The 144,179-nt window shown below is 37.9% G+C and overlaps 7 protein-coding genes, 1 non-coding gene and 5 pseudogenes across 15 annotated transcripts in view; 7 read left to right on the top strand and 6 right to left on the bottom strand.

Annotated features, from left to right (window-relative positions):
• The first annotated feature begins 14,088 nt into the window (after positions 1–14,088).
• On the top strand, positions 14,089–36,984 carry LOC148295597 (zinc finger BED domain-containing protein RICESLEEPER 2-like; annotated as a pseudogene).
• On the top strand, positions 32,124–32,230 carry LOC148295598 (small nucleolar RNA R71). Its single transcript, XR_015834844.1, has one exon. It is a non-coding gene; the product is annotated as a small nucleolar RNA R71 (small nucleolar RNA).
• Positions 36,484–46,220, top strand: LOC110746537 (floral homeotic protein AGAMOUS-like). Of its 6 annotated transcripts, XM_088250373.1 has the most exons (7): positions 36,484–36,601; positions 36,826–37,052; positions 39,740–39,821; positions 40,502–40,563; positions 40,652–40,836; positions 44,522–44,611; positions 45,319–46,220. In XM_088250373.1, the coding sequence occupies exons 2-5, from the start codon at positions 37,033–37,035 to the stop codon at positions 40,773–40,775; spliced, it is 288 nt and encodes a 95-aa protein (XP_088106499.1). In that variant the 5' UTR covers positions 36,484–36,601; positions 36,826–37,032; the 3' UTR covers positions 40,776–40,836; positions 44,522–44,611; positions 45,319–46,220. The 6 variants fall into 6 exon arrangements, with proteins under 6 accessions (XP_088106499.1, XP_088106498.1, XP_088106494.1 ...); XM_088250372.1 differs by having other exon boundaries at positions 44,522–46,220; XM_088250368.1 differs by lacking the exons at positions 44,522–44,611; positions 45,319–46,220 and adding an exon at positions 41,565–42,979.
• On the bottom strand, positions 41,476–42,877 carry LOC148295599 (uncharacterized). Its single transcript, XM_088250365.1, has one exon. It carries the CDS (start codon positions 42,875–42,877, stop codon positions 41,561–41,563), a length of 1,317 nt encoding a protein of 438 aa, XP_088106491.1. The 3' UTR covers positions 41,476–41,560.
• LOC148295600 (LOB domain-containing protein 14-like) lies at positions 45,165–46,083 on the bottom strand. The gene is made up of 2 exons (XM_088250367.1): positions 45,805–46,083; positions 45,165–45,704 (listed from the first exon to the last, which is right to left on the bottom strand). The coding sequence occupies exons 1-2, from the start codon at positions 46,081–46,083 to the stop codon at positions 45,303–45,305; spliced, it is 681 nt and encodes a 226-aa protein (XP_088106493.1). The 3' UTR covers positions 45,165–45,302.
• Positions 46,221–55,793: 9,573 nt separating the features above from the next.
• On the bottom strand, positions 55,794–57,452 carry LOC148295601 (mitogen-activated protein kinase kinase kinase 20-like). Its single transcript, XM_088250366.1, has one exon. It carries the CDS (start codon positions 57,121–57,123, stop codon positions 55,942–55,944), a length of 1,182 nt encoding a protein of 393 aa, XP_088106492.1. The 5' UTR covers positions 57,124–57,452; the 3' UTR covers positions 55,794–55,941.
• On the top strand, positions 57,322–62,945 carry LOC148295602 (alpha-glucosidase-like; annotated as a pseudogene). Its single transcript, XR_015834542.1, has 5 exons — positions 57,322–57,444; positions 59,966–60,484; positions 60,829–61,059; positions 61,142–61,787; positions 61,932–62,945. The product of XR_015834542.1 is annotated as an alpha-glucosidase-like (transcript).
• Positions 62,946–69,429: 6,484 nt separating this feature from the next.
• LOC148295603 (mitogen-activated protein kinase kinase kinase 20-like) lies at positions 69,430–70,751 on the bottom strand. The gene has a single exon (XM_088250128.1). It carries the CDS (start codon positions 70,749–70,751, stop codon positions 69,570–69,572), a length of 1,182 nt encoding a protein of 393 aa, XP_088106254.1. The 3' UTR covers positions 69,430–69,569.
• Positions 70,752–89,311: 18,560 nt separating this feature from the next.
• Positions 89,312–91,973, bottom strand: LOC148295604 (uncharacterized; annotated as a pseudogene).
• A 13,251-nt stretch (positions 91,974–105,224) lies between these two features.
• On the top strand, positions 105,225–108,719 carry LOC110749554 (G-type lectin S-receptor-like serine/threonine-protein kinase At4g27290; annotated as a pseudogene). Its single transcript, XR_002525619.2, has 7 exons — positions 105,225–106,652; positions 106,754–106,888; positions 107,094–107,251; positions 107,326–107,535; positions 107,643–107,880; positions 107,953–108,103; positions 108,206–108,719. The product of XR_002525619.2 is annotated as a G-type lectin S-receptor-like serine/threonine-protein kinase At4g27290 (transcript).
• Positions 108,720–128,228: 19,509 nt separating this feature from the next.
• On the bottom strand, positions 128,229–129,247 carry LOC110751164 (mitogen-activated protein kinase kinase kinase 20-like; annotated as a pseudogene).
• Positions 129,248–139,486: 10,239 nt separating this feature from the next.
• Positions 139,487–141,991, top strand: LOC148295605 (uncharacterized). The gene is made up of 2 exons (XM_088250535.1): positions 139,487–139,854; positions 139,948–141,991. The coding sequence occupies exons 1-2, from the start codon at positions 139,487–139,489 to the stop codon at positions 141,989–141,991; spliced, it is 2,412 nt and encodes an 803-aa protein (XP_088106661.1).
• A 1,080-nt stretch (positions 141,992–143,071) lies between these two features.
• Positions 143,072–144,179, top strand: part of LOC148295606 (uncharacterized) — a 1,326-nt gene continuing 218 nt past the window's right edge. Inside the window, exon 1 of the mRNA XM_088250537.1 lies at positions 143,072–144,179. This exon is cut by the window's right edge and continues 218 nt beyond it. Coding sequence (XP_088106663.1) covers positions 143,072–144,179 — 1,108 coding nt within the window.

A 144,179-nucleotide genomic window follows, 5' to 3' on the forward strand; every position in this document is an offset into this window, starting at 1 on the left:
ATCCCTGTTGTCGAATGTCCATACATACTCTTCCTATTCATAGTTCAATTCGAATTAAAGCATGGTGTCTACTCTTAATTCAAACCAAGATAGCTAACATGCAAGCCTAAATGGTGATCAATCATTCAAACTAGCATATTAACTTATAAGCATAATGAATAAGAACAAAAACCATAATTGAAACTTGGAAACTAATCAAACTTGAAACTAAAGAAAAGAATTTACATAATGAAAAGTAAAGTGGAACTAAGAAAAACTTAAGGAAAATTTCAACACAAAAGATTTCATTACAACAATTGAAAACTAGAAAGAGAAACTAAGAGAATTTGAGGGAGAGAAGGGAAGGGAGCTCTAGAGAAGTGTTTGAGAGCTCCCCCCCTTGGGGTGTGTTTACAAGCTTAGAGAACTTCCCTATTTATAGGCCTAGGGGAAGTGAAAATCTGAATTCAATATGGCTAATGCATACAACACTTGTTTTATAAAATCTGAAATGGTTGATGCACTTGTATTAGAAAATCTTGAATTGGTTGATGCACTTCACCAATAGATCCCACCAGCAGCCCTAGCTCATCTTCATGTCACCATGACCAAGCTTCCAACCAGAAATGATAGCTCATACCTAGCTCACCATGACCAAGCATCCAACCAGCACATGTTGAGGTCAGCATGACCAGAAACTTCAAGGGCTTACAACTTGGGCTTCTCTTAATCAAATTAGGACTTTAAGCACTCGAAATTGAAGTTCAGAATGTCTTCTTTCCAGCCATATGTTATTTGGGCCAATCCAAGGTCGGATGAAGAAGTTAAGGCCGAAACAAATTTCTAACTCATTTTCCGCGCTGATAAGATCCATCCTGAGCATGGTTCTGTGTTTGCTAGGTAACGGACTCCAGATTTATCCAATGGGGCTGAAATTTGGATATGTTATAGTACACACCAATGGGAACAACTTTCATGAAGAAAGTGGCCTCATTCGAGCTATGTAGGTTGCTGAAACAAGGCTTGACATATGACCTACGAAACTGGACTGGCAGGGGGCTGTAGCCAAAATGAGTTTGTCTTTAAGCTCTTCTTCCCTTTATCCAAATCAGGCTTTAACATGCATGGATTGCATCATTTCCTATCCAAAGCCATCATTGTTCCCTAAAGCTGAAAGATAAACACAAAAAGGATTAAAAGTACAAGTTTAACTCAAAAACATAACCAAATCATAAGCTAGAAGGGTACAAAATGATATACAATTATGAACCGATCAAATACCCCCAAACCTAGATTTTGCTAGTCCTCGAGCAAAACAACACAAAACAAAGTTAAAAACAAAACAAGAAGTTAACTAGACCACTTTCGTAGGTAACTCGATTGCATTGAGCGAATGCAACAAGCCTTTAAACCTCTAGGCATCCCTAGTAGGAGGAGTTGTGTCTCCTGAGGGTTTAACAGTTACGATACCCACAAACTTTTTTCTAACTCTACAAAACAAAATGGTTAGAAAACTTATTAGATTTGTTAGTTCTTAAGCAAAACCAAAAACAAAAACAAACATAAAAATAAAAACAAAACACAAAACACAAAACACAAAAACAAAAAAAACAAAATCAAAATAAAAACTCAAAACAATCTTTCCGAACATTTTGTGAAGAGAAATGACTCATGCACATGACTTAAACGTTTTGACAATAAAAGCTCAATTTTAGACATTATTCACAAAGCGGCAAAGTTCAAAACATAATATGCTCAAAGTGTAGTAGTGTGATAGCCAAATGCAACAAATTCCCCAATCTTAGTTTTCACACAATTTCAAAAATCATACCAAGCACAAATGCAACTTCAAATCTCACCGAAGTTGTCCTCTCACAAATGAATCACTCAGAAGAGGGCTACAATGCAACACTCAATTATAAACATGAGATTAGAGTTAAATCATAAGGGACTTAACTCAAAATAGGAAGATGAAGAACTTGCATTAATATGATCTCAAGAAGGATGCCAAACACTTAAAAGTAGAAAAATGGATGCAATTCAACCACATGACATTTAAGATCAATTTAGGTCTTTAGCATAGGTTGTAATGGGGCCAAGGGTGTAAGGTGAGTAAGAAATGAAGGGTATGGATAAAACAAAGTCCAAGAAACTCAAAATATAAGAGCATAAAACAATTGTTTACAAGACTTCGAATCATCACGATTAGATTTTTTCTTTTACGCGATCAAAACTCTTTATACCTTCATTTACAATGATTCATACTCCTTTCCTTAAACACCAATTTATTTTGAAGGCCCAAAAATGAAATTTCATTCAACCACCACTTAATCACAACTTTTCTCTTTTCTTTCACCAATTGAGTGAATTTTTTTTTTTTTCTTTATGTAATATCCCTTCCCAAACTTAGCATGAAAAACACAACCAAATTAGAGCTCATGAGTTCCTTAGAAAGGTAAATTCTTGTTTTTCGAGCTAAGGCGAGGAAATATAATTGGTAAAATGAAAGAAAAGGTTTACATGTAGGCTCAAAATGGTTAACAATGGAAAATCATGCTTAAGCATGCATAAGGTTAGCTTGAAAGGCACAAACGATCCAAAGAGGGCCTTAATATCACTTCTTAAATGTCATGAAATCAAATTGCATAAGAATGAATGACTTTTAAGTGTTCAACCAAATCAATGAATAATGAGATCAAACAACAACTTTGATGACAAGAAAATAAGAGTATGTGTATAACACTCATGAAATGAAGCACAAGGCTCAAAAGCTCACATTATATGGTTATATAAGTCTAATTTATGCTTGATACAATTCTTTGGGTCATGCAAATCCTTTAATTGGAAAATTATGAAACAAATGGCAAGTGCAAAGAAGGTTTCGAACATATCATGCTAGAACGATGCCAAATTAATTAATTAATGAATTATTTTTTTTTTTTTATTTTACAAGAAGAATTTACAAGGAACAAAAAAATAATAATAATAATAATAAATAAATAAAATTCAATTTTCATTTAAGTCATGCAAACATTTATCACAATCTCATCAAATGTGTTCGGAAAGTGACTCAAAACAAAACAAGACTCAAAATATAGAAAAAGAAAAAAAACAAGCAAGAAATATATATATATTTTTTTTAATAAGAGAAACTAAATTTACTTGGTAAACTCCAATACCCCCAAACCTAGATATGAACATTGTCCTCAATGTTTAAAAATTAGGAACAAGCAATGTCATAACAAGAAATGAAAGGTACTAAAGTAAATATAAACCACAAAAAAAAAACACACAAATAAAATAAAATAATTACAAAAATAAAAATTACAAAACAAACAAACAAATAAACAAAAAAGAAAAAAAATGAAACAGTAAAACACTCGAAACAGAAAGCCCTAAACAGACAAAACAGTAAGCCCTAAACAGACAGTCTTACGCAAACCAAAACCCAAACAATTGAAAGCCCAACCCAAAAGAAAGTTAACCCACCTTGAAACCTAACAACGGTGAAAACCTAACCCACAATGAAATCTGAAGCCCACACGTTTGTTATTATTATTATTATTATTATTATTTTAAATAAAATGAAACTTGAATTGGGAGCACAAAGGCGGGATTTCTGAAAAGAAAGTGTGTGGTCCCTGATGCCTTGGTTCATGGGAAGTCACGGGTGAAAGGGGTGAGGGACGTGTCACCGCGCAGAAGCAGCTGTCACATCCCCCAAGCCAGAATTATTGGCTTCTTGGGTGAAGCGGGACGACTTTTTCACTAGAATGTGGTGAAAGGTGAAAATGCAATTAAGGGGGTTGGGAAACGGGTGCGGCGACATATAGAGATAAGCCGTAAGGGCCGCACAGAACTCAGAACCGCAGCGGCTAGGGTTTAGCAGACTAAGTCTATAAAAGGTATAAAAAAAAGGGTAAAAAAAAACACAAACTCATAAACACACAAAAGAGAAAAGAAAGAAAGAAGAAAAGAGAGTGAGAAATCAAATGGCCTCTAACTACCCATTTTCGTTGGATCTCAACCTAGCTTCACCGACTCAGACACGAGGCCAAGCAGCGGCACCAGTATGGATGCCCTACTTTGCTTCCGCACGGGGGCCTGTGACAGTAACTGACTCAATACTCCTGGACAACGATGTTGCCATTGGAGTGGCTAGAAATCTGGTGACTCCTAAAGATATACGTGTTCTGGGGACAAGGGATGACAACCGGGTCGTGAGCGATGCCCTGGCACTGAGTGTGCAGAGTACGGCAACAGTCGCAAGTTTGGGTCATCGCCTACTTGCGAAGTCCCATGAGGTAGAGGTGCTGAAAGGTCAGTTGGCGGCGGAGCGAAGTATGGTTGAGGAGTGTCAGACTGCTATAAAAAGCTTGAAAAGGGAGAGGTCAAGGATAGTGGAGGTGAATCGACACCAGCTAGAAGTATTGCGGGACGAGAATAAAAACCTATCAAAGATGGTAGAGTTGTATTCTCGCGACATGCGAAAGCAGCTGGAGGACCTAGACCGACCGGGTAAACGCAAGCAAGCAGATCGTGAGAGTAGTTACGCTCAAGCTAAGATTGCGATCTTTGGGAGCTCAAGTGGTGAGCCCCAAGAGGCTGTGCATGAAGCCCAGGAAGAGGACAGCCAGAGGGCCAAACTCAAAGCTCCAATGGTCGAGACACCGAGCACTGTGAAGAAATGACTTCTACTGCATTATTGATGTTTTTATTTTAATTTATTTTATTTTTTTTTGGTTGTTTTTGTCTTTATTTTGTTTTGGAAATAAAAGAGTAAATTTGCAGAAGGAAAAAGAAAAAGTAAAAGAAAGCACACTTTCCAAACTTAAATCAAACGAAGACGACAAACGGAAATGGAAGCACAGTTCCCTAACTAAAATAAAATAAAGATGATAGCCGAAAGGGAAAGGCAAAAACACAAAGCTCTAGAAAATGAAAGTAACGGGCAAAACAATAAAACACCAGAAAACAAGGAAAAAAGAAAAGTAAAGTGAAAGTAAAGGTGCTCCCCCTTGAAGCGATTAGGTCGAGCATGCCCGGGAAATCCGAAATGGTGTTGGCACCTTCATCAGCATATGTCTATTTAAAGCACGCCTCTACAAGCGGATGATACCCAGCATTTCTTCCTGCAAACTCAAGGAAAAACATCAAAAAATCCACACAAAAAAAATGGCATCCTCATGCACTCACCTTGATGATCTCGACCTTGAGCTGTCCCTTGCACCTCCGAATGCCTAGATAAGGGCTCCTCCAAACCGTGTCTTCCCAAACTCCACATATCATCACGGTACGGCCTCAAACTTTGCTGAGGCAATACCGAACTTTTCTGAGGCACTGCCGAACAGAGCAGTGCTGCTAGGAGGCATGATTAGCAGCAAGCTCACTCCGACAGATCATCTGCATGTGGCACAGAGGTCTGACAAGGCAGCGGTAGAGGAGTCCCACAATTTAACTGTGCTCCACGCGGTCTCCGCTACCAATTTGGGCATGCGCCTACTAGCGAGGACAAGGGAGTGTGCCGCGATGAGCGAGGAAATAGCTTCCTTGAAGGCTATGGTGGCGGACTTGCAGAAGCGGCTCTACTGTGCCAATCAGCACGTGGAAGCACTGCAGAGAAAAAATGAGGACCATGTGGAGCTGCTGCAGATTCTACAAGTGCGAGAAAATAGAGGCAAGCCATGATGATGATGGAGATGAAGAAGATGAAGAAGATGATGATGAAGATGATGATGATGATGTTTTTTTTTTGTTTTTTTTTGTTTTGTTTTTTGTTTTTTGTTTTTTTTTAATTTTTTTTATGCAATGTTTGAAATAAAAATGTGTTTTAACACTCAGAAATAAACTAACTAACCATACCACGTAAATAAATAAATAAACTAACATAACAACACAAAAACAGAAACAAAACAAAAACAAAGACTCAACAGAAAAGAAAACAAAGAAAATAAAAAAAACTTAATTTAAAAACACACAATATACAAGCAACTCATGGATGACCAGTTAAGGGCCTCAGAAAACACAGCCAGGGGATCCGGGAAGGTTGGAGGGGTCACAATGGTCCCGCTTAAAACCCAAACTTCTTAGACACCGAAGGTGTCGCCTAAAGAACTCCTAGACACTGTATTAACGGAAGTGCTCACTGGGGTTACCATAAGTCGGCTCATATGAAAAATCTTTTTTTTTTATAAATTTTTAAGATAAGAAACAAAAACAAATTAAGATAAAATGAAACAACAAACCATAAACGAAAATGAACTAAGTACTGTAAACAAATTCAAACAAACAACATAAATTGTTGTACTAAAAGAAACAAACCAAGAAACCAAAGAAAAAAAACAAACAGCACTTTCTATCACCTATTTATCACCATTTGGACAGATTCGTTTCATTGTTTTTCAGCTTCGACCTCTGTTCAGTTTTTAGGCTATAACTTTCCAACCGTAAGTCCAAATTTTACGTTCTTTATATGGTTGGATTCAGCATAGAAAAAAAAAGAACTCAACGCGGACCAAAAGGCAAAAACAACTACGGAAATAAACCGAATTCAAAGAAGAGAAAGGATTGAAATGCTCCCCCTTGAAGCGATTAGGTCGAATGTGATGCACTTGGAGGTCGCGACTTCTCCCATTGCTCCACACTTCCCATTCTTATGATTGAGGTTGCCATCTCTCTCCATTTTTATTAAGCTGTCATAAATTGCTTAAAACAAATATAGAAAACTTGAAACAGAGTTAAAAGATTAGGAAATAAAAACTAAAATGAAAAGGAAAATCAACACACATCCAATTTCATGCTTCAAAGTAACAAGCACCAATGGGTTGTGTAAGCTGGGACTTAAACCCAGTTCTCTTGCTTGTTGGGCAATTGTCCTTTTCTGTTGGACTACAAACACAACTTGTCCATTAACGTCATTAACTTAAAAACTTGAAATTGTCTAGAAAAACATGAAAATGAAAAATAAAAATAAAACAAGTAGGGAAAAGAAATAGAACCAAACTATGTTGCCAATCCCCGGCAACGGCGCCAAAAACTTGTTGTGTAGATACAGCTGCACCAAAATGGATTCAGTTGCATCCTCAACTTGTGATACTCGCAAGTGCACGAGCCGTTGGTAGTTTAGCATATGTAAGTGCGAGGTCGATCCCACGAGGATTGGTGATTGAATGATCCAATTCATTTTCCCTACACAAAACAGAAATGAAAAAGAAATGAAATAAATAAAACAAGGAAGAAAGAAATAACTAACTCAAGCAGATAAGTTCCCAAGTTCAATTAGATTAATGGATTGATTCTAGCTAAAGTATGATTAAGCCATGGTGTGTGGTCATAACCTTGTGTTCCTAATTCCCTAATTTGATCATTTGTTGTCTAACCTAAAATTAAGCATTAGGAACCCATTAAGCATAGAAGAACAATTTAAACAACCAAGCATGTATCTAATCCCTGTTGTCGAATGTCCATACATACTCTTCCTATTCATAGTTCAATTCGAATTAAAGCATGGTGTCTACTCTTAATTCAAACCAAGATAGCTAACATGCAAGCCTAAATGGTGATCAATCATTCAAACTAGCATATTAACTTATAAGCATAATGAATAAGAACAAAAACCATAATTGAAACTTGGAAACTAATCAAACTTGAAACTAAAGAAAAGAATTTACATAATGAAAAGTAAAGTGGAACTAAGAAAAACTTAAGGAAAATTTCAACACAAAAGATTTCATTACAACAATTGAAAACTAGAAAGAGAAACTAAGAGAATTTGAGGGAGAGAAGGGAAGGGAGCTCTAGAGAAGTGTTTGAGAGCTCCCCCCCTTGGGGTGTGTTTACAAGCTTAGAGAACTTCCCTATTTATAGGCCTAGGGGAAGTGAAAATCTGAATTCAATATGGCTAATGCATACAACACTTGTTTTATAAAATCTGAAATGGTTGATGCACTTGTATTAGAAAATCTTGAATTGGTTGATGCACTTCACCAATAGATCCCACCAGCAGCCCTAGCTCATCTTCATGTCACCATGACCAAGCTTCCAACCAGAAATGATAGCTCATACCTAGCTCACCATGACCAAGCATCCAACCAGCACATGTTGAGGTCAGCATGACCAGAAACTTCAAGGGCTTACAACTTGGGCTTCTCTTAATCAAATTAGGACTTTAAGCACTCGAAATTGAAGTTCAGAATGTCTTCTTTCCAGCCATATGTTATTTGGGCCAATCCAAGGTCGGATGAAGAAGTTAAGGCCGAAACAAATTTCTAACTCATTTTCCGCGCTGATAAGATCCATCCTGAGCATGGTTCTGTGTTTGCTAGATAACGGACTCCAGATTTATCCAATGGGGCTGAATTTTGGATATGTTATAGTACACACCAATTGGAACAACTTTCATGAAGAAAGTGGCCTCATTCGAGCTATGTAGGTTGCTGAAACAAGGCTTGACATATGACCTACGAAACTGGACTGGCAGGGGGCTGTAGCCAAAATGAGTTTGTCTTTAAGCTCTTCTTCCCTTTATCCAAATCAGGCTTTAACATGCATGGATTGCATCATTTCCTATCCAAAGCCATCATTGTTCCCTAAAGCTGAAAGATAAACACAAAAAGGATTAAAAGTACAAGTTTAACTCAAAAACATAACCAAATCATAAGCTAGAAGGGTACAAAATGATATACAATTATGAACCGATCAAAAAGCCTAGAACACATCAATTATGGCTTGATAAGCGTCTCAAGGTCAAACACATTGTGTGGCTGATTGGCTTTATGTGCAAGTGGGAGATTGTTAGATATATGCCCTAGAAGCCCATATAAAAATGGATAATTCTAAGTAAATAATATATAATAATCAAAGGGGCAAGAACGTTGTTTTAGATACATAATGTACACAAAGTAACAAGTCCAGGGATTAAGATAAAAATGGAAAGTGGTCTAAAGAAGTTAGATGCACGAGACCTTTCCATACATATGAATATCGTATCCTAAAATGTTCCTAGTCATAGGATCACCAATTGGACAATGGTGACCCGCAAAGACTGGTACACACTATGTCTGCTCAATTGGGAGGATGACTAGTCTCAAGTCATTCGTGTAGAGACACTGAAACAGATGTGTAGGTGCTCTGTAGAAGATGGAGTCCACTAAACACGATCAACTCTAGAATTCTTGTATGGAAGTCTTACTCACAAGTGTCAAACAAAAAATTCTAAATTGTGATAATGCAAATTAATTCTTAGACCTGAGACATTACAGTTGTCTTGTGTATATGTTGTTTCTCTTTGAGAGCACTATACGGTCGTATCAAAATAATGTGACTTAAAGGTGTTCCTCAGGATTCTCAGCATGTACGCAGAGACAAGTGAATGTACAACAAGGAATCTCTGTTCTTAGTAAGAAGAGAGAATACTCTAAAGATATGATTCGTGAATCTTTGGCCAAAGTATTGGATGGAAATTGAAACAAGAACGTTTGCATTTTCATCAAATTGAATCATATAATCTAGAGATGTCATATTAGGGATTTTGACACAAGTTTACCATATCCCAAGAATATGACAGAGTATTGAATTAGAGAAGGATCGAATTGCATTGTAATCACAAACTGAAAATTCAACCATATAATTGTCAGGGAATTTTGCACATATATCACCTAAAGAAAAAGTTTTATCAATTTGCCACCCAAACGTCACTCTTAGTGCTAATATGCCGCCTCCACTAACTTCAATTAAAAATTCTGTTAAAATCGTCACATGACAAGCACATGACTTTTCTTTTAAGGGTATTTTTTTTAATGACTGCTAAGATATAATTATATATTTAAAAAAATAAAACATATTGTAGAAAAAAAAATGATAAAAGTATTAAAATATGAAAATACTTCCCTCCTTTCATTGTCATTGAAATTAACTAGCTCAACGTTGTTGCCAAACCGAGTGTCGATTCTAAGATTGTTGTGGGGAGGAGTATACCTTTCGGGCCTCCGGAGGCTTGGAAACCTGTGGCTTCTGATTCAATTTGTTATTATTTAATTAAGGCTTATTTTTTAGTTGTTTGTTATTATTTAATAAAGGCTTTTTTTTCAAAATGCCCCCTGTGCTTTTAATTTTGTCTCAATTTGGTCCGTGAACTTTAAAATCAACACATATACCCCATTAACTTTATTATTGTGAGTCACGTTACCTCATTCTGTCTATTTTGTGGAATAAGTCATTAAGTGGTGATGTAGACGCCATGTAGAATGATTACTTGGATGTTTATTTCATTTGACCCTTCTGGACCCATTAAGGGTGCTTTGCCACGAAAATGAAGTTAGGTTAGGTTTCCTAACTTTTCCCAAATTCCCTTACCGCATTCCCAAATTCCCTTACCGCATATGGCCATGCCAGTCCTGGTGGAGGACCGTAGGGAAGGTCCAACTGTTGCACTACGACGTCAGGATTTGGAATTCTGGCCATAGCGGCCTCGCGGTCTTTCCTGAACTGCCTGTTAACTTGCCACTGCATCATGGCTGTTATATTGTTCAAAGACTCCTGACTCCTTTCTGTTGTGGCCTCTTGTCGGAACACGGCTTCCTGTATTTGGTTGAGCCTCCTGGAACCAGTTCTGGAACGTCTGCTTCCTGTACTGCCATGAGCTGATTGTCTAGCGTCGCTTTCTTCCGAGTCTGGTCCTTCTTGGAAAGCTGCTTGGTTTCGTTCCATCGTGTGATATGGGTTCTGGCTAGAACTTCCAATATACATATACTTTCAATACTGCAGGGTGTATATACTGAGAAGTCCCACTGGGCGTGCCAAATTGTTCACCCGTTTTGATTTACTTCCTGAGATGACAAGGCAAAGTTCCCCATTAATTCAAAGACCATGTTTTGGTCAGTGAACTAACTTTCTTTATGTGTTGAGCGTGCCACTGTTAGCAATTTTTCAACCCTAACAGACTTATGGTAAAAATAACTTGCGCCCCAAGTTACTAACTTCTACCAAACGATTGTGAATTTGGGTGAGGAATATCTCCCAAGTAAGTTCTTTTCTATGCCTTAGACTGGTAAGGACTTTTACAATTTATCTCAGTATAAAAACCGGTAGTTCTGACCAGAATGAAAGATGACAGATTGGACCAATTTCAGGCAGAACTCCCTTTTACAAGACTCAAAAAGGGAAAAACTGACTATACAAGGACAAGAAGAGGGTTGTGCTTCCATTTCTGTCTGGATAGTTGCCTCTGTTCTGGGCTGGACTGGGTACGCCTGTGCTGGACTGGACTTTTAACAACTTCAACTGCTAGGCTTCAGCTGCAAATCGATACCAAAGCTTGAGTTTGGCAGAGCTTTAATCTATTTCGAACCCTGGAAGGCTTTTGGATGGGCAGAACTGGGACTTCTCCAGTCTGAAAGGGGCAAAAGTGGCTGGACTCGAGCTGGAAATGGGCTGTAATACCTGTGCTGCTTAGTCAGGGCTCTTCACAAATTTGTTGAGTTTTTCATATTTGAGGAAACTCGAAACTCTGCTTAGCTTGGCTTTTACTGAACCAAATTTGTAACGAGAGAAACCTCGTTATTGTTGACTAGCGAACTGGGATTCAAACCAGAGGTAGCGATCTAAACTTGTCTTTGCTGGGAGAAGACAGGATGATTCTGCAAGCTTGTTGGCAAGCTTTTGAATATTTCAGGCTCGAAGTCTGTTGGAACTTGTTTAGGATTTTTGTGATCAAGTGATCATTTGAGCGTTTGTCTTTTGACTGAGTTTTGGTTGGTTGGTTGATTGATTGTGTTTTGCTCTGTTCACCTTCTCTTGTATATATAGGAAGTGTTCCTCCGAGAATGGGCGGCAAGTAATCAAAAGATCTTTTTAATTTTAAAATGAAATAAACAGGGGTTCTATCCATTTTCTGGCGAGTAAGCACTCAACGATTAGTTCCTGAGGTGACCACTTCTGTATTTTTGATGGAGTGCCATGCCTGTTCTTCCATTCCACCTGCTTCTGCAAAAGGTCTAGAGTTTTGGAGATGGCTGGCTCTCAGCTTTTGGACAGCTTCCTGTTTCCCGCTTATCTCTCTTTTTATAAAAACAGAGTCTGCTTATCCTCGAAAATGGCATTCCTCCAAAATATCAGAATATCTTTTAGATAAACTAAGCGGGTTCTAATCTTCTGGCAACAAGCTACTTTAGATTTTTTCTTCTTTTATACCTGCTCCTGTTCTATTTTCAGTTCTCAGCCGAAATTATTGACTCCTTCAAGTCAGGGATCACGTGGGACTGTTCCGTTTTGAAGGCCAGCTTGAGTCTAGTTTGCTTTTGAGCCTAATTTTGGATTTCTTCGAGGCCCAAGTTTTTTCTGATTCCTATTGTTCCCAAGCCTTTTAATGTTTTGGGCCGTGTTCTTGGCCTGTCCACTCGTTTAATGGGCTGGGTCGTGCTGATGGGCTTGAGGTCGTCTGATACAAGCGGCCTAGGAGATGGTGTGGGCTTTTGTTTTCGGCGTGCTAAATTTGGGCCCAAACACTTTCAAAGTCAGAGAAGTAGATTATCAACATACAGCAAGCACTACTATCCTAGGTACTTGATGGGCATATTTTATATCATATATTTAACCCTATTCTTAGTATATTTTGGTTAATATTTTGGAAGAATTTTGATACTTTGAATTATATTTCCAATATAGGACTCTCGACTTCCTCTGGAGCAAAACATAATCAAATGGACGAATTTTGGAGTAATTCCAGTTGGAGGACGTTCGTGAGTCGCTTGGCTTGATCGTATCAAAATTTCAGACTTTTCTACCAAGCGGTTATTTTCTGGCGATAAAATAAAGGAGCAGTGTGCAGTGCTGGAAAGTGACGTTTTGGGCTTTTATGGCGTTTTTGGAGCCCGAGATGACCTCTGATGGATTCGTGGCCTTCTGGAGAAGTGTTCAGAACGTTTTTATCTTTAAAACGAGCTATATTGGGCCGGATTTGGAGCAGATTTGAGGCCAAAACGTGGCTGGGCAGATTGGGGGCAGATTCTCCTAGTCCAATTTGGATTTTATGTCATGTCATTATTTTATTTTATTTAGTTTCCTTGTGGGGATAGAAAAGCAGGTTGTGGGCAGCTAGGTTTTAGAAAGTATTTAAGTTCTTTTTCACAACAAATTTTAGACTTCTCTTTTGGCTTTTGAACGCGACTTTGCTAAGGTTTTTGAAGAACTTCTTCTTCATGGTGTTTTTATTCTTATTCATTCGAATGATATTTTATTTGGTTTTAATTATGAACATGCGTAACTAACTCTCTTTTGCTAGGGTGAGGCCACGAGCCTTAGCAAGAATATGTAGTTTCTATCCAATTTGGTTATGATTATATGCATGCAGGTTTTCGAATTATTCATCACTGGGTTAAACTATCTAATTGTCTTGATGCTTGATCACCATTAGGATGTTTAGAAAAGTAATTTGATGCAGTTTTGGTCGGAGGTCGGTCCCTGAAATTGACGAAGGCTTCTTGTGATTAATATGTGCAAGTTCACTTAGGATGAATACCACGTCTTAAGGGTTGCATGGTTTTTCAAAAGGTTTCACAGAACTTAATGAGTCATGTATGTTTAGATTTGATCTGAATACCACAGACGGATTGCATGTGTGATATACGCTCTATGTTGGGGGTCCAAGTAGGCATATATTAGGAATACCTAACCTTCGAAATATGCATGTATAGGTTATAAGTAATTGGGAGAACTATATAGAATTGTTAAGGTGACGGCGGATCCCTAGTGCTTTCTTAATTTGATTTCTAAAAACACAACTGTTTCTCTTGCTCTTAGCTTTAATTTTGCATATTGCCTTATTTTTATTAGTTAAATTCGTTTTAAGTTAAGGTCTTAAAATCAAACATCTCAACTTTCTCTTTTACAATAATTAATTAGAATTTGGTTGCTACGAGTTATTTAATAATCCCTGTGGAGAACGACCTTGCGAGAATCATTTATACTACAATAACCTTGTCATTCTTGCAAGTTTTGTAGGAGTTTTAACCCTGTTTGCGCAGGTACTGAAAAGCCTATCAGTACTCGATTCCAACTTTTAACCATTGATAATATTTTTTTGTTCTATTTTTAGTTTTCATATCATCTAACATGACTACTGTAGGTAAAAATATATATTAATATATTACTAAATTTGTTAGTTGAAATAAGAATTACCAAGTTTATGCTTAGACATGATTCATTATATTTACCTATTAATAGATGGACATTTATTTTGAGAACGTATTGGACTTTGACGGTGGTACTCAACAACAAGATTCTTCAAATGTGGAGACACCAATTGAATGCTCAATAAGAGTTGAGAATTAGGATGAGAACCAAGAACACACTACACAACCAACTGATGAAGACCCAAACCAAGATTTTGGTGGGTGTGATGATAACAATCAAAATAAGATAAAGTTAAGATCTGTTGTTTGGAATCATTTTTAAAAACAAAAGATTGGACATGTGTGGAAAGCAGTGTGTAATAATTGTGGGAAAAAGCTATCGGCTAGAAGCAAAAAGGGAACTACATATTTGCATGATCATTTCAAAATATGTCCCTAGAGGAAGCAAAGAGATATAAAGCAGTCTTTGTTGCATCCTCCTAAATCAAATGATGGGAGTGTCAAGCTTGGTACGTATAATTTTGATCAACAAAATGCAAGGTTGGAGCTTGCTTGTATGATTACTTTTCATGAGTACCCGATGTCCATGGTTGAACATGTCGATTTTAGAAGATATTCAATGGCTTTTGCAACCCTTGTTTAAGATGGTTTCTCGAAACACAATTAAGGGTGACATCTTTAAAATATTTGAGTTTGAGAGGGAAAGTGTCATATCTCAGGAACGGCTCCGCCGTAGAACGATATTATCCGCTTTGGGCCCCCCTCTCTGCCCTCACAACTTTGTTTCTGAGAACTCACGAGCAACTTCCCAGTGGGTCACCCATCCTGGGATTGCTCTAGCCCCAACTCGCTTAACTTCGGAGTTCCCATGACTCTGAAGCCAGTGAGCTCCCTAAAGGCCTCGTGCTAGATGGAGGTGGGCATGTATATATAAGGCACATCACCCCCTCTCCGTTGGTCGATGTAGGATGTTACAATCCACCCCCCTTAGGAGCCTGACGTCCTCGTTGGCACACTCGCACCACATGGCAGAGTGGCTCTGATATCAAATTGTCACATCCCAGGATCGGCTCCGTCGTAGCACGATATTGTCCACTTTGGGCCCCCCTCTCTGCCCTCACGGTTTTGTTTTTGGGAACTCTCGAGCAACTTCCTAGTGGATCACCCATCTTGGGATTGCTCTAGCCCCAACTCGCTTAACTTCGAAGTTCCCATGACTCAGAAGCCAGTGAGCTCCCAAAAGGCCTCATGCTAGATGGAGGCGGGCATGTACATATAAGGCATATCACCCCCTCTCCGTTGGTCGATGTGGGATGTTACAGAAAGAACAATGAAGTTATTGGAGACAAATCAAAGTAGAATTGCAATTACAACTGATATGTGGACCTCAAATAACCAAAAGAGAGGATTTATATATGGCCATCATATCTCATTTCATTGATGAATCTTGGAACTTGCAAAGTCGACTTTTGAGGTAATTTATTTAGTTTTGAAATAAAACTTTTAACATATTTTTCATTGTAACTTGGAAATGCATATTATAGCTTGTGTACTTTTTCTTTGGTACTAGATTTATATATGTGCCATGTCCACATGCAACTAAGACTCTTGCTAGTGCTTTGATGGATTGTTTGCTAGATTGGAACATTGATCGTAAGTTATCCACTTTGACTGTAGATAATTGCACAAGTAATGATTCTGTTTGTACCATATCTGACCCTCCGTCCATACAGCGACACGTGGATCTTAGAAGCTTACCCAAGCGCCCAAGGCTCCGAACAATCAGCATCGGCTACCGATGATATTGTCTCAAGTGGGCAAAAGGTCGCTACAGGCCCAACATAGACTACAATCGGTATCTCCTACCGATTCTGCAGAATCAACCTCGAAGCACCCGCCCGAAATATCTAAAGACTCGTGTCGACCTCATAGGGCCCTCCCACGAGTCCCACATCGAAATTAAGTACTAAGAGCATACAAGATGCCCTCTATAAATAGGCCCCTTCACTACAATACAGTGGTAAGACTTTCCAGCTTGACCTTTATACTAATATATTGTCAACAGCGAAGGCTCTTAGAAAACAAACTTACTTTGGCATCGGAGGGTCTTAGGCTGGTTCCACACCGGTTCCATAGACCTCACGAGCCTCGACTCTCTTCTATTCAGGATCTGCATCCAAGGACAAGAAGAATCTGCATCTATCACTCAATCGATCTGCTTGTTCGTCCTCATCACTTGTAAGTTGCACTCATCTCTATCTGTTCAGTTTTAGTGCCAACAGATTCCATGATTGAAACACTGTTATAAAAAATTTCTAGCTCACTGTTGTTGGATGGAAGTCTGTTTCACATGCACTGTTGTGCACATATATTGAACTTGATTGTTAAGGATGGCTTGGATGTTATCAACACTAGCATTGAGAAAATTCGTTCTAGTGTTGCATTTTGGACAACCACTCCAAAGAGAGTGGAAAAATTTATTGAGGCGAACCTTCAATTGAAAATTGAGAGCACTACGAAATTAGAGCTAGATTGCAAAACTAGGTGGAACTCTACCTATTTGATGGTTAAGACGACAATGATATACAAAAATATTTTTCCTCGCATGAGACAACATGAGTCTCTACATAAAATTATTCCTAGTGAGCAAGATTGGACGAAGCCAAGTATCATTGCTAACAAATTGCAAATTTGTTATACTGTGACTGAATTGTTTTCTGGGACCAAGTATCCTACATCAAACCTTTATTTTCCACACATTTGTGAGATTAGGTTCGCAAATTATGATTGGCTCTTGTCTGACCAAGATGAAGTGAAATTGATGGCCTAAAAAATGGTAACAAAGTTTGAAAAATATTGGGATACAATGCATGACATGATGGGATTGGCAATTATTTTGGATCCAAGGTTTAAGATGAAATTGATTGAATTTTATTTTCCTCTTATATATGAAGAGAAATCTTCCTTGGGAATTGAGAGGATATGCAAATTGGCTTATGATATTGTCAAAGAGTATTAGTCCAAGTCTAATTCAAGTGTTACTCATGAATTTTGTCAATCTTCAATTTCTACCTCTTCATCGATGGCATATCAAGTTGGAGTTGGGAACTATATGCACAAGTTTGAATCTTTTCTTTCTAATTCAACTAATCTTGAGCCCATTAAATTAGAGCTGGACCATTATTTGGAAGAGTCTCTTTTACTATATGCATCAAATATCCTACTTTGCATGATATTGCTAGAGATTTATTGGCCATTCATGTGCCTACAGTTGCTTCGGAGTCGGCATTTAGCACTAGTGGAAGAATTGTAAGCCCCCATCATAATCAACTTCATTCAAAAACTGTGGAGGCCTTGATGTGTGCTCGAGATTGGCTATGGAATGAGATAAAAGATATTGAAAATATGTTATATAAATTTACTATTAAATTAAATTGTTACTTAGTATTTTCTAATTTTTATGTTTATTGTGAATAGGTTCAAACTCTACAACATTGTCCCAGGGCTGCACATCTGATAATGATGTTGAGAATGAGGTAAAATACGAATTATATTATATAATTAATAGTGATGTTTAATATCCTACTCTACATGATTGTAAAATTTATATTTTGTTTTATTTGTGCCAATGATCATACACTGAAGAAGTTGAAAACATCACTTTGTGCGATTGAGATGTGTGATCACTACCTGTATCGACATGTAATTTTGATATGTATTAATTTTTTTATATAGTCTAGATTTTTAGTTAATAACAATTGAATTGATACATATGTTTGCGCTTATAGTGTTTTTTTCTCGTTCAACAAAGTAGTTTTTTTTTTATTGATTTTTCTTTGAGCCATTGCCATCCTCCTCCCCCCCCCCCCCCCAAAAAAAATTTCTCATAGCCATAGCCACTGGCCTAGTAGACTTCATTTAATTGTCAAAGTTCTTAAATTGACTTCTCATAGCTCTTACTTACTGCTAGTGTTCACTATTTGTATAAATTGATAGAATTGGTTCACTAGTAAAAAAAACCCCTTGCGCGACCAAATTTTGTCGCTCAAAGTGACTTTGTGCGACGAAAATTAAACTTCGTCGCTCAAAGTCTTACGCGACTAAATTTTGCGCAACGAAACACAAATCGTCGCACAAAGTCACTTTGCGCGACGAAGTGTGGTTCGTCTCGTAAAGTCTTTACAAAAATAAACAAAATAAAAAATTATTTTTAAAAATCTTTGGATGACTTTGCGCGACGAAACAATAAAATTCGGTGCACAAAGTCTTGCGCGATGAAGTGTGGTTCGTCTCGTAAAGTCTTTACAAAAATAAAGAAAATTAAAAATTATTTGTAAAAATCTTTCATGACTTTGCGCGACGAAAAAATAAAATTCGGTGCACAAAATCTTGCGCGACGAAGTGTGTTTCGTCTCGCAAAGTCTTTACAAAAATAAATAAAATAATTTTTTTTATAAAAATCTTTGCATGACTTTGCGCGACGAATTTCTAAACTTCGTCTCGCAAAGTCTTTACAAAAATAATAAAATAAAATAAAAATTATTTTGTTAGAAAAATATAATATTTTAAATGTATTATATTTTAAATTGACGATCAAATTGGTTCATTGTATTCATATAGGGTCAAGGAGTGTAGCTGTAAAAAATCATCAAAATCGAAATTGAAATAACCGTTAAATCGTGATTTTTCGTTTATAACCGTCGAAAAGTTTTGTCCTATTACTTGATCTCTGAATGTTTATTTTTTCCGATTTTTGGCGTATATGATCTCGAAGTATAAACAAACAAGTTTAATGGTTGGATCTTTGAAACTAGTTTCGTAGAATGCGTATGCCATCAAAACAATATATTCACTAACAATTAAGAGTTTATTTATACTTTCATTAAATACAACATAAGATTTTTTGGTATCCACTAGTGTAAATATTTTAAATTGACGATCAAATGGAGTCATTGTATTCATATAGGGTCAAGGAGTGTAGCTGCAAAAAATCATCAAAATCAGAGTTGAAATAACCGTTAAATCGTGATTTTTCATTTATAACCGTCGAAAAGTTTTGTCATATTACTTAATCTCTGAATGTTTATTTTTTCCGATTTTTGGCGTATATGATCTTGAAGTGTAAACAAACAAGTTTGACGGTTGGATCATTGAAACTAGTTTCGTAGAATGCATATGCCATCAAAACAATATATTCACTAACAATTAAGAGTTTATTTATACTTTTATTAAATATAACATAAGATTTTGTGGTATCCACTAGTGTAAATATTTTAAATTGACGATCGAATGCAGTCATTGTATTCATATAGGGTTAAGGAGTGTAGCTGTAAAAAAATCATCAAAATCAGAGTTGAAATAACCGTTAAATCTTGATTTTTCGTTTATAACCGTCAAAATGTTTTGTCCCATTACTTGATCTCTGAAAATTTTTTTTTCCTGATTTTTGGCGTACATGATCTCGATGTGTAAACAAACAAGTTTGATGGTTGGATCGTTGAAACTAGTTTCGTAGAATGTGTATGCCATCAAAACAATATATTCACTAACAATTAAGAGTTTATTTATACTTTCATTAAATATAACATAAGATTTTGTGGTATCCACTAGTGTAAATATTTTCAATTGATGATCGAATGCAGTCATTGTATTCATATAGGGTTAAGGAGTGTAGCTGTAAAAAATCATCAAAATCAGAGTTGAAATAACCGTTAAATCTTGATTTTTCTTTTATAACCGTCGAAATGTTTTGTCCCATTACTTGATCTCTTAATGTTTATTTTTTCTGAATTTTGGCATATATGATCTCGAATTATAAAAAAAACAAGTTTGACAGTTGGATCGTTGGATCGTTGAGTAGCTTTAAAATTGTTTATTTTGTACGTATAACACTTAAGAAATTGAATAGTATATATATTTATTAGTAGCTTTAAATTTTTTAAGACTTTGCGCGACCAATATAATAATTCGTCGCGCAAAGTATACTCTAAAAATTTCGGCGGGTACCAAAAATGGGAATTTAAAAAAAAAAAAAATTACGACTTTGCGGGACGAATATATAGTTCGTCGCGCAAAGTTTTGTGGGACAAATATATAGTCGTTCGTCGCGCAAAGTATACACGAAAAATTTGGGCGGGTACCAAAAATGCGAATTTTAAAATTTTTGTTTTTCCAACTTTGCGCGACTAATATATAGTAGTTCGTCGCGCAAAGTATACTCTAAAAATTTGGCGGGTACCAAAAATGGGAATTTAAAAAAAAAAATTACGACTTTGCGGGACCAATATATAGTTCGTCGCGCAAAGTATACTCGAAAAATTTGGGCGGGTACCAAAAATGGGAAGCGGGAATATTGTGGTCGCGCAAAACTTTGAGCGACCAAAATTTCGTCGCGCAAAACCCTAAAAATTTGGGCGCGCACCAAAAATTGGAATTTTTTTAAAAAAAAATTTCGAGACTTTGCGCTACCAATATATTGTTTCGTCGCGCAAAGTGTGATACGGTTTTTAAAACCAAAATAACAACTCCACCATTTTCTCAATGTCTTCTACTCTTACCTCTCCTCTCTATTTCCTTCTCCCCAAATCCTACCCTTTCTCTCACACTCACTCCTCTCACTTAATCTCTCATCTCTCTCTTCACTATCTATCACTCTCACTCACTCTCTTCTCTCTCTTTTCATCATCTCTCACTCTCACTCACTCTTTCATCTCTCTCTCTCACTATCTTCTCTATTCTCTCACACTCACTTCTCCCTCTCATTCTCACTCACTCAAAATCTTGCCAAAAGGTATATTCTCTCCAAACTTTAATTTTTTTTTTCATTAATATGTGTTTTTGGAGTTAGTTTTGAGTTTATTCTAATTTTTTGTTATTTTGTTGTTATTTGACAATATTTGTTTTTTTTTTGTAGGGAATCATCGAGACTTTGACGGCTAAAGTTGAGGATTTGGACGCTATCGAAACATATCATCCGCCACTATCACCACAATAGGCTTGTAGATTTTATTATTGTACTTTGTTAATTTATGTGTACATTTTGAATATTATATATATTGGATAATTTGACCACTATTTTTCATATGTAATTTTATTTTGAATATTTCAATTTAAATTAAAGTAGTTAAAAAAAATAAAATCATACAATTAAATTAAATTTAAAAAGTAAAAATTTGAAAAATTAATATAATGAAATTGATATAAGAGAAATAATAAAAAAAAAATGTCAAAAACCTTGGGTGATAAAATATTTCGTCGAGCAAACTATTAAACTAGTTTATTTTAATTAAAAATTTTAAAAAAACAAAAATTAAATTTTTTTTTTAAAAAAACAAAAATTTTAAAAAATTGAATATTTCGTCGCGCAAAGATTTGAGCGACATTAGGATTCGTCGCGCAAAGATTTGCGCGACATTAAATTTCGTCGCGCAAAATAATATTATTCGTCGCCCAAAGTAATTAATATTCGTCGCGCAAAGTTGATAGTATTCGTCGCGCAAAGTATCTTTGAGCAACGTTAGTATTCGTTGCGCAAAGTTGTTATCGTTCGTCGCGCAAAGTATCTTTGCGAGACAAAAAAAAAATTTCGTCGCACAAAACCTTTCTTTACGATCTTTGCGCGACCAAAATTTCGTCGCGCAAAGCTTGCGCGACGAAATTGTACTTTGCGCAACAAAATTATTTCGTCGCGCAAAGTGTTTTTTGTAGTAGTGGTTGCTCGTGTTCACTAGTTGAATCTCTCTATTTGAATTAATTACAACGTTGTCACTTTGGTAATGTTGCTCGGTTTCAAACTTCATGGAAAAATCTAAACCTAGGACGCGGATTTCTAGTGTGTCCAAAGGCAAAGGTAAGCATGTAATCTCCAACCTTGTGCGTGATTGTGTTGGGCATGAGAACTGAAAATTTTCTTTGTTTGTTGGTTTGTAAGGAAGAGGTGAAAGGGGATGTGGGTTTTTTAAGTAGGTTGATGGTGAAATGTGTGAGCATTCAAACAAGGGCGGAACCACACCAAGGGCTTCAGTGGGCTGTCTTTGTCATTTTACTTTTATTTATTTTTATATTACTCCATTTACTTAAGTTTACAATGTAAATAAGGAAGTACCTCCCATTTGGATTCAAATAAAAATACAAGAAAATCAAATTCCAACCAAATCAAATTATGAAAAATCGATTTTAGTGCAAAATACGATTTAGGCTAAAAATGTTGGCTCATTAAGTCAATATATACTTCATACTAAAATCCCATAAAATCAAGTTTTCTTATTTGATGTGTGAGGAATAAAAGCTGCCAAAAATTATCTTGAGAAAATGATTATTCTGAAAACCCATTTTTCATACTTAGTCAATATTTTTACAGAAAATAATTTTTCATGTATGATATGAATGCATGAAGGAACCTAAGGTCAATCTAGGTAAAAAGCCTTAGATGTTCAATCCACTATGGTGTTAAACCCTATTTAGTTTATGTTAAAACTTATTGAAAATTAGTCTATGGAGCTATGAACTAGCATGGTTTATATGATTTAATGTTTACTTTTATTTCTAGAAAAACTATAGAAATTGTAAGTACCAAAAAAAAAAATGATCATTAAATTTTAAGCGAATAACTTTAGCTAGCCTACCCGTTGAAAAATTCCTGGTTTTGCCCTTGCATTCAAAGAATGTTAAAACTTATTGAAAATTAGTCTATGGAGCTATGAACTAGCATGGTTTATATGATTTAATGTTTACTTTTATTTCTAGATGTTTGTACCAAAATTTGCACTTTTTTGCCAAAACTCTTCATTCAAGCCAGTCATCAACATTCTTGGAAATTGGGCCAAGAAACATCGGGCCTGTCATTTAAGGCCCAGAAAGAAAAGACAGAAATCAAGCCCAAGAGATTTCGGATCCCGAGAGCCCAAAATCCAAAGAAGCCCCACCCGAAATGAATCAAGATCAAGCTGAATAGAAATGGGCTTCAGGAAAACCAACCTTTGGTTTATACAATTCAAAAGGAACAAAACAAAATGATTAGAACCCATGTGCAACACCTTTTGAAAAGTCAGCAAATTCAACCAAAAAGATAACAGGGACATGCGTACGTGAAGAAAGAGAAGACATTTCTGGAAAAGCCTTGCCACTAGGTACTGTTGTTAATAATATGTTAACTCGCAATTGTACGGGGCAATTAGTAGTATAGCAAGACAAGTACGAGGTCGTACCCACGAAGACTGAGAAGTTCAAATTAGTTATGTACTTTAGATTACCAAATTCAAGAAGTTAGGAAGTTAAATCTAAAACAGAATTTAAAGCAAGAGTGAGTTTGAAAACAAATGCAGCAAGATTAAAATGAACTTTGAAGTGAGAATGCTTGTGATTATAGAAAGAAATGAACAAACTGAAATTGCAACGGAAAGCAAGTAAACAAAAGTAACAAAGGGTGGTTTTGAAAGTTAAAACACAGGTTTGGAGACTAGGGCATTCGATTCACCATAACAATTCAATTCTGGGTTATAAAGATTCAAGTAACAAGTCTAATTCAGATTCAAAGATTGATTCTAGCTAAAGTATGATTAGGCCATGGTGTTTGGTCCTAACCTTGTGTTCCTAATTCCCTAATTTGATCATTTGTTGTCTAACCTAAAATTAAGCATTAGGAACCCATTAAGCATAGAAGAACATTTTAAACAACCAAGTATGTATCTAATCCCTGTTGTCGAATGTCCATACATACTCTTCCTATTCATAGTTCAATTCGAATTAAAGCATGGTGTATACTCTTAATTCAAACCAAGATAGTTAACAAACAAGTTCTAATGGTGATCAATCATTCAAACAAGCATGTTAACTTATAAGCATAATGAATAAGAACATGAATCATGAATCAAACTTGAAACTCCAAACTTATAAACCCAGAATATTCATGTTAGGTTACATCGAAGCCCTAGTTATGGATTTAGCTACTCATAATGGAAAAGAGACTTGAACAGAAATGAGAAAACATAATGAATGCAATAAGAGTAGAAAAACCCTTTTTCTGAAGTTCTTGTGGTGTCCAAGGCTTCTCCAAGTGCTTCTCCACTTCTAATGCTTCTCCAAGAGCTTCCCCACTTCTAGAAAGATGTATGAAGGATATGGAGGTGATTTGGGATGAGTTTGAGTGAGTGGTGATGGCTAAGGAAGATGAAATTCGTAGGGAAATGGAATAGAAGTTTGCTGGAGTTGTTTTGGTGATTGTTGGAGTGTTTGGGATTGTGAGAGTGTTTGAGGATGGTTGGAGTGAATTGTGGGGATTGTGAATCTCAGGATTTGTTGTCTTGAATGTGGAATGGATGTGGTATTTATAGGGAGAGGGGAGTGATAAATCTGAATTCAATATGGCTAATGCATACAACACTTGCATTATAAAAGATGAATTGGTTGATGCACTTCACTAATGCATACAACACTTGCATTATAAAATCTGAATTGGTTGATGCACTTCAGCAATAAATCCCACCAGCAGCCCTAGCTCATCTTCATGTCACCATGACCAAGCCTCCAACCAGCTACAATAGCTCATGCCTAGCTCACCATGACCAAGCTTCCAACCAGCTCATCCTGAGGTCAGCATGACCAGCAACTTCAAGGGCTTACAACTTGGGCTAGGCTGAATCAAATGAAGACTTTAAGATGTCCATTGTGAAGTTCAGAATGTGTATGATCCAACCACACAAGTATTGGCCCAATCCAAGCTCGGAGGAGGAAGTTAAGGCCGAAACAAATTGCTAACTCAGTTTGCTCGCTGACAAAATCCATCCTGAGCATGGTTCTGTGTTTGCTAGGTGACGGACTCCAGATTTATCCAATGGGGCTGAATTTTGGATATGTTATAGTACACACCCATTGGAACAACTTTCATGAAGACTGTTGCCTCATCCGAGCTATGTAGGTTGCTGAAACGAAGCTTGCAATATGACCTACGGAACTGGACTGGCAGGGGGCTGTAGCCAAAATGAGTTTGTCTTTAAGCTCTTCTTCTCTTCATCCAAATTAGGCCTTAACATGCATGAATTGCATGAATTATGCTCTCTTGCTCTTTTGGCCTACAAAACACACAAAGGGAGGCAAATAACTCAAAATTATAAGAAACTAAGCAAAAGAAGTAAGTAAATTGGGCATGTATATGTATGAAATTATGAGCTTAACACACCCCCAAACTTAGATTTTGCTAGTCCTCGAGCAAAACAAAAGAGAAACAAAGATAAAAACAAAACAAGAAGTTAACTAGACCACTTTCGTAGATAACTCGATTGCATTGAGCGTATGCAACAAGCCTTTAAACCTCTAGGCATCCCTAGTAGGAGGAGTTGTGTCTCCTGAGGGTTTAACAGATACGATACCCACAAACGTTTTTCTAACTCTACAAAACAAAATGGTTAGAAAAACAACTTTGAAATCAACTAATGAAAATGAAAGAAAGTTTTAGTCATACCTTCAACACCATAGAGTTGCCAAGATAGGTCATCAATCAGTGTGTACAAGTGGAAGCTATAGCTCAAAGGCACACAGTTTCAAAGCAAGCACACTCAAACCTTGAATAGAGAACATGCTTCGACTCTAATTCTCACAGATAACACTCAATCACTCAGAACCTATGTTTTAATTCTCTCAAGAAAGCATAAGTGAGTGTATGAAATAGAAGCACAAATTTGGTTAGATCTCATGAAAGGAATTAAATACTAAGAATAGAGATACACACATACTTACCAGCACCCATGAATACATCCTCAAAGATCAGCTAGGTCTTTCACAATGTTGTAATGAAAGGCTAAGGTTTAGGGGAAATGGAAGAATTGGAAGGAAAAACAAATAACTTAAGAACATACCAAGGTTGCATGCTTCATTAATCTGCAAGGCATCATTGATTTAGATTGGCATGGCAGCAAACTTCATGGTATCACCTGGCATGGACTTTATTTTTCACACTTAGATCAAATCGAAACACTTTCATCTTCGTTGATTTGATCTGCATCTTCATTAACTTCATTGCCCAGATTCACACCAAATTTCATTTAGGTACACGGCAGCAACTTCCTTGCATCAAACTTTATCTTGGCACACCTTGGTATATTTCTAAGTTATAGGGTATGGCTACAAGAGGTTAAGTATCTCAGATTGAGATACAAAGGTAGGGAAAATGATGAGGGTGATAAAAGAAAAGGCTTTGAGTGTTTGGCTTCAAGAGGGCTAATGGAACACACATATGGGTAGGGTGAAAAGAAAGCATAAAGAATGGTTATACACACATAGCCTAGCATCACTTCAATGAGTTCATTCATGAATGAGAGCAAGCATATGATATCTGCAAAAGAGAATCATCCTTAGTATTCGATCAAAATGAAATGATGAGATCAATTAGAGTGAATTGAAGAAAATAAGTATGGATGAGAAATAGAACACTTTAAACCCTCTCAAGAAAGCAATTAGGCTCGATATAGCTCACTAGGGTAGTCTCCACTATTTTCCTTCAAGAATTTGAGCATGGTACTTTAGCCACCAGAATTCTAAGAGCCAAAGCTTTGTGAAGTGCAAAATTCTGATATGAAAACCTCAATGGCAGCTCCATAGCATCGATTGTATGACATTTAGAAAAAAAAATTAGTGACAAATGAACGAAAATTGAAACACAAATGAATGAAATTTGAAAACCTTCCCCCCAGACCTGAATTAAACATTGTCCTCAATGTGAAAGCATACAAAAGATGATTGAGAACAAACAAATGATAAAGGGAAAAGTTTAGAAGAAGGTTTAGGAAAAATATAAAAAAAAAAGAAAAAAGAATATATAAGCAACTCATGGATGACCAGTTAAGGGCCTCAGAAAACACAGCCAGGGGATCCGGGAAGGTTGGAGGGGTCACAATGGTCCCGCTTAAAACCCAAACTTCTTAGACACCGAAGGTGTCGCCTAAAGAACTCCTAGACACTGTATTGACGGAGGTGCTCACTGGGGTTACCAAAAGTTAGCTTATATGAAATTTTTTTTTTTTTAAATTTTTTTTTTTAATTTTTATATTTATTTATTTATAAAAAGGAACAGAAACTTAAAAATAAAAACAAAACAAGTAAAGAGAAAGGATTGAAATGCTTCCCCTTGATGCGATTAGGTCGATTGCTACCAAGCACCTTCTTCTTGAACACATGGGTTGCCTCCCAAGAAGCGCCTTAGTTACTGTCTTGGCAAGACATTGTGCAATCAGCTAAGTTGATGGTACGAAGGGAAGTTGATCTACCACATGGCCAGTTTGGATGCCAGCTGAAACTCCCTCATAGAATGGCTTTAAACGTTGTCCATTTACTTTGAAAGTCGAGCCATCTTTAGGGTTTTGAATCTCCACAGCTCCATAGGGAGAAACATTGACCACGGTGAATGGGCCTTGCCATCTAGACTTCAATTTTCCTGGAAAGAGACGCAAACGTGAGTTAAACAAAAGAACTGACATACCTTTGGAGAACTCTTTCCGTTGAATGTTTCTGTCATGGTAACTCTTGGTTCGTTCTTTCTAAAGCTTTGCATTCTCATAAGACTCATGTCTAATTTCTTCCAATTCATTGAGCTGAAACTTTCTTGCATGGCCTGCCTTGTCTAGATCAAAATTTAACTTCTTGATGGCCCAAAAAGCATTGTGTTCAAGCTCCATTGGCAGGTGACAAGCTTTCCCAAACACAAGAAGATAAGGGCTCATTCCAATGGGAGTCTTATATGCAGTCCTATAAGCCCATAATGAATCATTGAGCTTAGCTGCCCAATCTTTCCTTGTATTGTTCACCACCTTCTCCAGGATGTGCTTAATTTCTCTATTGCTTATTTCCACTTGACCAGAAGTTTGCGGATGATATGGTGTAGAGACTCGATGGGTGATGTTGTACTTCTTCATGAGTGCTTCGAATGGCTTGTTACAGAAGTGGCTGCCTCCATCACTAATGACAGCCCTTGGAGTACCAAACCTTGTGAAAATATTATCCTTCAAGAACTTCAGCACCACCTTATAATCATTGGTTTTGGTGGCTATGGCTTCCACCCATTTAGACACATAATCAACAGCAACAAGTATGTAAGTATAACCAAAGGAAGATGGGAATGGTCCCATGAAATCAATACCCCACACATCGAAGAGCTCCACAACAAGTATGTTATTCAATGGCATTTCATTCCTGCGACTTATGTTCCCCATCCTTTGGCACCTATCACACTTAACACAAAAATTAAATGCATCTTTAAATAGAGTGGGCCAAAAGAAACCAGATTGCAGAATTTTAAGTGCTGTTTTCTTAGCTCCAAAGTGACCTCCACATGCCAATTCGTGGCTATGCCTAAGTATGCTTTCTTGCTCTTCTTCTGGAACACATCTTCTGATGAGTTGATCCGGGCAATGCTTGAATAAGAAAGGTTCATCCCATACATAATGTTTCACCATGGAAAAGAACTTCTTCTTATCCTGAGAAGTTAGATCATTTCTAAGAACACCACAAGCAAGATAATTAACAAAATCAGCATACCATGGCTCTTTGACTTGGGCAGCATATAGTTGTTCATCAGGGAAAGTCTCATTCAAGGGTAGCACAGCTCCTCCTTTTTCTTCAACCACAATTCTGCTCAAATGATCAGCTACCACATTCTCACATCCCTTCTTATCTCGAATCTCCAAATCGAATTCTTGCAGCAAGAGAATCCATCTAATCAAGCGTGGTTTGGCATCCTTCTTAGTGAGCAAGTATCTAAGGGCTGCATGGTCAGAATAAACAATTACTTTAGAACCAACAAGGTAAGAACGAAATTTTTCTAAAGCAAAAACCACAGCAAGCAACTCCTTCTCTGTTGTGGAGTAGTTGATTTGAGCATCATTCAAGGTCCGGCTAGCATAATGAATCACATGGGGCAGCTTGTTCTTCTTTTGACCTAAAACTGCACCAATAGCAAAGTCAGAGGCATCACACATTATTTCAAATGGTAAAGACCAATCCGGAGCTATGATAATAGGGGCTGAAGTTAGCTCCCTCTTCAAGGTAGAAAAAGCTTCCATGCAAGCTTCATTAAACTCAAAAACAGCATCCTTAGCAAGGAGATTACACAATGGCCTTGTAATGCTTGAGAAATTTTTGATGAACCTTCTATAGAATCCAGCATGACCTAGAAAGCTTCTAATTCCTTTAACAGAGGTAGGGGGTGGAAGATTTGAGATGAGATCGATCTTGGCTTTATCCACTTCAATTCCCTTGCTTGAAATCACATGGCCTAGCACAATGCCTTGTCTCACCATGAAGTGACACTTCTCCCAATTCAAAATCAGATTTGTTTCCTGGCATCTTTTAAGCACTAGAGACAAGTGGTGAAGACAATTATCAAAAGAGGAACCAAAAACTGAAAAATCATCCATAAATACCTCAATGAATCGTTCCACCATATCTGAAAAGATTGACATCATGCATCTTTGGAAAGTTGCTGGGGCATTGCACAAACCGAATGGCATCCTTCTATAAGCAAACGTACCAAATGGGCATGTGAATGTGGTTTTCTCTTGGTCTTCCGGAGCAATGGGAATTTGATTATAACCTGAAAAACCATCAAGAAAACAATAGTAAGCATGGCCAGATAAACGTTCAAGCATTTGATCAATAAAAGGTAAGGGGAAATGATCTTTTCTAGTGGATGTGTTCAACTTCCTGTAATCAATGCAAACTCTCCAACCAGTGACAGTTCGTGTAGGAACTAGCTCATTCTTCTCATTCTTCACAACGGTGATTCCGGACTTCTTTGGAACAACTTGCACAGGGCTCACCCACTTAGAATCTGAAATTGGGTAGATGATTCCTACATCGAGTAGCTTTAAAACTTCAGCTCTAACCACCTCTTTCATGTTGGGATTTAGCCTCCTTTGGGCATCACGAGATGGTTTGCTGTCTTCTTCCATTAAAATCCGGTGCATGCACATGCTTGGACTAATTCCTTTGATGTCTGCTATGGTCCACCCAATGGCTGTTTTATGCTCTTTTAGAACTTTAATTAAGCTCTCTTCTTCATGTGAGGAGAGACCTGCAGCAATTATAACAGGGAGAGTTTCGTTAGCACCCAAATATGTATATTTAAGATTATTGGGAAGAGGTTTAAGTTCTAGCTTTGGTGGGATGACAATGGATGGCTCCAATTTCGTGGATGATGGTCCAAGAGGCTCGATTGGTGGCCTAAAGGATGGTGGGTATGGCGGAAACACTTCTAAGGCAGCCACCACTTCTTGGAACTCCGGTTCACAAAGATCTTCCTCTTCTTGTGTTAAGACAGCTTCTAGAGCATCATTAGACTTTCTCTGCAAAATTTTGGAAGAAACCTCATGATCCACAACATCAATTGAAAAGCAAGAATCAAGAGAGATAGAAGGTTGAGATAGAGCATTAAGCATTTTAAATTCAACAGTTTCACCCAAAACAGTCATGGAGAGGGTGCTATCTTTCACTTTGATGATTGTGTCTGCAGTGGCCATGAATGGTCTGCCTAGGAGAATGGGATCAACACGATCTCCATTTGGATTGTCTTCCATGTCCATCACTACAAAATCAGCAAGGAGAATTAGTGTATTAACTTGAACTAGAATATCTTCTACAATACCTTTTGGATATTTTATAGAATGATCAGCTAGTTCAAGTCGCATTGAAGTCTTCTTCATCCCTTCTAAGCCAAGCTCTTGATAAACTGAATATGGCAAAACATTGATGCTTGCTCCCAAGTCCAACATGGCTCTTCCAACCTTCTTGCCTCCAATGTTAATGGGAATGTCAAAGCTGCCAGGATCATCTAGTTTTGGTGGAAGCTTCCTTTGCAATACAGCACTTACATTCTGGTCGAGCTTTACTCCTTCATTTGGAGCGAAATTGAGCTTGTGAGTTTTCAAGTCCTTGATGAATTTTCCATATGCAGGAATCTGTTCAATAAGATCAAGCAAAGGCAAATTGATATTAACTTTACTCAAAATATCATAAATCTCTTTAAAAGCCTTATCTTGCTTTGCTTTCTTAAGACGGCCTGGAAATGGAATCTGTGGAACATATGGAGCGGGTGGCACGTATCTATCTTCTTGAAGATGTGGTGGCACAAATTTGTCATCCCTTTTATGCAATTGGAATTGATCGGATTTCTGAGAATCTGATTTGGCCTTAGGAGCAGATTGAGAAGTTTTGAGTTGTTCTCCTTCCGTAGCCATGGTCTCCTTGTCTTTATCTTCTACAATCACAACATCATTTGAAAGATTAGAATCATCTTTATTATCAATGATCTTACCTGATCTGAGCACATGAATGGCCTTGGCTTCTGGGTTCTTTGGATTGATCTCAGTTTGGCTTGGCCATTTCCCAGGCACTCTTTGAGTTATTTCAGCAGCTATTTGGCCTAATTGGACTTCCAATTTGGAGATGGCAGCTTGTGTAGTTTGCTGAAAATTGGATTGGTTGATTGCCATCTGCTTCACTATATCTTCCAATGATGATGATGATTGTTGTGGCCTTTGGAATGAAGGGGGATTTGCTTGATTCTGGGTATTTCTCCATGAAAAGTTTGGATGATTCCTCCAACCTGGATTATAACTTTGAGAGTATGGATCATTTCTTGGACCTTGGTTGTAGGAATTTACCAACTTAGCTTGCTCTTGCACAAATTCTGGATATCCAGCCCCAAGTGGACAAGCTGTGGTAGCATGGTCATGAGATTCACAAATGCTACACACTTCCTTCGGAGGGCTTCTTGAGTTTAATGCAAGAAGAGCATCTAGCTTTTGTTCCAGTTTTGAAATCTGCACACTAGAAGCATCATTAGAACCACTAATAACACGTTTACCTCTTGTATCCGTATGTTGGGTCTCCATTGCTATCTCCTCAAAGAGTTCGTACGTTTCTTCTGGAGTTTTGGTTTTAAAAGAACCACCTGCAAAATTGGTGACTATATTATGACTAGAAGGGGTTAGTCCTTTATAAAACATACGCATTTGAAGCTTCAATGGAATCCCATGATGAGGACATTGGTTGAGCAACCCATTGAATTTCTCCCATGCTTCACAAAACGATTCATCATCTTGCTGTGCAAATAACAAGATCTTGTCCCTAAGCATGTCGGTCTTTTGTGTGGAGAAGTATTTTTCCAGGAACTTCTTTTGAATGGCAGACCATGTAGTGAGTGAACCAGGCTTCAAAGAATTCAACCAATACTTCGCCTTATCCTTTAAAGTGTATGGAAACACTCTCATTCGAAGTTGATCTTCTGTCACACCTGTCAAGGGAAAAGAACTCACAACATTAAAAATATCCTTTATATGAGTCAATGGATCTTCATTAGGTAAACCATAAAAGGAAGGCAGCATATTAAGATGAGAAGATTTAAGCTCATAATTTCGAGCTACAGTGGGCAGCAAAATGCTTGAAGGAGATGCTGGAATTGTTGGGATATCAAGTTCTCCCATGAACTCAATGGCAGCCATCATTTCTTCTTCTTCTTGGTCTGAACTTGTTTCCGAATTTGAAAGTGAAGAACCGGGAAGTTCAGTGTGGAGAGCAAGACTTGTAAATGTAGCAAGAGCTTGCTCTTTTGCAGTTGACAACTCCCTTTCTAGACGATTCTGAATTTCAGAGGTCACTCGTCTGGGTTGCAATGATGGTCCTGCGTTCAAAGATCTAGAACGTTGGAACGAAGACCTCACTTGTTCAAGTAATGGATTTTTAGACATAAACTACCTGAAACAAAAAATTAGATTAATTAGAAACACTAAAAAGAATAGGGTAACCTTGGGCACATAACCAGGGAAGAACTTTCGTTCAGTCCCCGGCAACGGCGCCAAAATTTGTTGTTAATAATATGTTAACTCGCAATTGTACGGGGCAATTAGTAGTATAGCAAGACAAGTACGAGGTCGTACCCACGAAGACTGAGAAGTTCAAATTAGTTATGTACTTTAGATTACCAAATTCAAGAAGTTAGGAAGTTAAATCTAAAACAGAATTTAAAGCAAGAGTGAGTTTGAAAACAAATGCAGCAAGATTAAAATGAACTTTGAAGTGAGAATGCTTGTGATTATAGAAAGAAATGAACAAACTGAAATTGCAACGGAAAGCAAGTAAACAAAAGTAACAAAGGGTGGTTTTGAAAGTTAAAACACAGGTTTGGAGACTAGGGCATTCGATTCACCATAACAATTCAATTCTGGGTTATAAAGATTCAAGTAACAAGTCTAATTCAGATTCAAAGATTGATTCTAGCTAAAGTATGATTAGGCCATGGTGTTTGGTCCTAACCTTGTGTTCCTAATTCCCTAATTTGATCATTTGTTGTCTAACCTAAAATTAAGCATTAGGAACCCATTAAGCATAGAAGAACATTTTAAACAACCAAGTATGTATCTAATCCCTGTTGTCGAATGTCCATACATACTCTTCCTATTCATAGTTCAATTCGAATTAAAGCATGGTGTATACTCTTAATTCAAACCAAGATAGTTAACAAACAAGTTCTAATGGTGATCAATCATTCAAACAAGCATGTTAACTTATAAGCATAATGAATAAGAACATGAATCATGAATCAAACTTGAAACTCCAAACTTATAAACCCAGAATATTCATGTTAGGTTACATCGAAGCCCTAGTTATGGATTTAGCTACTCATAATGGAAAAGAGACTTGAACAGAAATGAGAAAACATAATGAATGCAATAAGAGTAGAAAAACCCTTTTTCTGAAGTTCTTGTGGTGTCCAAGGCTTCTCCAAGTGCTTCTCCACTTCTAATGCTTCTCCAAGAGCTTCCCCACTTCTAGAAAGATGTATGAAGGATATGGAGGTGATTTGGGATGAGTTTGAGTGAGTGGTGATGGCTAAGGAAGATGAAATTCGTAGGGAAATGGAATAGAAGTTTGCTGGAGTTGTTTTGGTGATTGTTGGAGTGTTTGGGATTGTGAGAGTGTTTGAGGATGGTTGGAGTGAATTGTGGGGGTTGTGAATCTCAGGATTTGTTGTCTTGAATGTGGAATGGATGTGGTATTTATAGGGAGAGGGGAGTGATAAATCTGAATTCAATATGGCTAATGCATACAACACTTGCATTATAAAAGATGAATTGGTTGATGCACTTCACTAATGCATACAACACTTGCATTATAAAATCTGAATTGGTTGATGCACTTCAGCAATAAATCCCACCAGCAGCCCTAGCTCATCTTCATGTCACCATGACCAAGCCTCCAACCAGCTACAATAGCTCATGCCTAGCTCACCATGACCAAGCTTCCAACCAGCTCATCCTGAGGTCAGCATGACCAGCAACTTCAAGGGCTTACAACTTGGGCTAGGCTGAATCAAATGAAGACTTTAAGATGTCCATTGTGAAGTTCAGAATGTGTATGATCCAACCACACAAGTATTGGCCCAATCCAAGCTCGGAGGAGGAAGTTAAGGCCGAAACAAATTGCTAACTCAGTTTGCTCGCTGACAAAATCCATCCTGAGCATGGTTCTGTGTTTGCTAGGTGACGGATTCCAGATTTATCCAATGGGGCTGAATTTTGGATATGTTATAGTACACACCCATTGGAACAACTTTCATGAAGACTGTTGCCTCATCCGAGCTATGTAGGTTGCTGAAACGAAGCTTGCAATATGACCTACGGAACTGGACTGGCAGGGGGCTGTAGCCAAAATGAGTTTGTCTTTAAGCTCTTCTTCTCTTCATCCAAATTAGGCCTTAACATGCATGAATTGCATGAATTATGCTCTCTTGCTCTTTTGGCCTACAAAACACACAAAGGGAGGCAAATAACTCAAAATTATAAGAAACTAAGCAAAAGAAGTAAGTAAATTGGGCATGTATATGTATGAAATTATGAGCTTAACAGGTACCACCAGGAGATTGTATATTCAAAGATAATGTTTTCTCCTCAAAATGCGCAGGCCATAGGAGAAAAAGCAGGGAAATGGAATGATGAAGAATGATGGTAGAAATGAAAGGGACATTTCTACGTGAAAAAAGGGGGAGAGATTCTAAAAGGGCCTTGCCCCCAGGAGATTGTATATTCAAAGATAATGTTTTTCTTCTCCAAATGCGCAGACCACAGGAGAAAAGCAAAAAATGGAATGATGAAGAATGATGGTTTCTGAGTGCTCATCAGCCCGAATTGATCTGGCAAAAATAAGCCACCCACACCCACTCACGTTCAATATTTCCTATAAATATGAAGAGAGGGTGAACGCATCAAAGACACCGAATCAACCAATCAAACAATCAAAACTGCCAAGGGCAAAACAATCAGTTCACTGATCATTCTAGCCTTCAATAGAAGCAAAGCCAACAAAGGTACCAAGGACCTTCAAAGCTATCCTTGAGATTCTGCTCAGAATTCCCAGCCACTCACAACTCAACTTGATCATAGCTCTGCCAATTTCAACATTGGTATCGATTTCCAGCTAATATTTTTTAGCTGAAGGTGCAGCCAATCCAGTCCAGCCACACAATCCAGTGCAGTACAGCCTGACCAAAATAGCCTCAGAAATGGCATTTCAGGCAGAATTCGAAGTCCAATATTTTGATGTATTTCCGGACTCAGCAGTTCCTTTTATTTACTGTATTTCAAACAGTTCTCCTTGAACTTGTTTTTATTTTCAAACACATGTATTTTTGCTTCACTTCCCAGTTTTATTTAGATAAATTATGAAGTCCTTACCAGTCTAAAGCATAGAAAAGAACTTACTTGGGAGATATTCCTCACCCAAATTCACAATCGTTTGTTCACAGTTAATAGCTTGGGGCGCAAGTTATTTTTTACTCTCAAGTCTGTTAGAATTGAAAAATTGCTAACGGTGGCACGCTCGACACACAAAGAAAGTTAATTTATTGACCAACCATGGTCTTTGGATTAATGGGGAACTTTACCCTACCATCACAGGTACTAAACACAAAAAGGGGTGAACACTAGAAAGACTATAGAAATTGTAAGTACAAAAAAAAAATGATCATTAAATTTTAAGCTAATAACTTTAGCTAGCCCACCCGTTGAAAAATTCCTGGTTCCGCCCTTGCATTCAAAGATGTGATACGTGATTTGCTCAAGAAGGTTGACAAATTAGAAGTTGAAAATGCAAAGATGCAAAGAAAGTGTAGAATTTTGTGGGGTGTTGATGCTTTTGATAGCTACCACATCTCAATGACTCATCCTCTATACAAATATTTGTATTGTATTCCACCGAATTTAGTAATTTAATAATCAACATTAAATTCAACATGGCAAGTTGTCTTTTTTGGAATTATTTTTGGGTTTGTTTATAAAAATTATAAATAGTGTACGGTTTATTTACATCACTATCACTAGTCAACAGTAGTAAGGTCCGACCTAAGAAGACCCAAAGGATAGAGACCCAACTCGCAGCTCACCTCGCTTCCATTTTCTGCATATCTCCTTGTCTGGATTTGTGAGAAAGAAAAAGCTAAGAAAACCCAAAGGGTAGAAACCTCTGTTTCTGGCCTTAATTATCATCATCCATGAGCTTAACTAGCTAGCTAGTTGTTGTTGTAGTAGTAGACTAGTAGTATTGCACCAAGTTTTCATTTCATATGTTTCTTGCTTCAACTTTTTTGTTCATGATCAAGCAGATAGAGAGTAACTCAAGTACTGGGTCTTTAACTAATTAATTAGCTCCTTGATTGATCTCTTTGTGCTTGATTCAGCATGCAACTATGGCCTATGAAAACAAATCCATGTATCTGGACTCTCCCCAACGAAAATTGGTTTGGGGAAAGATCGAGGTCAAGCGGATCGAAGACACATCAAACCGTCAAGTCACCTTCTGCAAAAGGAGCAATGGGTTGCTCAAGAAGGCCCTATGAACTCTCTCTACTCTGTGATGCAGAGGTTGCTCTCATAGTCGTCTCTTTATGAGTATGCCAAACAACAGGTATTGCTTTAAAGTTCCTCTTAAAAGTTTGTTGTTTGCAAAATTTGTTGGTGTTTCTGTGTTCAAGATTTGTGCTTCTGCAGTAGATCTTTGGGTGGATTTAAGCAGGAAAACATACCTCTGACTTACCTCCCTCCATTGTTGTTAATTTTCTGTTCCCCCCCCTCCCCCCCCCTCTCTCTCTCTCTCTCTCTCTCTCTCTCTCTCCCCTCTTTCTTTCTCTGCATGACTCTATGTCATCTATGAGGCTAAGAAGGCCTACAACACACAAGCTGTCATACTCCCATTAGCCCAACCTCCAATCTCCTTGACACTTCGTCAGTTATAGACGTCAGGAAAGAAAAAGTAGAATTCAATATATAAAATAAAAATGACAAGACCTTCTCTGAAAAAAAGCACATATTAGGGTTCCAATACACCCAGATGGGTTTTGCTTGAAATATCTTACAATCTCCCTTGTACACCCAAATCAGGTCACAACCACTCATACCCAGAAGAGTTTTCCCCTAACCCCTCTAAAATTTCCCAAATATCACTTTCTTTTCGTGGAATATTCAACATAACCAAATTACGGTTCATTAGGAACTACATTGGGTAATCAATTTGTCCAAAATCTTTTAGTGGGTAACCCTTAAATTTTAACCTTTCTGGTTTCCTACCTGGGTTTTATCACAAAGGTAAATTCTTTTATGAATTATATTTTCCAAATTATTGCTCTTGAAGTGAAAGAGAGTATATATGAGATCATAGCTCAAGCGGGTCATCATGAATATGTCACTGCTGGGCATTGGAGAATGGGCTTTGCATTTGCTCAAGATCTTGCAAAGATATATTTATGCAAGTTTTTAGTGTGGGAGGGATATAAGTGAGCAGAGACAATAAAATAGACGGCTTTTGATGTTCTCAGAGTTTCAGACAGAAAAGACCAAATTTTATATTAATATATTTACTCTCACTTGTTTAGAGTATAAATAAACCAGAATTTTTAATTGTTTGTGAATTACTCGAGGTGGGTAATAAGGTAAACTTGAGGCCAATGTCCCTTGTGTAATGAGTGGCAAGACTGATGGCCTGTAATATTGGGGAGCTGCGCCATCGTGGCACAGGCAACCAATCACAAGGTCGAGGATTTTAAGGTATCAGAGGCATAGGATAAAGTGAAATCTTAGGTTGTGTTCTCATAATAATATATTTAATTTTATATTCTGATTTTATTTTTTTGAGAGAATTTTATATATGAATATCTGTCTCTCTGTGTCTGTCTGTATGTGTCTCTCTCTTTTCCCAACACAGGAAATTAAATTTGGGTGTGGTTGGAAACCCCCTCTACATGATATGTTTTCAGTAAATTTAGCTGTGGTTGGACTTGTAAACCCCCTCCACAATTAATTGCAAACACCATATTTGGATATAAGCATGCATCTATCCATAATCCATTACTTTGGATGAGCACAGCTAGGAAGTTTCTTCTTATATTTCTACAGGATGTTAAATAGTTGAGAAATATCTTAAGCCAATTACTCCTATTATTTAAGGGGTAAAGCAAATATGGCTGATATATGTGGGATAGAGTGAAGTTTTGGGCAGCATTATGGGCTTCGGTTACCCTTGTTTTTAAGGATTTGGCTGTCTCTTCTATTAGGTGAGATTTGTTAGCGGTTGTGAAGTGATGTGTTGCTCTTTTCTTTTTTCCTGGGTGGCCTTTTTGTTTGCTATTGTCCTCATTTCCTTTGTTTGTTTTGGTCTTGAGGTTGTTGTTTTCTTTTGTTTTGCTCTTGTGGATTCCTTAACCACTTGCTTGTTTCTTTGTTTATCTCTTTGAATTTATAAAGTTTCTATTATAAAAAAATAAAAAATAAAAAAGGGGTAAAGCAAATAGTTCAAATTTGAAAAAGAGAATGTAAAATATCCATTACTTGAAGGAAGATTACTACTTAAGGCAACAGAAAATGGTAATATCTTATGGTTTAGAAAAGAACTAGTGGCATCATGATGGTTCATATATTATTCCTTGATAATTAAAGTCACTAACTAGATAATCAATTCATCACAGCAACCATAGGCTCCCACACCATGTTCATAAAGTTTTAGAATTTTATGTCCCCTATATGCTTTCATTAAAAGTTTATTAAAAATGATTCCTTTCCTTAATATTTTGCTCTTTAATTCCGTAGTTTCTCTTTAGGAAGAAACTAGTGAGGTAAGCCTTGTTGTTGAAAGTTTGATGAAATAAGCCACAGAAATAGAAACAATCCTTTGCTAGGTAAGCCTTTTCATTATGTTCAAAGTATCATAATGATTCAGAGAAATTACAAGGTCATATTTTAGAAAGTTTTCACTCCAAAACGAATTCTTTGTCTATTAAAGTTCATCTTATACACTTCGCGTTTGAGTTTGAATGCATTATCTGAAAACTTTTCAGACTATTTCTGGAGATTATTTAAGTATTTGATATGTTTAAGCAATGCTATAGATGCAGCCCACTTAGAGGATTTGGTACATATTTAACTTGGTGTTCTTCCTTGAGCACTAGTCTCATGCATATTAATTGGTTGGACTAAATGTCTAATTAGGTGTATATGTATATCTATGTAGCAATAGATGCCATTCTTTTGTGGTAACTAGTAGTGTTATGTATTATAACTTTCAGTCTTAGTATATTAATGCTATGTTTGCATACCATACAGTGTTAAAGCAACAATTGAGAGGTACAAGAAGGCATGCGCAGAGTCTACAAATACCGGATCTGTTTCCGAAGCTAGTACTCAGGTACTTGACAGAAAAGTTCATAATTTTGGAATGATTTTAAAATTGAGATTACTTCTTTCTGGTCTTTGGATTTCATTATCATATACTTTTTTCTCTAAGGGTGTGAATATTGAACTACTTATTAGAAATTGATTTCAGTTATATACGTACATCTTGAACAAAACCAATCCATGACTAAGACAAGTCTTGTTTTCCTTTTATATTTTTGGATCTCTTTAGTCTCATCATAATCATTGCCAATATCAATCCTGGAATTTGGGTGAGCCATATAAATCGAGTTGTTCTGTTCATTCGTATTACAACCAAAAATACCGGTAAAGCTAGAGCTTTTAGTTGAATAGATTGGTAAGAAGTTAATATATTAGTTGATGGAATTGCTGTATATATAGGAGCTGGTTAAAGACATATATAGCTCATGCAAACAAATTAATTTATTGAAACTCCGTCAAGGTTTACATTTTATATCTTGTAATTTATGAATAGATATCTGGAGCCCTAATTTATACTAATTGTATATATTACATATATACACACACAAACTTATGTGGAATATATAATTGGTAAAACACTAATTAAGAATGAATTTTTAATGCATCATAACTAGTAAAGCAGTGTTTACTGATTTTGAATATGTTTTTAATGAGATGTTTTAACCATTGATTTATGGATGTAAATCTCAGTACTACCAACAAGAAGCTGCGAAACTGCTCGCTCAGATAGCGAATTTGCAGAACTCAAGTAGGTAATCTTAAAGGGATCAAGTTCAACCCTAGTTACCAAAAGCTTTCCCATATCCTAGATTTTCAAATTGGCAGCCTTTTCTTTGACAGGCATATGATGGGCGAGTCATTGAGTTTTATGAACATGAAGGACCTGAAGAACCAGGAGAAGAGTGAACTAGAGAAAGGAATCAGCAGAATCAGATCCGAGAAGGTATCTCTTGTATATTTATGATGGATTTTTGTGATCCAAGAAGCTAGCTCTTGTTTGCCGAAATTGAGTACATGCAGAAAAGGTACCACTCTTTGACTCTTCCTCATTCATAACATTTCATTCTCTTACATGCATTACTATTTCTCATCATATTTGAAAAGTAGTTTGTTGAGTATCACTGCTCAATGAATGTTTACCAACTTATCAAGTACTGGTTTGTTTTATCTATTGTAAATGCGGTTCATGATAATGTGCATCAATTTGTCTTTATCAACTGAATGCATGTATGTAACATGTTAGAAGTGTTCTAGTGTTAAAAGTTATCACTTGTTTGCTGAATGGAAGTTTAATTTGGTCAAAAGTTGTCATGAAAACTGATTGAAGCTTAAAATTTCTGGTTAGGCTTTCTTAAATTATTCTTTCCATTTTTAACAAAAATCTCTCTTAACCATTTTGTTGTCATTAGGTAATGTTCAATATGGTTCTTTTAGCTTCTAAGTTGACTAACAAGAAGTTGCACACACTGCTCAAAATCATTCATATAAGTTTTATGCTGTTAATGAAACTAATGTTTCTTGGTTTTCATTGACAATGAAATTTACCTAACAGGAAATTGACTAACAGTGATTTAGGTTCAGTTAACTGAAAGAGTTACAGAGTTACATTGATCTCACAAACGTGGAAATTTCACAAGCTAGGAAGTTTCTAACTGTCTAATTAGGTGTGTGTATATATATATATATATATATCCATGTAGCAAAAAACAGTTACATTGATCTCACAAACGTGGAAATTAACTGCTAAATCTAGATGACTGATGACTGTGTGGTGAAAGCTTGCACTTCATCATCATCATGAAACTGGAACATGTCCACCAGTTGATCAAAACTAGCAGTGTTCAGGAAATCGAGCATATCTTCATTGTGAACCTGGAACTCTGACGCATTGACTTGAGCACTTTCAGTACCAACTCCAAGTTGAGCACCAGTATGATTTTCTGATGATGACATCCCAAATTCAAGTGCAGACTCAGTGGTGAGTGATTGGGAGGAAAGACCAGATGCAGGCCTCTCTTCATCATCAACTGCAGACTGGTGGATGCTTTGTGATCCCGATGGTGTGGCTGTAGTAACATCATCATCATCAACCTGGATCAAGTGGTGGAGCCAACCATAATCAATCGAGAAGTCGACATTGTCAGGCTGGCTGTTTTCACTACCAAATTGACAGCCTGATTCTTCTGTTGCCGCAGCTCCAATATTGTTGTCGGTGAGGCCTAGTTGAGTAGCATGAGGCTCATCAAATTCAATACATTCCATCCTCTCTTGGTTATACGATCCGAACTCTGCTTGTTCCGTGAATGATTGTGCGCTGTCCACCGAAGGTGAGAAACCTCCCATTAGAAAATCACCATGAAATTGGATGGCATCATCAACCATGGTTATTGGGTATGCAAAAGGGCAGTCTTGCTGAGATTGACTTTGAGTTGGCCCTCCTCCAATAGCCTGAGACATGGGAGTGGAGCTTCCAATTAAATATTCGTCAAAGCTAGTCTCTTGTTGCCTTTGCTTCTTATTTTGAGATTGTAGAGATGGAATGCCATTTGCAGCTGTCGACTTAAACTTTCTCTTCCTCGAGTGGTTCTTTCGAATCCGGCAGACCACAAACTGATGAGTTGAGTTTGGTTTGGGCTTCACCAATGAAGGGCGAAGACTGTACTCGTGCATGATCCAGCAACCGTTTTGATCCGATTTAGGGTTTTCATAATGTAACCTTTTCCACATACCTAAATCGTTCTTCTTATCCTTTGGATCGGGGACCTTTTTTCCCGAGTTCTCAGCTTTCCATGACCCAGATCCTATGGTGCGAGCCATGCGGGTATTCTTGGCACTGGAGCTCTTCAATTTGGTGAAGAAATAAAGGTCTTCACCATCTTCTAATTTGTTTCCGCCGAATTGGTTCCATATATCCCACGGCTCTATTTGACCATAAAGATCAAATTCCGGAATAACATTTTCATACTTGAACGATGAGCCACGAACCTTGTTAGGAAGATAATATCCCAACAATTCTTCATCACTTGGACGAAACTTGAAACCCATAGGAATATTATTAGGCGCCATGGCAACGAATTGATCAAACAAAGAGAAGAGAAAAGAAAAGAAAAAAAGTTTAGGGCTACTGAGATGAGAACGAGTACGAAGTATCGATCAAAGAAAGTGAAGTGTGGAATTCTGACTAGGGGGATGCGCGTATATATAGCGTAGGAAGGGAATGATGCTGAGTTGGCTTTCTTCACGTGGCCCATATGATATCACTAAGCCCAGGTTCTGGTTTGTTACCGTTGCAAATCTTGTTATTTGATTGCGTGATGCTTTGGAACAACTAATACTAAACTGTCGTATTCTTTCAAGGCCTTATCCATTTTTAAATTTAATTATTTATTCCAGCTGTAATCACAGTGGCTTGAGAGTCTTTTATTAGATTTCAGAATAATAATTAATTAAAATATCTTTGAATTAATTAGAGCGCAAGTAAGCAACAATACTTTAGGGTTTCTAAAGTCATTTTCATTTTCTCTATGATTGTGACCTCTTGTTCTTCCGGGCAATGCAAATCTTCTGCTTGGAAGATTGGAATACTATTAACAGGTATTAAGCTCTAATTTTGTTTCATTTCTTTTTCATATGTGTATATTTTTTTCAATTCTCGTAGTGAAAGGAACTTGAACCGGACATTTTGTACCTCTAATCTTCATGAACTTATCTTTAGGCTTTTTTGCCATCTCTTTGTTGAAGTAACTCTATCCTAAAATCTGGTTTTTCCCTTCTTCATCAAAATGTCTGCCATTATTGATGGAAATAGCAAAGGGGCCTTGCACTTGTGGGCATTTTTTAAAATTCATTGTTTTTTCAGTTTAGCAGATTGTTTGCTAATGCTTAAACATATAAAGGTTTTTTGTGATTAAAAGATTCCAACTGAAACCTCAATTCAAGCCCTTACCATTGTTGTTGCCTGTTATGCTACTAGCCCTTGTGGCTATTGGTTTGCTAAGAATACTGAATTTGACTTTTGGGGATTCATTTTTGTCATGCTTTCTCTTGCCCTTTCGTTTTCAAGACGCTAAAAGATTAGGTGGTAATCAACTTGTTTCCATCATTTGGGTTGTCTGAAGCATGTTACTGGTGAATTCAAGTTATAGCTATGCATCCGGTCCAGTTACATGCAGTTTATACCTGGCTAATTTCTTTATGTCAATTTCATGATGACTAAAATATGAAATTTGATGCCCTAGAAAAGCTGTGGTATATAGATGTATATATGAACAATTTGTTCTCAATCAGGACAGTTTCTGACAATCTTATATTTTCAAATATTGGAGTATATAGATGCTGTAAGTTTGCGTAACTTACTCTTACAATAATTCTGTTCAATTGTTCTAGGTTTAATATAATCCACTTACTTTGATGATATATGTGACCCCAGTGTGTGTGCCTGTGTATATTTGTTCTCTAATAAGGTCCTTAAATAAAGATTTTCTTTTCTATAGCGGTTACAATATTGGATATGGATGGCGGAGATGCAAAGGGGGTGCGATGCGTTCAATTTATCTCCACTTTTCATATATGATCGAATGGTTATAAAACAAGTCCTCATTTAAGGATCTTAGGAGATAATAGTTATGGACGTGCATACATACACATATAGATATCCATTTATATGCAACAATCTTGATTTAAACTGACAAAGATGCCCTTTTGCTGCAGGTATTAACAGAATTCATTCTTGTCTCAGTAACAAGTGCTGCAACTGTAACAATAGCAGGTGTTGTTGTTAAGGAGGTTCTCACTATATTGGTATGTTCGGTTCTTTATGGTTGTCCTTTCTTTTAAATTTTGGTTTGTCTTACCTTCTAGACCTACTTGTTCTCAGCTGTACAATCTCCTAGCTATTTACTGTACATTAAATAGATTCATTTAACTATTGTCCTTTGATTTCGTTCGCGTGAATGCTAGTGCTAGAAGTAGGAAATTGATCATGAAGTAGCATCACTACAAGAAAAAAGTCATTTCACAACGCGCAATATGCGTTGTGAAAACATATTGACAACATGCGGCGCACGTTGTTGAAGCCGATGTCGTTAAAAGGTGTAGGGCTTTCGACAACACGCGTTGAACGTCGTCGTTTATTTTGGTGCTCGTTGTGAACAACATTAACCACAACACGCGCACGTTGTAGGAGCGATTGACAACAACGTGCCAAGCGTGTCGTCTTATAATATTATGACAACATGTCTGTGCTCGTTGTTGTTTATGTTTTGACAACAAGCAATGCGCGTTGTTATATCAAATATATATGTTTTTTTTAAAATAATTATCAAAATTACCTGATAAAAGTATAATTTATCTATAAATAGAAGCTCTATGATAAACATAAATATTTCCTTACTTCACATTCATAAGGCATCCCAGAATACAAAGCTTTCATTCAAAAGATAAATAAGGAGTTCCATATACATATTACAAAGTTATATTCATCCCAATTATTCTAATTGTGCATGTAGCTGGAAACCACTGCTTGAAGCTCATCAGCATCCTGAAAACCCCATTGCCTGTTGTAATTTGTTTGCATGCCAAAAGAAGACATGGAATGAGAAGTGCCCTCTTCGAAGCTGCCATATGAGACATTTTCTTCTGGGATATTCACTGAATTTTCATAACTCCCATTAACAGAGTTATTTGAATTCATAATTCCATTCTCATAGTATGATGTAGTTCCAGGATTATTGATGTGGGTTGAATTGAATTGTGGCATGGAGTTGGATGAATTTTCTAACTCATGAAACCAACTTTGAGCTGCTTGATTAGGGTTTGCTACAGCAGAGCCATTGACAAAGCTTTGAGCTGCTTGATCCTTGAGGAAAGCTAACTGTGCTTGTAAGTCGACCACCTGAAAATTTCAAACCAAAAGCATATACTCATCAGTTACTTCAACATACAATCTGAACAGAAACCCAATCTGAACATACAAAGGGTACTAAATGATTAACCTGCTGTTGGAGAGCAAAAATATGTGAAACACAGCCATATATGGGATCTTGAAGCCTGGCGTGAGCTGCATATGATATCGACATTGCGGCCGCGCATCGATCGCTCAACGGAAGGGTTGCTAAAAGCTTCGACACATTGCTTGCGCCAAAAATACTGTGGATGGCAGAAAAATGGATATCTCCATCTTCATAGCAGAAATAAGGCGCAAAAATACACCCTCTCACACATTTTCTTCTCAAGAACTTGCAAGCTCCACAGGGAGAACCACAACCAGCCATGGTTCTGATGATCTTTTTTAATTGGTGCAAATGAACTTCGAAAAAATGTTTTGTGCTTCCTACATTATATACGTTTTATGTTGGTGTTTTGTGCCCCGCATTATTGGTGATTTTTGTTTTTGTTTTTACCTCATTAATGGTGATTTGTGCCCCGCATTATCCGCGATTTTTGTTTTTGTTTTTACCACATTAATGGTGATTTGTGCCCCGCATTATCCGCGATTTCTGTTTTTGTTTTTACCCCATTATTGATTGTTTCTGTTTTTACCGAACCTTGGGATCCTACCTAACAAATAATAATAAACCATGGCAATCAGAATAATGTGTAAAGTGATATATTTTAACAGTAAATCCAAAATTCTCAGGCAATCAGAACCATCAAACGCATGCAAAGGATCACTTGAAGAAATAAATTTCTCCACTAGACATGAGACAAAAGAGCCTAACATGAGTAGGCAGAAGCTATCATCGCCCGAGAAAATACAGGGAAAATACCTAACATGATTATTTTCAACGATAGAAAGAGCTGGACTTGCTTTTGGCATGGGGAACATATTCTCATAGGTAGGATATTTTAGTGATAAAGCTAAACAGGCCAAATCTCAAGTGCATAAGGATCGTATACAGAATTTCATACAGCTTATAGTGGCGATTGGAAAGACCAAGCAACTCTAAAAGTAAAACAAACTGAAATAGGAAATGTCCATGCTAATCTAGTTCAAAAATATTATTTTCACATTCAAAGAACCTCATGATGCTTCAGAGAGCAGCCGTGACTTGTGAACATTGCAAAATATCAAACTTCGCTTAATCAACCTTGGTTCTAAAAATCCATAATATAGACAATAGAAATGATTTGCAGTTCACAATACTTCGGAAGCAAAACAACAATGAGGAGCACAAGCCCTCACCTGATATAACAATTTCAGATTTCCCTTTGCAGAAAGTTAGATTGCTCATCTAATTGCATCAGTAACTCCTAAACAGAAAAAGTTCCCATTTGTAGCTCTCATATCAGATATACGAAACAATCATACACCCCCATTGCTACTAACAGATATAATCGCCAGTTAAACAAACTAACATGATATAATCGCTATTTGTAAATCCTAATCCATTAATAAAAAAAGACCAAAATTTGAAGTTATTAGCAATTAAATCAGCGAAAAAGCCCTAACCTTTTTTATGCTCGTCCTTTACCACTGGCTTGATCACGGCTTCTTCCTCGTCATCCTCTTTAACCGCAACAACAGCAGCAGGAGCCCTAGCCTCTCCACCTCCAAGCACAGCCTCTCCTTCATGTCATGGTCCTTAACGATGTGGATCTTGAAGGGAATCTGTGCCTCCTTCAAGGGCCTGGCGAGATCGTCGGCACAGGGAAAGAAAAGAAGAAGAAAAGAAAGAGAGAGAGAAAGAAAAAGAAAAGAAAGAAAAGAAAGAAAAAGGGAAAGAAACAGAGAGACTGTCGGCGGTACAGGGAGAAGAGAAAAGAAGAAGAAAAAAGAGAGAAGAAAAAGAGAGAGAGAAATAGAAAGAGAAAGAAAGAGAGAGAGGATGCGCATGCGCATGCGGGGCTTTTCCCGCAAAAAATTTCACTCTCTTTTCCGTCAATTTTTTATTTATTAAATAAATTAATATAATTTTGACAACACGCTTCGTGCGTTGTAGAACTTAAAACTACTACAACATGCAAGGTCGCGTTGTGAAAATAGCTCTATTCTATATTTTGACAACACACTATACACGCACGTTGTTATAAATTGTATAATACAACATGCTGCTTCTGTGGGTTGTTAAAAATATTGTTCCACAACGCATATGAATGCACGTTGTTGATTACATGTTGTCATAAGTTATTTTTCTTGTAGTGCATCTTGTTTCAATATGTGGCATGCTTATTTATGTTATAAGTTTGGAGGAAGTTTGGTTCTCCAGTTTGAAAGGAGTATGTGGGGTGGGGGTACATATTACATATGAGATAGAAATCCAATTGAATAAAAGAAGTTAACACAGAAATCATAAAACAGATCAAATATCTCAGTTTCAGCTGCAGGAATTATTTAGAACCACCATATCAAACACAGAAATCAACAAAATACATCTGAAAGAAGAAACAATGATATGCCATATTTCTTTGATACGAACAACAGTGCAGAGTAAGTAATCCCTCTGAAGGAATTACCCTTTCCCTAATCACCACTTGAAATGGAAAATATCAACAATGACCATCCAACCTTAACCACAATACCAAAGCACCATCAATTGCTTCACTACTGCATAAATATCATTAACATGAAAAAGAGTACGTATCCTATATAAAAAAATCAATAGTCCAAACAAATTATGCAGAGGACCAATCGCATTACCATTCAACCAATTCACTCTTTCCCAATTTTCTCAGTATCTCAACACTCTTTTCGACAATGGCCTAGAATTAGTCCCCTGTAGCAGTGACTCTATGATAAAAGAACTAGTTTACAAATAAGACACAGATCATGGAAAAATAAATTATGCCTACAGACTACTTCTACATAAACATAGCACAAAAATGCTCCATTTGCAACATAATCAAGGGGATGAGCCTAAATTGTAGGTAATGTGACACATGAAACCTTGCCCTTCCCTTGAATGAAACTCAAACCTCCATTCTAATAAGAGTAGAAATGCAACCTAATTCTTAAGAGCAGGGGTTTTTGTTGAGAATTAATGACTAACTCACTGCCCTTTTAAGATCTTGTTGTTGATGGACTTTGGACAAAGAACTCAATGATGGATGAGTCTTACACACACACACAGAAATTAACCAAGCACAAATGACACAAGTGTTTATAGAGGTTCAGCAAATTGCCTACATCCTCTTTGGTGATCACCTTGAGAAATTTCACTAATGAAGATAGGTTACAACTTTGGTTTACAAAGGAAACCCCCTTAGAACACTACCCTCACAATCTGTTTCTCTCACACCCTTGCTCAACACCTTGATACACTTAGAGAACTCTCTTGCTCTCACCTTGGTTTTTCTGAACAAAGCTCTCTCAAGAAACTCTAACTTGTTTCCAGCTTTTGCCACTACATTTGTTCAACATTCTTTCTCCCTTGTGTTATCTTACTTCATCCCATTACCTACACAGGCCAATGGACAAGAGATAGGATATCTGATTGTCCTCCACGTTCTTTCCTTTTAGTCACCACTTAGACTAAGGGTCAGATTAGGTAGGTAATACAATCCCACTCAGCCACCTCCATTAAACCAGAAAATGGAGAGGAGATTAATCAAAATAGGATAACCAATTAGCCATGAGTGCTCTCCCAACTATCCAGCAGGTAGTCAACCCTCTTTTACCTCAGAAGTGATCCATTAAGCACCTGCAAACTCGTGGAAAGCGATAGCCATTGAAAAGACAGTTGAAAATACGTAAGCAAAGCATCACAGCACGACTGGAGCGACCGGTCGTCAGGAATGGGCGACCGGTCGCCAGAATTTTTCCCTCCAGACTTTGAATCTGCTTCTAAGCGACCGGTCGCAAATGTCCAGCGACCGGTCGCTCGTGTGCCTGCGACCGGTCGCAAAGAACTAGCGACCGGTCGCTCTTCAGTTTTGCTTCCAGACTTCGAATCTGCTTCAAAACGACCGGTCGCAAATGTCCAGCGACCGGTCGCTTTTAGGCAGATTCAAAATCATCCTTTGAGCGCCAAAAAACTTTGTATCCTTTTAGGTGAGCCATTTTTTCCAACAATCTCCACCATGGCGAGCCTAATACTCCTTGTGGACATCATTGCCTTCCAGGACATCTGTAATGTCTTGAGAATCGCCCTGATAACTCTCAAGAACTCCACCTCAATCTTTAGCATGTAACAAGATTGAGCAAGCTCAAACAATGCTTGAACTTTGCTGCTGTGACTGGCTTTGTTAGGCAATCTGAAGCGTTCTCATTTGTATGAACCTTCATTATTGTGATGTCTCCATCATTCACCCAATCCCTTATCCGGTGGTATCTCACATCAATGTGTTTGGACCTCCCATGGAACACTTGATTCTTCACTAAGCAAATAGCACTTTGACTGTCACTTAGAATCACCACCAAGTCTTGAGCTATCCCGAATTCCTTTGCCAATCTCTTCAGCCATACCGCTTCTTTTGAAGCTTCCGTTAACGCCATATACTCCGCTTCCGTAGTAGACAAGGCACTAACCGATTGTAACACTGCTCTCCAACTAATCGGTCCTCCACCACAAGTGAAGACATATCCTGTGGTGGATCTCCTCTTGTCTAAATCTCCTGCATAATCAGAATCTACATACCCCGACACACATGCATTTCCTTGTTGTCTTTCAAACAATATCCCAAGCCTTTTGGTGCCCTTCAAGTACCTGAGAATCCATTTTGCTGCTGTCCAATGTTGCCTTCCAGGATTCGCCATATACCTTGACACCACACTAACGGCTTGGGCTAAGTCGGGGCGTGTGCACACCATTGCATACATGAGACACCCTACCAAGCTTGCATATGGAACTTTACTCATTTCTTCCTTCTCCACATTCGTAGAAGGACATTCTTTTGCACTTAACTTAAAATGCTCCGCCAAAGGAGTAGACACCGGTTTGCAATCCATCATATTAAACCTTTCAAGTACCTTGGAAATGTACTTGCTTTGTGACAGCCACAACTTGCCTTCCTTTCTGTCTCTCCTTATCTCCATTCCTAGGATCTTTTGTGCAGCACCAAGATCCTTCATGTCAAACTCCCTTCCAAGCAATGTCTTCAAATTCTGGATTTTTGACATGTCCTTACATGCAATTAGCATGTCATCAACATAAAGAAGCAAAAGGATGAAGTTACCATCCTTGAATGCATGAGAGTAAACACAACAATCAGATTCACATCTTCTATACCCAATCTTCATCATGAAAGAATCAAAGCACTTGTTCCACTGCCTTGGAGATTGCTTCAGCCCATACAAAGACTTCTTCAACCTGCAAACCAGATTTTCCTTCCCTGCTTCAATGAACCCTTGAGGTTGGCTCATGTAGATGTCTTCCTCCAATTCACCATGAAGGAAAGCAGTCTTCACATCCATTTGCTCCACCTCCATGTCCTCTTGTGCTACTATGGAGAGTAGTAGTCGTATAGAAGTATGTTTCACCACCGGAGAGAAGATTTCATCATAATCAACTCCCTCCTTTTGTAAGAATCCTTTTGCCACCAACCGAGCTTTGAATAAGGTGGCACCCTTCTCATGCATTTCTTCTTTCTTCCTAAACACCCATTTGCAGCCAATAACCTTGCGACCTTTGGGTTTAGGAACTAACTCCCAAACTGAGTTTTGGTGTAGAGATTCCATCTCTTGCATCATAGCTTCCATCCAACTTTCCCGTTCCTTGTTCTCAACAGCTTCTTGGAACGTGGTTGGTTCTTCTTCACTAGCATTTAGGGCATAGTGAACTGCATCCGTCTCCCAACCAAACCTTTGAGGTGGTTTGATGGTTCTCTTGGGCCTGGACCGAGCTATAGATGATGGCTCCACCTGTTCTTGAGCCTCTTCTTCTTCTTGAGTGTGTTGTTGATGCTGCCCAGCTTCTTCCTCTTCAATGTCAGACTCCACCTCCTCCTGAACGTCTTCAGTTGGCTGTTTCCGTGAAGTCTTTCTTGACACCTTCTTGAGTGGAACTTCAATGGTTGTTTCTTTCTCAACAACATCCTCCTTTGCCTCTGAATTCTTGACTTTGTTCATAGGTATGGTCTTCTCATCAAACACAACATTTCTGCTGAGTATCTTCTTGTGGTTCACTGGATCCCACAGCTTGTAGCCCTTCACACCACTCTCAAATCCAATGAAAATACATTCAAGAGACTTTGGCTTCAACTTGGATCTTTCATCACTAGGAATAAGTGCATATGCACTGCACCCAAACACCTTAAGATTCGAATAATCGATTGACCTTTTAGACCATACCTCCTCTGCACACTTGAACTCAAGATTTCTTGAAGGCGATCGGTTAACCAAATAGGCAGCGTGGTTAACCGTTTCTGCCCAAAAAGATTCGGGCAACCCTGCATGAATTCTCATACATCTCTCACGCTCCATGAGAGTTCGGTTCATCCTCTCCGCAGCTCCATTTTGTTGGGGTGTCTTCTTCACGGTAAAGTGCCTCTTAATGCCTTCACTTTTGCAAAACTCAAGGAACTTGCTGTCCTTATATTCACCACCATTGTCACTCTTTAGGATCTTGATCTTTCTTCCGGTTAGGTTCTCTACTTCCGCCTTCCACTCTTTGAATTTGGTGAAGACCTCAGATTTCTCCTTCATGAAGTAGACCCAAACCTTCCTGGAAAAATCATCCAAGAAAGTCACAAAATAGCGAGCTCCACCCTTCGATTTAACCGGTGATGGCCCCCATACATCCGTGTGAATATAATCTAGCACACCCGTGCTTTCTTCCTCTTTGTTTCGCTGCTTGAAAGCTATTTTTGATTGCTTTCCCATGGTACAAAATCTGCAGAACTCAAGCTTGCAACTTTGAACACCTTTCAACAATTTTCTGTTGTGTAGTTCCTGCATGCCCCTCTCACTCATGTGCCCTAGCCTCAAATGCCAAAGCTGAGTTTCATCTTCCGAGTCCTTGCTTGTAGATACAGCTGCTCCACCTATGATTGTTGTACCACACAACCTATATAGACAATTAGGTTGAATCTCTCCCTTCATAATCACAAGTGAACCTTTTGAGACTATGAGTTTCCCTCCATTTGCTTTGAATGAATAACCATTCTTATCAAGAGTTCCAAGGGAAATGAGATTCTTACGCAACTTTGGAATGTGCCTTACCATTCCAAGCGTCCTAACAGCCCCATCATGCATCTTTACCTTGATTGTACCGGTTCCTTTGACTCTACACATTGAGCCATCCCCCATCATCACTTCACTGCTATCTTCTTTCTCATACGTGTCAAACCACTCCTTGTTTGAGCACATATGATATGAGCATCCGGAATCCAAAATCCAATCGGAAGAGGAACACCTTGAAGAATTAGCCAATGCATTTGTTTTAACATTGCTATTAACACACAAAAGCTCACCATCACTTTCCGTGACATCCTCCGCTGTGTTTGCTGCATTCTTCCCTTTGTTCTTCTTCTCCTTCCATATGGGGCAATTCTTTTTCCAATGCTCCTTTGACCCACACTCGAAACAACCATCTTTCGCCTTGGATTTGGACCTTCCTCTATTGCCTTTCTTGCCTTCACGCCTCTTTGAACGACCTCTCTCTCCGGTCTTTGCAACTAGACCTTCACCTTGAGAGTTTTCTCCCGAACGTTGAGTCATCCTATGGTGTGTCATGATGTCTTGCACCACAGGCTCAAAATCAAGAGTAACCTTTCCGAACATAAGAGTGGTTCGGAAGTGTTTATAGGACGAAGGTAAGGATGTCAACAACATGAGAGCCTTATCCTCCGGACTATAATTCACATCCATTCTCTGCAAGTCAGCAACACATCTATTGAAACTACTTAGATGTTCCATTAGATTTCCTCCCTCCTCCATCTTAAGATTCAGGAGTTCTTCCTTGAGGAAGAGTTTGTTGGACAACGATTTCCCTGCAAACATCTCTTCGAGCTTCTCCCATGTTTGCTTCGCTGTATCCTTTATCACGTTGATGAGCACCTCATCGGAGAGATAGTTTTCGATAGCTCCTCTGGCTAACTCGTCAAGAACTCCCCACTCATCATCCGTCATGCTTGCTGGCTTCTTCTCCTTGCCAACCAACACTACATGGAGCTGTTGTTGTGTAAGAGCTGACTTCATCCTTCGTTGCCAAAGAGTGAAGTTCTCCTTCCCTGTGAAAGGCTTTAACTCCACCTTCATACTTGCTGCCTGTGGTGGCTTCATATGCTGTGAACTGCTACCACTCTCAGCTTCCATGTCACTTGCCATCTTCAACACACTAGCACTCCAAGAGAAGAACTAGCTCCAGCTGCCAAACACAGCTCTGATACCACTTGTTGAGAATTAATGACTAACTCACTGCCCTTTTAAGATCTTGTTGTTGATGGACTTTGGACAAAGAACTCAATGATGGATGAGTCTTACACACACACACAGAAATTAACCAAGCACAAATGACACAAGTGTTTATAGAGGTTCAGCAAATTGCCTACATCCTCTTTGGTGATCACCTTGAGAAATTTCACTAATGAAGATAGGTTACAACTTTGGTTTACAAAGGAAACCCCCTTAGAACACTACCCTCACAATCTGTTTCTCTCACACCCTTGCTCAACACCTTGATACACTTAGAGAACTCTCTTGCTCTCACCTTGGTTTTTCTGAACAAAGCTCTCTCAAGAAACTCTAACTTGTTTCCAGCTTTTGCCACTACATTTGTTCAACATTCTTTCTCCCTTGTGTTATCTTACTTCATCCCATTACCTACACAGGCCAATGGACAAGAGATAGGATATCTGATTGTCCTCCACGTTCTTTCCTTTTAGTCACCACTTAGACTAAGGGTCAGATTAGGTAGGTAATACAATCCCACTCAGCCACCTCCATTAAACCAGAAAATGGAGAGGAGATTAATCAAAATAGGATAACCAATTAGCCATGAGTGCTCTCCCAACTATCCAGCAGGTAGTCAACCCTCTTTTACCTCAGAAGTGATCCATTAAGCACCTGCAAACTCGTGGAAAGCGATAGCCATTGAAAAGACAGTTGAAAATACGTAAGCAAAGCATCACAGCACGACTGGAGCGACCGGTCGTCAGGAATGGGCGACCGGTCGCCAGAATTTTTCCCTCCAGACTTTGAATCTGCTTCTAAGCGACCGGTCGCAAATGTCCAGCGACCGGTCGCTCGTGTGCCTGCGACCGGTCGCAAAGAACTAGCGACCGGTCGCTCTTCAGTTTTGCTTCCAGACTTCGAATCTGCTTCAAAACGACCGGTCGCAAATGTCCAGCGACCGGTCGCTTTTAGGCAGATTCAAAATCATCCTTTGAGCGCCAAAAAACTTTGTATCCTTTTAGGTGAGCCATTTTTTCCAACAGTTTTGACAAAAAAAGTTTGCGTACTTCTGGCATTTATCCATTCTATTACAGGAATTTCCACCACAACAAATGATATGAACTCAAAGTTCACATACTTCTGGCATTTGGACAAATGCCATGCCCTGGTCTTATGACAACAACTTAAGCAATAATAGAAAACTTCAAACAGTTAAAATGCTGGAAGTCACTCTTCTTTCACATCTGTGCAAACAGCTATTCTTATTTATAGAACCCTGAAATCATATTGTTCCAGAATCCACAACTGATTGATTAAAATCGGACTGAAAGAAACCTAAGATTTTTATTTTGTTCTTAAGCATAATTACTGCTAAAGAAACAATGATATGCTATATCTCTTTCATACGAACAGCCATGTAATATATGACCCAACAAAAAATGAGAATTTCATTGTACCAAATGATCAAAACGAAGAACTAAAACACAATTGCGAAGATAGATACAGAGATTAAAGCCTAACAGCATAAAACAGTGAAAGAGGACTTGGAAGTAAGGGAATTACCTGCAGAAATGTAACCCTACTTCAACTTGCAGAGTGAAAAAAGAGAGAAACCTAACGCCAGTTCATGAAAAAGGATTTCAAACTTGCCAATATAGTGCGATAAAGTACATCAGTGAAACAGCAAGACAAAACTGAAAAGGATCCCAAAAATAGAGATCAAAGTGGCATATTTCCATTATTAGCTCTCTATGAGTACAAAAAAATCAATAGAATAATGAAGTATTACAATTTACACCAGTTCATGAAAAAGGCTTTCATAAAATACAATTGAGTTTCATATGTAAACAATAAACCTAAGCTAAGCTGCACCCATTATAGCAAAAGTTGATGGTTTTGGGCTTGGAACCACATGCCTTGACATGAGCTTCAGAGGAAGAATCTCCTGCTCAGAAAAACCAACATTTTCTTGAGCTATCTCCTCTGCATCTTCAGACTTCCAACTTCCAAGGGGTATGAAGCTAGGACAATCCGGAACAGAGGAAGCCACTGCAGAAGACACTTGCTTAATTGGTTTAACGTCTCCAACCCCATTATCCAGTTTAGTCACAAATGGGTGGTTCAAGAGCATAGCAGCAGTAAACCTCTCTGAAGTGTTCCACATAAAGCAACATTGCAAGAAATCTTTAGCCTCTTTTGATAACCAACCAGGAATGGCAGGAATTCTTGAACCAAGCAGGGCAGTTAACAGGTCCCGAACGTCAAATACGGCGCCAGGTGTGAAATCCCATGGATGCCTCCCAGTTAGCATTTGCAGCACGACACAACCTAACGCCCAAATATCAGAAGGCTGCTGTTGAATTCCATAAACCACAGCTTCTGGAGACAAATACATTGGTGTGCCTCCAAAGGAAGGCTTCTCCCACTTCTGATTTGCCTTCTTTGTGAGCCCCAAGTCTCCAATTTTCGGCACAAAACGAGCACCACCAGAGGAACCAGCGGTCTCAGACACAAGCAGAATATTCTCAGGCTTGAGATCACAATGCACAAAACCCCTTTCGTGGATGTACTTAATCCCTTTCAAAATCGACTCAGTATACTTTCTGACTTGGAATTCACGCAACCCAAAACCCCTTGATTTCTCAATCAAATCCGCCATTGTTCCTCCATCCGCGTACTCCAAGAACACATTGAATAAATGACGGCCATCAGCGCCAATCGTCTCATCCTCTCCATAGCAGTTGATAACAAAAGGGCAGCGACGAAAAATGTAAAGAAGAATATCTTCCCCCATCAGATCATGCGCCTGAGAGGCCAATGTCGATTTCACGGCCACAATCCTCGGCACACCCTTCAAACACAACCTGGGTTTTTTCACGAAACCCAAATAAACCGACCCGAATCCGCCTTGGCCGAGCATCGGCCCTCGAACCCACTCGCAGCCACTTAGTGAAACTGTCAAGTAATGATCTGCATGATCTGCAAAATCGTCTGCAACTATTATCTCATCATGGGTTGCTCTTTTTCTCTTGAGACCCGCCATTGCTTTTGTACACTTTGTTCAAAAGTGAAGAACAAAGCTTTTTCCGAAGATACAAAGATTCTGGGTTGTAGAAGAAGAGCAGAACTTGTGGGCTAACAAAAACAAAGGACACGACGGAGAACAAGAGCAGAACTTGTGGGTTGTAGAAGAAGCAGGGGAAGCAGATCGCAGATCGATTGATGAACAAACAAGTCGATGATGAAGAAGAGAGTTGGAATTGAAAGAAACCCTTTAGGCTTTACGAAAGATCTGGGTATTCTTGACGCTGTTGGGGTTTTTCGAAATCCAAGTTTCCCTTTCCTAGTTGCGTTGGGAAATTGGGTATATATAACTTTCCAACGGTCATTTGTTTCTTTTACTTTCGCCGCGGCCATTTATTGCGATGTAATTAATAATCCAATAAAATATATTATTTTTCTCTTTTTTGAAGTCAAATTTGAAATAGCTTCGTAAATCTGAAGTCACTCTCATCAGTATTACAGCTGTGAACTTATTTGTAATTTAAATCTTTTTAGATTTTGTCGTTATTGTATTTATGAACTTAAAACCTAAACATTATCCATTTTATCTAAAAATTGTTTTTAATTCGTTTAAAAAAAAATTGGACTATTAGGAAACTCTCTTTTATCCCTAATTAAACTTTAGAATTAGGGGTGTAAGTCAGATTGGAAAATTCAATTCTAACCGATTTTGATCTGAATATTTCCAAAAAAAATCCGACTCTGATAAATAAGATATCTGAAAATACCGAATCTGATATTTCCGTTAAATGAGACCCACACCATTCTCGAACAAGAAAGCTTGAGGCTTTGCAAGCACAGGCGAAAAGTCAAAACCAATTTCCAGTTTCAACCATTTTCAACTCACACAACCTAAACCATGAACCCGCCAAATGAAGACGACATGTCGTGCGATATTTGATTAAGCACTGATCCATTAAAAATGAGACACATGGAAGGTAGCCAAGCTGTTCGATTCTTCATCCACTCAAATTTTTCTTAGCTTTCCCATTTCTATGACATGATGGTAATAACTGATGGGCATGAGGACAGGCACCATATATTTTTTTTTATTTGCAAATAATAATTTCCTGTTGAACTGAAAACTGATGTGGTATAGAACAATTGTGTCGGGCTTATAATTGTACCCTCTTTTGAAAAAAGAAAAATACAAGACTTAAAATAATAGATACGCCTCCATCGAAAATTCTACGGTGGACCTGGTGCATGAATTCGCCAGATCCTATTGAACGTTAGATTTCACTAAAATTTCATGGGCAAATCTACACCATTGAATGGGATAACCTGAAAACCTGCTAAGTAGGTTAAAAGAAAATTCTCAACCCGTCAAAACCTATGAAAATTCTACAGTGAACCTGGTGCATGGATGCACTAAGTCCTATTCACCGTTTAGGATTTAGGGTTTAGGGATGCCCAAATTTGAAATGGCTTCGTAAATCTGAAGCTACTCTAATCAATAAGTATTACAAGCTGTAAACTTATAGCACCAATACAATGCATTTTTGTTTCTATTTTATTTGTAACTAGCCCCTTGGCAATTGGTTTTTCTTTTTTTCTTTTTTTTTCCTTTTTAGAATTAAGAAAAGATAACATGGGTAGTTATGTTCCATAAAAGTAGAATCTATTATCTGATTTTGTCTTTAATTTTAATTTTTTTAATATGAAAAAAAAATGTGAATTTACCATATTATCCTCATTTAATTAATAATTTCAATTCTAAAGAAATAAAGTGTTTTTTTTTTGTCGCTACTCCCTTTAAGTCGTTTTTTCTCTTTTTCAGCTTTGCCTAATGGACTGAAAATCAGTGACATTGACCATCTTTATTAACTTAAAACCTTATCTTTATCCATTTTATCTAAAAATTGTTAATCCAGCTTTACTTTCTAACCCGTAAATAAATAAAAAATTGAGTTAATTTCAATTTATTATCTTGAATTTTTAACTAAATTGCTTGGTAATAACGGTCTTTTCAATTTGAACACTTGTACGTTTCAAAATTGTGATAATATAATTCTGTCATTAGACTGATTATCAAGAAGAATTAATTGTGATAATATAATTGTGTGTGTGTGTGCGTGTGTGTTCCTTTTATGTCCTTAAACTTGGGCTTCATTGATTTCTCATCCAAAACTATTTGAATGAAGAAAGCTGTCCCCTTCATGAGACTGGAATTGACCATGGCCTGCCATGACAATTGCGATGGCTTTTTCCCTGTTCTGTTTTAGGTTTCAAAATCTAAGAGAAACCCTGATGGAAACAAAGAAACGATGAAAATGCACAATTTAAATTTGATTTACAAACACACAAATGAGTGCACGAGGAAATTTAAGGGTAGAAATGCAACCTAATTCTTAAGAGCAGGGGTTTTGACAAAAAAAGTTTACATACTTCTGGCATTTGTCCATTCTATTACAGGAATTTCCACCACAACAAATGATATGAACTCAAAGTTCACATACTTCTGACATTTGGACAAATGCCATGCCCTAGTCTTATGACAACAACTTAAGCAATAATAGAAAACTTCAAACAGTTAAAATGCTGGAAGTCACTCTTCTTTCACATCTGTGCAAACAGCTATTCTTATTTATAGAACCCTGAAATCATATTGTTCCAGAATCCACAACTGACTGATTTAAATCGGACTGAAAGAAACCTATGATTTTTATTTTGTTCTTAAGCATAATTACTGCTAAAGAAACAATAATATGCTATATCTCTTTCATACGAACAGCAATATAATATATGACCCAACAAAAAATGAGAATTTCATTGTACCAAATGATCAAAACGAAGAACTAAAACAACAATTGCGAAGATAGATACAGAGATTAAAGCCTAACAGCATCTCCAACGACCTTGTCTTCACTCTCCACAACACCACCCCATTCGGCTTCACCGTCACCCGCCAATCCTCCAACGACGTCATTTTCGACGCCTCCCCGAACCCATCAAACCCCGACACCTTCTTGGTCTTCAAGAACCAATACATCCAGCTCTCCTCCTCCCTCCCAAAAGCCAGGTCCTCCCTTTTCGGCCTCGGCGAGCACACCAAGTCCTCCTTCAAGCTCACCCCCAACCAGACCTTGACACTCTGGAACGCTGACATTGCCAGCGCCAATGCTGACATCAACCTCTACGGGTCCCACCCCTTCTACCTGGACGTCAGGTCAGCTTCTCCAGATGGTAAGGCCAACGGCGCCGGAACATCTCATGGAGTGTTGCTGCTGAATAGCAATGGCATGGACATAACATACGGCGGTGATAGAATTACTTATAAGGCCATTGGTGGAATACAGAGCTCATTGGTCGCCCTGCCCCTATGCCCTATTGGTCTTTTGGTAAGTTTGTTTGCACTCAAATATTGTAAATTCCACTTTTCTTAGGCAGGTACTATATATTATAGCATTTCTCAAATCGCATTTCACATGTGACATCAATTATTATGACTAAGAGTATATGTCATTTGTACCATCTCAACTAATCATGTTTTTGTATCGGCACTTATTAGTAGACAAGCGCTATGTCACATGACCAGTCGAATTCTTCAATTGAAATGTGCATACATAGTCCTTGTTTGATATTAGCATGGTCCAAAAATTTCCTTCCTACTAGCATAGTATGCTTGCAATTTTCATCTTATTTTGGAATCACATTGACTTTGTTCACTTATTCTCTGCTGAAGGATTCCACCAGTGTCGATGGGGTTACAAGAATGTTTCCGATCTTGAGGGTGCGGTTGCTGGCTATGCAAAAGCCGCTATCCCCCTTGAAGTTATGTGGACAGACATTGATTACATGGATGCATACAAGGATTTTACTCTTGATCCCATCAACTTCCCATTGGATAAGATGAAGAAATTTGTCAACACCCTTCACCAAAATGATCAGAAATATGTGCTCATCTTGGACCCTGGTATGTTCACTCTGCAGCAAAATTGATGTTACATGCAGTTTTTCTGATGAGGCAGAAAATGATAGTATTATGACTCTCACAGGTATCAGTGTGAATGAGAGCTATGGAACCTACAACAGAGGGCTGAAAGCAGATATATTTATAAAATGTGACGGAATTCCTTGCCTGGGAAGTGTTTGGCCTGGCCCTGTCTATTTCCCTGATTTTGCACATCCACAAAGTGAAAATTTTTGGGCTAATGAGATAAAAATATTTCAAGATGCTCTGCCTTTCGATGGTCTTTGGCTTGATTTGAATGAGCTATCCAATTTCATCACGTCCCCTCCCACTCCATCTTCTACACTTGATGACCCTCCTTACAAGATTAACAATGCCGGGGTCCTGCGTCCCATCAATAACAATACTGTTCGGCATCAGCGCTACACTTCGGTAACATCACAGAATATGATGCTCATAACTTATATGGACTCTTGGAATCCAAAGCAACAAACAAGGCCTTAGTCAATGTGACTGGTAAAAGACCATTTATACTTTCTAGATCCACTTTTGTAAGCTCCGGTACGTACACAGCACACTGGACTGGAGACAATTCTGCAGAATGGAGTGATCTGGCATACACAATTCCAGCAATTCTGAATTTTGGCCTCTTTGGAGTTCCGATGGTTGGAGCTGATATATGTGGATTCATAGGAGATACAAATGAAGAACTCTGCAGGCGGTGGATTCAGGTAACTTATAAGCCTTCAAATTGAACACTTCCACAAAAACTAGATCACATTATACATCTTGTTTTACCTAGAACTTTGCTATGCTGTCAGTTATAATCATCAGAACATGTGCAACTAATTTAACGATGCTATGTCTCTATGTAGCTAGGGGCCTTTTACCCTTTTGCAAGAGATCACTCAGAGAAGTTTACAATCCGTCAAGAGCTCTATCTTTGGGACTCGGTGGTGGCAACTGCAAGGAAGGTGCTTGGCCTGCGCTATCGGTTGCTCCCCTTGTTTTACACATCAATGTATGAGGCACATAAAAAGGGGACCCCCATTGCAAGACCCCTTTTCTTCTCATTTCCTCAAGATATCAGAACTTATGAGATCAACACTCAGTTTCTGATTGGCAGAGGTGTAATGGTGTCACCTGTGTTGAAGCCAGGAGTAATTTCAGTTGATGCATATTTTCCGGCAGGAAACTGGTTTGATCTCTTCAACTACTCAAACTCAGTAAGCGTAAAATCGGGAGAGCACGTTACACAGGAAGCACCACCTGATCATATCAATGTACATGTCTGCGAAGGAAACATTTTGGCCTTACAAGGAAAGGCCTTGACAACAGAAGCAGCCCGAAAGACTGCATTCGAACTTTTGGTTGTTAGCAGCAGTGGACAGAGCACCGGAGAAGTTTTCTTGGATGATGGAGAGGAAGTGGAAATGGGAGGAGAGGGAGGCAAGTGGAGTTTAGTGAGATTTTACGGTGGAACAGGAAATGGAAGTGTATCTGTAAGATCAACGGTTGTCAATGGAGGATTTGCTTTAAGCCAAAAATGGGTCATTGATAAAGTTACCATCATTGGGTTGGACAAGGTTGATGGATTGGAAGGGTATGCATTGAACATTACTAAGGGAGCAAACTTGAAGGGGGGACACTCAGATATCAGGGCCAGCTTTGACAGCAATAAGCGATTTGTCACGGTAGAGATTTCCAGATTATCCATTCTTATAGGAGCAGATTTTAACTTGGAGCTGAAGTATTGATACTAGTGAAAATTAACACTCTTCTAGAGAGAACAATAAGTTACATGCCATTCAGATTTATGGCTCCCCTGGAAGACATGTTTTATGCATCACCTCTAATGTTGGAACATTTTTATTTTTATTTTTCTAATAAAACACAGTCAAAAATGAAATGACAGATTGGCAACAGAAAACATCTTGAAAGGAGGATAGGTCTAACAATTACCCGAACCCAAACACTGAACCAACAACAGAGAAGACATTCCTTGATTAATATTGATGTCAACCAAGTACAGCAAATCACTCATGTTGATGTCAACTCCAAAAACCAAAAACCAGTACATTTTTACTGGCCTTCATCATTTTATCTGTTCAACAAATCAATTTATTATTATTATCAGAAATATGACATAAGATATATCAAATTGTCAAACGGCACTTTGCCAAAAACTGAAAGTGCAGGGAAGAAATCTGGAGGGGGAAATGCAACAGTATAAAAGAAATTTGTTGAACCAGAATTATGAAGTGTTCAGTATACTCCGACAAATATCAACCTAAACAGAAAAGCACAATCATTCAAGATCATCCCCAAAAAAAAAAAAAAAAATTGAGAACATTGAATAAACATAAATTCTGAATAATACAATAAAAATTCAGTAAATATACAGCAGCTTAAACTTAGAACAGACACACGACATGCATGTAGCAGTAGGTAGTAGTAATCCCTCAATCATTTAACCATACCTTGATTAATACAAATTCAAATAACCATACCTTGATTACCATGTCCAAATTAATATGCTTCCTGGGAGCTTGATGATCTGCACCTATTTCACCTGCATATATATATCTACAAGGAAATAAACCCAAATTAATAGGTTTGTATTACCCCTCTGCCCATTGTCCACTCTAAGACTTGGAAATCATCAGAGGGGTAGTGAAATAAATCAAATTAAATTCCCGATCGAAACTCTTCCTCCCCATAAAAGAATTCTCCAATCCAAACATCTGAACAACACATTTTCAATGCAGGTTTCATATTTAAACAATGAACCAAACTGAAATGTGAATCGATCAATGACAACATATAAATAATATAAGTACTCATGAATCAACGAGCTAAGAGTTACTTTAACTAGTATGGTATAGGGCTTGTTTTGGTGAATGAAAATTGTGAGAGGCGACGCATTCCCAATAAGTCAAGTACACTGATCAAGTCCTATTTAGTCTTATTCAAGCCTCTACACTTGAAGTCAAATAGAGTGAACTCTAACTCAATGTCAATACAAAGTTTTTTCTTTTTTAAAAGGACGTTTGTATAGCGGCTTTCACTTTATAAGGGCGGTAGCCCTCTCCATTAGAAATTAAGTGCGCACCTACTCTAATGGTAGCTTTCACACAGTCCTCATGGGTAGCCCTCTCCATGTTTACTAAATGGTGTACTAGCTTCACAAAATAGGAAGCCGTTAATGTGGTAGCTTTCACTCTATTAGGGTGGTAGCCATCTCTGTTAGAAATGAAGCATATACACCTACTTACCTCAACATTAGCTTTCACTCAACCCTAATAGGTAGCCTTCTCCTAATTTATTGTGTACACCAATTTTATATAGGTAGCTTTCACACCATTAGGGTGGTAGCCCTCTCCATTAGAGATTAAGTGCGCACCCACCTAAATGGCAGCTTCACACATCCCCTACATGCAGCCATCTCTATACATAAACCCTCCTTAAAACGTAACATTGGTGGTCAATCGAGAGTCTTTTTACAAGACTTGGAAGGGTTTACTCTATTGGTCAATCTAGAGTCTTTTACAAGACTAAAAAGAAGAACTTTAATGCTGACTAAATAAAAAATACACCCCCTCACACTTTCACAAGCCTATGACCAAACTAGTTCTAGAATGCAGCTTAACTCATTGATTCCAAGTGTATAATGGAATTTTTGTAATTGTCAGAGACCTATCAAATGTTTTTAAGAAATATTTTTTAAAAAAAAACAAAGAAACACATTGAATAAGAACACAACCAGTAAAAGAAATATCATAACTCAGCCCACCGATGTTTGGACACCCATGGTCTGGAGCTGAGGCCAGGGATGTCGACTCCTTACATGCATACTACTTACCAACCTCAATGTTGAGTATGCGACGCAGCTCCATTGTCGCAGACTCAACAGAGTGGTTTGGTGTGGGAGGTGGGCACTCCCCAGCTGGGGACGGGGATTGGGATGGGGATGTTGATAAGAAATGGGGCATGGGAAGTGATTGTGGTGGGGGTGAGTTCAGGTAGGCTGGTCCTGCCCAACGTTCACCCCCGAGTGCTGAAACGAAAAGCGTACCTGGACGTGGACACCTTCTGCTGCAGCTCAACTTCTGTAACCCCATCACTGGAACTTGATAATAACCCCGCATGCTTGCTTTTCTTAACTGAGATGGTGAATTGTTGTAGAGTGATTGTGAGTATGGTGATCAAGTTTGGTTTGTATTTATAGTGGTAATTACCTTCATCGACCAAGAAAAATACTAGGTGCCTTTTCTTGCATATTATAATGCTTTCTTGAAATATATGTAAACTATTTCCACCAAAAAGAAAATAAGTTTCCATTTTTCACCAATTATGTATATGCATTGGTAAATATTTAGCAGTTGAGAGTTGCAGAGTTGGGTCCGCATTGATAATGAAGAAATAGAAAAAATTATTGTCTTGATTATTACCCTTTTGTGTTGTTTATCCTTGGACAAAATATAATGTTATTGCTGCTTGAAATAAGGAAGGAAAGATAGGCCTTCTTTGTTCCAACTTTTATTTTATCGTTATCCATAGAAAATAAATATTTTCTTTTTGTTTTTAATTATTTGCATTTAAATGGATTAGTATTGTACGCATTTGTCTCTCTAACATGAAGTAATTGTGTTTTGAAATTTTATCTTTATCTTTAGATAAAGGATCATATAGATATATAGATGAACGATGAAACAAATCCAACTAGAATAATCCTAATCCTAATCCTAATCCTAATCCACTTGGGAATTTTTATTTGTTCAAATATCAATATCAAGTAGGAACAAACGCCTAAACTGTTTTTGATGGAGAAAATATATTTTATTTTCGGTGTGTTTTTACTACTTGTAACCTGAAGCTGTGGAAGTTAGGAGCGCCTACTGTTTTAATCGGGGATAGGGTATAGGCTGCAGGATGTTACGGCATCAGCCTTACACTTGGGTAACATGACAGAATATGATGTTCATAACCTATTTGGTTTATTGGATGCCAAGGCAACAAACAAGGCCTTACTCAATGTGACTGGTAAAAGACCATTTCTACTCAGCAGGTCAGCTTTAGTAAGCTCTCTGGTAGGTACACAGCACACTGGACAGGAGACAAGTGCAAAATGGGAGGATTTGGCTTACTCAATTCCAGCCACTTAGAACTTTCCACTCTTCGGAGTTCCCATGATTGGAGCCGATATAAGTGGATTCTTAGGAGATACAAATGAAGAACTCTGCCGGCGCTGGATTCAGAAAATTGATAAGCAAAGCCTTTAATTTGAACACTTCCACAAGAACTAGGCCACATTATGTATCTTCTTTTACACTTGCATTGTGCTCTGGAAAGTCAAATTATGAGACTAGCTTTACTTATGTCTATATGTAGGTAGGGGCCTTTTACCCCTTCTCAACAGATTACTTGGATAAGAATTCAATTCGGCAAGAGCTCTCTACCTTTGGGATTCAGTGGCTGCATCAAAGCAACACCGGAAAAGACTTTTACTTCTCAACTGAGAGTTTTAATGCAACCAACATGTCCATCATCATCTCCAGTCTCATAAAACAAACTTTTACTTCCTAACTAACTGCTACTATACCTATGTGTTGAAAGGTTTTGAATATTCTCAATGATTTTCATTGAACAATCTTGTGATAATTATATACAATGCTTTGCTTGGTGTCTACACAAAGGATTTCCTATTCTAGGCAAGAATCAAGTCCTAGAGAGACAAGGAATATATACAACAAATCAATGAAATAAATACTAATAAAACAGGAAACTAAATCACGTCTCATTACACCCCCGCAAGCTGACGGGGCGGGGGAGCACAGGCAGCTTGGACTTAAGGAAAGAAAACTGAGCAGGAGATAGACCCTTAGTGAAGATATCAGCAATCTGATCAACAGTAGGGCAATAAGCAACAAGCAACTCATTGCGCACCACCTTTTCACGAACAAAATGATAATCAACCTCAACATGGCGAGTGCGAGAGTGAAACACCATATTAGAGGCGAGAAAGAGAGTACTAATATTGTCACACCAAAGCTTAGGGCAAGGAACTGGAAGATGAAGATCAAGAAACAAAGCCCGTAACCAAGACAGAGTGGCGGCAGTGTAGGCAAGCTGATGGTACTCCAACTTAGTACTGGAGCGAGAGACACTGCGTTGCTTTTTGGAGCTCCAAGAGATTAAGTTAGTACCCAAATAAACTCAATAGCCACCAGTGTTGCGACAATCATCAGGATCCCTCGCATAATCAACATCAGAATAGGCACTGAGATGAAGGGTGCTGGGCAAATAGAGTAAACCATGAGTAATTGTGCCATTGAGATAACGAAGAATCGCTTAACAGTGAGCCAAGGAACAGTAGTGGGTTGGTGCATAAACTGACAAACTTGATTAACAGTAAAAGGCAATGTCCGGGCGAGTAAGGGTTAAGTATACTGAAGAGCACCAACAATACTACAGTACTAAGTAGGATCATAGAGAGGATCGCCATCAGAGAGGCTAAGACGACGACGACCAACAGCCGGGGTAGGCACGAGTTTGGCTTCGTGCATGTTAGCATGCTTGAGGAGATCCACAATATATTTGGTATGAGTAAGAGATAGACCAGACAAAGTACGAGCAAGTTCCATGCCCAAAAAATAATGAGTGGGTCCAAGATCCTTCATAGAAAATTGACGACCCAAATCAGAAATAAGTGTGGTGATGCGAGCGGGATCGGAGCTAGTGACAAGAATATCATTGGCGTAAATCAACAAATAGATGCAAATAGAACCATGAGTGTAGATGAAGAGTGAAGAATTGGACTTATAGGCAGTGAATCCTAATTGAAGAAGATGAGAAAAGAAACACTGAAACCAAGCGCGAGGAGCCTGCTTCAGACCACAAAGAGAGCGACGTAAACAACATACATGATCATGATAGACGGGATCCACAAACCCAACGGGCTAGCGCATATAAACCTCTTCATCTAGGTAACCATGCAAAAAGGCATTTTGAACATCCAATTGATGAACAATCCAACCAAACTGCACATAGAGAGCCAAGATAAGATGAATGGTAGAATGATTAACAACTGGACTAAAGGTTTCACCATAGTCCAAGCTCGGCTGTTGATGAAAACCATTAGCCATAAAGCGAGCCTTGTAACGCTAGATAGAGCCATCATAATTCCTCTTGACATGAAAAACCCACTTATTCGGTCGCACATTCATAGTGGGAGTACGAGGGACCAAATTCCAAGTCTCGGCACGAAGAAGAGCATTAAACTCATCTACCATAGCAAGATGCCATTCCTGATGCTTATTAGCCTGTGAAAAAGAGGTAGGCTCAAAAGTACCATCAGTAGAAGATAAAAACCAACGCATGATTAGCATATTTAGGATTGGGTTTACGGATACCCTTGAGCATGAGTAACCATCGAATGAGCATGGGAGTCACTTACCAGAGATGTATTAGAAATATGAGGAGAAGATGTACTAGATGAAACAAGAGCGGGAGGCAGGAAGAAAAGTTTGCAGTTGGAGTTCCTAGTGTAGGTCTAAAAGAATCGAGAAGCTGAAGGCATGGAGGGATTAACTTGTGGGTGAGAAGGGCATGAGGGATTAGTGGGCACGGCAGGGGAGGTAGGCGCAGGAGCAGGTGAGCATGGGTGATGGCAGAGATGGACGAGACTGGGCTAGAAGCACGAGTTTCTGTACGACGGGAGGGTCAAGTGTTGGACAAGGAGGACTAGGTAAAGGCTGCGACGCTGGAAGGCGTGGGCTGCAGGAAGACAAACTTGGGCCAGAGAGGATGATAGACAGGTTCGACGACGGAGAATGGTATGGAGAAGGAGCAGCATGAGCCTTGTTAAACGAAAAAGAAAATTCATCAAATAACACATGACGCGATAAAAAAAACACGATTAGAAACAAGATCCAAACATCGGAAAACCTTGATGGTTCAAAGAATAACCAAGAAACACACATTTGGAAGACTGAAATTGTAATTTATTATTTATTATATGGTCGCAAATAAGGAAAACATGGGCACCCAAAAGTTTTTAAAAACGAATAATGAGGTTCTTTGCGAAATGATAATTCATAGGGTGATTTGTGCTGAAGCAACTTAAAAGGAAGACGGTTAATTAAATAAACAGCGGTGTGCATGGCCTCGGCCCAATAGGAAGGAAGTGAAAGAGGACTTGGAAGTAAGGGAATTACCCGCAGAAATGTAACCCTACTTCAACTTGCAGAGTGAAAAAGAGAGAAACCTAACGCCAGTTCATGAAAAAGGATTTCAAACTTGCCAATATAGTGCGATAAAGTACATCAGTGAAACAGCAAGACAAAACTGAAAAGGAACCCAGAAATAGAGATCAAAGTGGCATATTTCCATTATTAGCTCTCTATGAGTACAAAAAAATCAATAGAATAATGATGTATTACAATTTACACCAGTTCATGAAAAAGGCTTTCATAAAATACAATTGAGTTTCATATGTAAACAATAAACCTAAGCTAAGCTGCACCCATTATAGCAAAAGTTGATGGTTTTGGGCTGGGAACCACATGCCTTGACATGAGCTTCAGAGGAAGAATCTCCTGTTCAGAAAAACCAACATTTTCTTGAGCTATCTCCTCAGCATCTTCAGACTTCCAACTTCCAAGGGGTATGAAGCTAGGACAATCCGGAACAGAGGAAGCCACTGCAGAAGACACTTGCTTAATTGGTTTAACGTCTCCAACCCCATTATCCAGTTTAGTCACAAATGGGTGGTTCAAGAGCATAGCAGCAGTAAACCTCTCTGAAGTGTTCCACATAAAGCAACATTGCAAGAAATCTTTAGCCTCTTTTGATAACCAACCAGGAATGGCAGGAATTCTTGAAGCAAGCAGGGCAGTTAACAGGTCCCGAACGTCAAATACGGCGCCAGGTGTGAAATCCCATGGATGCCTCCCAGTTAGCATTTGCAGCACAACACAACCCAACGCCCAAATATCAGAAGGCTGCTGTTGAATTCCATAAACCACAGCTTCTGGAGACAAATACATTGGTGTGCCTCCAAAGGAAGGCTTCTCCCACTTCTGATTTGCCTTCTTTGTGAGCCCCAAGTCTCCAATTTTCGGCACAAAACGAGCACCACCAGAGGAACCAGCGGTATCAGACACAAGCAGAATATTCTCAGGCTTGAGATCACAATGCACAAAACCCCTTTCGTGGATGTACTTAATCCCTTTCAAAATCGACTCAGTATACTTTCTGACTTGGAATTCACGCAACCCAAAACCCCTTGATTTCTCAATCAAATCCGCCATTGTTCCTCCATCCGCGTACTCCAAGAACACATTGAATAAATGACGGCCATCAGCGCTAATCGTCTCATCCTCTCCATAGCAGTTGATAACAAAAGGGCAGCGACGAAAAATGTAAAGAAGAATATCTTCCCCCATCAGATCATGCGCCTGAGAGGCCAATGTCGATTTCACGGCCACAATCCTCGGCACACCCTTCAAACACAACCTGGGTTTTTTCACGAAACCCAAATAAACCGACCCGAATCCGCCTTGGCCGAGCATCGGCCCTCGAACCCACTCGCAGCCACTTAGTGAAACTGTCAAGTAATGATCTGCATGATCTGCAAAATCGTCTGCAACTATTATCTCATCATGGGTTGCTCTTTTTCTCTTGAGACCCGCCATTGCTTTTGTACACTTTGTTCAAAAGTGAAGAACAAAGCTTTTACCGAAGATACAAATATTCTGGGTTGTAGAAGAAGAGCAGAACTTGTGGGCTAACAAAAACAAAGGACACGACGGAGAACAAGAGCAGAACTTGTGGGTTGTAGAAGAAGCAGGGGAAGCAGATGGCAGATCGATTAATGAACGAACAAGTCCATGATGAAGAAGAGAGTTGGAATTGAAAGAATAGATTATTATAAATAAACCCAATTCTAGCCATGTATTTAAAAAAAAACCCACACACTATTTAAACATAGAAACACACCCAAAATCAACACCAAAATCAATAATTGTATATTTTTTGGGTGTGTTTATAAATGGGTTTTGAGTGTGTGTAATGATGGGTTTTGGGTGTGTTTATAAAGTGTTTTGGGTGTTGGGTTTTTTTATAATTTCAACCCCCATTTTGGGTGTTTTAGTGAAACCCCCTTGAAAGAAACCCTTTAGGCTTTACGAATGATCTGGGTATTCTTGACGTTGTGGGGTTTTTCGAAATCCAAGTTTCCCTTTCCTAGTTGCGTTGGGAAATTGGGTATATATAACTTTCCAACGGTCATTTGTTTCTTTTACTTTCGCCGCGGCCATTTATTGCGGTCTAATTAATAATCCAATAAAATATATTATTTTTCTCTTTTTTGAAGTCAAATTTGAAATAGCTACGTAAATCTGAAGCCACTCTCATCAGTATTACAGCTGTGAACTTATTTGTAATTTAAATCTTTTTAGATTTTGTCGTTATTGTATTTATGAACTTAAAACCTAAACATTATCCATTTTATCTAAAACTTGTTTCTAATTCGTTTTAAAAAAAATTGGACTATTAGGAAACTCTCTTTTATCCCTAATTAAACTTTAGAATTAGGGGTGTAAGTCAGATTGGAAAATTCAATTCTAACCGATTTTGATCTGAATATTTCCAAAAAAAATCCGACTCTGATAAATAAGATATATGAAAATACCGAATCTGATATTTCCGTTAAATGAGACCCGCACCATTCTCGAACAAGAAAGCTTGAGGCTTTGCAAGCACAGGCGAAAAGTAAAAACCAATTTCCAATTTGAACCATTTTCAACTCACACAACCTAAACCATGAACCCGCCAAATGAAGACGACATGTCGTGCGATATTTGATTAAGCACTGATCCATTAAAAATGAGACACATGGAAGGTAGCCAAGCTGTTCGATTCTTCATCCACTCAAATTTTTCTTAGCTTTCCCATTTCTATGACATGATGGTAATAACTGATGGGCATGAGGACAGGCACCATATATATTTTTTTATTTGCTGATAATAATTTCCTATTGAACTGAAAACTGATGTGGTATAGAACAATTGTGTCGGGCTTATAATTGTACCCTCTTTTGAAAAAAGAAAAATACAAGACTGAAAATAATAGATAAGCCTCCATCGAAAATTCTACAGTGGACCTGGTGCATGGATTCGCCAGATCCTATTGAACGTTAGATTTCACTAAAATTTCATGGGCAAATCTACACCATTGAATGGGATAACTTGAAAACCTGCTAAGTAGGTTAAAAGAAAATTCTCAACCCGTCAAAACCTATGAAAATTCTACCTGGTGCATGGATGCACTAAGTCCTATTCACCGTTTAGGATTTAGGGTTTAGGGATGCCCAAATTTGAAATGGCTTCATAAATCTGAAACTACTCTAATCAATAAGTATTACAAGCTGTAAACTTATAGCACCAATACAATGCATTTTTGTTTCTATTTTATTTGTAACTAGCCCCTTGGCAATTGGTTTTTCTTTTTTCTTTTTTTTTTCTTTTTAGAATTAAGAAAAGATAACATGGGTAGTTATGTTCCATAAAAGTAGAATTTATTATCTAATTTTGTTTTTAATTTTAATTTTTTTAATATGAAAAAAAATGTGAATTTACCATATTATCCTCATTTAATTAATAATTTCAATTCTAAATGTTTTAATTAATCAAGGGCATTTTTTGGTATTTTGAATGTTTCACCATTCTCTGCCTTTTGCTTTATATATATAGATTTAAATCATTTTAGAAATAAAGTGTTTTTTTTTTTGTCGCTACTCCCTTTAAGTCGTTTTTTCTCTTTTTCAGCTTTGCCTAATGGACTGAAAATCAGTGACATTGACCATCTTTATTAACTTAAAACCTTATCTTTATCCATTTTATCTAAAAATTGTTAATCCAGCTTTACTTTCTAACCCGTAAATAAATAAAAAATTGAGTTAATTTCAATTTATTATCTTGAATTTTTAACTAAATTGCTTGGTAATAACGGTCTTTTCAATTTGAACACTTATACGTTTCAAAATTGTGATAATATAATTCTGTCATTAGACTGATTATCAAGATAAGAATTAATTGTGATAATATAATTGTGTGTGTGTGTTCCTTTTATGTCCTTAAACTTGGGCTTCATTGATTTCTCATCCAAAACTATTTGAATGAAGAAAGCTGTCCCCTTCATGAGACTGGAATTGACCATGGCCTGCCATGACAATTGCGATGGCTTTTTCCCTGTTCTGTTTTAGGTTTCAAAATCTAAGAGAAACCCTGATGGCACTACTACAAAAAAGGCAAAAGACGACGGGAATTCACCGTCGTGTATCGGGTTTTCAAACCGTCGTAAAATCGAGCGACATCTTTTGCAAAGTAAAACCACGACGGGAAATCACCGTCGTTGTTATAACTAACAACGTCATTAACAAAAAACAACCGACGTCTGTATACTGATAAATGAACCAAAAAATTGTCGTGGAGAAGAATAGACGACCTATTTTATACAAAATCCGTCGTGTAAAAAAATATAATACGTCTTTAAATAAATAAAATATGACGTTATTAAAACATACGACATCCAATATATTTATATAACCGTCGTGAATTAGTTTTTCCACTTCGTTTTTTCCATTAATATTGACGTGGAAATAGCGGTTAGGGTAAATCACCGTCGTTGTTATAACAAACAACATCATTAACAAAAAACAACCGACGTCTGTATACTGAAAAATGAGCCAAAAAATTGTCAAGGATAAGAATAGACGACATATTTTATACAAACTCCATCGTGTAAATAATACAATACGTCTTTAAATAAATAAAATATGACGTTATTAATACATACTACGTCCAATATATTTATATAACCGTCGTGAAATAATTTTTCCACTTCGTTTTTTCCATTAATATTGACGTGGAAATAGCGGTTAGGGTAAATCACCGTCGTTGTTATAACAAACAACGTCATTAACAAAAAAAAAACCGACGTTTGTATACTGAAAAATGAGCCAAAAAATTGTAAATGATAAGAATAGAAGACCTATTTTATACAAACACAGTTGTGTAAATAAATACACTACGTCTTTAAATAAATAAAATACGACGTTATTAATATATACTACGTCTCATATATTTACATAATCGACGTGGAAAATATGTTAGGCTCATGACTTACGACATATTTATTTCTATAAACGACGTAGTATTTAATATACAACGTCGTGATCATGTAAAAGACAACCGTGTTTCTCTATTTATACGTCGTCTTTAGCAAAATAATAGTCGTCTAATCCATCTAAGACGTCGTCTTTTGTAACATTCAGGTTCGATATCTGGCCTTTTAGACGTCGGTATTATGGTACTGGAGTCGTGTTATTTGTAATTACATGTCGGCTCTTTATGCTTCTCCGACGTGATATCGTTAATAACTGTTTCACAATAACGTCATTCTTCAATTTTAGTTCGCTTTTAGACGTCGGTAAATTCAATGCCATCGTTGAATGCTCCAAAACGTCGTTTTTTTTGACAATTTTATGAAAACAGACGTCTGTTTTTCACAGTTTTATGAGGACCGTCGTTTTATAATACTGAACCAGTATTTTATGTACTGATTGTTTTGTGGCCAAAACCTGCATAATGAAAGTAAAGGAAACACATTACAATTTATTACAAAATTAATGTCATACAGTAGTGCTGTTTAGGGTATAAGTAATTTCATAAATTACAAGAGCATCATTCAATCCATATATCTTCACACCCATCTCGAATATCTTGACTCCCAAACTCACCCACTAGTTCATCAAATGTGTCAACATTTGGCATCCCTCTAGTAAATGGCTCACACTCAATTCTCACATCACCTAAGACATCATCACCAATAACATCATTATATTCTCTATTAGGCGCTGATAACACTACCGACCAACCATGATGCATCGGGTCGTCAACAAAAAATACTTGTTTGACTTGAGAAGCCAAAACAAATTGGGCATTCCTATGTCCAATTTTACTCAAATCTACAAGGGTAAATCCAAGTTCGTCGACTACAAGGCCGGAAGTACTATCTATCCAATCACACCTAAAGACTGGGATTGTAAACTTTTGGTAGTCAAGGTCCCAAATTTCTTGAATGACACCATAAAAACCCATATTTGAGAGAATTGGGTTTTTATCCGTGGCACTAGCAACTTGCATGGTATGTGCAAGTAAATAAACTCCACTATTTTGAACTGTCCGCACATCATCTTGTGCCTTGATGTTAAATTTAACACCTTTAATAAGATAACTCCTATATAATGGCATTGCCATGTTTGGACCAGCTGCTAGCCACCTTAAATTTTCTGATACCCCATGATTGTCTCCCTCATCAAGTTCACTTTGAACCTGCAAATTAATCATATCTTAATTCAATCTAACATAGAAAGAAGAAAATTAAAAGTCCAATATGTTATTGAATAACATATACCTTGAAGTGTAGCCATTGAATGAAAGTGCTATTGTGCTTATCTTGCAGCCACTTTGTTCTCTTTCTAAATTTTGGATAAGCGGCCTTGATGTGGATCATATGTTCCCCACATAACACGAAAAATTCAAGCATTACGGTCCTAAACATATAAGATAAACATAAGGAATAATTTAAAATGGAAACTTAAGGAATAAAACTCATACTCGATATAAGGTAGGACTTCCTCCGTATTCTCCAAGACATATAGATGTGCTTGGTTCAACAGGTCCCGATCAACTAAGCTCACTGTGCAACCTGATAATGGCTTTGAAACTCCTATCTTCTGACTTGATGGCACTCCGATTGTACTAATATCAGATAAATGTTCAGTGCAAAATTCTACAGCTTCTTCAGCTATATAACGCTCCGCAATGCAACCTTCGGGATGAGTACGGTTCTGAACATACCCCTTTAGAACTTTCATATATCTTTCGAACGGATACATCCATCTAAAATATACTGGCCCACATAGATGAACTTCTCTGACAAGATGTACTACTAGATGAACCATGATATCGAAGAATGAAGGTGGAAAGTATTTTTCAAGCAAACACAAAGTAACTACTACATCTTCTTCCAACTTATCTAGCTTGGAAACATCAACCGTCTTTGCACATATAGCATTGAAGAAGAAGCACAAACGAGTTATTGCATACCTTGCAGGCTTCTCCAAAACAGAACGAATTGCCACAGGGAGCAATTGTTGCATTAAGGTATGACAATCATGTGATTTAAGGCCAAGAAGTCTTGAATCTTGTAAAGATACAAGATTTTTTATATTTGAAGAATAACCTTCAGGGACCTTCATACCATAGAAAGAATTGCAAACCGCTCTCTTCTCTGCTCTTGACAAATTCCAAGGCCCTAGAGGCAAACGAGTACTTCTTTCTCCATACTCGGGTTGCAAATCAGTTTTGACTCCCATGTTCAATAAATCTAACCGAGCAGCAATCCCATCTTTATTTTTTCCAGGGATCTCCAGCAATGTACCAATGATACTATCACAAACATTCTTCTCAGTGTGCATAACATCTAGGACATGCCTCACTGGAAGGTATTTCCAATACTCAAGATCAAAGAATTTTGACTTCTTCTTCCAACAAACTCTGTCACCATCATTTTCACCTCCACCTCCCCCTTTTTTCGATCCCCATATGTAATTAATATCTTCAACCATATGTAGCACTTCTTATTCCGTTAATGGCTCAAGAGGCGTGCCATATTCAGGTTTCCCATTAAAAGCTGCACGTTGCCTCCTATATGGATGATTGATTGGTAACCATTTTCTATGCCCAATGTAACAAATTTTGTGGCCATTTTTCAACCTGTGACTAGGTGTATCATCGCCGCATATTGGACAAGCTTTATATCCTTTAACAACACAACCAGATAAGTTTCCATAGGCGGGGAAATCATTAATAGTCCACAGTAATGCAGCTCTGAGTGTAAAGTATTCTCATATGTGTGCATCATACACTCCTCTAATCCCATCCCACAAAGATTTTAAATCATCAATCAAAGGCTCCAAGTAGACGTGTATATCATTTCTGGGTTGTTTAGGACCGAAAATCAATAAAGTCAACATCATGAACTTTCGTTTCATGCACAGCCATGGTGGGAGATTATATGTAACTAAGATAACTGGCCAGCAACTATATCTGCTACTTAGAGAACTGTGGGGATTGAATCCATCAGATGAAAGAGCCAATCTCAAGTTTCTCGGCTCATTACCAAGCTCGGGCCATTTATCATCAACAAGTTTCCAAGACGGGGAATCCGCCGGATGAGACATCTGACCGTCAATTGATTTTCTAGCAGCATGCCAAGTCAAATTCTTAGCTGTCTCATGTGATTGAAACATCCTTTTAAACCTTGGAATTGGAGGAAAATACCACAACACCTTCGCTGCCACACCCTCTTTCAAGAATCCATCTTTGGTTTCCTTCCACCTTGAGATACCACAAGTAGGACAATTAGTTGAATCTTCATACTCCTTCCTATACAAGATGCAATCATTGGGGCAAGCGTGGATTTTCTCATAACTCAGCCCCAATGCACACAAAGTCTTTTTTGCCTCATACATAGAGGCCGATATTGTATTTCCTTCTGGAAGCAACTCGCCTTGAAGTATCAATAATTCTGTAAAACATACATCACTCATCCCATGTTTTGCCTTCAAATTATACAACTTCACTAATGCCGATAACTTAGTGTACTTTCTACAACCAGGGTACAATGGTTGATCTCCATCCCCAATCACATTAGCAAACTCATAAGGATCGGACCCAAAATCACCAAAATCATTATCATCCATCTCTATTTCTTCAGACACAAAACTGTAACTACTATGGTCATCATCTTCTTCAACATTTCTACTAGGATTAGTAGTTGGTTCCCAAGGTTCTCCATGAAATGTCCAATTCTTATAGCTTTGGTCAACTCCATTAAAGTATAAGTGATCCCTTATAATTCCAACCCCAAACAATTTCAAATTCACACATTTAACACATGGACAACGGATATGCGTTGTAGTTAGAAGATTTTCTACAGAAAATTGCAAAAATGCTTCCACCCCTAACTCATATGCCTTCGATCTTCTATCCGAGTGCATCCATGACTTATCCATCTCCGACACTATATCCTATTATCTATATATAATAAGGTGAAAATACAAGCAATGACTATCACTATAGCAGATTATATAAGGTTTTAATAGCAAATAATATAGTATACAGACGATGGTTTTTAAACAACAACAGACGTATTACACATATATAGACGACGGGTTTTAAAAAAACGTCGTCGAATGCTAGCAAGAAACAGAGGCCAGCGAACTTGAACCACGACGGTAGTTAAAAAATGCGTCGTGGTATAAAGGGTTCAGACGACGGTTTATTAAAAAACCGTCGTCGTATGCATAAAAAAGATATCGAAATCCCAGTTTATTTTCAAGAACCCAAAATATATTCAGAACACAACATATACATTAATTTTTATGTTGGGTATTAAGAACACGTATACTAAGCACGAAACCAACATATACTAAGCATGAAAACAATAAATCAATTCCCGATTCATAATAACAGAGAGTGATTAAAAGATTCGACAACATTAAATCCATTCCCGATTCATGAAAACATTAAACATTAAATCCATTAACCCATACCGTCGACAACATTAAAAAATCACAAAACCCTTTACCACAGAACTGAAAATCATTCAATGAATTTACAAGCATGAGATTAGGGTTTGTACTTACAGGTAGGCAGAGCTCACAGATTATGGCCAACTTGGATTCGACGGAGTTGTAAACTTGGCCAACTTGGATTCGACGGAGAGCCCAACTTTGAATAAGAGTTGAAGTGAGAGAGCGGAGCGAAATGTTTTAGGTCACAAGTATAAGAGTTATAGCGAAATCTGAAAATTTTAGGTCGAGGTGAAATTTTTAGAAAGCACGCTTTTTAAAAAATATCGACAGAAACAAAAAACAACCGTCGTTAAAAGTTCAACCTAAACATGACGCTTATTTAAAAAATGACGTTGTTGTAAATATCCTTACGACGCAAAACCAAACTACCGTCGTTAACATGTCTAAAGAAATATGACGCATATTAAAATAATTGGGTCGTGGTATCTCCATACGTCGTTAACAGACGTATTAGAAAATTAAATAGACAAATATACCCTAAACCCTAAACCCTAAACCCTAAACCCTAATAAATAAAAACTAAATTATATATATATATTTTAAAAATAATTTTTCAAAAGGGATTAGGGTTTTATGGCCTAAAATATCTCGTCCATAAAACCCTAAACCCTAATCCCTTTTCTAAATTTATTTAAACGCTAAACCCTAAACCCTAAACCATTAAAGTATAAGTGATGTTGTGACTCATGAAAACATTTTTCTTTTTGGTGGTAATTTTAAATTTGTATAACTCAAACTTAAATTTTTAAAGCTTAAGGGGGAAGAAAATATCGCAATGACTTCATAGGAGTTGACGTTGCATTTTTTGGATTTATTTTAAATTTATTATGAATATTTTGAATTAAATAGAATAAAATATCATTAATAAAACCCACAAACCACATCGGCGTTAAGAAATTAACGACGTTTTAAATCATAATAAACGACTTAATTTTAAAACAAACGTCGTTTAAAGTTAAAACCATGGCCATTTTTACACAGAAAACGACATACAAACCATTTTCCACGACCTAAACTATTAACTTCTCGCCGTCTAATATCAAGAAAACAACGTCGTCTATAGAACCAAGAGTGTCGTTTGAAAAATCTTTTACGTCGCTTTTTAAAAACCGTGACGTTGTTATGTGTGTACAACGTCTTTTTGAAGAAACGACGGTTTTTCACAACATGAAAACCTCAACAAATTTGGTTCAGCATGATCTTGGGTTTTTCACAACATGAAAACCTCAACAAATTTATAGGGAAGTTGACGGTGCATTTTTTGGTTATATTTTAAATTTATTTTGAATATTTTGAATTTAAGAGACATAAAGACGACGGTGTTCTATATAATTATGTCGTTGCAAGTTTTATTACACGTCGGTCACACAATTTCCGTTTTTTAAAAATAATGAAAACCTATTTGAAATTCATAGGGAAAAAAAGAATGTACATTATACATAAAATTTGCACAAAAACTTGAATAATTCTAACCAATTTTGTACAAAAACTTGTCTAATTCTAACAAAATTTGTACATTTTATAAAAATGTTTAAGTATTCTAAAATTCCTCTACTCCATATGAACACAAACAAACTCTGCCCATTCTTTCCTAACTTCTTCAATGGCAACTTGGGGGTATGGCGCTTGATCCTTTCCCTTCGCAAACTGCAATCCATAAACAATGATTATTATAACAGACGACGCTATTTTTCATTTACCGACGTAGTATATGTATTCAACGACGGTATTTTTAATTTAGCGTCATTGATAATTCAAAAACCCACATAAAATAAATCTGAAAATTTTCTTCTTACCATCTTCTCAAATTCCAGGGAAGGATCCAAGATGATGTCTCTCATAAAGCGCATGACATAATACCCACATTCTACACTGCTTGGTTGCTTTGGAGTGCCGGGCAGAGTTTTCCAAAGAGGTGCTTTACGGCCTACTCTGCCTATGTGTGAATTATACATTTTTAAAGCACTGTTCACTATGTTTTTCCCGTCTTCATCCACAACTCGATTTCCAGGCAGTGGATCCAGAAAATAGACGGTCTCCTTCTTTGCTCTCACAATAATCAAGACCCAATGACGGCTGCACAAAATAAATATAAAGGTTAAATAGTTTTATATGCAGAGCATCATACAAACAAAATCCTGTTTTTTGTTTGGAGACTAACCCTGGATTGTAAGGCATCAGGAAAATCTCTTCACCATTTGTTTTTTGAAGTTGATTGGCTACGATACGTGATCTTTCAGTTAATGAACCAGCGTCGGCACTAACTACAGCAGGGTCGATAAAGCCAACCATATTCACCATATTTGCAGCTTTCAAATGATCAAATAGGCACCTAAATATATGAATTGAAACCATGAGTGTTTTTTTTTTTCAACATAAAGGAGAGTGTCAAATGAATATTTGATAAGGACAAACCTAATATATACTGCAACGACAATAGCCCCAATTTCTTCCATGCCAGCAAATTGGGTAATATCTTCATGCAAGACGAAGGTGTTATGATCTATGCCAAACACCTCCTTCTCAAATGTAAAGGTTGTCAAATTTTCCAGGTTAACGGGCTGAGGGCCCACTCCAACAACACCGATACTGTCCCCACTTTACCACCTGCACAATCCTCAGGTGTGGGGTTTTATCACAAAAGGCCTCGGTGTTAGTTAGAGATGGGTATTTCTATTTAAACTACTTTCTCTTTGGCTCTCTAGCCGATGTGGGACAACAATGAGTTCCAACACTCCCCCGCACGTGAGACCCCATTTTGTGGGTCACACGTGGAGATCTACACATCGGCAACCACGTGGAGCCATGTAGGGACTCACCCATCACGCGGGGCCAAATGGGGACCCACCCATCACGTGGCACCTTTGGCCTACGTGGAGCCAAACGGGAACTCACCCATCACGCGGGGCCAAACGGGGACCCACCCATCACGTGGCAAGTATGGGCCCGCAACCTGGCTCTGATACCATGTCAAACAAAGTAGGGCAAATTTTCAGATATGCTCGTATATGCTCATATTTTTATTCTTCTCCAATATGGAGGTATTTATACAAGTACAAAGATGTGTTAACCCTAAATAAAATAGGAAATATATCTAAATTACAATAGGAAATAAATCTCTATTACAATAAGACTAAATAATAATTGGTAAGTAATCAAAATTCTAACTAAATAGGAAACCAAAATCCTAACTAAGTAAGGACTCGCCAACACTCCCCCTCAAGTTGGGGCAAAGATATTTCGCATGCCCAACTTGACAAGTGAGTCACAGAACACCATACGTGAGAAGCACCAATTGTAGAGAAGGTCTTTTCGTCAACCACGAGTGAAACAAGTGACAACATAAAGCAAAGTTCACAACGAAAACACAAGAGCAAACCCTAAAAAATAGGGCACATAGCAGAACACAGAAATCCTGTGAGCACGGCAGCAGGTAAGGCAGAACACAGAAGCCTTGTGAGCACGGCAGAAGATAAGGCAGGTAGCATAACACAGAAACCCTGTGAGCACGGCAGCAGATAAGGCAGAACACAGAAGCCCTGTGAGCACGGCAGAAGATAAGGCAGAAACCAAACCCTAAAAAATAGGGTAAGGCAAGGCAAACACACTAGCAAAGGCATGAGCAACAATACTGGCACCATAACAGGCAGGAGCAACAAGATAGAGACATAACAGGCATCATCAACAGCAATACAAGGCATTGGCATTGGCACCAGCAACAGCTGAGACAACTTCTCTTCACTCCCCTTCTCCCCCTGAAGAAAAGGGGTCGATGGAGCCATATGATCAATGGTATTTAAGAAACATGCACTGACTAACACTGAGATGTAGCAGAATCAGCCATGGCAGATAGGTGGTTAAATTGTAGCGGAATAGATGAGCAGCGGTGACAATAGCAAGGTAGGCAATGATGACGGTAGCAAGGTAGACGGTGGCGGCGGCAGACTAGGATTATAAGCTAGATTTATAGTGCAACGGAAATAGGTAGTCTCTAGGGTTAGGGTAGAGACAGATCAAAACACAGTAACATCATCGGCAATGACCATAACAACGGAAACAATAGCGGCAATGGTAACATCAACAACAGTAGTAGAGGTAACGGCAACGACAATAGCAACAACAACAGTTCTTCCATATCAACTTTAGCTAATTCACACAGACAACTTCTCTTCACTCCTCCTCTCCCCCTGAAGAGAAGAGGTCGTCGGAGTCAAGAAATAAGCAACATCTTCATGGGAATATGTCAAGCTAATGGGGATACGTCAATAAACATATCCTTTTCACTCCCCCTCCCCCCCTTAAAGAGGAGGGGAGGAAAGCACTTAAATTGTAAGGAGAACGCAAACACAGGTCACAAGAAAACCTAGGCTCTTATACCATGTCAAATTTTCCAGGTTAACGGGCCGAGGGCCCACTCCAACAACACCGATACTGTCCCCACTTTACCACCTGCACAATCCTCAGATGTGGGGTTTTATCACAAAAGGCCTCGGTGGAGCCATGTAGGGACTCACCCATCGCGCGGGGCCAAACGGGGACCCACCCATCATGTGGCAAGTATGGGCCCGCAACCTGGCTCTGATACCATGTCAAACAAAGTAGGGCAAATTTTCAGATATGCTCGTATATGCTCATATTTTTATTCTTCTCCAATATGGAGGTATTTATACAAGTACAAAGATGTGTTAACCCTAAATAAAATAGGAAATATATCTAAATTACAATAGGAAATAAATCTCTATTACAATAAGACTAAATAATAATTGGTAAGTAATCAAAATTCTAACTAAATAGGGAACCAAAATCCTAACTAAGTAAGGACTCGCCAACAAAGGTCATAGCCTTCTCCTGAGGCTTTAGTGTCGATTCAACATAACTACAAAGGGATTGTAAAGAAGATGGCAACTCCAGCTTTGAATAATCTGGTACTTCAGTATTCTGTTTGAAGAAATAAAGCAACATAAAGTGACGTGGTAAATAAATAACAACGACGGTTTAAATAACAAAACGTCGTCTTACAATAAGTTACACGACGGTAACAAAAATACCGTCGTAATGAATACTTTATTACGTCGTTTAACAAAAACCGACGTCTAACAAAAATACCGTCGTAATGAATACTTTATTAAATAAAAACTGCCGTGGAAATTTAAAACAAACGGCGGTTTAAAGAAAGTGTAGACGTCTGAAAATTGAAAAACAAATGAAAAAGGCAAAGTTATGAGAATTTACCTTTTCATCTTTCTTTTCTTCTATCTTTTCTACTATCTTCTCTACTATCTTTTCTACATCCCCGGATTTCTGTTATAAGAAATAAAGAAATATATATAAGACATTGTACAAAAAGTAAAAAATTAAATTAAACCGTCGTGGTAATTCCTTTATTACGACAGTAATGAGAATTGAAAAACAAATGAAAAAGGCAAAGTTATGAGAATTTACCTGTTCAACTATCTCAACTATCTTTCCTTCTACTCTCTTTTCTACTTCCTCGGATTTCTGTTTTAAGAAATAAAGAAATATATAAAGTACAAAAATTAAAAACAAGTAAATAACCGTCGTGGTAAACCATAACAGAAGATGGTATGTAATAATTACAGACGTCTAAATAACATCAAACGACGGTTTAATAAAAGTGCGTCGTGGTATAACTTTAACACGGCGGTAAATATAAACAGAGAAACAGAGAATTCAAAGTTCAAAGACGTTACCATATCTTCCTGCTTTTCCCCATTCTTGGCAGTATCCTCCTCAAATTGTAGGGCTCTAACATCAAGTGCCCCAGAGCAGCTTGCTTTGTCCGACATTGGATTTTTGGGACTTTGCCCTTGGATTTGGGACATTGTATTCAGTTTCAGCACGCTTGGATCAAAATTGGGGATGAGTTTGGAAAGCTGACTCAGCAAATTTTCCCTCTCAGCTTCTACCAATTGCTTGGTCCTAGCCTCCATCTTTAAACTCTCTTCCCTTGATCTTGCCTCCATTTTCAAAGTCTCTTCTTGAAGGACAAGTCTTACACTTTCCTTCAATTGATCGGCAAACCTTACCTTCTGTTGTCTAGGTAAATTGAAGTATTGCTTAGGAGAAATCCCAGCACCTACCCCTCTAACTCTTCCTGGATGCTCGGGACCCAAAGCCAATGTCAAGACATCATTGGTTCCTGACAGAGAAAGAGTGCCTTCAGAGACTTGCTTTTGCAAATCATCCTAACAAAAAGACATAATAAAAAGTCAGAATAAGGAAACAAACGACGGTTATTTATAAAATATAGACGTAATATAATATTTCACACGACTTAATAACATAACATTCGACGTAATACAATATTTCAGACGACGCTACCTAAATACCGACGTTATTAATTTATTAACACGACGGTAATGATAAACCACCGACATCTTATGATATAATTACAAAAAATAGACTAGTGATTCCAGATTCAGACCTTTAACGACGTGTTTTAAAATATTTCGACGTAGTAATATTTTTCACATGATGCAAAAATATAACAGCAGACATAATAAAATTTTTAAAACAGAGTGAGTAGGCTTACAATTAATTTTGCTTTCCCTGCAGCCTTTGGATCCGGGATGTTACTATGTTTGTCTTCTCTAGCTTTTTTCCATAAGGTAGATCGATCAATATCTACCCCAGGCATGATTTCCACCAAGTGCTCCTTCAAACCAACATATCCTTTTCGAGACAATCGATGATTGTACTCAAGTTTCTCCCTCCTCTGTGATTGTTCTTCATGCACAGCCTCAAATTTTTCAGATAACCTTGAAGCTACAAAGGCATCCCATTGAGCTTTCTCTATGAATTTGTATGTTTCAGGGGGTTGCCTTAATTTCTCCTTCTCCTTGATGAATGGAAGGATATGAACCCTCGTTAGTGTAGACTTGAAATCCTTCCATTTCCTGGCAGCAGAAGATAACACCATTTTCTTGCCCCCTTGACCAACCACAAAAGCCATGTCAACGGCTTCCCAAATCTGCTCTTTTATATCCTTGGATATTTGAACCCATTTCTTGTCCACTAGTGGGACTCTGGAGCGTGCCAACACACCAATGTAGGACTGCATCTCACTATGTGGAAGGCCGAATGGTTTCCCTTCTTCATTGTACTCAACAACAGGCTTGATTTTCTGAAATTTTCTCTTCACAACACGGGGCATTGTGCTTATACCCCGACCTGACTTTGGCTCCTCGGAAAATGTTGCCGTGCTGCCTGGTTCTGTCTCAGAAGATGAAACAAACTTCATCTTCTTCGAGGACTTGGCTTAAGGATTTACAACTCTAAGCTCCTTACATTAATTTTTTTTCAAGCCAGACTCCTTACTTTGGGATTGAGAAACCATGGTTACAGACAAATCAAACCTGCAAGTGAAAATATATCAATGAAATTAAGAAAAAACACGACGATTATTTATAAACTACGACGTATTATAATATTTCAAACGACGTAAGAACAAAACAATCGACGTAATAATAAATTTTCATGACGGTAATTAACCACCGACGTGATAAAATATTACAACGACGTCAATAATAAACAACCGACGTCTTATGATATAATCACAAAAAACAGAGTATTAAATATTACAACGACGTTAATAATAAAAATTCGTCATGGTATTGAAAATAAAACGACGTAAATATTAATATACCGTCATCTATACCACAAAAACAAATTAGGAAAAACGTAAAATATTTTCAACAGAAAAATAATTAAAAAGATTTTCGAAACAAAAACCATTTTTCAGAGAAATCAAACATGCGATGAATATATCCTTAAAAATCAAATACAAAAAAAGAATATCATTTTAAAAAACAACGAAGAACACTTTCACACGACGCTAGGGTGACTGACGAACCGTCGTGGTCTATAAATCTAACCACGTAAATAACAAGCCACCATCGTCTTATTTAGTTGAAGTAAAAGAATCAGAGTAGTGTTCAAACTTGGAAACTTTCCGTCTTTGTCTGCAAATTTTATCGAACTTGGAAAGAAAAAATGTAAAAAGATTTAAAAAAATGAAAATCATATGCGCATGCAAAACAGGAACAAAAATCCTTCCAGAAATGCTTACCCTTTGCTTGCAATGAAAGCTTTCTCCTGGAGTTTGGTGTTTCAGTTCAGAGAGGAAGACGAAGAGGAGAGGAAGACGAAAAGTTTTCTCTCGGAGATAAGCTTGAAAGTTTGAAACAGTTCTTTGAGAATGAAAAATGAGAGAAGCTTGAAAGTTTTTCTCGGGTTTGGAAACAGTGCAAGTATGGGTCAGGAAGGCGAAAAGTTTAAAATAATAAAAAACCGTTTCATAAAAACGACGCTATTAATAGTATGCGCCTTAGTATGAAACATTATACGGCGCTATTGTTAACACCGCCCTATAATATTACTTTACACGACGCTATGTTTTAATGAACTGCCGTTTTTAAATCGAATTACACGACGCATTTTTCTTCAAAAAGATGAATCACGTCATTTTCCAATTTACCCAACGACCTTATATTCAATAATAACGACGTGAAACATTAATACCACGTCGTTTTAATTACTCATACTGACGTGTAACTTTTTTAATTACACAATAAATTAATTTTCCAAAAAATTACAACGTCGTTTTTATATAGCGTCATTGTTAATTAATTTATACGACCTTATTTTAATTTTAAACGACGTTTATGTTATCATATAAACGTCGATAATTTAAAAAAACCGACGTGGTATATAAGATTTGTTTATAAATAATGGGTTTTCTGTCTTTCTGTCGTCTTCATTTTTCAATTAGGGTTTCAACTTTTTCTCACCTCTCTGGAGGCACATCACCTCTCTGTCTCACCTCGCTTTCATTTTTCAGTTTGGATGTTGATGTGTGTGCGCGTTTGTGTATCTGAAAGACACAAACACGCACACATCATCTAAAAAATTGTCTTTCTGCACAGAAGGAGAACAAGGTCTGCATCAGCCCTCTTTCTCAGCTCCTCCATGATGGGGTTCTCTGGGTTGATCTCCATGGTCTTCTTGCTCGACATGTACCCAGCCGCTCTGTTATCCCTCAAGGCCTGAGCCTTCATGATTCTTTCCGTGTTGGCAGTCCAGCCATACTCGCCTGTCACCAAACAGCAGGGAGAGTCTACCACATGGTCAGACACCACAACCTTCTCCACTCTGTCACCCAAAACATCCTTCACAACCTTGCAGAGTCCCTCAAACTTCTCCTTTAACTCTTCCTTCTTCTTTGCCTCGTCTTCACTCTCATCAAGCTTGAGACCTTCCTTGGCGGCTGAGACAAGCTTCTTGCCCTCAAACTCCTTGTGAGAGTAATTGGCACATCATCCACTTCTAAAACATTGCCTTTGTTCATTCTGGTTCGATTATGATGAGGAACAATGGTAAAAAAACGAATAATGGTTCAATTATGATGAGGAACAAAGTTCATTCTGGTAATGATAGACGAATAATGGTAAAAAATTTGTACGTTGTTAATTTAACAAACCGTCGTGGTTAGTACAATTATGCGACAGTAGAGTTATGGATACCGTCGTAGTATAGTATATTTAAAAAGTCGATAAATTTATATTTACAGTTGTGGTAACTTAATTTAAATCGGCGATTTTTTTTGTAATTAACCGTCGTAGATTCCTTTGAATTTATGCATCGCTGACTAAGAAAATTGGGTCGTGTTTATTAATTAGTTAACACGGCGTCTTATTTTTATATCATCGTCTTTACTTTCTACAGCGGTGATTTCATAGATGCAGTTGTTGTTTTTAGGTTCAGATTTTAGCTCTGAAAAATACCTTTGTAATAAGACGACGCTTTTTTAATTTGGTGCGTCGTGGTTTAAAAATATCTATTCGTGTACCCGTTTTTTAGGTGTTTAAAGTATGTTTCTACGACGGGTTTCTATTACCGTCGTCTTTTAAAAAACAACGACGGTTTTTTGATCTACCGTCGTTGTTTACTGGTCGTCTTTTGCCCTTTTTGTAGTAGTGTGGAAACAAAAAAACGATCAAAATGCACAATTTAAATTTGATTTACAAACACACAAATGAGTGCACGAGGAAATTTAAGGGTGGTTTGGAGTGCCAAAATCACCCTATATCATAACAAATTTCTAACCTTCCATGGCTAATCTTGCATTTCCCTCGCGAAAGGGATTTGTCAGGAATTTTTCATGTCTGTGTGCAAGTGTGTGTCTAATAGAGAGATTCCTGCATCTGACTGATAATAGTGCAAACAAATTATACAGATGACCATTCGCATTACCATTCAGCCAATTCACTCTTTCTCAATTTTCTCATTATCTAAACACCCTTTTCGCCAATGGCCTAGAATTACTCACCTGTAGCAGTGACTTTATGATAAAAGAACTAGCATCCAAATAAGAAACAGATCATGGAACAATAAAGCATGCTTACAAACTACTTCTACCAAAAACATAGCACAAGAATGTTCAAAATGATGAGGTTGCAGTAGCTCCATTTGTCACATAATCAAGGGAATGAGCCTAAATTGTAGGTGATGTCATGTATAAAACCTTCCAACGAACACATCAACTTCATATGAACTTAGAGGAATTTCTAAAGGCAAAAAAACATCAGTAATAACCAATAGTATGAATCACATGACACAACCTCCACTACTAGATTTTTGTATTTGCGCGACGAAGGAGTTTTGGTCGCGCAAAGTACATTTGTGTCGCACAAATAGTAATGCGACAGAATATTCGTCGCGCAAAATATGTCGCGCAAAGATCGTAAAGATAGACTTTGCGCGATGAAAATATTAAAATTTTCGCGCAAAATGAGTGACGGTAAACCTTCGTTGCACAATATTTCGCGGGACGATGAGATTTGTCGTCGGTCAAAGTTTTGCACGACGAATATACGTTCGTTGCATTAACATAGCGCGAGGAATCGTAATCGTCGCGCTAAAGTAGAGGGACGAGAGTATATTCGTGTCTAAAATATTTGCGCGACGAAACATAGTCGTTGTAAGGACACTGCGCTACGACTAACATTCGTGGCGCAGGTATTGTGCGACGAGTGTATTCGTGATTAAAATATTTGCGCGACGAAATATTTTTGTCGCATTTACTTAGAGAGACAAATTCTTTCGTCGCGCAAAATAAAATAAATTCTTTAAAATTTATTTTTACGGTTGTGTATTTTCAAAAAAAATTTGCGCGACGGAAACTATTGTCGCGTAAAAAATAAATATATTATTTTTAATTTAAAATTAAATTGAATTATTTTGGTAAAAAAAATAAATTTGGTTTTTTTTGTTTTTGTTTTTTTATATTAAAATAATGAAATGAAATTGCAATTAGAAAAAGGTAATAAAGAGAAATATGTAAAATGTTGTAACATAATGTATTTAGTACAATAGAAATATTTAAAATGTAATTAAGAATGTTAAAATCTAATCAAACAACCCTCCAAGATCTACATTGTCGTCTGGCAAATGCAGCTCGGAGGTCTGGACATTGTTGACAGGGGGAGAGGTGTGGTTGCCATGCTCGGAGGTCGACGGGGGAGTAAAAGGCGGGATTGAAATGCCGGAGTGAGCGAGGGACTGTAGAATATGAGACAAATGACTCTTGAGGTCCGCCACCTCTGTCTTCAAAGCAGTCACCTCTTCATTTGACTCTGATGATTCACGGGGTCTAGGTGGCCGCTGCCTGGCATTCCCCATCCCTCGACAATATGTCCCTGGGCGCCTCCCGAGACTCTGATCCAAGGTTTCAGTCAGGATTTGAAACCCTGCATCCGATGGAGAAACCACGGACTCGAGCGGCGTATCGGGAGGAAGCTGGGAGGCGGACTCCTGAAGAACCAACTGGCTCCTCTCAATCATAGTCGTCTGTTGAACATAACATAAAATATGAATTAAAACATTCATATAATAACTATAAAAACTTGAACGCTTACATAATAATTTAAATTAAAGGCTACTTACATGAAGGGACTCCACCAACTCATTCCCAGGTCGAACATAAACGTCGCCAAATACGTCAATCTCTGGGAATTTGGACCCCCCCTTAAATTGAGCAGAAAAAAAAATGTTAGTACGAAAAAAACAAATTAATATTAATGACATATTAAAAAATAAATAAAAACAACTTTATTATTACCTGGCGCCGCGCCTCCATCCTATAAGAGAAGGGCCTGGAACCTGAATGGTGGAGAAGAGTCTTCCTCTGCCTATTGCCCTTATTTGCTTCGGCCTTCTTCTGTTATACAAAAAATAAAAAGTATTAGTTGAAAGTGAAATGAAATATAAAAAATTAAATACACATTAGTAAGAAACATGTAATAAGTTTCAATTTAATATATAAAAATACCACATAATCGGCCTCTTGAAAATGACCGCAGAGCCACTGCCAACTATCCTCCTGGCCCTCAAGCTCCTTCGGGCAACCCTCTTGAAAAGCAACCTGCGTATCATCATATGCCTGAAAATGGTGATGCAGGTCACTCTTCCATTGCTTGTACCTGTCAGCAAAGAGTCTGTTGATGTAGGCTAACATCTCTTCGCCGACGTTCTCCAAATTGTAGTTTGTCTAAAATAAATTCATTACATACATTAAATATTAGAAATAAAATTTGAAGGGAAAAACAATTAAAAGGTATATAATACATACCGACAGGTGTCCTAACATCTCCATCCGCACCTGATCAGGCATGACCCTCCAGGACTTCCATTTGATCGGGCAAAAAGTCCGAACGACGGATCCAATGTCATGGGCCAACGAGCTGTGCTGGTCAGCCGTTGGTGCAGCCCAATGTCGCGCGTCGTATGCGATGTTTATACGACTGTTGTTCACCCGGGTGACTTTGGCCGTCATCAACTAGCGACAGGGTCCTCGGGTGTTCTTCTTGGCTGCAAAGAAATATAAAATTAACATTAAATAACAAATCCTACTAACATTCTTGGTCTGAAACAACTAGAGTTGAAGGAAATCTTTACCTGGTTGTGACCCCGACGCACTAGCAGCAGATGGCGACGTGGTGTCGGTCGTGCTGGGAGGGCGGTGACGCCGCCTGGCACTAACTGGTTGCGCCACTGATGACTCTGATGACACCGGCACCCGGGAGACGTGGGGAGAAACTGGCATGTCCTGCGACTGTGCTACACCAGTGGGAGCTGACACCGCAGTCGGGGGAGCTGAACTAGGTGAAGTCATCACCGTCTTACGACGTCTGATAAGTTGTGACATCTGATAAGGTCTTACAATTAAAAAACATCCTTGGCTAAAATTATTATTTTGTAAAAAAAAAAACCTCAAAGCCTAATGAACAACAAATTCAATATTTAAAAAACAAACAGAAACATGTATTCTTTATATGGCAAAAAACAGAAGCACATTTTTTTAAGCAAACAAAATAGAAACATGTATGATATTACAAAAATCAGAAGCACATAATAAAGAAAAATCAAATTGCTGCCCAATTTTGAAATAGTTTGGTTAGTAGCACATAGTTTAAAGCCCCCGAAAATTAATCAAAATACAAAAAACAGCAACAAATGCTCTAATCAAATCTGAAATCTAACAGCAATACACCTAAAAATTCACAAATCGTACACCACAATGCAATTTCAATACAAAAACAAATCTGAAATAAAAAATACAAATCCAATAAAAAAACAAAATTGAAACAGGAATTTAAACACTTAGATGCCACAATACAAAATCCAATACAAATCCTAACCAACCATCAGACTAAGCAGCAATTTAAACAATTATAAAATAAATATACAAATTGAAACAGCAAAACAATTCCAAACTTAATCCGAAAATTTCTGAAATAAAACTTAAAAATTGAAAAAATATATATCGGGGAGCGTTGGGAAATTTACCAACTGGGTTTCGAGGGAGACCGGAGAGCACGGTAGTTCGGCGGTGGCGAGCGAGATAGAGAGTGGGGGGCCACCGTCTAACAGGGATGAGCGGAGACGGAGGAGGCGACAGACTGACAGGGGACGGAGGAGAGAGGGACTGAGAGGGATGCGAGGGGATGGAGAAGAGAGGGACTGAGAGGGATAAGTGGGGACGGAGGAGACTGAGAGGGATGAGTGGGGACGGAGGAGAGAGAACGGGCCGGAGGAGCCACGAAATGCGAGGGATGAGAGGGGTCCGAGGAGAGAGGGACTGAGAGGGATGAGTGGGGACGGAGGAGAGAGGGATAGAGAGGGATGAGATAGAGGGAAAGGAGAGAGAGAGCGGCTGCGAGTTAGGGTTCAAATCGGAAATGGAGGCTGCGATTTTGATGTCGAGACTGAGAGAGTGAGAGAGGTTGAAGACAGACCAAAACTGTGCGTTTCTTTCCCTAAATGTTTGCGTCTTTGCGCGACGAAAAAACATCGGTCGCGCAAAGTTAAATTTCGTACTTTGCGCGACAGATCAATAAACGGCGTCGCGCAAGAAATTTTTAATACGCGGGATTGGAACCGCCAAAAATTTGAGAACTTGCGCGACGAAATGAACAAAATCATCGCGCACCATAAACCCTAAACCCTTTCAGAACCCTAAATCCTGAGAAGTACATTGAGCGACGGCAATTTCATTACATCGCGCTATCATTTATTGCGCGACGAATCAGACAAATATTCGTCGCGCAAAGTACAAAAAGTAAACAGTATAAAATGTTAGTGAATATGTTGTTTTAATGGGGCTACGCATTGTACGATGGGTGTTTCACCGATCCAACCGTCAAACTTGTTTGTTCATACTTAGAGATCGTACACACCAAAAATTGAAAAAATGCAAGATTCATAGATGATGTTACGGGATCAAAATTTTCGACGGTTATAAACTAAAAATCACGATTTAACGGTTTTTTTAACTCCGATTTTGATGATTTTTTACGGGTGCACTCCTTTACTGTATATGAATACAATGATTGAATTGGATCGTCATTTAAAGTTATTTACAATAGTGGATACCACAAAATTGTATGTTCTATTTAACAAACATATACAAAATGTATTCATTTTTTTTAATATAGTGTTTTCATGACACACGCATTTTAGGAAAGTAGTTTCAACGATCCAACCGGTAGAGTTGTTGGTTTATACTCAGAGATCGTACACGCCAAAATTTAGAAAAAATTTACAATCACACATGATGTAACGGGACCAACATTTTCGACGGTTACAAATGAAAAATCAAATTTGAACGGTTAATTTAACTCAAAATTTGATGATTTTTTACGTCTTCAAACCTTGACCCCGTATGAATATAGTAACTAAATTTGATGTTCATTTAAAAATATTTACAGTTTAATTTCGACTTTTTTTTTTTAAACACACTTTGCGCGACGATTATATACGTCGCGCAAAGTGAAACAGAAAATAATAAATAATTTATATTGATTATTTTTTAAACGAAAATTGCGACGAGGCCGTATACGTCGTCGCACAGTTATCTGTGCGATGATAGTCTTCGTCGCACAAGGTTATTTCTGTTATTTCGCAATAAGTTGAGATTTTTAGGGACATGTCTTTTGCGCGACGTGTAAAGTTTGTCGTCGCGCAAGATTATTTCCTATTATATCAAAAATTTGTTGCATATTTGTTAACTACCGCGACGAAACCCGTCGTCCCGCAAATCCTCCTCTTACGACGGTAAATATTTTCGTCGCGTAAGATTATTTTCTATTAATCAAAGATTATTGCATATTTGTTAACTGTAGCGACGAAATTGTTCGTCCCGCAAAACCCTCTTGCGCGATGCTATAGTAGTATTCGTCGCGCAAAAATGAGACCGGTCAGAGACGACCGGTCGTTTTTTTACAGATTCTTTGGCCCTTTTTTGCAATTCCGAGCTCTGTTCAGTTTTTAATCTATAACTTTCTGACCGTATGTTCAAATTTCGATTTCTTTATACGGTTGGATTCAGCACAGAAAAAAAAAGAACACTACGAGGACCAAAATTCAAAAACAGTTATGGATGAAGATTTCCGTCCCGCAAAAATGACGACCGGTCGTTTTAGACAAAAGTACTTTTCACGAGATTCATTTCCTAACCGTAATAATTTGCATTTACGCCATAATTAAATGTAAAATAATTTAATTACAAAAGTATGAATGACTTGAGTTCATTGCTTTTTACATTAATCTTCTCAGTAAGTATATCCAAATTTTTTAAACTCCGTTTTATTTTTCCACATACATATATAATTGGAAATTAGATATAACAAGTACATATATTCAACAAAAGTAGAGTTGCCAATATATTTACACTAACGTAATTACATTACAAGAAATTACCAATACTAAAACATAGTAAGCAACAAATAAATTGCATTATTCATCATCCGAACTATAATAACCTTCGTTGTCTTCGCTATCATCACTTTCAGTCTCCCAATCATCCTCATCCTCCTCATCCTCCTCATCCTCCTCCTCCTCCTCCTCCATAACTACATCGTATCTAGGAAGATCACCGAGGTCAATTGTAATGGATTGAATTGGTATATCTCTTGAAGACACTCTTTCGAGCTGAAATGGTTCCTGAACAACATTTGTATCGCGAAGCGTTTCCGCATCATTTTCCATGCAAGATTCTGACCGTTGGTCAGCGACATCGACATCAGATGGGTCTAGTTCTGGTATAGCATATACGTTCCTGTGATCCATCTGCTGAACAACTTTCCACCCGCTCCCTGCTTTAGGGTCATCTACATAGACAATTTATTTTGCCATGTTTGCCAAAATGTATGGGTCGTCATCGTACCAAGTTCTGTTCATGTTCACAGATAGTAACCCTTGATCAATTTTAACACTTCCCTGCCTATTTGGGTTTGTATCAAACCATCGACACTTAAACATGATGACTTGGTATCGGTCTTTGTAAAGTAATTGCACGACAGTTGTGAGTTTGCCATAGAAATCAATGTCCGTACTTTCCCCTCCACCTGGAACATGGACATCGCTGTTTTGCGTACACAACTTGTCATCTCGTGCAGTCCCTAAAAACTTGACGCCATTAACATGACAACCCGAGAATAATTCAGCTCGAATTGGGCCGAATGCCAAGTTATACAACTCTTCACTGTAAGTGGGGGAATTATCTGATTTCAACTTATTCACCTAATATTATATAAAAACATTCACATGTTAGTTTGAGAAAATTAAATACTACAATATATATGTCAATTACAAAACACTTATAACTTACATATTCCAAAAACCATTTTGGAAACAATTCACGGTGTTTCTTGGAATACAAATGCGATGGATGTTCTCGCTTCATCATCTCTTCATGCTCATCTAAATATGCCATTATCTCATCACAATTTTTCAATACGAACCAATGCGCTACCTCCATGTCATTTCTGGAAAACGACTCTCCTCGTACAGGATCTCCAAAGGGTCGTGCACTTTGGGCAATAACAGAAAGTTGCTCATTTCTCACACCTCCGTCATTATTGCGCTGAGGTCAATTGAAAGCCGTGTCCACGTCTTTTAAATACATTCCACAAAAAGTAAGCGCCTCATATTGAACCCAAGCCTTTACAATTGATCCTTCGGGCTTCGCTCTGTTGCGTACGCTTTTTTTCAGCTCTCCGAGTAGCCTGCCAAAATAAAATGAAAAGATGCAAATTAGCAAGTAGGAAGCATGAGATAATGATGCTTACACGAATGATGATGATTATATACCTTTCTATTGGATACATCCAACGATAGTTGACTGGACCAGCAAGCAATGCCTCTTCTGGTAAGTGAACCATCACATGAATCATACTCGTGAAGAAAGCCGGAGGGAATATCATCTCAAACTTGCATAAGACTTGGACAATGTCATGGCGCAACTGATGAATGTCTGTCTTTCGCAACGTTTTTGCCGTCAGTTGGGAAAAAAATCTGGACAACAATATGATTGGCTTCACTACATCTTCCGGCAATAGGTGTCGAATCCCCACAGGAAGTAGGCGTTGCATAAACACATGACAGTCATGGCTCTTGAGTCCAGTAAATTTACCCCCGTCAACATTCACGCAACGTGCGATATTAGAAGCATATCCATCAGGAAACTTAACAGACGAGACAAACTGTAGAAACTCTTTTCTGTCATTCGGTTTCATGGAAAAAAATGCAAGATCTCTTATAGCTTTATCAGTGCCCCTTTTCAGCCATAAACCCCTTCGTATGCCCATTCTTTCCAAATCAAGACGAGCTTTTATCGTGTCCTTTGTCTTCTCCTTGATATCTAGAATCGTTCCTATCAATGTGTCAAACACATTTTTCTCAACATGCATAACGTCGAGATTGTGCCTCAATTTTAGTTTCGACCAATATGGAAGCTCATAAAACATAGACTTGTGCATCCAGTTCATATGTGTAGCAGGTCTGGTCCGACTAACTGTTTTCCCAAACGGAGCAAAATCCAAACCATTAAGCTGTTCCAAGATTTGATCACCGGACGATTCTCTAGGTCTTGCGCGACGCTCTTTGTTCCCGTCGAACTCTTTATCCTTTTCCCGCCACTCGTGGTCCCATGGCAACCATCTTCGATGCCCAAGGTAACACACTTTTCCAGCGTGCCAACCAGAAGTTACATCTTCCTTGCATACAGGGCATGCCATATAACCCTTTGTGCTCCACCCCGACACCATTGCATATGCGAGAAAATCATTCACAGTCCACATAACTGCCGCCCGCAAAGTGAACATCTTCCCAGTGGATTTATTGTACGTACGCACACCGTTTGTCCATAAATCCTTGAGCTCATCAACCAACGGCCTTAAGTACACATCGATTGACCTGCCAAGATCCTCAGTTATCAAAACAGTCATCATCATGTACTCTTTTTTCATGCAGTTCCAAGGCGGCAAATTATATGGGAATACGAAATCGGCCAAGTGCTGTGGTGTTGGTTTAGAACCCCGTACGGATTGAATCCGTCAGTGGCAAGTCCCAACCTAACATTTCGGGGATCAGCAGCAAACTCGGGGAACGTTCGATCGAACTCTTTCCATGCCTCCCCATCTGCAGGATGCCGCATCACATCGTCGTCTACCCGTTTTTCCTTATGCCATCTCATGTCTGTGGCAGTATGCGTCGACATATACAATCGCTACAATCTTGGCTTCAGAGGCAAATAACGCATGACTTTTTGTGGAACCTTAGTCATTCTATTCTGAGACGTCTGTTTGAACCTCGAATCATTGCATATAGGACATGTATCCAATGTTTCATACTCTTTGTAGAATAACATGCAATTGTTTTTGCAAGCGTGGATTTTTTCATAACCCAATCCAAGACCACTCAACATCTTCTGTGCATGTCTGTGGTCTTTCGGCAAACAATTGTCCGTCGGAAGCATTCTCTTGAAAACCCCCAAAAAGTAATCGAAACACAGGTTCGACATACGATACTTTATTTTTCTGTGCATTAGCTCCACAATCGCCGTAAGAATGGAAAAGCTCTCGCACCCCGGATATAACTCTTGGTTGGCATTTCTTAACAGTTCTTCATACTGTTCAAACTCTGCACTATCCATTGGTGTAGGCACGTCATCTTCCCCTTCCTGATTGCTGCTGGTTGATGCAAATGGAAAAGCATCATGTATAATATCCATGACTTGTACATTAGCATCCACAATAGGTTCAACATTGTCCACTCTTGTGGCCCTTGAAGACGAACCAATGTCTAATTGTTCCCCGTGATGGTTCCACCTGCTGTATGTCTCAATCATTCCATTCCTTACTAAATGAAATTGAATATTTTCAATTGTATCCCACAACATGTTGTTACACCTCCTACAAGGACATCTGATTCTAGTTGCACCCGGGTTGTGTGACCGTGCAAAGTGAATAAATTCCTCGATTCCATCCAAGTATTCGTCTGCGCACCTGTTAGGGTTCTGTATCCACCTTCTGCTCATAATTCCTGGAACCACAATCACAATACAACAATTATGTTGTATTCTTAGAAAATCACAACGTCACCTTATGCCTCCGGTAAGGGCCCTATCCCATTCGGAAATGCATAGTCATGCCACGTAATTTACAGCTACATGAGATTAGATTTCGACGTGGATGAATTTCGACAGCATCTCGCTACAGTTCTTGAGGTGTACCGTAGATATCAAATACCTACGTACCACCCGAAGAACGTACCGAGATGACACCGAAATCTCCACAATCGAAACCTAATCCTGTAGCTGTAAACTACGTGACACGACTATACATTTCCAAACTATCCAAAATATGCGACAATTCAAGAATTAATTGGACCGTAGTCGTGGTTTACCCACCCATGTGTGGTCCAACTAACCTCGAACGGGAACTAAGCTTTACAATAAAAAATGTATGAAGTTAATTTCAATTAACTTCGTACATTGCCGTGCATAATTTAACAACAGAATACAAATATAATTTCACAAAAACAATATATAAAGAAATTAAATTGATATTTTAAATAAATACAAAACAAATAAAATACCTTCTTCAATATGTCCTGAACTGATTTGCAGCTGAGAAAATGGAGAGAACGGAGAGAGAGAGGGGCAGAAGCAGAGGCAAAACTGATTTTTCAGTTTGCCTCTGCAATGGCTGAAATGAATCTGTTAAAGAAGACGGCTTTGCGCGACGAAGGCTTAATTCGTCACGCAAATAAATAAGTCGCGCAAATTCCACTTCAGCGACTCGCAAAGTCGTGCTGACTTCACATCTTTGCGCGACGAACACATTTTTCGTCGCACAAGCCAAATTCCGTCGTGCAAAATCGACATGCTTGGCGCGCAAAGACGTGCCGACATCACATCTTTGCGCGACGACAAAATCGTTTCGTCGCACAAGATGTTAGTCGCGCAATAGAGAATTTCTGTCACGCAAAAGTCCAGTTTGACACGCACGCAGCCACGATAGCCACCTTGCGCGACTAATTTTCTTTTCATCGCGCAACGTTGTGGCGCGAAACACCTGGAACACTGTTTGTTTTCCCGCTATTTATTGTGCGCGACGTATGGATTTTTTGGTTGCGCTAAACATCATAGGGCGACGAATACATCGTCGTCGCGCAAATATTTGTCGCGCAAACGTTTCATTTATAACATTTGAATATTTTGTCCCATTTCTAGATCTTTGAATATTTGTTATTTGCGATTTTTGGGGTATACAATCTCACAGTATATACAAACACGTTTAACGGTTGGATCGTTGAAATTAGTTTTGTAGAGTTGAATGAACACTTTTTAGTTTCAAAACATATGGAAGTTGATAACCCTACAAAAAGATTCGTACATAAATTGATAACCCTGAAATTTATTCGTATGGAGGTTGATAACCATACAAAAAGATTCTCCTCCATCATTCCCATAATTAAAAGGGTATGAATGATGATCTTCACTAAAATCAATGAAAAACATATGATTTAGATGGCAAAATTAAAATTAAGGCTTAGGATTAATGGTTTTGTATATTGTACCTTGCGCGACGGATAGTGTTTTGTCGCGCAAAGATGTCATTTGCGACGAGTTTAGTCGTCGCGCAAGAATTAGGCGCCAGAATATTTGTTCGCGGTTTTTTCCCCTTGTTTTACGCGACGGTCGTTTTTTCTGTCGCGCGAAGTTGTTTTGCGCAACGAAATTTATTGGTCGCTCTATTTTGCGCTACGCATATGATTGTCCGTCGCGCGATGATCTTTTATGCGACGAAATTTCTTCGTCGCTCTAGTTTGCGCTACGCATATGATTGTCCGTCGCGCGATGATATTTTATGCGACGAAAGTTCTTCGTCGCTCTAGTTTGCGCTACGAATACGATTTGTCCTTCGTCGCGCAAATAGAAAAACGTAGTAGTGCTCCTTATTAAGGAAGTTTGAAGCGGTGAATTACTTTCTCTCCCCATTCCTGGTTTCATCTAATGTTTGGACTGCACATCAAGGTAACCCTGCCCTGTCCTTGAATGAAACTAAAACTTCCATTCTAATAAGGACAGACGTACAACTTAATTGTTAAGATTTGAGGAAAAATGTTGCATAGTTCTGGCATTTCTCCATAAGTACAATTTAAAATACATTACAGGAATTTCCATCACAACAATTGAAATACACTGTGATATGTTTTGTAGACACAGTTGTTGAGATGTTTTTTGTTTCCTGTTAATTTTCTCGTTCTTTTGACGATTGCCATGCCCTAGTCTTATAACAGCCACTTAAGCAATAACAGAAAACTTCAAACAGTTAAAATGTTGGAAGTGACTCTTCTTTCACATCAGTTCAAACAGCTAAGTGAAAGGACAAAAAACTAGTTCTACACCAATTAACTCAATGTCCAGGGCCAATTAAAACTTTTTCTGCAAATTACATATTTGCATTACATTCAGGTTAGGGGGCGCGGGGTCCATAAAGTATTCAAGATTACAGTCCCCATTTTAGAAAATGACAACTGTTTCGTTCAAAATCGAACATGGCAGGAAGCAGCCATCAATTCCACTGTTACATCCTCAGAAACACAAGCAAGGATACAGGACTGAAAGGCAACCTCACAATCAAATCATAAACTGTGCTTCTCTTTACCACACAAACCATGTGAAAATCTGAATTTAAGATGTCATCAGTTTGACCGAATTCCCTACTCTCAGAAACATACTATGCCAGATCAAACAAACTTCGAGCAGCCCAATTGCATTTCTCAGCTCACCTTGTTCAGTGTTACTCGGAGTGTTATACTACCTTTATCCCCTTAATTTGAGCTCTACAACCCAAAAAAACGAAAAAGAGGTTCACAAATGATCATGACCCACAATTGGTACATATCACATATGAAATAGAAACCCAATTGAACAAAACATGAAAAATTGCATCTTAACATGAAAATCAAAAGAAGTTTATATAAATGAACCAAGACTTGCAATTTGTTTTGAAGATCATGAAACAGGCCAAATATCTCAGTTATCTCAGTTTCAGTTACAGGCATTATTTAGAACCAAGCATATCAAACACAGAAATACACACAGATTACAAAATAGAAACCTACAATATCTCTTCAAGACTGAAATGGATGCTCCATCGTCTAGCATCTTCCTTCAAGAATAATGTTTTTGGTTTGAGCAATATGCAGTCTCAAGGCCATTAGTTTAAAGTCTCATATCATTACCAAAGAATGAACAACTATCAAGCTTCCAACCCTCAAATTCAAATAAAAAATAAAGTACGTACGAAAGTATCAACGATATATCTGAGAGGGAGAGAGGTGAGAGGTGAGAGAGAGAAAAATTTGAAAGAAAAAAATAACATAATTATAATTTCAAAAAATTACCAAATTCCTATATAAATCCAAAATATTACAACAACAAAAAAAAAAAAAAAAAAAAAAGGACTGACGATTCAATACCCAAATCATTAAACCCTAAATCAAAATAGGACATATAAGTCATTTTGTTAGAAAGCCTAGACCATAATTCAAAGTTGAAATACTTTTTGCTCTGATGTTAATCATCTAAATCGCACAGTTAGAAAGAGAGGGGGAAAATTAGAGTTCTTACCTACTAGAGAGAGGTTGATAAAAAGCCAGCCACAGAGATCCAAATGAGAGTGAGATAGAGAAATCATAACTGTGAAAACCTAAAAAAAACAAAACAAATAAACCAACGATGAAGACAGCAGCAACAAAGAAGATACTCAGACCAAAAGCCTTGGAAAGGAGAATGAAATGAAGAAGGAAAAGAAAGAGAAGAAGGAGCATGACCTACCTGAGAGGAGAGGAGATATGGTCGCCGGTGTTGTCTCGTCGTCATAGAAAGAGGAGAGGAGCTGTTGTGGAAGGAATCGAACTCGAAGAGAAAGAAAAATGAGAAACCTTAAGGGGGGTGTATTCAATTGAGATTTTAAAAGACTATTTAGGGATAAAAAAAGTCTAGTGGATTTAACTAGAATATAATGACTTATAGGATTTTATTTAGAGATTTTCTATTTAAACCCCGCACTTCTCTTTGTTCACCCCAATACTTAAATCATTAAGCTGTAAGTTTTATTATTGTGTAAAAAGACAAAAAAAGTCATCCAACTTAATAATTAACTCAGTACATCTATACACACACCTCACACCCCACCACTCTTCATATCAAGTTTTAGAAAAATACAAACTCCTCTACATCCTATTGCCAGATTACCCTTCTCTTTTAAAGACATAGAAAATTGACGAGCCTACATCTTTAAATATGTGTGGGAGTTGATGGAAATTCTTGTTAATTATCAACTCAACAATACCCAAGTGTTGGAATTCCAGTTACAATTCTTGGAGAGAGGTAAAGTTGTTCTCTTTCTCTAGAAAGTATTAAATTTCAGGTTTAGGGTTCTATTTGTTTGTGTTTTTTTTTGTTGGGAACAAAGAAAATTGTGGGGTTTAAATAGAAAATCCCTTTTATTTCTTATTTTTTCAGTTTGGGGTGTATTTAAGGGTAGTTTGGGAAGATAGTGGGGTTTTCTTAGAAATTGTGAAAATTTAAATTAAAAGATGGGGTGAACTAAAGTGTGGGGTTTAATTAGAAAATTTCTTTATTTATGGATTTATATAACAAAGATTTTTTACTTAAGAATTTTAAAGATTTCTATAAGAGGATTGATAAGATTTGAAAGGACCACATGGATTTTTTCTGGGTTCGACATAAGATTTTTTTAGAAGAAATAGACCCGTAAAAATTAAAAGCTAATATTATTTCATAGTTTGTATGTCTTTCTCAATACAAATATAAGAAATAATATTATTTCATCAACTTCCGAACTCTTGCTGCCCCGTCCCAGCATCCCACGCTAACATACAGGTTTGCCAATTGCACATGGGTATAACCACACTCTGGCTCCAATTGTACAGGTTTGCCATGCTATCTGCAGCCTCAATGCCAATCCACACACTTCCATGAACCCTACAGGATGAAAGGCTGCGATGTAAGGCTGTGCTGGGCATGTATACCTTGCAATCATGGAGTTCCAAGATACATTATCTTTGCCATCCAAATTTTTGAATATGTAAAGCGCATCTTTGGCATCCCCAAGATACATTATCTTTGCCTTCCAAGATACATTACCTAGTTGTAGTTCTTTCATTAAGTAGGTTTTGTCTCTGGTGACTTTTCAAGGTCCAATTTGCTTAAATTTATGAAGGGCATTCTTGATTATGAAACAACTGAGCAACACTTTTAAAGTGCTCTAAAAGATTTCTTTAGTTGACTTCAACTTTTATGGCTTAGTTTGTGACTGTGGGTAGTGACTTGTTTATTGAGATGACAACCCTATCATTAATTGCTGGCAAAGAGCACTTCTGCCATGCCCAAGAGCTCCACTGCCTGTGCAAGCACTCATAATACTTGCATACGTAAAATCATTGGGTTTTGAAGAATGCCTTATCTCACTGAAAAGCTGCACACACACATCAACCTGCCACTCTTGTGCAAACCCTGAAATAATGGATGTCCACGACACCACATTTCTCACAGGCATTTCATCAAACACCCTATAGGCAGTCTGTAACTCACTGGATGTACCATAAAACTTACCAAAGATCTTCCAATATACACATTGGCAACAGAGCTAGAATCAAACATGTCATCGAACAAGGTTGAGATTTTTATTGGTGAATTAGAATCAAAGGAAAAAAAAACAGAAAAGCTCTCTATGTGCTCCTCCATGTCTTCTTTCTCGTCAGCCCACCGCCACTGCCACACCACAGAAAAATCAAAGAACAAAGTTGAGATTTTTATTGGTGAATTGGGGGGTTGAAGCTGATGGGGAATGGAAGGAAGGTCGTTGCTTACACCCAACAGCAAGTAGCTCTAGGTATTGGTGGTTTGGTCGTCAGGCCAGTGCACAACTGCTTGGTGGAGGTCAAGGTGAGGAAGGAATGAATAAAAAAAGTCCCATGTGAAAATCTGGTGGGTTAAGGTGGGATTTGAAATAGGGTTTGGTATTTATATCTCTCACTAAAAAATCTCACACATTCCGCATTTTAAAAAAATCCTTCAAAATTAGCAAGTTTTTGAATACCATAAGACTTTTTGTTACTTGTTTAAAGTCTTGATTGAATACCACCAGATTTGGTAACCCTCTTAAAAAAATCCTAATAGTCTTAATGGAATAGCACAAGACTTTTTAGATTATTTAAAAGTCTTAATTGAATACCACAAGACTTATTTATCCCAAAATAATCTTTTAAAATCCCAATTGAAATGTCTCTAACTGAGAGAGCAAGTATTTTTGTTTTTGCTTATTGTTTTACCTACAACAACCAATTTAATTGATAACCAACAATCAACGCTGTGGATTACCCCACATACCCCAAATACTCATCCAATGGTCCATAATAGGTGGCGCATCCATGCACCAGGCCCACTGTAGAATTTTCCTTAGTATCCAATTCTAAAACAATAATCATGACAAAAGCTTTTTTAATACTGGCCATTCGTTTTGTCAGGAATATCTAAACTCATTTTATGGCTTGTGTCAGAGATAGAGACAAGTCAACTGCGTGCAGTTCCAGGACTTTGGGTTCTTCTTAATGCTCCACCAAATAGTATCAATACTTCAACCTGTGAGCAGTAAGCTTGATACTGAGAATGCTCTATAGATTTCAATGGAGCTCCTCTGTTTCTTGGTTTTCAGTATCTGCTTACTCTTTTCTCTGAGCAGAATTTCATCAGCTGCTGATACCATTACTTCATCTCAGTCCCTCAGTGATGGCAAGTCATTGGTTTCTTCTCCGGGTGGAATATTTGAGCTGGGTTTTTTCAGTCCAGGCATTTCCAAGAGCCGCTACTTGGGAATTTGGTACAAGAACATCCCAACTCTAACTGTTGTTTGGGTTGCAAACAGGCAAACTCCAATCAATGGTTCCACTGGCAGCTTGATGATCAACAGCACAGGCAATCTTGTCCTTGTCAACAACAACAACAACCAGACTGTTTGGTCTGCAAATTCATCAAAACAGTCCCAGAGCCAGAGCCCTGTCCTGCAGCTCCTGGACAAAGGCAATCTTGTCCTCAGAGATGAGAAAGATGCAAACTCAGAAAACTACTTGTGGCAGAGTTTTGACTACCCATCTGATACTTTGTTGCCAGGAATGAAGCTTGGATGGGACTTGAGGACCGGACTTAATCGACGTTTAACGGCATGGAAAAGTCCAGATGACCCTTCTCCAGGGGACTTCATCTGGGAAATGGAGCTGCATGAGTATCCTGAGCCAGTTATGTGGAAAGGGTCCAAAGAGTACTCAAGGAGTGGCCCATGGAATGGTGTTTTGCTCAGTGGCAAACCAGCCGAGGCACTAGCTGCATTGAACTTCAGTTTCATCTCCAATGAGGATGAGGTTTACATGACAATTCACATGGTGAATAAGTCTGTACTTGGAAGGATGATCATGAACCAAACCACGTCGCCACCGCATCGACGGGAGTGGATTTGGTCCGAAGCAGACCGAAATTGGACAATTTATGCAACGTTTCCAAGAGACCCTTGTGATAATTATGGCCAATGTGGTGGTAATGGCAATTGTGATCTTACTTCATCCTCAATTTGTCAATGTTTGGATAGGTTCAGTCCTAGATCACTGGAGAACTGGAACTTAAATGAGTTTTCACAAGGCTGTGAGCGCAGGAAGCCATTGAGCTGCAAGAATGATGGATTCGCCACGTATCCTGGGTTGAAATTGCCCGATACTACGCATAGTTGGGTAGATAAAAGCATGAATCTCAAGGAATGCAGGGCCAAATGCTTATCTAATTGTTCTTGTTCTGCTTATACAAACTTGGATGTGAGAGGAGGAGGCAGTGGTTGTGCCATCTGGTTCGATGATCTTGTGGATATCAAGCAATTGCCAATTGGTGACCAGGATATATATATCAAGATATCTGCTTCAGAACTAGGTATGAACTTATGGATGTTCCAATTTGATCTTTATGAATTAAAATGTCCCTTTTCTGTTGTAACTTGGAACACATCACTAAATCTACGTGTGATCTTTCAGATGACGTCAAGACGAGCAAGCCCTCTGGTGTAAAGAAGAAAGTGGCAATCATAGCCAGCGTTGGGCTGCTAGTCATGGGAGTGATAATACTAGGATTGGTTTTTTACAAGCGGAAGAATACGTTGAAAGCGCAAGGTAGAAATTAATTAACATCACCATTTTGTTGATCATGTGTTACACAGTGTTCTCTGTTTTTCTTTTCTGTTTTTTTTGTTGTCATGCTTTTGACTAGGAGTAGGAGAGGACAAAATTCTGGAAGGTGATAGAATTTTTTTGATCCTCCCTCCCTCTTCCTGTTTTGGAAAGAATCATGAACTTATTGTTCAATCAACTGTCTCAGGAAAAATGAAAAACATACGTGAAAAGAACTTTGATTTTGAATGCGGAAACGAAGACATGGAGCTGATAACATTTAATTTGGCCACCGTATCTAGAGCCACTGATAATTTCTCCAACAATAACAAGCTGGGAGAAGGTGGTTTTGGACCAGTATACAAGGTAACAAAGTATAATGTGATGTATTATTAGTTCAAAAATATCTCTCTCAACTTTTTGGAAATGATGCTTTCTAGGGCGTACTGATAGAGGGGCAAGATATAGCAGTCAAAAGGCTTTCAAAATGTTCAGGGCAAGGAATTAAAGAATTCATGAATGAAGTAATATTGATTGCTAAACTTCAACACAGAAATCTTGTAAAGCTTCTTGGTTGCTGTATTGAGGGAGACGAAAAATGTTAATTTATGAATACATGCCCAACAAGAGCTTGGACTACTTCATATTTGGTTTGAACCTCCATTATCTAGCACTCCCCTCAGTCTTTTAATAATTCCACTTAAATTTTTTGTTCTAAAATTAAGTGTAGATGTAAATTTTATGATCAATTGGTCAGATGATACAAGAAGTAAATTACTCGGTTGGGATCAACGAATCAACATCGTCGGTGGAATTGCTCGAGGACTTCTTTATCTTCACCAAGATTCTAGACTGAGGATAATCCATAGGGATCTTAAAACCAGCAATGTTTTACTAGATAAAGATATGAATCCAAAAATATCTGATTTTGGCACGGCTAGAGCATTCCGGGCTGATCAAACGGAGGAAAATACTAATAGAGTGGTTGGAACTTAGTAGGTAGCTCTGAACTTGTCTCGTACATTTTACATTGTTGGTGAACTCATAATTCCAACTTCATTTTGCAGTGGCTACATGTCTCCTGAGTACGTAGTTGATGGACTCTTCTCAATCAAATCCGATGTCTATAGCTTCGGCGTCATGATGCTGGAGATAGTGAGTAGGAAGAAGAACAGGGGATTTTATCATCCAGACCACCAGCTTAACCTTCTAGGACATGTAAGCTTTATTAAAGAACAACTTGTTCAAGCTTACTTCATATGTTTTTTTTAACATGGGAAGGAAGGAAGAGCATTATAACATAAATTTGATTAATTTTAGGCATGGACTCTATGGATTGAAGGAAGGCCATTGGAAGTAATGGATGAGGTGTTAGATGGCTCGTGTCCTCTACTGGACGTGTCGCGATGCATTCACATAGCTCTGTTGTGTGTGCAGCAACAACCAGAAGATAGACCAAACATGGCATCTGTGGTGCTGATGTTGGGTGGTGAGGGTTCATTGCCTGCGCCCAAACAACCTGGCTTCTTTACTGACAGGAACCCAGTTGAAGCACATTCTTCATCCACCAAGCGTGAATCACACTCAATAAATGATATGAGTGTAACGCTGTTGGAGGCAAGATAGAACATCTTTTCCTCAAATACGATATGGACCTAATAATTATATACATATTGTTTTTTTTTTTTTTGGAAATTTGCACAAATACGATATGGACCTAATAATTTTTCTCTTTTACAATTTACCACCTATATTTATTCCAAATGTACCATTCCCATTGAATTTTATGTTAAGTGAAGTCACATGAATCATGATAAGCAAATGCTATTTTCTACAGATATTTTATCAAAATAGTGAGCAGAAACAAAATTGCGTGTCATTTCATGTGAATGCTCATTTTTAGTTTTCAAAGCAAACAAGGGCACATTTGTAACTTACTTTAGAAATTAAAGTACTCATAGTAAAACTTAAGAACTCATATGCTCTGTGCTCGCTTTCTACAATTGAGTTAGGTCAATTCATCAAAATAGAAATGCGTTTCTTTTTATTTTCGAGCACTTTTTATGATAGGTATGGTCTATTTCTATGGTACCATTTTAAAATCATCTGTCTAAATAGAACTATTACAAGCAAATCGATAAATTTATTATTTTCATTAAATACTGAAATGGCCACACTACTAATTAAATAGGTGAACTAGTTTTTTATTTTATTAGTTTTTTCAGGAATGATGATTATAAAAATGTAAAAAGACTTCCATGATGAAACGGGGATAGCACATTTCTATTTAAACCCCACACTTCTCTTTGTTCACTCCATAATCTAAGTTCACTTCAACTTCTAATTCAAATTTTTACAATTTCTAAGAAAACCCCGCACTTCCTAATACACACCCAGCAAAACAAAACAAAAACTCATCAACCTCACACCCCAGGTTATAATTGATTCACAACCTTTGACGGTGGCTATACTTGAGGCCTTGTTCTTCGGTGAGAACATTGCGTTCCTTGGAGCTATAGGCCTTGTTCTTTGTGTAATTGGACTTTTACTTCTTGAGGTAAATCTTTTCTTTTCTTCATGGCGTTGTCAGTTTCATTCCATTGGCTTTTAATTACTCTAGCCAATGCTTGCTTATTGCGATTTCCAATCTTGAATTCACAACTTTAATTGCAGACCAACAACATGTGAATGCACAACTTTTATTTGCACTACTACAAAAAACGAAATAGACAACGGGGATCCACCGTCGTTGTAATGCTTTGAAAACCGTCGTTAAATCGACCGCCATCTATTTGGGTGTCAAACTACGACGGCTTTTCACCGTCGTTGTTTATCCGTAAAGACGACGGTTTTTAAAGAAAATCGTCATTGTTTAGAGGTAAAGATCGTTAATTATAGGATGAAAGACGACAGTTTTAAAAACCATCGTGTATTGTATGTAAAGATGACGGTTTTTTATGAAAACTGTCATCTTTACATACAATAGACAACCCTTTTTTAAAAAAAAAAACAGTCATCTTTACTTCACAATAGACGACCCTTTTTAAAAAAAACCGTCATCTTTACATAAATAGATGACCCTTTTTTTTAAAAACCGTCACCTTTACATATAATAGACGACCCTTTTTTTTAAAAAAAACGTCACCTTTACCTATAATAGACGACCTTTTTTATAAAAACCGTCGTTAATTATCTGTAAAGATCATGATTTATTATAAAAACCGTCGTCTAATAAGTTCCCAAATTGCTACATTTTAGTTCTTTTTGATTTCCTATGATGCTATACAACGATTTTAACTAGAAAACCAACCATAATGCTTTATTAATGAATATATACACTAAAAAATAGTTTCTTTCATAAAACTTGAAGATTCAATAGTTATTACATAGTTAACCAATCTTTATTCTACAACAAACATAATTCCTAACAAGACCTACGTACTCCTAATCCAAGCCTTCCTCATCCAAACATACAAATGATGCACAACTGAAGTCTCCTCCATCATCCCTATAAATAAATCAAAATGACAAAGAGAGAAAAAAAAAGCTAAGATTATAAACATAAAAAATTAGGTGGAAGAGAAATTTTGCCATTGGACCATATTTCCATAGAAAACTTGTAAAATGAGAATAAAAAAGACCATCGAGAACCTGCAAAAGGAAAAATATATAAATAAAATGATAGTGAAACAAGAAGGTAACAAATTTTCAACAACAAAAAAACGTACGACTCACATAGAAAACCTGCAAAAGAAAAAGTTATAAATCTTCAAGCTTCCTCGTCATCTCCTGATAATCAAATCAGAAAATCTAAAAAGAAACTAGAAATATAAAAAAAATATGTAAACAAACCAGACAAATCAAGAGAGACAGAAAATCTGAAATCAAGGAGACAAAGAACATACTAGAAACGCAAAGAGACTAATCCAGAATTCACTAGCAAGATATAGAAGGGTATTGAGAGATTAGGTGACTTTCAAATCAAACCTTTCAACCAGCTTTGATTCTCAAATACAGAACCTCCCTCTACATCTTATGAATCTGCGAAAATCTCTCAACTCTTTCATTGATATTGATTTTTTGATGATTTTGTAGAGAGTTTCATGAGGGTGTTTTAGAGAGTGCAGGAGGGTTTCAAGGAGGGAGAGATAAGGTTTTCAGAGACGGGGGAAAATCTGAAAATTTGTCGAGCGCGAATTCACTTAAGTAGCCTTTTTTTAGTGTGTTTAAAAGACGATGCTTGTTAATGAGAGATAAGGTTTTCAAAGACGGGTGAAAATTTGAAAATTTATCGAGCGCGAATTCACTTAAGTGGCCATTTTTTAGCGTGTTTTAAAAGACGACGCTTTAAAAAAAAAACCGTCATCTTTACATATAATAGACGACCCTTTTTAAAAAAAAACCGTTGTCTTTATATGTAAAGACGACGGTTTTTTGATAAAAAGAGTCATCTTTACATATAATAGACGACCCTTTTTAAAAAAAAACCGTCATCTTTACTTCACAATAGATGACCCTTTTTTACAAAAAAGCGTCATCTTTACATATAATAGACGACCCTTTTAAAAAAAAAACCGTCATCTTTACTTCATAATAGATGACCCTTTTTAAAAAAAAAACGGTCATCTTTACATATAATAGACGACCTTTTTTAAAAAAAAAACCGTCATCTTTACTTCATAATAGACGACCCTTTATAAAACAAAACCGTCATCTTTACATATAATAGACAACCCTTTTTTAAAAAAACCGTCATCTTTACTTCATAATAGACGACCCTTTTTATAAAAAAACGGTCATCTTTACATATAATAGACGACAGTTTTTTCAAAACAACCATGTCTTTACCAAAAAAAGGACACTTGATTTTTAAAAGACGACGCTTGTCATATCTGCTGTCATTGTTTTTTGGTTAGATTTTAACTCTGAAGAAAACCTTTTTAATAAGACGACGCTTTTTTATTTGTGTGCGTCGTTATAAAAAAATATTCAATAGTACCTCCGTTTTTTAGTTGTTTAAGTCACTTATCCACGACCGTTTTTTTGTTACCGTCGTCTTTTTAAACACAACGACGGTTTTTTCTTCTACCGTCGTCTTTTTCTGATCGTCTTTTTCACTTTTTGTAGTAGTGTTGGTTGACAAAGATGGTTTTCTTCCTCAACGGAAAATGCTTCCCAAGCGTGTTGAATGTTTTGCCATTATCAACTGTTAATTCTTTATGATGTATTGTTAATTTGACATTGCTCGATAGAGAGACTTACCTGAATTGGTAATTCTAATAGTTATCTTAAGCTCCTCTATCAGATACAACTGTAAGGCCATAGACAATGTTTTGTTCATTTCTTCATCGTGGATTTTCATGGGGTTGATCTTGATGCTAGAATAGTTTAACTTGTGCAGTTAGGTTTGTGGGGGAACGTCTCACATTACATTCCTCAATTGACGGCCCACAAGCCACTATTTGCATACCGTTTGTAAAGAGAAGATTAGAGTGTAGTTGGTTTCTTGGATTGAAAGAGATAGTAATCTGACTCGGGTGTAGAGAAGTTTGTGTTTTTCTGAAACTTAATATGAAGAGTGGTGGGGTGTGTGTATAGATGTTCTAGGGTTAAGTATTAAGTTGGATAACTTTTTTTGTCTTTTTACACAATAATAAAACTTAAAAGATTAATGATTTAAGTATTGGGGTAAACAAAGAAAAGTGTGGGGTTTAAATTAGACCTGGCATTCATGTCGTGCTTGCAGTGTTCGTGTCGTGTTCGTGTCAACTTGCTTTTCTTAATGGGTTGACACGACACGACACAATAAGAAAACAGGTGGAAAATGTCAAACACGAATACGACCCGTTACAATTCGCGAATCACATGACACGACCCGTTTCATTCGTTAAGAATTTAAAAAATTATAAAAAAATGAAAACTGAAAAAAAAAAATTTAAAAAAAATAAAAAATTCCACATACAGAACCATTGCGCAACCCCTCTCTTCCTCTTTCTCTTCTCCTTCCCCAATCCATAAACCTCCATTAATGACACAACCAGTGAGAGAGAGGGTTTGCTGAAGGAGGAGGAGAGAGAGGGTGGCACAGTGAGAGAGGGAGGGAGAGAGAGAGAGAGAGAGAGAAGAATAGAAAAAGAAAGCTATGTTTGGTTTCTGAGAAAAATAATGAAAAGAGAAGAAACTTACAGAGAGAAAGACAGTGGGAGAGTTGAGGGAATGGGGGAGGAAGAGAGGAAAGAGAAGAAAGAGAAGGAGAAAAAAAGAGAGTATAGATTTACAAAAATGCCCCTGAGCTTAACGAGTTAACGGGTATTCGCGAATTTACACGACACGACATGTTAGCTTAACGTATGGCTAACGGGTCAACATGATATCAACACGACACGATAACTCGGATCCGAATACTGAAATTTTTGTGCGAATTTGTGTCGTGTTAACGAGTTGTATACAATATTGCCAAGTCTAGTTTAAATAGAAAAACTCTATTCGTAAACAGGGATAGCAACCGTCATTTTCTTCCCTTTTCTACCTTTTTAACTCTTTGGCTTCTTCCTTTTAGGCAATGTCTATAGTGCACCAGGTGCACTGATGCGCCCAAATTTTTTAAAAAATTGGTTACCGGTTATACAAGTTGTCAAGTTTCCACTTTTTGTTAATATTTAATGCAAATGCAATTGCATAAGGGTCATGCAATTATGTCCTTCCTGTTTGGCAATTGACATATGATTTGACATGTTATTTTTCAATTGAGTTTATTTTTTTTGACTCACGATGACATGCTTATGAATTTCACAATGGCATTTATTTACTTTTATAAATCTAAAGTTACCGTTTTAGACTCTTTTTTTATGAGAACTGTTTTAGGCTTTTTTTTTAAATTCTGATTTCGATATGTCACCTCATTGTAGCTTTACTCAAGTTCATTATGAGTTGCTGGTTTTATTTATATGAATTTTGATGGCTAGTTGTGGTTAATTCCTCTGTATTTTATGCCTAGTTTTTTAAAATCAATTGAGGTTGATAGTTTTAATTTTTTGTTTCTTTTGTTTCATAGAATTGGTGAATGCGCATCTGTTGCATTCCTAAAAGGACACAAATTAATGTGCAAACAACCAATTAAAAATACCCGCAAGTGCACGAATCTATTGAGGTATAGATTATGTAAGTACGGGGTCGATCCCACGAAGAACTTGTCGGCTTCTTATAAGTTCTAATTTGAGTACATAAAGAACACTTATTTTATACAACACACAAACACAGTCCAAATTGGGAACTAAAAATGAATAAAGAAAAGAAACAAAACAAGAAACCAAAGAAAAACAGAAACAGCACTTTCTATCACCCTTTTATCACTTATTTATCACCTGTGAACAGTGTTGTGAACAGTGAAAATGAACAGTGCGACCATCGTGAACAGTGATGGCCGGTCGTTTTTGGACAGATTCATGCGCGACCGGTCGCCTGAACAGTAACGACCGGTCTATATCCAGTGTTTTGCCTATAACTTTCCAACCGTTTATCCAAATTTCAAGTTCTTTATACGGTTGGATTCAGCACAGAAAAACGAAGAACACAGCGCGGACCAAAAGTTCAAAACAGTTACGGAAATAAACAGAATTCAATAAAGAAAACACACAGCGTTTCAAATACACACACACAACACACATTTGGGGGGGGGGGGGGGGGAGGTTTGGTTTGGTTTCAAGTGACCTAATTCTAATGCATGAAAGTAAATGGACTTTGAATTTAAATGAGAATGACAGAGATGAATTATCAAAATGTGAAAGTACCAAGTAACAAACACTAGGGTTTCAGAATCCACCATAAACAATTCTACCTATGTTCATAAATACTCAAGTGATGAACTCTAAACGTGTTGATGAAGATGTTCGCAATCAAGACCATGGGTCGTGGCTCAAGACGCATTGATTCTCTCTAATATACGTAAAGTGCATGGTTCGTGCTACAATACTTGTGCCCTCCCCGTAACCGAACCTAGGTATGGTTCGTACTTCGATTCAATTACAAGGAAAACCCATTAAGTTCAAAGAGAATATGAACATCACAAGAATCCTAATAGCATGGTGTTTACATTAGGTATTCAAGAAACCAATTCACATGGATGATTCTTACTTCATCCATTTAGTGCATGGTATCGAGTGATGAGCCCCAAGAGACTGCACCTGAAGCCCCGGAAGAGGATAGCCGTAGGGCTAAACTCAAAGGTCCTATGGTCGAGACACCGAGCACTGTGAAAGAATTATTTCTAATGTATTATTGGTGTGCCTGTTTGTCTTTGCCCTTTCCGTGTACCTTTTTTATTTTTTATTTTTTTTATTTTTTAAATTTTCTCGTTTTCGGAAATAAAAGAAAAGAAAGTTGCAAAAGACAAAGAAGAAAAACAAAACGCACTTCCCAAACTGGAATAAAGGGAATGCGACAAACGAAAAAGAAATAAATCACACTCCTCCAACTGAAATAAAACAAAAACGACAAACTAAAAAGAAATCAAAACACAATGCACCAGAAAACAAGGAGGAAAAGAAAGTAAAGTGAAAGTAGAAATGCTTCCCTTTTAACTGGACGCAACCGCAAATTGCTCAGGAAATGCAAAGTGGTGTCGGCTCCCTTATGAGCATATGTCTATTTAAACCACTTCTCGGTTGAAAGGAGGAGTACCCTGCATTTCATCCTGCAAACTCAAGAAAAACCATCAAATAGTCCAGACATAAAAATCAATGGCATCCTCAGATATGCTCATTGATGACCTTAACCTTGAGTTGTCACTTGCACCACCAAATGCCCAGATAAGGGCTCCTCCAAACCCTATCTTCCCAAACTCCTCTTACCATCATGGCTCGGCCTCGAATTTCTCTGAGGTCGTGCCGATAAGAGCTGTATTGCCGGAAGGTATAACTGTGAGAAGACTCACTCCGGCGGTGCATCTGCATATGGCACAGCGGTCGGACAATGTGGCAGTGGAGGAGTCCCACACTCTAAAAGTGCAACACGCGGTTTCCGCCACAAATCTAGGCATGCGCCTACTGGCGAGAACACGAGAGTGCGGGGCACTGAGTGAGGAGGTGGCGGCCCTGAAAGTTCAGGTGGCACACCTGCAGAAGCGGCTCTACAGTGCCAACCAGCATGTAGAGATGCTGCAAAAAAGGAATGAAGATCATGTAGAGCTGTTGCAGGTTCTACAAGCAAGAGCAAATAGAGGCAATTAGCAGAAGCCTCAGGTGGCGTAGAATGCAACAATGAACATGTGATTAGGAATTTTATGTACGCAATTTCACTATTATGTTTGTAATCACATGTTATGAAATAGAATAAGCATTCACGCCCAATTCCTGATTGTGTATTAATGAATTGAAAACACTTCCCAAACTTATATGAAACACTGTTTATAAATGATGGAGATTTAAGATTAAACAATGTCATAAAGAAAAGTCAGGATGAAATAAAATAACCACAAACTACAATAAAGAAGAAAAACAAAGAAAAACAAGTTAGAAACACAAACAAGTAAAGGAAAGCAAAAGTAAGAAAAACGAAGAGAAACAACAAGAAAATCCTAATTACCTTGGTTGGAAAATTGTAACCCTAACTAAAAATAAAAATAAAAATAAATAAAAAATAAAATAAAATAAAATAAAATAAATAAAATAAAATAAAATAAAATAAAGTTTGAGTCTAGAGAAACTCCACTTTGAAGCGATTAGGATGACAACAAACTTCTTCTCTTCACCTTGGGTTGCCTCCCAAGAAGCGCTAAGCTTAAAGTCTTTTGCTGGACTTCCAACATACTTTGGTCACTTGGGGGGTTTTGGCTCAATCGCCTCCTTGTGCCGAACATGAAGTTTCTTCAAATCTCTTTGCCATCTAATCAACCCCTTTCGTATTCTTTTCTTTTTATGCGCATGAGTAGATTTCAAAAGAAATTTTAAGCGCTTTTCAATACATGGATTGGATGGATGAGGCACATATTTAGGATTAGGTGGCCTTTTCATTTGAGTAGAAAGGATGGCATTGAACATGTAATTGGTACTTGGAACATGGATGTTGAGCTTATCTTCCTCTAGTACTTCAAAAGTAGAATAAGGCATTAGATTAATTGAAGCACCTAATTAATTAAAGCTTTCTCAAACAATTTATCACCAATGACACATGGAATTGTGAAACTTCCTGGATCTTGTAAATTGGGAGGAAGCTTCCTTTGCAAAACAGCAGAAACCTCTTCTGTTAATGCAACAGTTTCGTATTCCTTGAGCTTGTTTGCATCCAAGAGAGGAATGTTGACTTGCACCTTCTTGAAAGTTTCCAATATGTCCTTGGCATGTTGATTTTTCCTAGAACTCATCAACTTGTGAGGAAAAGGAGCATGTAAGATATCTTCATCAGTAGGTTCACGACATACCTTCTCCTTTCTTGCCCTTCTTGCAATTTCATGCTTTGGGATCCACTCAGGTGAAGATGCTGCTTGTTTTTCTTCCTCCTTGTTGATTCATCCTTTTCCTTAGGCCTAATCACTTGCTCAACCTGTATCTCATTATCAATTTTAATTAGACTTTTAGAATTATTAACCTCACAAATTACCTTACCAGTTCTCAAGATAATTGCTTGAATATGCTCATGCCCGGTTGGTATCACTGTTTGGCTAGGCATCATCCCAGCTTCCCTTTGACTCAAAGCTGTGGCAATTTGCCCCACATGATTTTCTAGATTGGCTATGGCATTATCTCTCTTCTGCATGTGGGCGTCATTCCTTTGCATGTAGCTTTCTGTCTCCTTCATGAAAGTATATGTGGTTCTAGCCATTGAAGCAACAAGTTCTTCCAAAGTGGGTCCTTGAGGTTGTTGGTGAGATTGACTAAGTGGTGGTGGATTATAATGTTGGGGTTGACCATAAGGTGGGCAAGTATTATGTTGGCCTTGATATGGTTGATATGACCCTTGTTGAAAATTTGGATTTTCGGTCCACCAGAAGTTCGAATGATTTCTCCACTCCGGATTGTATGTTTGTTGGAAATATTCATTCATAGTCAACTCATTCTGAAATGAGCCAAATGCATTTGCTTCCTCCATCACAAATTTATTGGAGTATTCTTGCATAGTAAGTTCCACAATTTCAGTTGCGGCTGCCATTGGTGATGGTGGAGGTGACTCCTCGGATGTTCCTGTAAGAAAAAGAAACAAAAACAAATCAAGATAAAATGAAACAACAATCAATAAACAAAAATAAAACTAAGTACTCTAAACATACTCAAACAAAACAGATAAGCAGCCGTGCTAGTTCCCCGGCAACGGCGCCAAAAATTGTTGCATTCCTAAAAGGACACAAATTAATGTGCAAACAACCAATTAAAAATACCCGCAAGTGCACGAATCTATTGAGGTATAGATTATGTAAGTACGGGGTCGATCCCACGAAGAACTTGTCGGCTTCTTATAAGTTCTAATTTGAGTACATAAAGAACACTTATTTTACACAACACACAAACACAGTACAAATTGGGAACTAAAAATGAATAAAGAAAAGAAACAAAACAAGAAACTAAAGAAAAACAGAAACAGCAATTTCTATCACCTATTTATCACCTATTTATCACCTGTGAACAGTGTCATGAACAGTGACGTGAACCGTGAAAATGAACAGTACCAAGTAACAAACACTAGGGTTTCGGAATCCACCCTAAACAATTCTACCTATGTTCATGAATACTCAAGTGATGAACTCTAAACGTGTTGATGAAGATGTTCGCAACCAAGACCATGGGTCGTGGCTCAAGACGCATTGATTCTCTCTAATATACGTAAAGTGCATGGTTCGTGCTACAATACTTGTGCCCTCCCCGTAACCGAACCTAGGTATGGTTCGTACTTCGATTCAATTACAAGGAAAACCCATTAAGTTCAAAGAGAATATGAACATCACAAGAATCCTAATAGCATGGTGTTTACATTAGGTATTCAAGAAACCAATTCACATGGATGATTCTTACTTCATCCATTTATTGCTTAGGAAAACATGAAGATACACATAATCCCAACAATCTCAAGAAGCATGCTTTCAAAGATGGCCAACCAAGGAAAAACACACATCAAGGATAGATTAATTTGGTGAATTGGAATTCATCAACAATATCTAGAAATTCATACACTCAAGCATCAAAACAATAAGGTAATCATGTTTAGGGCTTCAACCTAAGCCCTAGCTATGAAGTTTAGTTGCTCATACTTATTTCAAATACAAATTCCAAACAAAATTATAAAGAAGTTACAAATTTTGTGAACATGGGAGCTCAAGGTCTTCAATGGTGGAAATCTCTTCCACTCTTTGCTCTGTTGCCCTTGTCTTCCTCCTTGAGCTCCCTAGCTCCAAGCTTCATCTCCAGCTCCAAAATCTCTCCAAAGTTGTAGAATGATAGATTGGATAGGTTACCCACGTTCAAAAGCCTCTCATACTTCAGATTGCAATTAACTTTCCATTGCCCATCAATTTCCAGCTTACACTTTGAATATAAAAGTCATTCTTTCCTCCAAAGCCTTCACCCATTGTCCCCTTGCCATGATGAAGCTTTGTCCTTGAAAATATTCTCTTTGCCTTAGAAAATATCTCTTTCACTAAGGTAAATTCTTGTTACCAAGTGTTATGGTAACAAGAAGAATCAAGTGACACATTGGAGGTAAAAGCTGGACTACTTCGGATTTCCAGAGCTGTGGTAACATGCTGGATTGGTTGGATAGGCAATACTTGTCCAATGGAGCTCAAATTTGGATATGTTGTAGTTAACATCCATTGGAACAAGTCTCATGAAGATCTTCACCTCATCCGAGCACCAGAGCATGTTGATCCCAGGCCAAGAAGTTGACCTACAAAAATGAACAAAAACAGAATTTATAACCAATAATGCACTTTTAGCTCATTTTCATTCCAACCAAGGTAAAATCTAAGAAAACACAAAAAGGAAGTAAAAAACTATAAAATGTCAAGGACTAACTCAAAATAATGGGTGAATAACATGAAAATTCATGTGTAAAAATGAACCGAACAGCATCAACATTTATTTGAGAGCTTGAAAGTCTTTATCCATCAAATTTTTTCACCTTGAGTATTGTCTATGTAATTGGTTGAAATCAATTTCTAAAATAAGAACTATATTAATTGTTGAACTCTATGTTACATGGTTGTACTTTTGTAGACATCCACGAAGTAATATAAATTTATATTCTTTTCCTAACATGGCCATGGATTTTATAGTACATTGTTAGGATTAAAAGTCAAGAAAAACAAGTATAAAAGTAGAAAGTTTACAAGTTTTCTCGTAGATTACAAGATTTTCAGTTGTGTTTACAAGGATAATGACATAATTTTACTCCTCCAAAGTCCATTCTTACCTTGGTACTTGTTTGTGCAAATAATCTCACGGGAGAATATTCGCTTTGTGATTCTTCGACCTTTAATCTTCCTTCTCTCTCTTCCTCAATTCTTGTAAAAAAGACCGGAGTAAATAGACCACACCCGGGGGGTGTTGGCCAAAGGCCCTCCGATGCCTAAGTTAGTTTGATTGAATCTAGGTGAAACAATAACTACAAAAGGGTACGGAGATTTCTCTAGGGTGAGAACCGGGTGGCCAGAGCCTTGTATGTAATATATGGAGAGAGGAGTGATGTGTGGCCGGCAGTGGTGGTGGCGTCACCGGTGGCTAAGGAGAGAGAGATGGAGAGTTTTCTCGGGTTTTCCAAGTAGGTTTAGATGTACCTTGAATGATGAATGAAGCCATCTATTTGTAGGAGCCTCGAAGGCTAGGGTTTCGTAGAGAATAAAACTCTTATTATGAAGGAGTTTATTCTTTCCCCAAATTGTAGAGATTGAGTCCACTAGGGATTTGATTAGGATCCAAATCTCCTAATTTGATGATGATTATATCTCCTTATTAGGATAATATCTAAATTAATGATATTATCTTATTAAATAAAGATAATATCATATAATTAATGTAAGATCCCACATCGACCAACGGAGAGGGGGTGATGTGCCTTATATGTACATGCTCACCTCCATCTAGCACGAGGCCTTTTGGGAGCTCACTGGCTTCGGAGTCATGGGAACTCCGAAGTTAAGCAAGTTGGGGCTAGAGCAATCTCATGATCGGTGACCCACTGGGAAGTTGCTCGTGAGTTCCCAGAAACAAAACCGTGAGGGCAGATAGGGGGGCCCAAAGCGAACAATATTGTGCTACAGCGGAGCGATCTTGGATATTCTTCTTTTCCACGTGGTGTGCTATAATTGGATACGAAAATATTTGCTCCCACAGTACTATGTGTCATTTTCTTTGTAAATTAGGGTATTACAGTGTTATGGATTAGGGTGGACCATAATGTTGTTACAATTATTTCAATTATTTCACAACACTTCTATATTTTTCTAGGAAAGTGTTTGATCATTGATTGTCTTTGCAAATGTTGAATTTATTTGAAACTCCTTATTTGTAATAAAGAGAAAATAGTGATTTATGTTGTTACGCATAGATAAACAAATATGTATGATTTTTCTGAATCTTAAAATAGTTTTCTTTGTTATATATAAACAACTTGATTATTCTATTTACTTATTAAACTAAAAAAAAAACATGTTGTAGTATTTTTTGTGTGTAAATTTCCTTTGTTGGAGTAAAAGAAAGTGTAATTTTAAGAGTATGTTTATAGAGTTTGCTTGAGAGTATGAGTTATTATATTGTTAGGATTGTTGAAGTTGAAACAAAGAACTATTTTTTATTTGTTATATGTGAAACCATACATCTTTGAAGTTGTATCTGTTAAGTCTGAATTATAAATCATATGTGTTTTAAATTAATTGAGACTCTTATAATTATGACATTATTTCTTTGTATAAATTCAGCTACACATTAAATTTATGGTTTTTGGTGTGTACGTTATTCATTGCACACTTGTATTTTATAATTGAGAGTTTGCTATGATGAAATTTAAGGTATGATTACTATATTTCTTTTGTTTTGAATAAAAAATAATAAAAATTATTTCCTTAATTAATTTACTCTGAAGCTTTACACTGGCCATTCGTTTGGAATGACAAATTGATATTTTACAAAGCTCAGACTACAACTTATTTTAGTAATATGAATAATTAATGACTTTATTTCAAAAGCGTTGGTATTTTAATGGGAAAATGAATATCAAATTATATTATTGCTTATATTGGATATTTATTATATGTGGTTCTGGAAAATGGATCAAATTATGTTATGTGTGGTGTCTTTCAAGTATTTGATATAAATATACATATATATTGCAATAACGATTGTGTTCAAGGTTTATCTTATTTATGGGAATAGAGATTTACGTGATTTTCAAGCATGATGGAATCGAGATATTGGGGGTCGAGTATCAATTACCTCCAGATAAGTTATACTAATTAATTCTCTATCTTATGCAATTGTGAGCACTGCTACATTGAATGTGGTACAATTTATTTTGGCTAATTGATTCAACAATTAGAACTTTTACATTTATGGAGAAATTAAATTTGACTCTTCTATTTTGTACATATGCATATATTTTACAAAATACAAAAATAAATGTCATTTTCTTTATTGAAATTAATTATCCAGATTTGTCTAATGGTCCACTCAATTCCTATAATTGTATTGGCAATAAAGTTATTAATAATGTTGGGTGATTATTTCAATTAATATGGTTAAGAAATTTAATTGCATTTTTTGTGTGGCAGAAGTTTTTTTCGTTGAACTTGCAGATTAGAAATTTTATGGTTTGATTATATAGTATTGCTGCAGTTCTAATGTAAAAAGCTTTGCATCTGTTTTGGCCTCAAAATCGCTTTAATATTTGGAAAAACTGTAAATTGCTATGATATGATTTTGTCTTAAATTGGTATTCATATTTGACATTAAATTTTGCTGTTATAGCGGCATTTAATTTTGAATTTTGACGTAGGGATTTCAACCTGTAAATCATTTAAAATATTATTGGCATATCTTATAAATTTTAAAAATAAATAAACTTTTGGTACAGTTTTCATATATTTTGAGAATTTTCCTAATTTTGAAGGAGTTGAGTTTTCCTTAACTATGTGGGTGTTCGTTGGAATTTTGTGGGTATTTCAAATACAAAATTAATATCAATACTTATTTTTGAATTTAATTTTTCAGATTTTGAGTGGTTTTGATTATCTCTTTAAAACTGAAGTTATGTTGTACAGTTATTATAAAGTTTTGCATTCTTAATTATTTTTAATCAGTTTAGACAATTTGTGGAAGTTGAATTTTCCTAAATGTGAACTTTAATGCTATAATTTATTTGTTAACATTATGCAGTCTTGCTTTTATGCTGGAAAATATTAGATTCATTTATGTAGGCTTTCCTTCTCTCTTTCCCATAATTTTTTGTGTGTTTTCAATTTCTTTATGTTCTCATGGGAAAGATTCGTTATATTCATTTAGTGACATAATAATTTTTATATTTCCTTAGCAAATGTTGTGTCTGTGTGAAATTTGTTTCATTATGCAAGTTTATTATGAGACTAATTTATCTTCAATTTTGATACGAAAATATTTGCAACTAATGATGATCTTGGTATTAAATTTTGGTAGAGACTTCTTATTTTCTAATAGGTTCATATTGAGAATCGACAAGATACAATTTCAACTTGGATATGTGATCATGATTTCAGCCACTTTGAGTGCACAAAAGGGAGTAAGAGTATCCGAAATACTCAGTATTTATAATTAAATTAATTTAATGAATTCATCGTTCTATTATTGTTCGTAAGTATTAGCAGGTATACTCAAAGTTTCATGGACTTGAGAGGTACTCTTGATCATAAGATTTAATGTGTAATGTTTTCCGTTATACTTAAATGTATACCAATGCGTATTTAATTTTCAATTATACTGAGGTGAAATCCACTAATTATTTGTGTGCAAGAGTGTGTAGGAAATATTTCCAATAACATGCAGGTGTAGAGCGCGCTAAAATGGAGAACAAAGACATGACATACATTATATATGCCTTGTGAAGGCTAGTCTTGATATGCATGCCTCGTGGAGGAGGCTATTAATGCAAAATGTCGAGGGGGATGTGCTTAAGCCCATAAGGGAGTCACCTAGGGAGGTAACCCAACTTCTGTGATTGGAGATCCCATGAAGGAAGTTCAATGTGGTAGAAACAATCCATATTGCGTGACTCATATAGCACTCATAAAACTATGGAGATATCCTTGAGATATTCTTCTGCTCATCCCTAAGGCAAAAGTGCTATTTTATGTGACGTCAGGAAGGGATTTATCCCTGAATGAGTTTCGAGGCGGGCAAACTCCCACAGGGTGCAGGTCACATGTACTCTTGGAGAACTCACCTAAGTGAGAGACGTCGTGAGGCCGCGACTATGAGAATTTGGCTATTCTCTAGTAACTCTCATGAGAATCAAGATGAGCGCATGGCCATAAATAGCGCTACCCCGCATCCAAGTCTCAACTAATACTATGTGTGGGATATGTTGAAGTTTGGTCAAAGGTGAAGAGTTCAATACTGTGTACACTCAGGTTCCTCAAATGGATACTATCATCACTAAGTGAAGGTTCAAGCCCGGAAGGTACCTACACCTATTGCCCATATATATTACATATTTTTCACTGTTTTTTGTCACGGTAAAATTTTGAAAACCTTGTGGGGGATTGTTGGAATTTTAAAAGGTTTTAAAAATTTAACCGTTTTATTTATTTATTTATTTTGGCTGTTTTATTTTATTTATTGTGGGGGCTATAAATATTTAATATTCATGTTTTATTTCTGGTTGGTGAATGCCTTAATTTTTTGGTTTGTGAACTTTTATGGTTGGTGAAGGTTACATGTTTTTGGATGCCTATAAAAGGTCACTCCTCCTTCACATTTTATATACACACAGTACACCATCAGAATATCACATACCACAATCACCACCATAAACTAATACTCTCCTATTCTACTTTTATATATATTCTCTACTTTATATTATTATTTTGGCAATGGTTCTGTGACTTGGATACCCATATCCGTCTATGAACGTGCTCATAGCGGATCTTGAGTTTATGTAAAAGGGGTCGTATCTTGGAGTCTTGTAGACCGTCAGTACCTGCACGTAGGAAGGCTACAAAGGCTTTAGGACAGCGTCTTTGACGTGCTTCACCGTACCAAACTCACCTTCTTACTTATTATTCATTTTCCTTTTACTTACCTATTATTTTATTTTCTTCAATTTCATTATACCTTAAAAGCTTTCCTATTTATTTATATGTTATCTATAATATAATATTTTTTGTGTTTGGCTTTACGGAAAAGGAAAACTATATTTTGTATATTTTTTATAACAAGGGGTTGCTTTATATAACTTGTAACCAAAAACAATAAAACTTGGGTAACTTTATATAAATCCAATTAGCCAAACTAAAATTGCTTTTTTACTTGGTTAATTTTTGAACATCTAAACTATTCTTTTTGTTTTGTTATTTCTTAAATGTGAACAAATTATTATAAGGAACTAAAATACGACTACATAGTATAACTCGTTTACGTGTTTAATATCAATCAATGATGAGATATTCAAGTTAAGACATAATATCAATAAATATCCACTTATTTTATAATAAATTGTAACATCCCACATCGACCAATGGAGAGGGGGTGATGTGCCTTATATGTACATGCCCACCTCCATCTAGTACGAGGCCTTTTGGGAGCTCACTGGCTTTGGATTCATGGGAACTCCGAAGTTAAGCGAGTTGGGCCTAGAGCAATCCCAAGATGGGTGACCCACTGGAAAGTTGCTCATGAGCGATCCTGGATGTGACAATGCGTAACTTCGGAGTTCCCATGACTTTGAAGCTAGTGAGCTCCCAAAAGGCCTTGTGCTAAATGTAGGTGGGCATGTACATATAAGGCACATCACCCCATCTCCGTTGGTCGATGTGGGATGTTACAAACAAAACATGAAAAATTGCATCTTAACATGGAAATCAATTTTAATATAAATGAACCAGGACATGCAATTTGTTTAAAGATCAAAAAGCAGACCACATATCTCAGTTTCAGCTGCACACATTATTTGAAACCAGCATATCAAACACAAGAATCAACAAAAACATCTAAAGAAGCACATGATTTTATTTAAGGGAGATTTACTATTATACCCAATATAGGAGCCCAAATTATAAAAATACCATATATGAAATGGACTTTAGAAACACACCCAAATCCCATTTACAACATAACAAAAAGGCTTTTAACTTCTTTTAAATTACAAAACTGTCATTGATTTCTTAAAACAAACACAACCCCAAAATCTCATAGAAAAGCCCAAAACACTCAATAGGGTATCAAAATAATTTAATAATCAAAATTAAATTCAATAGAGTCAACTATCATTTTTTGGGTTTGTTTATAGGAATTAAATGGTGTATGATTTATTTATAATATTAGTGCTAAGAATGGATATATGACTAAATATCTCTTTTTTTAATGCATATTTCTTTGATACAAACAGCGATATAATATATGACCATCCAAAGAAAAAAAAAAAAGCGAATTTCAGTGTACCAAACCCAAAAAGCTAAAGCAACAATTATAGAACAGTGAAAGAGAACTTGGAAGTGCGAGAATTACCTGCAGAAATGCAGCCTTTCTTCAACTTGCAGGGAGAGAGAGAGAGAGAGAGTGAGTGAGAGAGAAACCTAACGCCCGATTTATAATTTGAGATTTGCATATGTCTGGAATGTATGTAAGCCTAGTAAACTAGAAGCAGTTGATCAAACTTTCCATGAATTTAATTTGTTAGGATTTAGCGTTACTCAAAGCTTAAAAACTTTAGGAAGGTGTATAAACTCACCGGTTATTGGATTGCACACAACAACAGTGTCATTGATGAATGGTTTGGAACGGATAACTTCTTTTTCCTTTTCCGAAGTATAGTATGTGTATTCCTAGTCCTAATCAAGTCACACCAACAAATATTCCGTGGTGCAATTCTATCTCTCTGCAACAATTCTGGTTGTCATCATAAACTAATGAATATGGAGCCGAATACATTATCAGAAGCATCAACATATGTTTGTGTGCAAGTTTTGTCTTGTAGAGAGAGATTCCTGCATCTGACTGATAACAGCACAAACAAATTATGCAGAGGACCATTCACATTACCATTCAACCAATTCACTCTTTCCCAATTTTCTCAGTATCTCTACACCCTTTTGGACAATGTCCTAGAATTAGTCCCCTGTAGCAGTGACTCTATAATAAAAGAACTAGTATACAAATAAGAAACAGGTCATGGAACAATAAATTATGCCTGCAAACTACTTCTACATAAACATAGCACAAAAATGTTTAAATCATGTGTTTGCAGCAGCTCCATTTACAACATAATCACGGCGATGAGCCTAAATTGTAGATGATGTGATGCATGAAACCTCGCCCTGCAATTGAGTGAAACTAAAACCTCCGTTCTAATAAGGGAAGAAGCGGAACCTAATTGTTAAGAGCAGGGGATTTGAGAAAATAAGTTATACATAGTTCTGGCATTTATCCATAACTACAATTTAAAATCCATTCCATTACAGGAATTTCCACCACAACAAATGAATGAACTCAGAGTTATATTTTAAGTGGACACAATTTTATTTTATTTATTTTTGTCTGAGTGGACACAACTGTTCAGATTTTTTTGTTTCCCGTTTCAATTTTCTCCTTGTTTAGACCAATATGCTATGCCGTAGTCTTACGACAGTTAAAATGTTGGAAGTCACTCTTTTTTCACATCTGTTCAAACAACTATTCTCTGGATCTGTGAAAGGAACAGATATATTTCATTCATGCCCTAGTCTAAAGAAACAATGATATGCTATATTTCTTTCATATATGAACAGATAAAGACCCAACAAAAAATGAGATTTCCAGTGTACCAAAATTATCAAAACAGAGAACTAAAACAACAAATGCAAAGAAGATACAGAGATTAAAGCCTAACAGCATAAAACAGTGAAAGAGGACTTGGAAGTGAGAGAATTACATGCAGAAATTCAACTTTCAGAGAGAGAGAGAGAGAGAGAGAGAGAGGGAGACCAAACTTGCCAATATTGTCAGAAAATGTACATCAATGAAACAGCAAGACCAAACTGAAAAGGAAATAAAGATCAAAGTGGCATGTTTGTATTACTTGCTTTATATTAGGTACAAAAAATCAATAGAATAATGTATTACAATTAACAATGGTTCATGAAAAAGGCTTTCATAAAATACAACTAAAGGATATGAAACAATAATGCTAAGCTAAGCTAAGCTGCACCCATTATAGCAAAAGTTGATGGTTTTGGGTTTGGAACCACATGCCTTGACATGAGCTTCAGAGGAAGAATCTCCTGCTCAGAAAAACCAACATTTTCTTGAGCCATTTCCTCTGCATCTTCATACTTCCAACTTCCAAGGGGTATGAAGCTAGGACAATCCGGAACAGAGGAAGCCACTGCTGAAGACACTTGCTTAATTGGTTTAACCTCTCCAACCCCATTATCCAGTTTAGTCACATTGCAAGAAATTTTAGCCTCTTTTGATAACCAACCAGGAATGGCAGGAATTCTTGAAGCAAGCAGGGCAGTTAACAAGTCCCGAACATCAAATACGGCGCCAGGTGTGAAATCCCATGGATGCCTCCCAGTTAACATTTGCAGCACAACACAACCTAACGCCCAAATATCAGAAGGCTGCTGTTGAATTCCATAAACCACAGCTTCTGGAGACAAATACATTGGTGTGCCTCCAAAGGAAGGCTTCTCCCACTTCTGATTTGCCTTCTTTATGAGCCCCAAGTCTCCGATTTTAGGCACAAAACGAGCACCACCAGAGGAACCAGCGGTATCAGACACAAGCAGAATATTCTCAGGCTTGAGATCACAATGCACAAAACCCCTTTCGTGGATGTACTTAATCCCTTTCAAAATCGACTCAGTATACTTTCTGACTTGGAATTCACGCAACCCAAAACCCCTTGATTTCTCAATCAAATCCGCCATTGTTCCTCCATCCGCGTACTCCAAGAACACATTGAATAAATGACGGCCATCAGCGCCAATCGTCTAAAGAAGAATATCTTCCCCCATCAGATCATGCGCCTGAGAGGCCAATGTCGATTTCAAGGCCACAATCCTCGGCACAACCTGGGTTTTTTCACGAAACCCAAATAAACCGACCCGAATCCGCCTTGGCCGAGCATCGGCCCTCGAACCCACTCGCAGCCACTTAGTGAAACTGTCAAGTAATGATCTGCAACATCTGCAGAATCGTCAAGCAATGACATGCATTACTATTTCTCATCATATTTGAAAAGTAGTTTGTTGAGTATCACTTGTCAATGAATGTTTACCAACTTATCAAGTAAACAATTTACTTAATTGAATTGACGGTATTAATGGAATTGACGGATCTGGAATGGGGGTATGCCTAGGTGGAGAGAGTTCAGTTTTGAGATATTCTTAAACTAAAATAAAGGAATTTCAGTGTATAGCATATTTATATTCAGTATATGATTGATACGAATATTTGGAAGAACTACGTGTGACTTGATCCCTTGTTAAGGGTATGTAGGCAGCCTAGAGTTAATAGGTGCAGCAGCAAGGTCAAGTAATAAAAAGGTAGTCCAGTTAGGTTATTATGATAGGATGCTTGATTTTTGGATATAATTCGATACATGCTGGCAGTTGGGTTATATATAAATATATATGCTTGTTTTACAGGTAGAAATTTTTGGGAAATGTTCAATTTACAGGGGAGACTCTGCCGAATTTTCGGCAGAAGTCGCACTAGAATTTCATTGAATATTGGTTAGAAGGGCAATTTGGCCAATTGTGCTCTGCAACTGCCAGGTGTCGGACACGCACAGGATTCGACTCGGATTCCAAAGTGGAATTTGGGTCAGGTCTTGTCAGAAGAAGTGAAAGAGGATGTGGGTGTTTTAAGTGGGTTGATGGTGAAATGTGTGAGCATTCAAAGATAGTGATACGTGATTTGCTCAAGAAGGTTGACAAATTAGAAGTTGAAAATGCAAAGATTCAAAGAAAGTGTAGAATTTTGTGGGTTGTTGTGCGATGTTTTTGATAGCTACGTACCACATCTCAATGATTCATCCTCTATACAAATATACATACTACCCTTACTCACTATGGAAATATTACTTCCCTACTTTGTGTTGTATTCCACAGAATTTAGTAATTTAATAATCAACATTAAATTCAACATGGTTATTAGAAATAACAACAAATGAAACTAAAGTTATAGCCAACAGTAGTCAGGTTCGACCTATATGCTTTACATTAAAAATAACAATTCTTCATGTCATTAAATAAATAAAAAACAATACTTAAAAAGTCAGAGAAAATAAAAATAAAAAACAAAATAAATGGGAAAAAAGTTTACTCATTCACCACATTAATAATCGCTCTCCTCTCTCTCTCTCTCTCTCTCTCTCTCTCTCTCTCTCTTTTTCTCTTTCTCTCGTCTTTCACAGGTAAGAAAATACATTTGAGAATTAAATAATTAATAAAATGAATGGTTGATGGAGTCTGAATCAACAAATGCGTACATATTTTTTTTGGAATCTCCTTATAAATACCCACCTCGCAGCTCATGCCTCGCTTCCATTTTCTCCATATCTCCTTGTCTAAATTTGTGAGAAAGAAAAAGAGCTAAGAAAAGAAAACCCAAAGGGTAGAAACCTCTGTTTCTGTCCTTAATTATCATCATCCATGAGCTTAACTAGCTAGCTAGTTGTTGTTGTAGTACTAGACTAGTAGTATTGCACCAAGTTTTCATTTCATATGTTTCTTGCTTCAACTTTTTTGTTCATGATCAAGCAAATAGAGAGTAACTCAAGTACTGGGCCTTTAACTAATTAATTAGCTCCTTGATTGATCTCTTTGTGCTTGATTCAGCATACAACTATGGCCTATGAAAACAAATCCATGTCTCTGGACTCTCCCCAAAGAAAATTGGGTTGGGGAAAGATCAGGGTCAAGCGGATCGAAAACACAACAAACCGTCAAGTCACCTTCTGCAAAAGGCGCAATGGGTTGCCCAAGAAGGCCTATGAACTCTCTCTACTCTGTGATGCAGAGGTTGCTCTCATAGTCTTCTCTTTATGAGTATGCCAACAACAGGTATTGCTTTAAAGTTCCTCTTAAAAGTTTTTTCTTTGCAAAATTTGTTGGTGTTTCTGTGTTCAAGATTTTTGCTTCTGCAGTAGATCTTTGGGTGGATTTAAGCAGGAAAACATAATCATTGTAATGGTACTCAGTTGAGTTGAGATTGAGTTCTTTCTCTCTCTATCTCTCTAACTTAATTATAAGATTCACTTGTCTTTCTTTCTTATCTTTTGTTTTTTTTTTCTTGTGTGTGCTTTTAATGGGTATTCTTATTTATTTTTCTTTTCTGTTTATGATCATTTCTTAGCTCTTGGTTTGGTGCGAACATAGATCTGGTCTAATAGATAGGAAAAGAAGCATATCATGGAAGTAAGGCCTCTGAAATCAGCTCCTTACCTCCCTCCATTGTTGTTAATTTTCTGTTTCCCCTCTCTCTCTCTCTCTCTCCCCTCTTTCTTTCTCTGCATGACTCTATGTCATCTATGAGGCTAAGAAGACCTACAACACACAAGCTGTCATGCTCCCCATTAGCCCAACCACCAATCTCCTTGACACTTCGTCAGTTATAGACATCAGGAAAGTAAAAGTAGAATTCAATATATAAAATAAAAATGACAAGACCTTCTCTGAAAAAAAGCACATATTAGGGTGCCAATACTGTTGAGATTTGGATTGGCAAGAGAGCTCGTGGGAAGGGAGAGAGAGAGAGAGAGAGCTAAGAAGAGAAAATCAGAAATTGGAAATATTCTCAGATGTGATCTACAGTACTTTTGCAGAGATCACACTCTTTTGTATATATTCTCATTCTCTCATTACATCAGTCGATTAATTCAATTACAAGAGCCAATGTGGATATGACACATGGCAGCACAAGGCCTAAGAGCCGTTGGAAAATAACCGACTGCTTTACACCTTACACTTGGCATATTAGCTCAAGTCACTCAACTTAACATATTGCTTAAAAAAACTAAGAGAGAAACAGACTTAGTAAATTACTAACTAACCAGAAATTAGCTAGTCAATTTACAATTCAACACTCCCTTTTAAATTGCTAGCTGATTTCACACCAAGTAGGTTCCTTAAATAACTGAACCTCTCCTTGGGAAGTGCCTTGGTGAAAATATCAGCAATCTGTTCTTCACCTCTGCAGTAGACCAGATCAACTACTCCTTCTTGAATTGCATCTCTGATGAAATGAAACTTCCTTCGAATATGCTTGCTTCTTTGATGAAATATAGGATTATTAGCCATTGCTATGGCTGAAGTGTTGTCACAAAATATAGTAGTTGCAGCAGCTTGTTCTTCTCCAAAGTCTTCAAGAACAAATCTGAGTCAAATGGCCTGTGATGTTGCCTCTACTGCACTCACATATTCTGCCTCTGCTGTGGAAAGAGCCACACTATGCTGCTTAACTGAAGCCCATGAGAAAGCTCCACTTCCAAATGAAAAAGCATAACCTGAAGTGCTTTTCATATCTTCCTCAGATCCACTCCAGTCACTGTCACAATATCCAATCAATAAAGCAGATTTTCCAGTCCCATACTCAATTCCAAAATCAATGGTTCCCTGAATGTATCTTAGAACCCTTTTAGCAGCTCCATAGTGTTTCTTAGAAGGGTTGTGCATGTATCTTGCAAGCAGACTAGCAGGAAACATGATGTCAGGTCTGGTTGCAGTTAGATATAGAAGACTTCCAACAATTTTCCTGTATAAGCCTTCATCTGCAGCCTCAACTTCCATCATCTCTTTGCAACTTATCAGTAGCAACTAAAGGAGTGCTCACTAATTTGCAGTCTTTGATCCCAAATTTATCCAAGAGAGTGAGAGCATACTTCTTTTGATGGATAAAGATGCTCCCTTCAGTTTGAGTTACTCCCATTCCAAGAAAGTGATGGAGTAGACCTAAATCTGACATTTCATACTTGCACATCATCTCTGTTTTGAACTCTTTCATCATATCTGCACTACTCCCTGTGTAGACTATGTCATCTACATAGATGGACACAATCAAGGTACCAACTCCTTCTTTCTTCCTCACATATAAAGTTGCTTCACTTGAGCTTCTATGAAAGCCACAGTGAATGAGATAGGTATCAATCTCACTATACCAGGCCCTTGGTGCTTGTTTCAGACCATAGAGAGCCTTTCTTAGTCTATACACTTTGTCTTCAGCTTCTTTAACCACAAAGCCATCCGGTTGATCAACATAAACTTCCTCTTCGAGAATACCATTCAAGAAAGCTGATTTGACATCCAATTACCACAGATTCCAGCCTTTCTGTGCAGCTAGTGCAATAAGAGTCCTAATAGTATCCAACCTTGCCACAGGAGCAAAGGTTTCATTGTAGTCAACTCCTGGTTTTTGTGTGTAACCTTTGGCTACAAGTCTGGCTTTGTGTTTTTGAATGGAACCATCAAGGTTCAGCTTGGTTTTGTAGACCCACTTTACTCCCACAATCGGTTTGCTGCTTGGTCTGTCAACCAATTCCCAAGTGGAATTCTTTTCTATCATTGATATCTCTTCAGTCATAGCCTTTTTCCAAGCTTCATCTTTGACAGCTTCACTGAAACTTTCAGGTTCAATGATGCTCATCTTGCATTGAGCATACACTTCATTCAAACTTTTCCATTTCCTTGGAGTATGATCATAGATTTCAAGGTTTGAGGTTGTAGAATCATGTGAAACTGATTCTTGGACAGTTTGCAAATCTGTACTTGAGAGTGATTGCTGTAAGTCACTTGGTTATGAAACCAAGTCAGATGTTTGTGAACTTGATTCATCAGTCCAGGGCACAGAGATATGCACTGCCTCATTTGTTTCCCAATTCCACATTGTTCCCTCATCAAAAATGACACTTCTAGACAACTCAACCTTTTGAGTTCTCAAGTTGAGTACTCTATACCCTTTTTCACAATTGCCATATCCCACAAATATTCCTTTCTCACTGGTTTCCTCTAGTTTGTGCCTCTTTTGTGAAGGAACATGGATGTAGCACAGAGAACCAAAGATTCTCAAGTGTTTAACACCTGGCTTTCTTCCACTAAAAGCTTCAAATGGTGTTATGTTCTTCAGTGCACTTGTAGGACATCGGTTTTGCAGATACATAGCTGTGTTTACAGCTTCTGCCCAGAATTTCAAAGGAACTCTCTTCTCTCCCATCATGGTCCTAGCCATTTCAACTATGGTTCGATTCTTTCTCTCTGCAACACCGTTTTGTTGCGAAGAGTAAGCTACTGTCAGCTGCCTTTCCATCCCCACATTTTCACAAAACTTTGAAAATTCCAGAGGTGTATTCTCCACCTCTATCACTTCTTAGCTTCTTAATTTGATAACCACTTTGCAGTTCAACCATATTTTTGAACCTTGTGAAAATGTTGAATGCTTGAGACTTATGCTGCAGGAAAAACACCCAACACATTCTAGTGTGGTCATCAATAAATGTGAGAAATAATCTGTTGCCTGCAAGTGTAGTAATCTGCATTAGACCATAGATGTCAGAGTGTATCAGCTCTAAAGGTTGTGATGCTCTCCAAACCTTTTCCTTGTCAAAAGGCTCTCTGTGGCTTTTCCTTGTTGCACAACCTGAGCACACTTGTTTAGCAGCCTGTAGACTAGGTAAACCCTGCACCATTTCCTTCTCTTGTAGAAGCATCAAGCTGGTATAGTTTAGGTGCCCAAACCGTTTATGCCACAAGGGAGATGGCTCTTCCATTGTTACTCTATTAGCCATGGCAGGTTTGACATAATCTAGGCTTAAAGGTAAACATCTGTTTCCTTTCATAGGCACTCTTGCAACCAAATCCTTCATTTGCTTATCCTCATAGATATTCATTTCATTGTCACCAAATACAAGCCAATATCCATGTTCTATCATTTGTCCTGCACTTAACAGATTTTCATCCAAGCCGAGCACAATCATGACCTCTCTAATACGTCTAGTCACTCCTTGCATTTCTATGACCAAAGTACCTTTCCCTATTGACTGTACCAGATCACCAGTACCCATTTTGACTCTACACTTCACATTTCTATCAATATCAACAAGCAAAGACTCATGGGAGGTCATGTGATTACTACATGCACTGTCAACATACCACATATTCACATTCCTTCCAATGGTAGCAGAATGATATGCATAAAACATAATTGCAGGTTTTGTTATCTGATTTGCGAAGTTAGCAAGCTTCCCTGCCTTTGCTTGATTGCAGTCCTTGATGAAATGTCCAAACCGATTGCAGCCATGACACTTTGGTTTCCCTTTAAACCAACACTCACCATAGTGTAGTTTATCACAGTGTTTACATTTTTCCTTAGCCTGCTCAGGTTTGTCTCCTTGACTGACAGAGTTTTGAGATTTAGAATCCCATTTTTTACCCTTTGATTTCCAGTTCTTCTTTGGCTTAGAGTCACCAGAGGCAGAATTGGACTGAGCTCCCTTCTGAGTCACACTCATGCTACCGAAGGCTTTCTCAGTAGTATTCTCAGCATGCCTATCTAGGCGCTGAGCAAACCCTCTTAAGGCAGCAATCACCTCCTGTACCTCAATAGCCTCAATATCTTTAGTTTGCTCAATCACATAGCAGACTGGATCAAACTCCTCGGTCAAACTTATGAGCAATTTCTAAACCAAACGCCCTTTGGATAGATCTTCCCCAAGCCCTTTCATCTGATTCACCAACTCAAGCAAACGAGTGAGATACACAGACAAGGTTTCATCATCCTTCATCCTTGTGTACTCAAAATCTCTACGCAGACCCTGTAGCTTAATGGATCTGACTTGCTTGTCACCATGAAACTCTTGGTGTAAGATATTCCAAGCTCCGTTTGAGGTTTCTTCATTTGAGATTCTGGGAAATATATCATCAGAGACAGCTCCTTGGATAATACCAAGAGCTTTAGCATCCTTCATTAACAGAGCTTCTTTCTCCGATGTCGATGACCCTTCTACCTCAGTCTTCTTCCCCTTCGATTATGAGATTCCAGTTTCCACTAAATCCCAGAGTCTGTGCGATTTGAAAATGGTCCTCATCTGGATCTTCCAAAATTCATAGTTATCACCATTGAATATTGGAGCCCGAAGATCACCACCACTTGACCTAGCCATTTGAGACCGGAATCGATGAACTAAGTCGGAAATTTCTCATTGGATTTTCCGAGCTCAGCACACACAGTGTTGACGCCCACTAACCAGATCCAACCTTCGCTCCTGATACCATGTTGAGATTTGGATTGGCAAGAGAGCTCGTGGGAAGAGAGAGAGAGAGAGAGAGAGAGAGAGAGAGAGAGAGAGCTAAGAAGAGAAAATCATAAATTGGAAATATTCTCATATGTGATCTACAGTACTTTTGCAGAGATCACACCCTTTTGTATATATTCTCATTCTCTCATTACATCAGTCGATTAATTCAATTACAAGAGCCAATGTGGATATGACACATGGCAGCACAAGGCCTAAGAGCCGTTGGAAAATAACCGACTGCTTTACACCTTACACTTGGCATATTAGCTCAAGTCACTCAACTTAACATATTGCTTAAAGAAACTAAGAGAGAAACAGACTTAGTAAATTACTAACTAACTAGAAATTAGCTAGTCAATTTACACTTCAACAAATACACCCAGATGGTTTTGCTTGAAATATCTTACAATCTCCCTTGTACACCCAAATCAGGTCACAACCACTCATACCCAGAAGAGTTTTCTCCTAACCCCTCTAAAATTTCCAAATATCACTTTCTTTTCGTGGAATATTCCACATAACCAAATTAGGGTTCATTAGGAACTACATTGGGTAATCAATTTGTCCAAAATCTTTTAGTGGGTAACCCTTAAATTTTAACCTTTCTGGTTTCCTACCTGGGTTTTATCACAAAGGTAAATTCTTTTATGAATTATTTTTCCAAATTATTGCTAATGAAGTGAAAGAAAGTATATATGAGATCATAGCTCAAGCGGGTCATCATGAATATGTCACTGCTGGGCATTGGAGAATGGGCTTTGCGTTTGCTCAAGATCTTGCATGGATATATTTATGCAAGTTTTTAGTGTGGGAGAGATATAAGTGAGCCGATATTTTAGCAACTAACCATGGTGTTATCGTCATAATATCGATATTATCCCGATAATATCGGGGAAATAACTTCAACATTTTTATGAATGATTTGGGCAATATATCGAGATATTATCGATAATATCCCGATAATATCCCGATACGAAACCCAAAAAATACATGAATTTTTTTGAAAAGCCTCCCCTGTTGCGCATAGAGGGATTCGAACCCCTCCCATTTTACTCCTTCAACACCTTAACCACCATATCACTTATGTTTTTGTGAAGTCAAGAAGATGACTCGTAGAGAAAGAGGCAAGGGGACTTTGTCAAGTCAAGAAAATGACTTGTTATCTATAACTTCGGGCTCTGTTGGAGCAGGATGTTAAATAGTTGAGAAATATCTTAAGCCAATTACTCCTATTATTTAAGGGGTAAAGCAAATATGGCTCATATGTGGGATAGAGTGAAGTTTTGGGCAGCATTATGGGCTTCAGTTACCCCTGTTTTTAAGGATTTGGCTGTCTCTTCTATTAGGTGAGATTTGTTAGCGGTTGTGAAGTGATGTGTTGCTCTTTTCTTCTTTCCTGGGTGGCCTTTTTGTTTGCTATTGTCCTCTTTTCCTTTGTTTGTTTTGGTCTTGAGGTTGTTGTTTTCTTTTGTTTTGCTCTTGTGGATTCCTTAACCACTTGCTTGTTTCTTTGTTTATCTCTTTGAATTTATAAAGTTTCTATTATAAATATATAAAAAAGGGGGTAAAGCAAATATTTCAAATTTGAAAAAGAGAATGTAAAATCCATTACTTGAAGGAAGATTACTACTTAAGGCAACAGAAAATGGTAATATCTTATGGTTTAGAAAAGAACTAGTGGCATCATGATGGTTCATATATTATTCCTTGATAATTAAAGTCACTAACTAGATAATCAATTCATCACAGCAACCATAGGCTCCCACACCATGTTCATAAAGTTTTAGAATTTTATGTCCCCTATATGCTTTCATTAAAAGTTTATTAAAAATGATTCCTTTCCTTAATATTTTGCTCTTTAATTCCGTAGTTTCTCTTTAGGAAAAAACTAGTGAGGTAAGCCTTGTTGTTGAAAGTTTGATGAAATAAGCCACAGAAATAGAAACAATCCTTTGCTAGGTAAGCCTTTTCATTATGTTCAAAGTATCACAATGATTCAGAGAAATTACAAGGTCATATTTTAGAAAGTTTTCACTCCAAAACGAATTCTTTGTCTATTAAAGTTCATCTTATACACTTCGCGTTTGAGTTTGAATGCATTATCTGAAAACTTTTCAGACTATTTCTGGAGATTATTTAAGTATTTGATATGTTTAAGCAATGCTATAGATGTAGCCCACTTAGAGGATTTGGTACATATTTAACTTGGTGTTCTTCCTTGAGCACTAGTCTCATGCATTTTAATTGGTTGGACTAAATGTCTAATTAGGTGTATATGTATATCTATGTAGCAATAGATGCCATTCTTTTGTGGTAACTAGTAGTGTTATGTATTATTACTTTCAGTCTTAGTATATTAATGCTTGAGTGGGTTGTGGTATGGATGGTAACAAGTTATCATGGGGCCCATCGATGGGCCAAGAAATGGAAGTCTCGGGTCGCTTGGGGGCCTCGAGACTCAAGCCCATTTTCTTAGGCCCAAACATGGGTAAGCACAAGGAAGGAGATGGACCATTGCCTCAACCAAAATAACTCATTGACCCAATTAGAATAAACTAGTCAAAATAAGCCCATTGACCCAATTAGAACAAACTAGCCAAAATGAGCCCAACACTTGACAAAGCAACCCACAATCTTCAGAAAGCAAGCTTTCTCTCCCTTGCAAACCCAGCCAATTTTCGTGCTTTGCTAGCCCATTTCCTCCATCTCTCACGCTTTGGCAAAATTGCTACAGCTCTGACAGAGTCACTGTCGAGCTGCCGGAAGCTACGAAAACCACCCAAAACTCTCCTCCTTAGAACCTCTCCTCTCTTCCATTAGAATCCCTGACCTCCATAGGAACCCACAAACTTTCTCTTTCCCAAAGTGCTAAACCCATGATAACTTTGCTCTCATGCCACATGCCCCTCATGCCAAGCCTAGAAATTTATCTGTGAACGTAAAGAAATTATCTGTAAAATTGCTGTTGTTTTGTTGGAAAAGATAACCAAAATACTTCCTAAGGCTTTGCTGCCCTTTCGAAGCATTTTGGGGCTTAATTTCGAACTCAAACAAAGGGGAACAACTTCATCAGCCCAGCCCAGCCCACTTGCTGCCGGAAGGAAAAAGCCCCTACATAAATTGGCAACTTCACTGGGGATTAAGCCAATATCTAATCCAATGCCTCCAAAGAAGAAGACTAGAAGCAACAATATGACCTCTCAAGATGGGCCAAACCATGGTGATTCGGAATCAAGGCAAAATGCCTCCTCTAGAGAAGAAGGACGTGCAAGTGAGGGAGCTTTCACTCTCTCAGACCTCATAGCTGCCATCCATGCCATGGGAGAAACTCAGAAGGAGATGGCAGACACGATCAAGGAGCTGAAAAGTTCGGTCTCTAAGCCAAGTGAAGAAAATGAGAGACACCCACAAGAAGAGTTAGCTGCTGCTGGAAAGGGGTCTGAACAAAAGGGACCATCTTTTGTCACTCAAGAGGACGTCATTGCTATGCTGGAAAAGGAGCTGAGTAGAAGCCAAGAGGATTGGAAGTATATTCCTTAACCACCATACCCATCAAGCTTGCTCCAGCAGCCATATCCTAAGGGCTATGAAACACCAACCTTTGTTCTCTTTGATGGGAGGAAAGGAAGCCCAAAGGAACATGTCAACCGCTTCCTTGATGCCTTGGGACCACATGCCGGCAACCATAATCTCCGGCTCCGTGAGTTCTCGAAAAGCCTTACCGATCGTGCTTATACATGGTATACGACACTAGCACCAGGGTCTGTTCGTTCATGGGAGGATTTGGCAAGTAGGTTCTGCAAAAAATACTTCCAGCATGAGGAGAGAGTCACAACCACTCAACTCAACAACACTCGCCAAAAACATGGGGAGGATCCCGTGGACTTTGTGCGCAGGTTCCGGGACCTGGCGTTGGATTGCTATGACGAGAAGGATGAGGAGGCACTGGTCAAAATTTGCATCAGCAATATTGTGGTAGACTATAGGGTTTATTTGGAGAATATTGGCATTAGTCAATTTTCTTGGCTGCTGGAAGCAGTGAGGAAGACAAGTATGTCTGTCAAGCCAGCTGGGCAAAGAAGTTGGAGGAACGAGAAGAAGGAGTCGCATCAGACATTGGCTGTGGACGACAAATCATCGGGTGACTACAACTCACGCAAGCGAAAGGATAGGGAGACGTACCCGCCACTACCTTGCAAGGACGAAGAATTCCATGCCATCCTTGACACAATGATTGCTGATGGTGCAATCAAGCCTCTCAGACCTTACAAAATTCCTACTCGAGAGGAGAAAAATGATTCTAGGTACTGCCGTTACCATCAGTTTGTAGGACACCCAACCACGGCATGTCAAAGCTTGAGGAGGATTTTACATGCTAAAATACATGAGGGAGTCCTCGAGTTGCCCTCTAGGAAGCAAACTATTGATGAAGACCCCTTGCCAAAACGAAGGGGGAAGGAGATGGCTGCTGTCATCACATGCTCCGATGACTTACTCGACGACGATGAGTTATGCCACCCATGGAGGAATGACCCAAAGCCACCCGAGGCTATTTGGGAGCCTTGTGGAAATATGGAGAAAGCCTACTGGTGCAAATATTCGAAGCCTTCCAGCTACAATACCCCATGGCCCCTTGCCGATGGATGGGATGATAACATAGCCAATGAAGTATTCCCGATGGACGTGCCGGAAGAATGCTACTTGGGGGCTTCGTCGGTGCCGCAGGAAACAGCTGCTGTAACGTTTCACAATCTTACGGAGGCCGAAGAAAGTGTGATGGAACGTTATCTAAGACTGAAGCAGGGACCTACGGCCTCACAAGTCCTCCAAAGGAATCCGAAATTCAAGTCACTCTTTGACCAACTTGGCTTTGGGCCTCAAGCAAGAGAAGCATCTGCTGTAGCTCTCATGAACATCTCTGCGGAGTCGAATCCTCATTGCTTCGCTGCTCAACCACAAAGGTCATTCTTGGGAAATGACAATGCTATCGTTTTCACGGATGAAGACATGGAAGTTCCATATCCGGATCATAGAAGACCACTTTACTTGGAGGGACAAATCAATGATGTGTTTATAAGAAGAGCTTTGGTGGACACAGGTTCCTCTGTTAATATTTTGCCTCTATCTGTGCTTACGGCGGCTGGAATTCCATTGTCCAAAATAGTGCAATCTCAAACAAGCATCAGCGGTTTCGGGAATATCACGGTTGGGTACGTGCAGGTAAACTTGAAGGTGGGGCCAATCAGGTCGCTTACCAAGTTTTACGTGGTAGATGTAGATGTGGCTTATCATGCTTTGCTTGGAAGGCCATGGCTCAACAAGCACAAGCTTGTGGTCTCCACTTACCATCAGTGCGTGAAGGGAAGAATTGGGCTGAGGCCACTTCGCATACCTGGGAATCAAGCACTGTTCAACAAAGACGAAGCTCACTACTCCGAGGCAGAATTTTACAATGAGTGCACAGGTGCTGGAAGCAGCCCATCTAAGGATTTCGGGATCTACCTACCCTCATGGACTAAAATTCGTGATTTGAGCAACGAAGAACTCATCACCATCATTGAGCGAGAAAGAAAGAGACACTCGGAAGCTAACAACCATGCCTACAATCATCCTCAATGCTTGAAAGTGACACTGCCAGACGGACGCACCGTGTACCGCTTATGACGGGATTGGGGGCTCGACCGTGTCCTACGGGAAAGCCCCGAGTATGGAGAAGAAGCCATGCAAACAAACAGCCATAACAGTTCAGATGATCAGAAGTCCACGCCTTGTGCTTTCTAGGAGCCAATGATAGCACCTAGACACATGCAAGATGGATCGACAGCCGTAGCTGAGCAGCTGGAAGCAATCAATTTGAGTGACGACCCATCTGCCCCGAAACCTATTTCCATCAGCACTCATTTGACAGGTGAAGAAAAGGAGGCCTTGGTGTCCTTGTTAAGAGAATTCAGAGATGTATTCGCTTGGAGCTACGAAGAAATGCCCGGTTTAAATCCAAACTTGGTGAGTCATACATTGAACATTGAGCTTGGTACGAAACCTGTTGTGCAGCCAAGGAGAAATTTTCATCCTGAAGTTGAAAAACAAATCAAGGTGGAAATTGAGAAATTGTTAGCTGCTGGATTCATCAAGCCAATCAAGCACCCAACATGGCTAGCAAATATTGTTCCCGTGAAAAAGAAGACCGGAGTGATTAGAATATGCACGGACTATCGAGACCTCAACCGAGCTTGCCCAAAGGATGAATTCCCGCTGCCCAACATAGATATCCTAATTGACTCAACTTCAGGTCAAGGTTTGCTGTCATTCATGGATGGGTTTAGCGGTTACAATCAGATTAAAATGTCACCCAAAGATGCTAAGAAGACGGCCTTCCGAACACCATATGGGAATTTTTACTACACGGTCATGCCATTCGGTCTTAAAAATGCCGGTGCCACCTATCAAAGGGCCATGACAGCAGTGTTTCATGATATGATGGGAAAAGAGGTGGAAGACTATGTGGATGATCTGGTGGTTAAGTCAAAAACTAGAGAAGGCCATTGAGAGGTGCTGAGGAAGGTGCTGGAAAGGTGTCGGCTGTATGGGTTAAAGATGAACCCCAAAAAGTGCGCATTCGGGGTGTCATCCGGAAAATTCTTGGGGTTCCAAGTGCATCAGCGTGGCATAGATGTTGATCCGGAAAAGACAAGAGCTATAAGTTCCCTCGCACCTCCAAGAAATACAAAGTAGTTGAAAAGTTTCATGGGGAGATTGTCCTATATTCGGCGCTTCATACTAGGTCTTGCTGCCACTATGAGTGTTTTTGCTCCCTTACTCAAGAAGGGCAAGCCATACGAATGGAGCCAGGAATGCCAAGAAGCTTATCAGCAGGTGCAGCAAATAATTACTAAGCTGCCCACCATGAAAGCGCCTATTCCGGGACTTCCTCTCAAACTTTATCTAGTTGCAACAAACACAGCGGTTGGGGCCTTACTTGCTCAAGACGACCATGATGGAGAAGAAGGCCCTATTTACTATGTGAGTAGGCAATTAAGGGGAGCTGAAACAAGATACCCGAAGACCGAGCTTCTATGCCTTGCCCTTGTATATGCTGCACAATGCTTGCGCCACTACTTCCTTGCCCACAAGCTACAGCTCATAGTGAAGTCTGACCCCGTAAGGTACTTGCTCACAAGATCGGTGCTCTCCGGACGTCTTGCACGGTGGCTACTGCAGCTATCCGAATTTGATATGACATGCACAGCTCCTAGAGCCATCAAAGGACAAGCCATGATTGACATGCTGGCTCTATTTCCTGAAGAAGAAGGACCAATTCTCTCGGAAGAGATTCTGGGGGAGCTGCCGGAAACAGTGGCTGTTGTTACAGAAGAAGAACCATGGACCCTCTACTTTGATGGTTCTTCTACGTCAAACGGTGGAGGAGCAGGCGTGGTACTCATCAACCCCGAAGGGCAAGCCACGGCCCTCTCATTCAAGCTAAATTTCCCATGCACAAATAATGTGGCGGAGTATGAGGCATTCATTATGGGGCTATCTACAGCAAAGGAAATGGGCATAGAAAAGATTAAAATCATTGGCGATTCAAATTTGGTGCTAAGTCAGTTACAAGGAAGCTTTGCTGTGAAGGAGTCAACATTAGCACCATATTGCACAGCTGTTGAAAAGCTTGTCGGTTCTTTCAAGCAAGTGCTGCTGGAGCATATCCCGGGGGTCACTAATAGATACGCTAATGCTTTGGCTACATTGGGGTCAAAGCTCTCATTCATCCAAGAGCAGCCCAACATCACCGTGATAAAAAGAGATGTTCCAGCAGTTGAAGCAATGGCTCAAGAGGAGCTGCTGGAGGAAA

Source organism: Prunus avium, chromosome 3 (genome assembly GCF_965620075.1).
Source record: "Prunus avium chromosome 3, drPruAviu1.hap1.1, whole genome shotgun sequence".
Taxonomy (NCBI): domain Eukaryota; kingdom Viridiplantae; phylum Streptophyta; class Magnoliopsida; order Rosales; family Rosaceae; genus Prunus; species Prunus avium.

Bases quoted from the DNA above. Each gene is read 5' to 3' on its own strand.
- LOC110746537 (XM_088250372.1), top strand. From the start codon at position 37,033: ATGAGTATGCCAAACAACAG. The intron at 37,053-39,739 runs GTATTGCTTTAA...CATACCATACAG, and splicing joins ATGAGTATGCCAAACAACAG to TGTTAAAGCAACAATTGAGA. The intron at 40,564-40,651 runs GTAATCTTAAAG...TTTCTTTGACAG, and splicing joins AATTTGCAGAACTCAAGTAG to GCATATGATGGGCGAGTCAT.
- LOC148295599 (XM_088250365.1), bottom strand. From the start codon at position 42,877: ATGGCGCCTAATAATATTCCTATGGGTTTCAAGTTTCGTCCAAGTGAT.
- LOC148295600 (XM_088250367.1), bottom strand. From the start codon at position 46,083: ATGGCTGGTTGTGGTTCTCCCTGTGGAGCTTGCAAGTTCTTGAGAAGA. The intron at 45,705-45,804 runs GTTAATCATTTA...TGAAATTTTCAG, and splicing joins TTTTTGCTCTCCAACAGCAG to GTGGTCGACTTACAAGCACA.
- LOC148295601 (XM_088250366.1), bottom strand. From the start codon at position 57,123: ATGGCGGGTCTCAAGAGAAAAAGAGCAACCCATGATGAGATAATAGTT.
- LOC148295603 (XM_088250128.1), bottom strand. From the start codon at position 70,751: ATGGCGGGTCTCAAGAGAAAAAGAGCAACCCATGATGAGATAATAGTT.
- LOC148295605 (XM_088250535.1), top strand. From the start codon at position 139,487: ATGCCTCCAAAGAAGAAGACTAGAAGCAACAATATGACCTCTCAAGAT. The intron at 139,855-139,947 runs GTATATTCCTTA...CTTTGATGGGAG, and splicing joins AGAAGCCAAGAGGATTGGAA to GAAAGGAAGCCCAAAGGAAC.